At 40.5% G+C, this 132,947-nt stretch overlaps 2 protein-coding genes across 2 annotated transcripts in view; one reads left to right on the top strand and one right to left on the bottom strand.

The window, feature by feature from the left end:
* The first annotated feature begins 24,954 nt into the window (after positions 1–24,954).
* On the top strand, positions 24,955–83,013 carry LOC139640575 (disks large-associated protein 2-like). The gene is made up of 11 exons (XM_071514753.1): positions 24,955–25,341; positions 25,411–26,094; positions 44,077–44,288; positions 47,136–47,289; positions 49,242–49,461; positions 72,825–73,183; positions 76,709–76,794; positions 78,497–78,903; positions 79,631–79,722; positions 82,046–82,198; positions 82,798–83,013. The coding sequence occupies exons 1-11, from the start codon at positions 25,015–25,017 to the stop codon at positions 83,011–83,013; spliced, it is 2,910 nt and encodes a 969-aa protein (XP_071370854.1). The 5' UTR covers positions 24,955–25,014.
* A 16,962-nt stretch (positions 83,014–99,975) lies between these two features.
* Positions 99,976–132,947, bottom strand: part of ptprk (protein tyrosine phosphatase receptor type K) — a 106,310-nt gene continuing 73,338 nt past the window's right edge. The window contains exons 12-37 of the mRNA XM_071514817.1: positions 132,717–132,836; positions 132,121–132,230; positions 131,386–131,587; positions 130,981–131,086; positions 129,866–129,938; positions 129,522–129,644; positions 129,023–129,097; positions 128,689–128,725; positions 123,745–123,880; positions 119,561–119,590; positions 116,866–117,026; positions 113,015–113,202; positions 112,332–112,419; positions 111,834–111,910; positions 110,071–110,107; positions 109,786–109,883; positions 109,198–109,314; positions 108,874–109,028; positions 107,857–107,992; positions 106,112–106,261; positions 105,794–105,967; positions 103,757–103,888; positions 103,133–103,258; positions 102,750–102,913; positions 101,873–102,008; positions 99,976–101,724 (exon numbers count right to left, since the gene is read on the bottom strand). Coding sequence (XP_071370918.1) covers positions 101,671–101,724; positions 101,873–102,008; positions 102,750–102,913; positions 103,133–103,258; positions 103,757–103,888; positions 105,794–105,967; positions 106,112–106,261; positions 107,857–107,992; positions 108,874–109,028; positions 109,198–109,314; positions 109,786–109,883; positions 110,071–110,107; positions 111,834–111,910; positions 112,332–112,419; positions 113,015–113,202; positions 116,866–117,026; positions 119,561–119,590; positions 123,745–123,880; positions 128,689–128,725; positions 129,023–129,097; positions 129,522–129,644; positions 129,866–129,938; positions 130,981–131,086; positions 131,386–131,587; positions 132,121–132,230; positions 132,717–132,836 — 3,005 coding nt within the window. The 3' untranslated portion in view covers positions 99,976–101,670. The remainder of the gene's footprint in view (positions 101,725–101,872; positions 102,009–102,749; positions 102,914–103,132; positions 103,259–103,756; positions 103,889–105,793; positions 105,968–106,111; positions 106,262–107,856; positions 107,993–108,873; positions 109,029–109,197; positions 109,315–109,785; positions 109,884–110,070; positions 110,108–111,833; positions 111,911–112,331; positions 112,420–113,014; positions 113,203–116,865; positions 117,027–119,560; positions 119,591–123,744; positions 123,881–128,688; positions 128,726–129,022; positions 129,098–129,521; positions 129,645–129,865; positions 129,939–130,980; positions 131,087–131,385; positions 131,588–132,120; positions 132,231–132,716; positions 132,837–132,947) is intronic.

Here is a 132,947-nt window from a genome sequence, read left to right as displayed (position 1 = left end):
GTGTCTGTCTAGACTGACTATCTCTGCCGCTCTTCTTTCTTCTCACTGCTGCCTCCCTCTACCTTGTCTTTCCTGTGAGGATTATTTGCATACTGCAGGTATGGCATCAATCTCAGTCCTTTCTCAGCCATCTTGTTTATTCTCCCTACATTCCTTTTCATTCCTGGAGTTCTTGATCGCTAACAGGTTTTAGCAAATCAGTATGTCCTTAGACTTGAACTGTGTGTGACAGAAAGAGTGAAAGAAAGAGAAGGGAGGGCAGGAGAGGAATCACATGGTCATACTCGTCTGTGAATGAATGTGTATCTGCAGTCTCAAAGGCAGAGAGAAGAGGTCTATCCAATTAAACGAGGGCTGCACCACCTTATTATTTATGCGCGCGGTGTCCAGCATCCCTGAGTAATTCTGATAAATCACTTTCCCTGCGGTAAAATCAATATGTGTGGCACACGCAACGCCTCAGCCCAAAACAAACCCAGATAATGCCCCCGATATGGAAGCTGTGTTTTCCCTCTCATAGCCTGATACGCGCGGTATCAATAATGCATAAGAGGTTAAAGGTTGTTTGTTTATTTCCGTAATTAAACTGGTTTTTAACCTCACACTATGGCATTAATCTCATTAAACAGAACATGAGAATCTAGCCAGCTAAGGTCAGCATGTGAGCATGTACTGACGGGGTAACATGTTTACTGGGATAATGATTAACTATCATCAGGGGATTTAATGCAATTTTCAGTCATAATAGAATAAGAAAATGCCATGGTACCTCACGAACACTTTAAAGCTGCAGTAGGTGAGATTTTTATGTCAAAATACACCCGTCTTATCAGCTTTGATCACAAAGTGGGGCTGCAACAGAGAAGAGCGCCCCATCCCTACTAACCGAGACCCTGTAGATTTGTGCCATTTGCCCAAATGAAATCTTTATGGTTTTATAAAGTTACTACATGTTTGACCTATTGAGTTTCACGGTTGTCTGATATTAGGGCAGTAAGTTATATTCTGTGTAGATTAGTATGATTGTGAGGTGTCAGTCCCCACTGTATGTACACAAATCCATGTGAGGTAAAATCATGTTTTCCAACTGGGATTGTGAATGACTTTATTAATTATTGCTCATATGTCACAGTTGGGTATGCAGCAATAAAAAGTGGATTACGTCATTATTTTATTCAACAGCTTAAATGATACCTGTAATGATTTCAGTTGCTGCCAGCTATATCCGATGTAAAAGTTAATAGTGGTGAACTATTTGCACTAAGACAAAAAAGACCACAACATCATTGGAATTGTGATTTCATATTGTGGTATTAAATCTCAGGTGCTGTTTGGCAACGGATGGAGAGTCAATCCCAGAAGAGTCGACTCATGTCCTGCTGCTCTCATGAAAGTCATCGCTGGCTCCCTGTTAGCGATTCAGAGAGCTGAAATGCAGAATCGACTGTATGATCCCCAGGTGTTTAAATGTCACTGCAAATCCATGGCTGACCTAGTGGAAATCATAATGTGGGTATCACATTGAAGGGGTATGAAAGCCCTAATGCATCAGTGTCTAATGTTGGCATGGAGGAGTCTGTTCATTTTCACTCCCACACAAGAGACAGTAATTGAAGTAGACTCCAGGCAGAAATCCTAGAATTTTGCACAATTAGGCCTTTTTTAATGTCCCACCACCGTGGTACATGGTATGACATCTGTCTGTCTCTTGTCTGTCTGTCTGTCTGTGTCTGACACGTTCTTGTGAACACAATCAAGAACAATACATGATAGAAAACTTCATACTTTCACCACAGGTTCCCCCTATATAGTAGATGATCTGATTAGCTTGCTGCATAAATTTGCACATTAATGAGGAAAAACTGATTTTCTTGAAACTACATTAACTCCTTAAAATCTTAAGATACAGAGTTCATATTAATACCACCCATGTGTTACGTGAAGACAAGTATGTTGACAGAAATATTTCCTAATTATTGCATTAATTAGCTTAATTAATGGCCTCATTAGCATAACGGGTTATGTGAGATATATCATGGTGATTATGGTGGGACAGTAGGCAGCTCAATTGCCTCTCTTATTTGATAGCACAGTAGAGAATATCAGAAATCAAAGGGGAGACGGGATAGCTGGATTTGAACCCTAAACATTGAAAATACATGTCATGTGCGTCACCCAGGCTGTGTGTTCCTGTGAAAGGATTGTTGACTCCACTGCACCTTAGTGGCGCAGCTCTTATCCGGGGGATTCCCCAGCATCTCAGCAGCACACCATGGGAGCGTAGCTGCAGTATCACCTTGTCATCACCTATAATGCAACATGAGGAGATGCATGAATATGCTTCATCCCCACGCACATGACACGCACACACACACACACACACACACACACACACACACACACACACACACACACACACACACACAACACCAACAAAAGGATTTTTTTTTTTCAGACAGAGAAGAGACAATCGTCGGCATCACAGCCTTGAGAAGTGGTAGCGGACTGAAAAGAAAGCTATGATCAAAGGATTGAAAGTGAAACCCCCCTCTAGGAGCTCTTCTGTGCATTTGTCACGTCCGCGGTATTCCCACCCCTGTTGCTTTCATTCCATACACTACAGGGAATAGGTTCATGACAAATAGATAATGCTAATAAATAATCTACGCACTGTCTTTGGAAGCTTACTGGAAAGAGATTGCAAAGAAAAAAAATCAATAATGAGTGCTGTGCTGCTGCCAGAATATTTTTTTTTCTTTCTGTTTTGTACTATCTGCTACTTCTTAATGGATTTATGCCATACCAGATGACTTTGGAAAGCAAAAGTGGGTCTGCTGTGAAAACATATTGACATCCATTTGAGTAACCTGATGTGAGCTGGACATGAATTAAAGCCAAAGTTGAGTACGTAATTCATGACAACTTGTGACCAGTTTTGGACGCTAAATTGAGTCACTCTGGATTAGAACCCTCACTCTGGATTTTTCTACCTAAATTTGATCACATGAAGATCAAAACCTTTTCCACTCACCAGATATTGTGGTGCTGCATTACTGAATTGTTTGACCTACAGTAACTTAATAACCCACATGAAGGACAATGTTTTGGACATGTGAGTCCTGCGTCACTTTTTCCTTGAATTAATTTATTATCTTAAGTCCTATATGCACAGGACTAATATTAACTGGGGACATCCAGCGATTTGTAAGAAAAGCATAGATTGTGTTTGATTTTAATCCCATGCGAATTTGCCATGTCTGAAATTTGTAAAGTCAAAATTCCAGTGCAAATTTCCATATTTTAGTGAAGACAGACGTCCCCTGATAATACTCATCCCATGCAAATTGAACTCTTGAACGTAATTTGTTTTTTGCATGCAATTTCTTTTTCTTCTTCTTCTGTTAGACATGTGATTTCTATCTTCTCCCTGTCATGGAAAATGGAGTTAGTAGTGGAATCTATACAGGAAGGTTTTGAATGCATTTTTGGTGCAAACTTCAAGTTTTGCTTTGCAAAACCAGGAAGGAACAAATTGTACAATATTGACCTTGCACAGTTGTATCCGGCCACGGGGCATCTGTGATTTCATTCATTCATTCATTGATTTTTCCATACCCGCTTATTCCTATTCAGGGTCACGCAGGGCTGGAGCCTATCCCAGCATGCACTGGGTGGAAGGAAGGGAAACACCCTGGACAGTTGCCAGTCCGTTTTGTCGAACACATAGACGACTCATTCCATTATCCTGTGCGAACGGCTTTCATGAAACGCCGAGGTTGAGGGGTAATTCCTTAATTACATGAATACTAGTCCCGTGTGAATAGGGCTTTAGACAACTCAACTAGTTGTTGAGGCATTTGGTTGCAAGTCTGTGTTGATTTATCACTTCGATAGGCCTCCAGTGTATCTAAAAATGTACCATAAATACCTCAAAAACACTACATTTGGTGAGAATACCATGTGAAAGACAATGACGTTATTCCTTAAACCCGCACGGTAAAACACTCCACAGTATCGACTCATATACCACGCTCTTTTACATTGGCACGGCAGAAGAAGTGAACATGTACCGTGTAATCATGTAATGCACTAAGCTTGACAAGGGAGCTCTCAGTGTTGTTAACAGCTGTCTGCTCCTTCAAGTGGAATGGACAGCGCTGAAGATTTAAGGCTGCCACACTGTCAGTTATGCAAGTGTTGCTGTAGTAACAGGGAGCAAGTCCAGAGGGGATTTCCACTGGTTCACCGTTTCTGGAAATGGCCACAGGCAGGTTGGGACCCCAGCTACAAAATGTCATTGTCTCAATGACATAACAGATTAGAATCTTGTTTCTCTGTTTTTGTTTAGCTTTGGGCATTTTTTTAGAGGCGGTCATGTTCACACATATGCATTGGTCTGTCTGGGATCATAGGAATAAGCCAATTCTTTTTTATTTTAGTGGATTTTTGCATTCAAATAATAATCAGTGACATTTTCATATAATAGAATTTCTGTTTTGCCACTTTTTTAGTAATTCAACCAATATCCAGTTCATGAAAGCTTTTCCATTTAGTGTTCTAAACACCCAGTGTCTGATAGGTCTTTACTGAGAAATATCCTCTGGCGCACAGGAAGTGATGCGTTTTATGTTTCTGGCTGCAGCAACAGCGGTTTGTTTAGAATAAATAGAAGAAAAACTGGGTAGTTAGCATGAACAGCGATAGCCACCATGGCTGAACAGACAAAGAAAAGAACTCAAACTTCATCAACAGAAAATCCACAGAGAAAGACGTCACAGTACTGGACAGACTGTTTGTTGACTGGGAGGTGCAGTGCAAAAACACCAGCAATGACCGCATAGCGCCAAAGATAGAGACAAAATCAATTACCACTTTAAGTGGGTTATGCGCTGTAGCACTTTTACTTAAATCCCAGGTAAATGTAATTAATGCCCTGCTGACTTTGTGCTCTGCCTCATACAGAGAATGCATATTTATCTCCTACCCTTTTCTAAGAAGACACCACCAATCAATAAATAAGATTCTCTACTGGCAGGCTGTACGCACTGAGGCTAAGCATTGCATAGAAATGGACATCCAGTGATATAATGGTAGCTGAGATATCAGGTATACCGCAATCCAACTTTTAGGCCTGATAAGTGAGTATACTGTAAATACCCAGAAAAGAAAGTGGGTTTAGTGTGTGTAGCTGTATTTGACTGCACTGCTGGGCTCATATCTCATGCCCACAGCAAATGTGAATGAATAAATTAACCAATCAATGAATGGATGCGTGAATAATTTAACAGACTAAATAAATTAATAGACCAACAGCAAATGACAAATAATTTTTTTCCTGCTTCTGGCTGCTCGGCACAGTTTGCATCCAGAGCCCAGGAGCTGGTGCGGGTTACCGAGAGGGCAAGATGTGTCATCTATGAATCTACTTGTATTATTATTATTGCCTGAGATTTGAATAGTAATGAAATGTCCTTACATTTGGTGTCACAGATTTTCCTGGCTGTACTGGGTGTCACTAGGATTTTTTTCTAGCTGTGAGTTGAAAAGCCAAGTATGATCTTGATAAGGGTCTGGCTGAACAGGTGTAACAGAGCCGCTGACACTGAATTTATGTATTTTCACGAGCAGATGGCGTCTGTGTCGTCTCTTGCTGTATAGTCTGTTTGTCTGTGATCCAGGTGAGCTTTACGCCTATATGGCTGCCCCGGATCTCGGCTGCTTCACCTCCTCTGTCAGAGCAGCACCATAGGGACACATGTGACGTGCGTGTTGATTTGTTTGTGTGTTTACTGTGTGTGTGTGTGTGTGTGTGTGTGTGTGCGCACGCATGTACAAGTGCGTGCGCAGTGAAGGTCGCAGCACAGCATCTGTAATGAATCCTGGGACCTAGTGGTCGCGGGTTCCACTCGGGCAGCTCCCTGACAGTCTGAACCGTCTTCTCGCCAGCAGCAGAGTGACAGACAGAGCGGTGTGGCGACACAGCACAGCACTGCTGCGACTCACACAGAGCACCGATGAGAAAAAATAAGATGGGTTGGCTAAGGTGCATACCATGTAAGGACAACATCCTGGGTTCGAATCCAGGACCTTTGTCGCATGCCGTCCCCTCTCTCTATCCTAATCCTTCCTGTCTCTCTCCACTGTGAACTATCAAATAAGGGCTTTCAGGTGATGCAATGCACCCTCCGGTGGCCATATTGGAGGTCCTCAGCTCAGCTTGTTGCTACCTGAAAAAAATGTAGTAGACATTCATTTCTGTGCTGGTTTTGACTGGGAACTGATCATTTCCCCACTGATTTTGTGTTTAGATGTCAGCTTGTTAGTTAGCAGCTAACCAACACTGTCCTGTTGTAAACACATCTGATTTAACTGGCCCTGCTGTTGCGGGGCTAAAAACTATACACCTTATCAAATATATTCACTGTACAGATGCCGATGGCACATGTACAGAATGTGCATCAGCAGCTGTCCCCTTTACAAAAACTCCAGAATGGAGGAACCATTTGTACAGAAAAAATGGCAGTGTGCAAAGACGCATGTGCAGTGTTATCTGTTCACAGTATCAATACAGTATCAGAACATGGAAGGAGGCAGCACCTGCACAGGGAAAATAAGAGATGGGCTGGAAAGCAAAACGTGAACTGTAGGAAGACTCAAAGCTTCGATGTATAGTGGGTATGTTGCAGTTAATTTAAAGGGACATTTGGAATTTTATGCGATACCCATTTGTCTCAGTGAGGAATGCGAACAGTGGCAATAAAACAGCTTCCCTATTGACTAAGTTGCGAAAACAAAAACTTTTCCCCACAATGTGACTAAGGGATTAAAAACAAGGCAACAGTAAACATGTCATCCCTTCTGGCACCTACTGGGCCAATCGGTAACAAATGTCACCTTGTTTTGACCTGTAATTGCAGAGCCCCCTTGGGCCAATCAGTGTTATTATGAAAATGCCAGAACCTAGTGGCAAGATGCATTATTTCCCCCAAAGTTTCATCAAAATCTGATCAGAGTGAATGAGTTATCTGAGCGAATGAGTTGGCACTTTTCTTTAAATTTCAGAATAGTGGTCACAGCTTGTTCGATTATAACTTAACTGTAAACTTTGTTTCACACGTTATTCCTTATTTTACCTTACACTTTAGGTTTATATAAAATCTTGTCTTTTTTGAAATTGTGTTTGGCTTCACAATGCAGCCTTTCGTCTCTGTGGCGATAGAAAGGAGGTTGCCACAGCAACAAGCCACTATTCTACCAGTTCTTGAGTATTGACTAATAGTGTGACCTGTCCTGTGCTGGACATCTCAGCAGCCTCTTGACATGACCTTTTTTATTTATTCTGAATAAAATACAATGATTACTAGTTTGAGTGCAGACATTTCTCTATTTTATATTTGATATTCCACTTTTACGCACCAAAGCACAAATGGGCTGAGTGAAGAGGTTTCTCCCTGACCTTGGAAACAGGCAGGGGCTTTATTGACCACGATCAACGCCACTCACCATACTTAACCCCACATAAATGAATTTGATAGAGCATGTTTGGTGGAACTATCTGTCCCCTCTACGAGCGCTGTTTTACTTAAACCTCCAGACATTATGGTAATACAGTTAGACCTCATTCTTATTCTCCTGGAAATGGTGCAAACGGTCTTTTCTCCCCATGTATCGATTTTAAATTTCACTAGCCCCCCCTTTTTCCATCGTGTGCCTTAACAAACATTGCTGGGTGGGTCAGCCCTGCTGTTTAGGTCTGCTGCCAAGTATTGCCTTCTTTTTATAGCCTGTTGTAAGACTTCTCTCCTAGCAGCACCCCCTCTGCGCCTGCTCGAGCAGCGAGCAGTATCTTTTAATCTGTCTTCAGCACAGCCATCAGGGGGAGGGCCCGTCCTCTATATTTCATGCGTTTCGCGTTTGGTTAGCCATCATTAAAGCTCGGTTTTTCCAACTGGCTCTTTGATAATCCGGTGCAAGCTGTACAGGTATTGAGGAGGAGTGGTTCCCTCCCTCTCTCCCTCTTTCCCCCCTCACTCTGTCTTTCTGTCTCTGTCTCTCTCTGTCTGTCTCTCTCTCTCTCTATGCTGCAGTGGGCGCAAGACAGATGGAGCAGTACATGACAAAACAGCCTAATTAAGAGAGTGGTGCACCTCTTAATTCCCACATGTGGAATCCCTTTCCAGAAAACCATGACAGAACATGTTGGCAGCCAGGAAAGAGGAAAAACATTTTTCAATTTGCATCATCCATCATTGTCCTCAAAGTGCTCTGCGTTTACGACTGCCTGGAAGCCCCTGCTAAAGAGCATGCAACAAATAGGCCATTAAAATGTTGTGTGCTTTCCATGGCGCATCACCTGCAGACATCATGGAACAAGATGAAAATTATAATAAGCTACATGGCTGAATACATTTAGGAGCTGAAAATAATATACGTATGGATCAGAAATGGCAAATTGGCACATCAAGAGAAGTGGTTGTGTTTCCTTGACAGCGAAGGCCCCCGGCTCTGACTGAAGATAGACTGCTTATTTATGGACGGCTCGAAACAATGGCCATTCCTAAAGTCATGTTACTTTACGTACTACCAGTAGGATCAAACAGCTGCTCACTGCACAATCAATAGATACGTGTCGAGAAAAAGAAAACAATTTATGTGGGATATTCAGTATGGCAGTTTCTTGCTTTTTGCTCGATGTCACAGCCCCCATCTGGAGCCATTTTGCTGTGGCCATTTTGAATCACTCTAGTAAGCATTTTGTTTAATGCGATTGGTGATGCCAAATGACGTGTGTCAGAGCAATTCAAAAGCTTTAAATTGGTGTGTGTTTTCTTCAAGACAATATTCCCACAGATAAATATTATGCCATCTGCAGGACACTTTTATCCAAAGCGCATTACAGTATCTTGAGTGTTTACATTCGGAAGCAAACACCTGACTCCGGCGTACGCACAGTCTCTGCATTATTATTACAGCATGAATATTTGAGGGGATGTTCTGTGGAAGTGCTTTGTACCTTGCCGCATGACAGTTGCAGTTTCCTTAATCTCAGTAAAATACCCTCCTGTGTATTATGGCTTCTGTGCAATAGTTGCTAATGCCTGTGTGCAATAAGAAAAGCTTTCTTCATTGTAGTGTACATAAATAAAAAAGGAGAAGGCTTGAAAGATGGTTAACTAGTTCCATAGTAACAACTACTTAGCAGCTGTTTCATAAGCCATATAGATAGGAGTGCTTTTTTTTATGGTGAAATACATTTTACTACAAAAGCACAATCTTGCCAAGGGCGATCTCATTCTCATTTTGGAGTGCAGCAACTGATAATGTAATAACTGCAGGATAATGCAATAGCTTGTCAAAATGTAATAAAATGTCCTGCTAAATTAATGTATTAAGTTGCCGGATACTGTAACAACATCTTTAGACTTATATTGTAATAATGTATTTCATGCTATACGTTATTACATTAACTGCTAGTTATTATATTGTAAGGGGTGAAGAAACATTTTTTCAACTGATGTTACAATACTTACTGATGATGCAACAACTTGCCATGACAGTCAGAAAACATCAAATTTATGAAGATTTTTTTAATTGTTTTGGTGCCACTTTGTCTCAGTGTGTCTCATGTGTGGGCTGAGACTGGATGACTTTGCTTAAGGTTGTTTAAAGCTGTCCATCATTGTCAGTGATGATGTCACTACTAGTATGAAAGTGAAAGGGTTAGGCTTGTTGGGGATGTTTCACTTATGTCACTGCATGTCAGAATGCAGGACACTTTTCACATATCTTTCTTTCACAAATCTTTCTTACCCTGGATTTATGTATGAGATATAGTCCTATACTGCGCAATATAAGAGGGTTACTTTTCCATCAGTGTGATGAAACTCAAAGCATCTGGTCAAAGCGATAGTTTTGGCACTCTGAACTAAGCATCTCCAAAACACAGAGTGGATGACATCCTGGCTTGTGCTGAGATATTTGAGTTGTTGCAGAGATCAGGTAGAGGACATTTGCTGGAAATGGCTTTTATGTTCATTCTGTTTCCTCATACTATAACAATCATTGAATTGCAAAACAGTTTTGGGATGAGCTTGCTTTCATTTCTGTCTCTTTCTGAGCATGCAGCAGTGTCACAAAGAGCAATACAAGAAAAAAACAGGATTTGTCGCATAGTTAATTTCATCCCGCTATTTTATAGCAATACTGAGTGAGAATACTGCAAGACTGAGAACCTGAGCTGGTTTGTTGTATTTTACCGATGTTCACCGTGTTTTTGAACGGGTCTTGCCTGCTGCATGTTTAGCTTCACTAAACATGGGTCTTTTCTGGTTGCACTTGATAGCCACAACTCAGCTCAACACTGTCCACACCCACAGCAAAAGGCCCCAAAACATCCCGAACATCATTGAAAAGCCAGTTTCACGTAAACAGGGGTCGCAACAGACTGATAATGTAGAATATATCCCATTTATTTGTTGTTATTTTACTGAGAGGCACGTTGCATATTGCAGCTTTAATAAAAAAGGATATTATAATATAAAGATAATTTAAGTTAAACATCCTACTCCAACCAGGACTAGCACAGGCTGTGGAAAGTGAGACGTCTCCAATCTGTATGAGCAGTTTCCATGGAGACGTGTCAACATTTGCTACAAGACCTGAATGAGGAGAGACAAGTTGGCAAGCTTGCCAAACTTAAGCCTCCCACACCTGTTTCCCTCTTTCTTTCCATTGTGTGGAATATCATTTGATGCAAATACATTGATGTACCTGCAGTTCCTCCCTCTGTCAGTAGTTGATATTGGGAAAATCTTTGAAAATATGCCAGTTATTGTGCAGTATTTTGAAGTCAGAGTTCATTATGTATCACTGGAAACCGCAGCAGTGGTAGGATAAGTCCTTGCTGAAAAGAACCAGGCTCGATGGAAAAGCGATTACAACATTTCTCGTCATCTCAAATGGTTGGTTTGCTGTGTCATACCTGGTTAGACTTAAAGTGGAACTCAGAGACAGAAAGAGGAGTGTTGCCACTACATCTCACCTGAGCTCTTGAGGCCTTTATGGCTATTTCAGACCCAAAGGTTATCCATATTTCCTTTGCTCTGAACGCTCTTCCATTCCGCATCCCACTCTCATCTTCATTATCATAACCCGATTACACGCATGCATACAGATCCAGGCATGTATACACGCATACTCACACATGTGCGCTTAAGGATGGGTATGTTACAGCTCTATGAGGACCGGAGCTCTTTGTGTTAAATGTTAGTAGTGTGGGAGGCTTTGGAGGCCGCCGCGCAGCGAGCAGTGATGGACTAGAAGCTCCCTATTTGGCGTTTCCTTCGCTGAAGGGCGTAGAAAAGAGACTGAGGCAGTGTCCAGGGTGTGTGGCATCACTACAACATCAGCCAGTGTCTGCCTGCCGAGGAGAGAGCAGCAGCAGTGGGAGGGAGTGGGCGGAAATCAAAAGGTGAAATGCAGCTTTCTGCCGCAAAGCTACATCCTATTCAATATGGTTTTGTCTCAGTTGCAGGGTCTACCACTCTTTCCACTTATATAATATTCACTGCCCTCCCTGTGCATACGAGCACAAACACGTTACTATAATAGATATGTCTCCTTCCTGTTGTCTGCAGTGCTGCTGCAGTGACAATGCCTCCATTTAAAGTAATAATCCACAACATTTTCCTGTAAATAAATATCCATTTTGCTCCTCTCTGTCACTAAATGATATAGCACAACAGAGAATCAACCCGCACCCAGTTCATGAAAGCTTTTACATTTGCTGAGAAAAATCCTCTGGCACACAGGAAGTGATGCGTTTTATGTCTCTGGCAGCAGCATTTTGTTTGGAATAAATAACAGCGATAGCCACCATGCCTGAACAGACAAAGAAAAGAGCGCCACCTACAGACACTCAAACTTAACACAAAATCCAAGGAACAAGACGTCACAGTACTGGACACACTGTTTGATTGACAGGTGATCTCTGGGCAGTGTAGTCCAGAAACACCACAGCAATGAGTGCCAAAGGTGTCACCAAAATGACACAGATCTCACAGATTGGAGAATCAAAGAAATAATAGATGTGTAGGAAGGAAGGGAGGAATGAAGGATTTCTTTGACTCATTTGACAGGGTTTGACATGCTTCAAGGGCTACACTTGCATACTACATGGACAATTTCCTTCCTAACAGTTATTAAAGTAACCTGGTTTTCGGTCCATGTCATAACTTGGTTGGAATAACCCCAGTAAACTCATGAGAAACCCTCTACCATCTCACTGCTTTCACTTTTGGTTTTCATTGTCTGCGCAAAATCAGACACAGGGTTCCAGGTATATTTTGACATCACCAATAAGCATGGCAAGGAGCAGTACTTACTGTTGCTACTGGGATCATCATTTCTTTCCCCTGTCTTAGAAGTAACCTGCTCTTACTTAGGGTGGCACCATGGATCAGTGGTTAACCCTGTGTCGCCTTACAGTTTGCATGTTCTACTGGGTGCACTGGTTTCCTCCCACAGTCCAAAGACATGCAACTCAAGTGGATTGGAGACTCTAAATTGCCCATAGGTATGAATGTGAGTGATTGGTTGTCGATCTGTGTAAGCCCTGTGATGGACAGGTGATCTGTCCAGGTTGTTTCCCCTGCCTTACGCCCAATGCATGTTGGGATAGGCTCCAGACCGCTGTGACCCTGAATAGGAATAAGTGAAGAAAACAAATCAAAGAATGAATGCTATTGCTCTGTCAAAGACGGAGGGGGTAGCAGGCCAAATCTTTTCATAATTCTTTACTGGCAGACTGTTCTATCTGTGGGCAGGACACCTCAGGTAGACAGGAATATTCTGCTAATTGGTTTATTCATGGAAACAGATAGACTCAATCGCAGGGTATCAAAGGTTCATGTAAACAGCTTAACTTGAAGAAGTCCTTAACTGGAGTATGGCCAGTAGCTGGGTTCCTCTGTGCATGTAAACATAGCCAAGGATGTTTATGCTACACGGGCTACATGGCCATCTTCCTACCTATAGTTAATTAGTTTGAATCAGAAGTGAAATTGTATATATGGTGCCAGTTGGCAAACAAACCATACAAAAAGCAAAGTCATGCAATCTTGCAGGTCCGCCATTTACTGGGCAAAATTGTTACTAAATGCTCCAGGGTTCAGTTCAATTGCACCAAACAAGGCAAGTATGGAAGCACCCTTGGAGTCTCCCTAACCACCATGCATTGGTATTTCACTTTTCCATTGTTATAGATCCTATTTTATTCTGTTGAGTTCATGGGGCAGTAACCCTCTCCCTAACCCCGGCTTTCTTCTTTGAAGTTGGTTTCTTACCAGATTTCTGCTGAAGCCATCTTGTTAAGTGAAGTGTCAAATACTTTAAATTGAGATACAGTAAAAACCTCCTGGCCAGTGCTTCAGTTGGAGAGTTGCTGCTCTGGCAATTTTGGTTCTTCACAGTTCAGCTGCCTGCTTGTTTTTGCCAGCCAGTTGCCTATTACTGAAAAACTCCCTGTTTTTTTGGGGTGGTTTTTTTGGTCGATTTTGACAGAATTAATGGGGACCAATATGGTGCCTTTGAAAACTTTTTAACTGGCTTAGTTTGGTTTGGTTTCCAAGTGACCTTTTTATTAGTTCCCACTTGGATCAGCATTGCTTTTAACACTCTTCAAAAATTGTGGATGGTGGTTTGTCTTTCACACCAAATGTTTTAGGTCAACCTTTGATTTTAGAGGTCAGGGCTTGGAAAGAAACCAGGCGAGTAATAACCATTGATTAAGAAAGGATGTTATTGCCCCACAGTGGTCGATGAAACGTCTCGGGATGTTATTTTTTTAACGGTGTGATTCATGTGCTACAGTTTGGCTGCCTGTTGCTCTCCTCTTCCCTATGGCATTAGCTGGCTGTGCATTGGTGTGGAGGAGGAAGGACTCATTTATTCCAAGTTATGCAACCATCTTGGGAGAAGCTGGCCAGGCGCTGACTGTAGCATAGCAGAACAGCTTTAACTTAGCAGCAGCAGCAGCACACTGGTCTCCCAGAGAGCAGAGAGAGCAGAGAGGCTTTCCCCCTTTTTTTTCTCTTTCCTCTCTCCCCCACTGGCCCTAATCTCTCCCCCCCGAGTGTGTGCTTTTCTTTCTCAGGAATAACCCGTTTACAGGCTGCATCAGGTGCTGACAGGAGCAAATCTAGGGTAGAGAGGAAATTGCCTGTTGATCTTGCGCCACAATAGCTGTTGCATAAGCCGTGATACAGGATGGCTCTCATCAATGTTTCATGGACTTGCAATGTGAGCCAACAGGGAGGATTTGCAAATCTAGAGTTTATATTCATACTTTAAAAATCCCATATAGAAATCAATCCTTATCATCATCGTGACCTGTAAAAACATCAAATGACCCACTGGATTTATTTTACATTTCAGCTACAACATCAATAGTTATCTTTATGAAAAAGTTTGTGAATTTTGACTTCTCTTTCATGGATGGCTGTATCATTCAAATGTCGCACAGCTTTGTTCACATTCAAACCGTGGCTGCATATAATCTTCTCAACTGTAAATGTAATCTCCTCAAATGTTCCCCTTCACCCTAAAAATGGAAACATAGGCTAGCTTACTTTTCTCAAAAGCCTTTTTCGGAGCTTAATTCTCTTTCTTCTGTTGTCCATCAATCTCTCTGACTCCACGTGTCTTCTTTCTTTTTCTTGCCTCCATTTTCAGCTATCCTCTCACACACCACAATCGGATCAGATTATGTAGTCAGTCCTCAATTAAAATGTACACGTCAGATTTACAGATGGGAAAGACATGTACAGGAATATGTTTAGAAGTGCTGGCTCATATAGAGAAATACGCACAGGAATATGTGCAAGTGCAAGAATGGAGATCAGATTTTGTCAAGCAGGCTAGATGTGCAGACGAGTCCAGAGCACGGGAGAAGAGAAAACGGGCCGGGTTAGTTCATGGAGACGTGCAGGCGACCAGACTTCGGCACCTTCCTAGTTGACTGAGGCTGGGGCTGCTGTGGGAAGAAGCGAATAAGTGCTTGAAACACTCCACGGTTCACCTCAGGCGGATGAGCCAGAGGGTAAAGGTGCTCCGCAGCTGCATTGGCTCATCGTAGAGAGAGTGGGAGGCATATCGTCCAAGATGGAGCTCAGTTTGGATCTCATCCTCCCCTCTGCCGCTGCCTGCAGGGTATCCAGTCTCAGCCCTATGACACAGCTAGCCTTTTTTTACCAGTTTATTGAGCCTGCCGGCATCCCCTGCCTCGGTGTCACCTCCCCCGCACGCGGCAGCAAAGAACGGTGCACTGGCCACTATGGATTGGTAGAAGATGCAGTGCAGTCTCTCGCAAATATTGGATGACATGAGCCGGCTCGAGCAGGCAGAGTCTGCTCTGTCCGATCTTGTAGAGTGCGTTTGTGTTGTCAGGCTAGTCCAAGTTGTTGTTGATTCAAACCCCCCCTGAACTTAAAGGACTGCACCACCTCCACATCCTCGCCCTGGGCGGTGACATGTGTCAGTGGCCTCTTGCTCTGCTTGGAGAGCCACTACTAGCTCCTTACAGAATAGTACAAGGAGTACAGTTCAAGGAGGCATTTTCAAAATGGTGTACTATGAAAATTTTGCATTTTTGTTCTTAGTACACATTTTTGGTCTACACTTCTGAGTTTCAGTTAGTGGTGCAAAATTAAGAAAAGTAATCTGATTTTTCTTTCATGTGCTTTATAAAGAAGTTTCTCACAAAATCATCTAGCTCAAAGAAAGTTTCATACTGAGGGAGTGTTTTCCTTCCCCATTACCACTGCTGGTTGTTGCCCCAACTCCTCCCTGCAGCTCTCTTCACCTTGACCTTTGTATTCAACATGTGGATAAATAGAGGCAAGGCTACCACCCAGTACACACTCCATACCAAACCACAGATTTGATTGTTTGAAAACTATTTTTGTCATCTATTTTACATTTCCGTTATCTAGCCATGTCGTCAGCCATGATGTCTTTAACATATTTGGTTTTCTCTTGTCTACATGCTGTAAAATGGTTAGAAATTATGACTTTATGCTAGCAGGCATAAAGAGACACTGTTAACATTAGAAGCCGATTACTTTTACCCCCAAAGTAACTTAAGGGGCTGAATTCAGCTGAGAAGGTGCAATCTTATGGTAATAGGTAATTACACTACATCCATAACCTACCTCTGCTCAGTGATTGATTAAAAAAGTAAAAACATTTTAGCATCTTCCTGGTAGTTTATTTTGTCCCTTCTGTCTCCCAAATGATTTATGTCAAATTGACTCTCCTTGAAATGAATTGGTTGATAGCTGGAGAGACCAATCTGCCTTGTGAGATTAGTCTCTAAACAGCTGATTATGGGGTAATCAAACCACCTCAAGAGAGTTAATGTAATCAGGATCCTGGGGTGGTTGCAGAGAGAAAATGCAGATCAGGCTGACAATGATACACAAATTACTGTTTATAGACACTACTCTGCGGGAGCAAACAGATGTCTTGTATCTTCTAAGAAAGTGCACTACGAATTTCATAATATTCACGAGTCCTTTACAGTTTCATCGTGCAGCGATACATGATTGCTGAATTTGTAACATCTATGCTGTACTACACTTGTTATGTTTGCCAAATAAAAAAAATGTCGCTCCATAGGGGAAGGAGCAAGAGTTGCTTGAACAACCAATTACAGGAAAATTAAAGAGGTTCACAATTAAAGGGCTAAAGAGGCTCCAAAGACCCAGTAGCATCTAGTACTGCCCAAAAGTTTGTTTCTATTTTGAGGGAGCTCAAAACAGAAAAACTGTCTGCACAAATCCAGAGAGAAAACAAATGGCGTAGTGAGTTAATGAGACTAGACAACTAGGGTAAAGCCTCTGTGATAGTAATCATCCACCCTGCTGAAGTGTCCTTGAGCAAGACACTGAATCCCTACCAGCTCCAGAGGTGTTGCTGTAAATGACCTTGACATCTGACCTCCCTGTGGAGTGAAAAAGAATTTGTGGTTAATAGAGTATCATGAAAGTGGCCTATAACACAGAGCAGAGAAGTCACAGCAACAGCGGCAGAAAGCAGTAAGAAAAGAAAGTACAGCGAAGTTAAACATGCGACAGACAAGACTCGTTTAAAAACACAGTGAACATCAGCATTGTTTTTTTTTTATTGCAGATCGGCTGCGTTCAACATCTGCTTCTTCAACGCCTGAGGTGGCTTTGCGGACGCCGGTTGCCTCAGCCTCAGGCTAGATGCTGTTTCAAGGTAGACAGATCATCAAGATGAGTGACAAGTGTTGGGGTGGGATCTGAGGGGGAGGAGGGCGGGCAACATGCATATTGTAGCTTTAAAAGGATTTCCAACAGTGTTTCTCCTAGTATATGTCCTTACATTTCACAGTGTTATCCATATTAACCCCTGTCTTTTAGCTGTCAGTGTTGCCCCTCTCTACTGCCTCTAAATGTGCCTGTTTTTCATGTCTCTGTGATCCCGTCCTCCTGATGCCCCATTGTCTGGTATAGTGGGCGACATCAGGTGTATGGGGTGCTGTGCGCCCATGGTGCTGCCTGATTATCCTGGGCTATGATGTTGTGCTGTGGTAATTACAGTGCAGACTGGGGTATAGGGAAACACTAATGTATGTCCATAATGGTGGGCTGAGTGCCTGCAGGTTTCAGAGGCCAGCTATTGTAGGATGGGTTAAACAGCCTTTATTCCACACTATTTATCCAAGCAAGCACAGGGAATGACTGCTACAGGTAGACAGGGGTTTCTGTTCTGCATAGTGAAAGATAAATATTTGATCAAGTAAATGTCCTGTCAAATGGCATTCTTTTTTGGAAGTCTGAACTAGTGAGTACAAAGCTGTAAGCAGCATCCTGAGAGGAAGGAATAATTGTTTGATTACATGTTTAGTGGCAGACCTCTTGGACATAAAACTTGGATATATAATGTTCTAACATCCCCAGTAGCAACTATGCATAATAACTTCAATGCAGAAACTTCAAATCAGAATCCATCTAAGTGCAATATATGCCTGATATTCATCTTTTGCGAAATGCAATTTTTCTGGAGTACACTGCAAACAGAACCATTTTCACAGAACAGCCCTAATATTTTTGCCACTGACTATACAGTATAGCAAACCAGGGTCAACTTTTGGCTTAATTAGTAATGGCCTCAACTGCCTTTCTTGTAGCTATTTATGGCGTACTTTATGGCTTTGACTTTATGTGTGCATGCTGAGCTGTCTTATTACTGTCTCTGGCTTTTTACTGTATTGTGACTCACTACAATTACAAGCCTTAGTCCAAATCAGATAATAGACTGTGTGATAGAGTATGTGTGTATTCCTCATCCATGTTGAACATAAAATGTCTTGGTTCGTCTTTTGCAATGGCATGCTCCAATTATTGCTGTTGTTTACATGAGAAATACATTTAAATGATTTGTCGATGGATGGTGTGAATGCAGTCTATGTCACTGTTTCCACAAACATACTGGCACAATGTGTGTCTGATGACCTCATTATTGTTTGTATGTAGGTACTATACCATACTGTACATACATTACATGTCTTGTGTATGTACATACAGTTGCTCTCTGTGCATACATTACTATTGTTAGTCTTAATTTGACACGTTTTGTTGCCTTGGCAACCAGTCCATGTCATCTACTTCACTGCGCTGAATTAGAGAGATAGTGAGAGAGGACTTGGAGAGACAAGAGAGAGATGTGATGGTGGAAATGAGATAAAGAGAGGGAAGGCATGGTACTGTATAAACTGTACAGTAATTGCTCTATTCAAGCCTTGCAAACACCCATCTACTGCTGCACCTAGTCACCCGCAATGTTTTGTGTTAACCTATAAATGGCAGCAGTGGGGGTCCAGCACAGATTTAAATTTACCACCACTGCTAAAAGAAGTGCAGAAGTCAAATGTGAAAATGAATGATATGATGTAGCTGAGTACACCCTCTAAGCAGTAATAGCAGTTATTAATGTTCTCCCCTGCACTCAAACCAAAATTTGAAGTGAGGCAAAGGCATACATCAAACCAAAACAAGAAATACTTCCACCCACCAATGTTCCAACAATAACTTGGTGAAAACCTGCAGCACAGTGTAAACCTCCATTGATGGTGGATTTTCAGGGTCAGTGATTCTCCAGTGTTGATTTATCGCTCATGTGTATTAATTTAAAATGGAGGTCCAGCCTGGTTATCCCTCTGAGAGACACTGCAAACTGTGCAAGCTGTATTATAGGACATGTTTAATGTGATAATCACACTAGCAGTCAGGTCCTGGTTGGATTAATAAATGAAAACAGCTAACAAAATTGCACTCTATTAATGTAATGTTTCAATGGACAGCTATCCATGGCTCATTGTTGAGCCATGTCTCGAATGTCTTCGAGCTCAGACTTAAATTCATAATTCATTTGAACTCTGCAAACTGCGGCACCGTTTGTAACGGTGCACCAAACACAATAGCTCATATGACCAATCAAGCTCAAGTGTGTGTATCACATTACACATGTATTTTATTTATTTATTTTTTTGTTGAAGACCAGGATCCACCCTAAACAGCCTTGAAAATCCTATTACATTTTCCCGGGTTTTCAGCAGTGGTTGCCATGACAACTGTGCATTTTATTTCTGGCTCCTTTGAAACAGTGTGTGAGATCAGAGATCCCAAACATTATGTAAGAGGATGTGCTCTGTTCATGACTGGGGTTTCCTGCTGCAGAGAACTTAAACTAATTAATTATAGGGGAGTGACAGACACTCAAGGCGCCTCACTATTGTCTCTCTGCACCTTGCAGCCTTTATCACATACTGGTAAAATGTAGACTGCAATTGTTAGGTGGGAGGCAAAGCATGGCGCCAGATGCTTTTGTTGCTCATTCTTCACATTCAACACATTATGTTGGAAAGTCCTTTCTAGTTCAGATGCCTGCTTACGTCCTGATAGGCCTCAGAAAAGTAAAAATCGTGATCAAGGTTTGTGTGTGTGTGTGTGTGTGTGTGTGTGTGTGTGTAATATGAAAATGGAAAGGTAAGAAGCTTAGAGAGAAAGAAGAGGAAAAGAGAGGGAACTTTTTCAGTCCTGTTAAAGCCTAAACAGTGATGAGCTTCTCTTGATCAGGGCCTTGGAGTAACAGATTACATCTAATGGGATTAGAGTAGTCTGATTACCTGTGACAACTGTAATCAGTTACACCCGGTCAGTTATCAGATTTAAAAAAAGTAGTCCGTTACTTGTTGGATTTCTGAGACTATGTTTAATGAGAAAAAGAATTCTGATCATTAGATAGATGTTAGATGTTATAGGCAAACATTTTACACACTCTGAAATAATGGTTAATCATTGCGTGGATTAAGACAATTACACAATTCAAATTATTGTCTAATTTAGAGTAAACTCCATTTAACTTCATATTCCAAACATTTTGAGGCCAAGTAATCCTTAAGTAACAGGATACATTACAATTACATTTCTGAATTCAAGTAATCTAATGGTTTCAGAAGTGATATTAGAATACGACAGAGACATAGTGTAATGTAAACTCATAAATATGGCACCATAATCTACTGTATCTGTATGCTAGAACTAGTTCTCCTGAACTAGTGATCATGCTATTTTTTTAACCTCTTTAATTTGATATCTATTTTTAATTTTTAATGTGAGTCCTGATCGGGCAGCCAGGTACTACTAAGCAACTTTTACCAAAATGATGCAGGGAAGACAGAAAGCAGGATCAGAGCTGGCTGATCCTAAAACCACTGCATCACTCAAATTCACTGATGAAGCCTCATTAAAGCATTTTGCTCACGTTGAGAAGAAGTTCAAAGGAAGATTTTTGCTGTTGAACTTCAAAATTAATAACATGGAAACCAACACAGAATGCTGCAGGATGGAAATTTAATAAATTGCAGAGGGTTTTTTTTTTTTTTTTGGACATACCGGTCAAAGTCACAAAGACCAGCAGAGCCAGCCTCAATAAATCTGGAAAGGAGAATTGAGGACAGATCTGGGATGGATCATTTGTGTATATTCAGACTACCAGAAGGCTCCAAAGAGGCTAAAGCTTGCTGATTTCCGAGTTTCAAAGGATTGCCAATGGATATTATGCAGGCACACAGAACTGGTTCCGTTGGCGCACAAAGCAGCCCCCAGATACTAATTATGAAACTCCTGTGTTTCATGGATGGGGACTGTGTCCTGAAAGCCTCACCACTGGAAGTGGACTGCTCCGTTGTGCATTTGTTGCAGATTATAGTGGCCACACTATTACCTAGAGGGAGCAAAGGTTCATACTCCCATACTGTAGTACTGTACTGCACAATGTTGTAGATTAAACGTGTACCACATCTCAATGTTCATGGGTAACACAATCAGAAATGATGTACTGCTAATTGATAGCACCAATGAGCAGATATTATGGAAAGGCTATAATAATAAGGCTTGCCTACTTTCATCATCTTCAAGGACCCAAAGGTGTTTTTACAGGGTTGGGTGGGAGGAGTTCAGACTGCGTTTGGTTCCTCAGATGGAGAGTTTTTTCCACATAAAATGCTTAGAGCAGAACAGGGAAGACACAGCACAGGGTCGGGGGTATTTTGGCTACATTAGCATGGAGTGTGTGTGTAGCTTCATTTCAGTCATCCAGGTAGTAAGATATTTGAGACTTCAAATGAAGAGTAGTATGAACTCATCCGAGAGACTTCATCAGTTCTACGAAACTGAAATGAGTGGCGAAACGTGACGAAATGTTAAGTCCTTAACTTAATTTTAAGTCCAGTGAATTTTGTTTCTGTTTTCTTGGATATTCACGTGGAGCGTGTGGCTTTATCATCAGGAAACTAACTTGTGGGAGGAGAGTTCTCTAGGTGAGTTCTCACCAGTCCATTTTCAGCCTTCGTTTCAGTATTTTTTCTTTGCCTTGGATACACATGGGCCTGAGCGTCCCTCATAAAAATATAAGCTACCAGGAATTTCAAAGACCTTGCTATGATCCAAGCATCATTTCTTTTGCAAAAGGATACTGTCAGGTTGCAGAACAAACATTAGAAGGTAATTGCCCCATCATAGAAAGAAAGGATTTTGTTCAGACGACATCCAGTATACTAAGCTTAGGTGGTGGTGCTGCAGGGAAAACCAACTGTCAATAATATCATGATCAGTGGAATGAGAATTGCCATGATGTCAGTGTATGCACAAATTATAGACTTCCACCTTATTATCGGAGGTGATTTAAACGTTGTTATTCAACATCGTATAGAAAAATCATGGCAGAGATCCAGAGCAGCATTTGGCATCAAGGGATTGTTACGGTGAACTGTCAACCCCTAATATAGACGGGACTCTTTCTTCTCCTTATGATATAAAAACTTTTCACAAATTGACTACATTTTCTCATCTAAAAATCTCTTTGAAGAATTGCAAAATGTTGATGTTCTACTTGTTGCTTTTTGAGATCACCTCCCAGTGATGTGCAAAGCTACGCTCAAAATAATTAAGTATACAGCTAGATGTTGGTTCACTACTACAGGGCTGAAAAATAATACTTTTATCAGAGATTCCAGAGCAGGTAGCTCAATTTGTTGAAGGTAACCACCTCCTTACAGGGGATATAGAGTGCTTTGTTATGCATTTAAGAACCTGAAGCTCTTGAGGCAGGTAACCTTGTCCTTTTGGGAACTGGAACGATATTGGATGATTTGAAGCAAGTAGGGGCTTAGCTTACAAACATGGAGTAAGAAATGCTGCTCTGAAATGCTAACAGATCTTTAGCTGATTATTAAAGTCAGAAGGAAAAAGCATTTTGATGGTGTCTTCTTCTGTAATTCGATGTATTTCTGTTTGGAACAGGATGTTGAGACATGATGAGTGGAGGGATTGTTGATGTGTAGTTGGTGAAGCAACCCATGTGAAATGCTTTGCATGTCATCTTGAGCAGTCACAAATGGTCTCTTCAAAATGAATAAATTCCAGCCACTGGGGTGCAACCATGGTGTCTTAGGAAAAGGAAACAGGGTTTTCAACACTGTGTCATGTTGCCACTGTGTCATGTTGCCCCTTGTGTCATTTTGAAAGTCCTTGTGGAGAGTTGTCTTGGAAGGGAATGAACTTTTCGAGAACTACAGAGGTTATATCTTTAAGGTTTGAGATGGGCTGTGTGCTTGATGTTGTGCGATTAATTAAAACACACAGCTATTCCTTTTCCCAGAAGGTTCTACCGATTTTATACTGTAGAGTATAGTTTTTTGGACGTGACATGTCGTTCTCTCGATGAATCTTGAGTCTTCCCATTCATTCTCGTCACCATCCGATGCATCCTTGGTTGTCAAGTAAATTTATGGGAACTTTATCTGTCCTCCGTCCTCCATGTTCTTGTGTTTTGGAATTGTATTTTGACTGTTAGATATTATGTCCCACGTGGCATGGAGGACACAGGAATGCATATTGAGAAAGACCCTTCATCCTTTTCTTGCTTATGAAGGCATTGAATGACATATGCCATATTGACCAAGAGCCATTGTTGGCAAATCTCATCCAGTCTTTGGACTTGGCAACTTTGATGGCTGGATTGTGATAGCATACTGTAGGTAAGCGATAGGATGATGGGAAGGGGGTCAGAATTTTGTTTTTGCCAACTATTTCTGTTCTAAATTACTATGGCAATTTAAATGATCAGTTTAATTAACTTGTTCATATACTACTACTATTAATAATAGTAGTTTTTTTCTTTATCTTTGTTTCTATTTTTGTCTAGCTTTCTCTTTATTGGCTCGGAGAGAAAATGAAAATTAAGATAAGATAAAACTTTATTGTCCATTCACACGGAAATTTGTCTTGCATCGCATGCTCCAACAATCCTCCACACATAAAAAATCAGACATTTTCATAAAAAGACATCTGACATAAAAAGAACACCTGTTGTCATGCACACACATACATATACCCGTACACATTGCTCTGCACACCTCTACCCTTATGGAAAACAATAAAATCAATTGCGCACAAAAGATAGTAATCCAACAGATTTTTTTTACTCATTTCAGTTCATCAGTAATCTGTGACAGATTATATTTTATAAAAGTAACATTCCCTCTCAGCCTGCAAGAATAGCTCCGAGCTGCTTTGCGGGCAGAAATGGAACAGACTCTTCTCTGGTGGAGAGATTTGACACACAGATTGTGTGTCACTGAATCCTAGTATAAACCCTATGCCTGCAGAAAAAAGAGAGAATTTCTACCTGATGGTCCACAGCCAACAGACATATACCTCTGGACAAAAACCCCACCAGGGTTTTTACTGTATATTAAAAGAAGTGCACTTATAGTTACACTTACAGTGTTTTTTCTTTCTAAATGGATTCTGATAGCCTAATTTCTTCTAGTAATAGTTATAAGGTGACCCAGGTTTGTGACTGGCAGCTTGATCAGCGGGAATAACAACTTCATAATGCTGTAATTAAGAGTTGTCACCCTCAGCTAGTATGTATTGTAATATCTTCATTTGATAGGCAATACCTTGCACTTAACTTGCATCTCTCCTTGTGAGAATGTTCACTCTCCTTATAAGATCCCTGGTTTATATTGTGCTGGATATAGGATGGGAAGTGGGAAGGGGAAATTTTTCACATACACTCACTCACATGTACACGCACATACAATCTTGCCTCTGGGATAAGGGGATTCCCCTTTCATTGAGAACGTATGATGAATGCAAATGTATCTCATGAGAGTATTCGTCTCTCATGCTGCTGTATAGGAGGAGAACTTTAATAGTAATTTTGATTCATGGGGATTTGGACTTGAAACAGAGTGACTCCTTCTTGACTTCTTAAGGTCGCCGAGTGCATTTCACTCTCCTTCTCTCTCTTATCTCATTTCTTCTTCTTCTCTCTTTCTCCTCCGAAACAGACCAGAAGTTTTCACCTTGGTCCCCGTCTCAACACTTCAATGAAGGCAGACGCCTCCCTCCAGACAGGAACATGAAGGGCTTATCGGGCAGCCGCTCCCAGCACCAGATCCCTTTACCCCATGGTCTGGACTACGACCCCCACCCCCACGACCTCCACGCTCACCATGGCTCCGACTCCCGCCACTCGTCCTACCTGCTCAGCCCCACAGAGAGCTGCCCCATGGACTTCCACCACCGCTACTCGCCGCGCAGCTCGATCCACTCCGACTGCATGATGATGTCCCCGGTCATGATACCTCCAGTCGCCACCTCTGACCACATCTCCAGCAGCACCTTCCCCAGAATGCACTACAGCTCCCAGTACTACGACTCCGCCACACGGGACGACTGCGCTGCCATCACAGCCTCCGCCACCTCCCCCGCCGTCGCTGCTGCCGCTGCAGCAGCAGCCGCCTCGTCCTCTCACCACGCCAGCACCAAGAGCAACCGCCTCCCCGCCAACCTGCTGGACCAGTTCGAGAAACAGCTGCCACTACACCGCGACGGCTTCCACACGCTGCAGTACCAGCGCACCTCCACCACCACCGAGCAACGCAGCGAGAGTCCCGGCCGCATCCGACACCTTGTTCATTCCGTCCAGAAGCTCTTCACCAAGTCCCACTCGCTGGAGGGCTCGTCCAAAATGAACGGCACCAAAGGTGACATGGTAGGGCAGGGGGGTTACCACCATCACGGCCACCACTCCACCAAACACGGTAGCAAGAGGAGCAAGAGCAAAGAACGTAAGCACCGCTCCGGCGGCTGGTGGAGCTCTGACGACAACCTGGATAGCGACAGCACCTACCGCACACCCAGCGTCATGTCGCGGCACCATGGGGAACATGCTGCCCACTGCTACCCAGAGTCCATGCACAGCCACCACTTTGGAGACCTGTCGCTCAAGACCTCCAAGAGCAACAACGATGTCAAGTGCTCGGCCTGCGAGAGCATGGCCATGGCACCCGAGGGCAAATTCATGAAGAGGAGCTCCTGGTCCACACTGACTGTCAGCCAGGCCAAGGAGGCCTATAGGAAGTCTTCACTCAATCTGGAGAAACCCATGATGCACACGGACCTGAAGCCTTCACTGCGGGCCTGTCACTACCTGCAGGTGAGTGGGACTATACTTATTTTTAAATCCACTGTCATTCATAGTTATTTTAAAGTGAGCAGTGGAGAGAAACAGGAGAGACAGAAGAAAGAGAGAATACAGGCAACATAGGGGATTCAGACTGATGATGTTGCATATGCATGGTATGTGCCTTATCCTGTGGAGCCACTAGACTGTGTGTGTGTGTGTGTGTGTGTGTGTGTGTGTGTGTGTTACTGCTGGTTTTGGCAATACTATTGGCACTATTGGCTGTTGGCACTATTAGCAATAAAATTATATTCCTCAAACTTATTCTATGATAAAGCATAGTTAGCATTATTCTCTGTGTAATCCACTAGAGAGGGAGCGCTCTGTTAATGATATTAACTGTATATCGGGATACCATTCAACTTAAGAATTCATATACAGTATGCTATTTTTACATAAGTGTGACATCATACAATGCATGGGAGAAATTATTTTCGTTATAGCTATGGGAGACAGCAGTGAATATTAACTGCCCAAAAAGGGCAAACGAGAAACGAGTTTCAAGGCTGAAATTTAGTGGTAAAGGAAAAGTGAGATAAATACATGGGAAACCTTGAGCATCACATATCTGAAGATATAACAACCAATAATTGAGATTAATTTCCACTGATTCCCATAGAGGCCCTCCTGAGTAAAGTGCACTGATTGATGTATTGATTAGAAATCCAGCCAGGAAAACCTATTGGATTCAACCATTGTTTTTGTTATTCTCCTGAGGACAATTACAGTGTCCATGAGTGTGAGAAGCCAATATATTTAATCTGGATTCCCCTTTGTGTGGTCACCTCAGGGAGTTATTGTCTATTAAGATGTAGAGATCAATTGAGTGGATCAATGTCATGGCGGAAGACACTGAGAACTGACAGTAATAGGCTAGCAAGGTAGGAAACATGCAGGTTTGGTGCTGTAAGTCTGTGCATGCTTACCAGAACTGTGGTAGAACGTTGAACACTAAAATAGCAACACATGATGTAATATTCAGGTTTGTAGGCCTCTGTCTTCTCTCTCCCACTGACACATTAAAGGGGCTGAACTACTTTAGCCACAGGTATTGGCTTCAAAAAGCTTGGTTGCAAAAGCATACAATCAAAAGTCTGAGTGTTAGGACAGTAACCTTAAGCCTTTATTTTCAGCAGTTACCTCATGCTCTTATCCAGAGCAACTGACAATGGGTGCAACAGTAGCATAGCTTTAATTCCTGTTTCAAATGGTTTGACATGGAGGTTAATTAAAGTCCATAATTAATAGGTGACAATCCATTCTTTTGCTTCATATTCATGTTTTGATTTGAAATTCATATTACATTAATTACAGATGAGTCAACAGCTAAAGACTAGCTTAGATTACTGTCCCAATATCCTTTTCACTATATGTCTGCCTTCATGTTACTGTGTATAGCAGCTATGAATAGTTGATGGGAGACAACGGATGTTATTGCACAACACTGTATTGTATCAGTGCAGTTTTGATAAGCAGTAAGTACCCATTCTTGAAGCCAGATGATGTAAGATTAGACTAATTACTGTATTTACTGTAGCTAGCACACTGAGTAACAAATTTGACCCGTCCAGATGATAAGTAGATCTATAGCCCAGTAGGGATGAGGTACAACTAATCCAATAAAATATTGTGAGCCTCAAGATATTAAATTGACAGTGATGCCATAATATACCAATATTTTACCTGCATTTCCACTCTAGTAATGAAAGATTACACAATGATTTTCAAAGGAATGGCAGTTCTTGAAAATGGAATTGGAAAAAAATTACAAAAATGAAAATCTCAAAGGTCTTTGTAAATGATTCATGGATTCCTTATTTTTGCTCAGTATATCAAAATCAAGTATAATTGATTTGCAAAGGAAAAACCAGATGAACTAAAGACCACAGTGAAAATCTTAAAGGGGAAGCATTTAGTTAGAGGTGAATTATCAGTGAAATGTTGCTTTAAGGGATGTTATATTTGCTTGCTATTAGAATCAAATGAAAGAAAAACTTTGTAAAATGTTGTAAATCACAACATTGCAGTACAAAATTGCACTACATAGTGTATAGCAATACAATGAATTGTGCTTCCGTATTATGGTATAGCCTAACTATCATGATGATACCATATTTGAAGCTGCCTGGATAATGCCATACTGTATATGCCAGACTGTATATGCCAGACAATGTGCGTTGATCAAGGCTACGCAGGTCTAGGCAGCTGGCAGGGCATGGAGACACTGCACTCTAAATTAAATGGTGTGAATCTCTTCCATCATCTGCCATCAGCTGTTTCTTCCATGGGATGTAATTGATGAAGTAATATTAGTAATTATTAATGAGATCCAATTAGCTTCTGTAGCACCTGGTGTGGAAATGACGGAAGCCAGCTGTAGATGTTGAAATGTTGGCATCAGGAGTGTAATAACTTTCAGTGGATCTAATTTGGTTACTTTTTTGTTTCATTTTAATGGTTCACTACAGTAGATATACTGCCTGTTAAGACTAAGAAACCCACGCTGCCAATTTACCGCTGTGTGGAATTTTACACCAAGCTAGTACTCAATCTTTTGCTTCCACTGCCTGAATTCTTTGAGGCAAGGATTCAGCAAGGTGCTGGCAACGTACCACACCGGTCCGTGTTGACTGCATAGGGTTGTTCAGTGTTTGCAGGTTGTTCGGCGACATATTCACGCTGCTGACATCCTGTTCCACCTCATCCCAAAGTTGCTCTATATGGGATGATAACTGGGCACTGAACTAAAGGCACTGTCATGTTCCTGGAGCTATCGTGATACAATGGCACTTTATTCTGCTGGACGTAGATTGTGGCAGTGAAGGGATGCACCTGTTCAACATGGTCACTTTTTAGGTACAATGTTCCATTCAAACAATGTTCAGTTGATAGTAAGGGTCCTAATGTGTGCCAAGAAAGCATTCTCCACACCATTACACCTCCACCATGAGCCTGTACTGTTGACACCATGTTTATGCCAAATTCTGCCAAATTCTTCGTAGCTTAGTCTTCTTGTTTTTAGCTGACAAGAGTGGAACCTGGCATGGTCTTCTGCTGCTGTTGCCCATCTGTTTCAATTTTCAATGAGTTGTAAACTCTGAGATGCCCTTCACCCATTCTCGGTAAACTCTAGACACTATAGTCCAGGAAAATCCCAGGAGGTCGGCCAATTCTGAGATGCTGGAACTGGTGTGTCTGACACAACAATCAAACCCTGTTCAAAGTTGCTTAAATCACGCTTCATGCCCATTTTGACAGTAACTTAACTTCTCCACCCCATGCTTTATATTTGTGCTTTATTTATATGTGACTCACTGTCTGGAGGAGCGAGCTGTTGCCGGAAATGGGGATGTGTACATAATTAAGTGGCTGTGAGTGCATCTGAGCTTTCAAAAAATGTGCAACACTGTTCTTCCATGACTTTTCCTTGACCCACTTTTTGTACAAACCAGTGTTGTTAGATTTTCAAAATCATGCAAGAAAATAGCAGTTTTAATTATATCAGTTACAGTCAGTTGCCAGCACGCTTTGAAAGGTCGTTCCCATGGAAGCAGATTCAGTGGTATAATGCATGTGATGTGTTGCGGCAAAATCAACCTATGTGTGTGCAAAACTATTATCAAATAGTTAATTTGCCTGATACTGATGACAATATAATCAAGAATGTTGCATTATTGTGAGGACAGTCTAATTGTCATATCTGAAACCAAACTGAAACTTCTTGTCCAAGAAGAAGAACTTCTTCTCCAAGATCAGGAATCAGACAAGATCAGGACTATAGATTTATAGCAACAAATACAATTTACTAGCTGTGGAGTCAGAGGTTCAGCTTACTTGAGTATATATTTATTAAAAAGGGAGTCTCATGAGAGGAAGAGATGCACACAGCAGGATGCCATATACACTTCTTCAAAGGAGAATAGATTTGAACCGGTCTTTATGTATCTTCCAAGGACGCACAGAATGTGCTGACATGGGAACAGGTCACAGAAAGAGAGTTACAGCAACATGTGTTATGTCTATAGTTTAGAGAATCGACAGATAGTCCAGGACATCCAGGAGCCACTTGTGACTAGAGACCTCTGGCTTAGTAAATTATGGCACAAGGGTTACAGTGAGGTGACCATTCATCATGAAACAGTGCATTCCCAGAGGGGACCCCAGTTCAGCTGTTAATACATTAATACATGTATGTTAAATTTTCTTCCACAGAGAGTGAACAATAAATATTTGCATGCCTCTTGCCGACTGTCCTACCAGACAGTGTGTGCCACAGAGAAGAGAGGGAAGGGTGTGTGTAAAATGCCTTGCCATCAGTTTGTCGCTCCTTCACCTTCTCTTTGACCCCAAAATCTATTGGGCTGCTTGTTGGTAACTGCTTGTCCTTGTCTTTCCCCTGGACTGTAGCAAACTTGCTGTACCTATGAAGATGCATGGTGCATGTAGTTTCTGAATCTCCAAAAAGTCAACTTGATAAAACTGGTTGATTATACTATTGATACCCATGCATTCTTTGGGCATTTTCTAATGGATTGTTTCCTATTTTCTTACTTTTTCTGAGACTGACTATTAGGTATTTATGAAATGGTTTTATTGTAACTCTGTCTGCAAATAAATCTGTTGCTGTCTTGGCCAGGTCTTGGCCAGGCATACTTGATCGCAACAGGATTAAGCTGGATAAATAAAGGATAAATAATTAATTTAATGGTTTGGCCTGGTCCCAAGATCTTGAAACATGTTGTGCAAGTGAGAAACCATGTTGAGTGTGCAGTAAAAAAAGGCAAAATTGTACATAGAAGGTTTCTGCAGTACACACATAATCTATAAATCAAATGTTATTGCGCGTCCTTGTCTGAAATATAGCTAGTACAGTCCTATTCCTTTGGTGTAATCGGGAGATCTCCCTGGAGATGGCAGTGAGTTTGAAAGGATTGTCTGGGGAGAAACTTTCTGTCTCTCCTTGATGTCTCCATTTGAGTATCCACTGCAACATCTCTGAAGGTCAAGCTGGCGTCCTCCCTATGATGTACAGCGGCCATTGTAACAAATGATCTATCTAAGGCCCAAACACCCCAGTCACCCTGTGCTTAGAGAGCGTGGCGTGGCCACTCCCATTCTACATATATGTGTGTGTAGGTACATGCTCCATCTGAAATTATGGAGACAGATTAGGGTAATGATCTGCATCCCCGTCCAAGGGGTATGCTTCAACATCTGGCTGACTTGCATGCATCCAGTAATTGTAATGAATAAGCTGTCAAAACCTGGTCCCAGGCATTACATCAGTGATGGGAAACTGTTTGTAGACCACATTCAGTTATAGAGTTATAGATCCCAGCACCTAAACTATGATTTCAGGACCCTATGATCTCTAATATGAATGTATTAAATATCATGTGTACTGCGGCCTATGGGAGTGATTTCAAATAGAATTTATCTATGGGCCTGTGAAGGAACACTTCCCATAGTCTGTGTTGCACTCATTTCTTTTGTTCAGGAAGCCTGGGTTACATAAATAACCTGTCAGTATACAGTATATAGACGCTTTGCAGTTGTGTCACAGAACTCCTAGCAACCGCATCTTGTGGCATCATGGAGGTACAGTGGAGAATTGGCTGTGTGCAAATAATGGATAAATATATAACAACTGGGCTAGAAAAAGAGAGACATCTGCAAAGGATTGTGGTGGTGTGGCTGTAGGTCCATTCAGTAATGATATAAGAAAAAGTTAAGGGTCCAATAAGGTAGACATGTCTGTAGCCCCCATCTGGTTTTAGTCTCGACTCCAAAGGACTCTGAATTGTAGCCTTAGAAGAGTCAGCACATTAAACCTAAACAAACAGTTTGGCTGTGTTAGCTACCTAACTAGCCAGCAGGCTAATTTAGCAAAGCACCCAAGGTTAATATTAACATGCGACTACTAGCCACTACTAGCAGCGCTAATGTTTGTTTTTACTAGATGCGTTAGCTAGTCCGCAAATCAGATGTGTTTACAACAAGAGAGTGATGGTTAGCTGCTAGCTCACAGGCTGACATTATCTAAACACAAAATGAATCAGATATCAGAGGGGAAATGATCAGTTCCCAGTCAAAACCAGCACAGAAATTACCATGTCTACTCAGTTCTTTTGAGATAACCAAGTTGTACATATAGAAGTGATATCAGCTATTCTTGGCCACTGTTGCCCAAGAGCTCTGGACCTCCAATATGGCCGCCAGAGGGTGTGTTACAATACATCAACTGAAAGCCCTATGTAAGAAATGCTATCAATGCTAAGATGCCATTTTTTTGCTAACTTGCTTGTCTCAATACAGAAACTTTCCTTCCGGAAATTTTAACTACAATTTAAAACAACATGGTATCATAAGTCCGTAACTGGAATGACACCTTCAGTGTTTATATATTCAGCAGAGGTCATGGTGGAAGGACATGGTTTCTTTTCAGATCTCTGGGTTCTCTGGGATCTAGTTAACACTGTCAAATGATTTTAAAATGTGTAATATAAGTTTATTTTTAGTACTTTGACTCAACTAAGTAGCATTCTGTTATGGGAAAGTTAGAAATTATGAAATTCTTTTTATTAGTTTATTGAGTTTCAAAGGCAAAGTTGAACGTTTTCAAAGGCACTAGCACTTTTTCTGTAGCACTTCTCATAGGTTAGTGTTTGTATTTGGTGTTGGACCCATGCTTACCTCTGCCACACAGACATACAATATCAACTTCTGTGTTGGGAGGATGCTTTGTCCCAAGGTTATTTTTGAACAAAGTATTCTCAGTGTGTAGTAGTAACTAATGATGGTGTAATGCTGCTTGCCTGTCTCGCTGCCCCAAAGGCACAGCAGAACATGTTCTTTCAGGTGTAGCATCAAATGAGCACAGAAATAAGGGAATGCTAATGAGCTAGCGCTATGCTTCCGTGAGTGATGGCTGCCTTGTTAACCACAGCCCCAGACGATCAATGGCAGTGCATTAGGAGGAAAATGATTCCTTTTCTTTATTGCTGTCTTTAAGCCTGATTAATTTAGTTTCCAGACAATTGCTGCATTTTATTCCTACTCTCATGTGGGAGAGGATAAATGCACGCATAGCAGATTAGCGTGCGTGATAGTTTTGCTGATAGGTCTTTGAAGGAAGACACAAGCAGGCCAGCTAATTATCATGTTGCCTTCCCAAGTCGGGCATGGGTGGGGAGAACTTTTCTTCATCTGTTTTGAAGCAGATGACACGCAAAGATGGCTTCTTATGTCACAACCACAGGCAGCTTCATCGCTGTTAAACTTCCAACTACAATGCAGTTAAAGCTACACTCCATTCCTTAGAAGCGGGACCAAACTCCAGTTCATACTGTGCAGGACTACTGCTACATCTGCAGCACTCGCTGACACAAAGTTGTACTTACTGTACTGCATGCCTGATCAATACTACACCGGACCATTGGTTAGAAACATTCCAGTTTAAAGCTCATTGGACATCTTAGTTACATCTATGGTATATTCTATACAAGTGTAACTGTAAAAGACCCATAGTAAAGCTTCAAACATTTCACTCACATTACAGCTCACCTGGCTTCCTAGTCATTTGAAAACAATCTAGCCCACGAGGAAAGCTATTTGACTGTCCCTGCTCCACTGTGTTGAATATGTTGCATATTGAACGATGGTGTTCGCATATTTTTCCCTGAGGCAGAATGGGCCCAAAGAATTTCATTTGTATTGGGTTCAAAGGAGCTTTATAGTGGCATATGGTCTAAATGCTTCAGAAGCCTTTCTACCGCATCAACAAAAACATATTGGGGAAAACGTTGCAAAATATTGTAAAATATGCATTAAACTATAAGTGTGGTGGAAAGGAATGGCCAGTGTTAACGGCATCCTCAAACCCCTCCTCCCTTACCCCTATCTGACCCCCCATGGAGGAGACAAATGTTCATAATTTTCACGCGAGTGCCTTATGCTAGCGAGTCCTTCACCTGTCTGCCCCGCTAAGACGGGCCGACGAATCAGAGAGGGAACACGGTGTGAAAGGAAAGACAGAGTGAGGGAGGACGGACAGGAGAGGAACAGATAGTGAGAAAAGGAGAGATACAGTAGAGCAAGTGTTACCTCCAGGCAAAGAAAAAGGGGCCACTCTGCTTTCTATGAGAGCAGCACAGGGATTGTTGCAGAGAAATAGCCAGGCAAGCTGCATGATTGGGTAAAGTGAGTAACTGGCAGAGCATTAGGGAGAGCCCTGAGCCTGGGGCTGTTGTTCCAAGAGCCGAGGCTACCCGGTCCGCTGGGACTACTGCTACATCTGCAGCACACGCTGACACAAAGTTGTACTTACCGAACTGCACGCCTGATCAATACTGCACCGGAACGTATAGTATGCAGCACGTTGCCGGCGTAAATCGCCATCTTCAGGCAAAGGAAGCCACAGCGAGTCTGTCACATTGATTTAGATCACGTGGCTAATTTGACTTGTCAATATTAATTACAGTTCATCCTCAGCAAAGACGACTACGCTCAGAGGCAGCTAGTCTGTACTGAGCATGATCATCAATGATATTAAAGGCAATTCCTTTATAGGAATTGACCTGGATGTACTCTACTTTGTTTTCATCACGCTCAAATCTAATTAAACCCTACTGCACTATAGACATTCAATACACGAGCAGCTTTTTATTTGTACACATGTTAACGGTGCAGCACTAACAATACACAACACCATGTAATTAGCACACAATCACTTAATCACTATTTTAATCCTGTTGCTGTAAGGTTTAGCGCAACCACTGTCTCCATTGAATATTTTATAAACACTCTATTTTAATGGCTATTTACAGTAACATAAAGTAAAGGCTGTGCTGATGTATTTGAATGATGTGTTCGTGTCCGTAGTTCTTTTCCAGTTGCTATGGCTGCAACCTAGATATTTGCCAACATTCCCCTTAGAATTGAATTGATATTAGATAGTTAAGGTACAGTATGCCACAAATGTGCTGTGCTCTTTTGGTAGTCAGTTAATTCAGTAGCCAGTGCCTTGTTCAGTATTATAGGTGATATCATGGCTATTAATAACCTAGATGAATTGTTATTCAAAATCACTGCCACCTTAATTAACGCTGTGCCATTAATGACAGTGTGCTGGTTTGAAGGTTCCAGCCCTAGCCTCGGGGGTATGATTGGCAGCCTTTGCTGTGCAAGCAGAATTATAAAAATACACAAAGTGCATCATTGGCAAGAGTGTGAGGAAAATTCTATTGCTCCTTTTCTGAAAATTCTTCAGTAAAGTATGCCTGTGTTTTGATCTGCACTATGGGTATAATTCTTAATAGTTTGCTTCACCTGAATCCCTTTCCCATTCAAACCAGTTAGATGATCCTGCAGACATGAGTAAAGTAGTATTTGAATTCCTTCTACAGATGCTCTGATGAGTCTCACCTGGTACTACACATTTATTGGCAAAGCTTCAAAACCACAAACACGGTCTCCAGCAAACATTTATGAATAGAAGTGCATTTGTAGAATTTAAACTATTTATAAGGCTGCATTGTTAAGATATAACATTAGCACTAACAAAAGGACACATCAGATTCCAACATTATGAGTTACTGAATAAAGATTTTGTTTACTCTCAAATTGATTTACTGGCTATATCTCGAGGCTATAACAGGTTTGTTGACTTTGGTAGTGTCTCGAAATATTCAAATTATAGACTTATTTTTGGTTACAATGATTTATGAAAGTTGAAAAAAGCTAATTTCTCGAGTCAAACTGTCAAATAAAATTTGAATATATGGTTCGTCAGACAACTTGAAATGATTGCTTGATTCCATATTTATTTTTACTAAAATAAATATGATATTATTTATTTATTTTTACTAAACTAAATATGGAACTTACTTGTCATTCAGGTTATTGAATTAACATGTCATGTTGAATCAACAAACCCACATTTATTTTCTCTGCAGTAGATGGAAATCTGCAGGGTGCCTTTATTAAGTAATATACTGGAACAATAATCTTAGACATCTAAAATGGATGATAAACAACTTTTTACTCCTCAATTCAAACCAAACTGATTTTAGACATCAAGCATTTAGACCCTAAACAGCAAAGACTCATTTGTCAGATCTCTCTCTTTTTTTTTCAATGGCAGTTGAAAAAACAGTTACCACAAACGAAGCTGTTAAAAAATGTTATCTTTGATCCAGACCTCCTCTTTGACAATTACCAAAGTCTTCAATAGTATATTTTACCCTCTAGGAAGAGGCATTTCCTCTCCTTTACTGACCAAGAAAAACTGAACCATGCTTTTGGTTCCACCAGACCTAATTACTGAAAGGCACTACTCTCTTGCTGTCCCAACTCATTCGTTCATTCATTCATTCATTCATTCATTCATTTATTCATTTTCTTAACTCGGTTATTCCTATTCAGGGGCACGGGGGGCTGGAGCCTTTCCCAGCATGCATTGGGCAGAAGGCAGGGAGACACCCAGGACGCAATATTGTTTTTTCCTACATAGGCAAGGGGAAGCATTTGCACAAATTTGCATATTGCACTCGTAAAAGGAGAGGTTGGACAGAGGGATCGCAAAGGGTAACGCTAAGTGAGGTAATTGCACGATGCTCATCAAGTGTGACACATTATACTGTGGCTGTCAAGTGGTATGAGATCTGCCAAGGTAGAGCTAAAGATGCGGAGACCTTGGAGCATCTTAAGGTTAGGTCTAAACAGAAATGTCTGAGGCTAATCTATGACATGAGTTCACTTCTTCTAGGCTGGGAGTGGCAGCAGGAGGCTGATTTAGCTAATGCTACCTAACTGTCAAATATTGCCATGTTAACACGGCTATTGCAGAGACTCTGTTTTGCTGCATCCACTGACCTATGGCTGCATCGCCTTGGGGCAAGCTTATGCAGTGGGAGGCAGGCCAATCAAAACTGACTATAGGCAAGTTAAATACAGTTGTTGAAGCTAAACTATAATGAACTAAAAGTATTCTGCAATTGTGCAGTTTTACGCATTCCCAGTACATTAAATTGTTATCTGCTGTGCCATGGCTGGGAAATTTGTGGAAAAAAATAAATAAACATCGAACAAAAAGTACGGAAATTTGTGTTTGGTAGATTATTTCTCTGTTGTAACAATGCTTCTTGGCAATACATTTTATACCGTTGGAAAACCTGTTTATTTCCCTTTTAAATGGTGCCCCATTTGTAAGGAACATGCATTTGTGGGATGAGCAGCACAGCTGAGTATGTGGGTTGCGCTCATGAAAAATTTGCCAAATCTTCTCTGCCAATGCCAAACAGTTTATTCTGCTGTTGCTATTGACTCTTGTTTTGAGCTTCCGGTACCCCCAGGTACTGACAATCAGGTACCTGATTGGCACCTGATTGGCAGCACCTGTGAGCATGGGCCTTGCTACAGTGGTCAATTGGTGTCTGCTCCAAGAATCGGCATGCCACGTTTGTCTGATCTCGATAAGGCCTGTGCGATAGGGCGACTTCAAGCTGGTGTTCCACAAAAGCAAGTTGCGGCATTATTTGGAGTGAGCCATAGTACCATCTCCAAACTGAAGGCCAAGTTCCATGAAACGGGGGATGTCAGAGACAGACCGCGAAGCGGGCGTCCCAAGAAGACGACACCCCAAGAAGACCGGTTCCTCACCCTTTCAGCACTTAGGAACCGTAGGCTGTCTTCTACAGATTTGCAGTCAAGGTTTGCAGGACGATATGGCACACGGCTCTCAGCCCAGACAATCCGGAACAGACCGCATGCAGCCAATCTCTGGGCTCATGGGGCTGCCAGGAGGCCTGCCATGACCGCCCTTCACCGTCAGGCCTGTTTGCGCTGGTGTCGGCAACACCTGCACTGGAACCTGAACATGTGGAGGAACGTTATGTTCAGCGATGAGTCCAGATTCTGCCTACGGAAGTTGGATCGTAGGGTCAAAGTGTGGAGAAGACGGGGAGAACGCTATGCTGATCGCTGCACCGATAGAGTAACACCTTTTGGTGGAGGCAGTGTGATGGTGTGGGGCGGCATCTTCATCACTGGAAGAACGAGGCTTGTCATCATTGGAGGCAATCTCAATGCAGAGAGATATCGAGATGAGATTCCGCAACCGGTGGCGATCCCATATCTCCACAGTCTGGGACCGAACTCCATCCTCCAAGATGACAACGCTCGCCCCCACAGAGCGGGGTTTATCAGAGACTACCTCCAGAATTTGGGAGTAGAGAGAATGGAATGGCCTGCCAACAGTCCTGACCTCAACCCAATTGAACACTTATGGGATCAGCTTGGGCGTGCTGTTCGTGCTAGAGTGACCAACACAACCACGTTGGCTGACTTGCGACAAATCTTGGTTGAGGAGTGGAATGCCATCCCACAGCAGTGTGTGACCAGGCTGGTGACCAGCATGAAGAGGAGGTGCCAGACTGTTGTGGCTGTGTATGGTTCTTCCACACGCTACTGAGGCTCCTGACTGTTTGTTAAATGAATAAATTGTAAAATTGCCAATATGTCTTGTTTCTTCCTTGTTACTGATAGACTTCAATCATCCAATCCACCAAACAACACCAAACAAGAGTCAATAGCAACAGCAGAATAAACTGTTTGGCATTGGCAGAGAGTTTGGAGATGGTACTATGGCTCACTCCAAATAATGCCGCAACTTGCTTTTGTAGAACACCAGCTTGAAGTTGCCCTATCGCACAGGCCTTATCGAGATCAGACAAACGTGGCATGCCGATTCTTGGAGCAGACACCAATTGACCACTGTAGCAGGGCCCATGCTCACAGGTGCTGCCAATCAGGTGCCAATCAGGTACCTGATTGTCAGCACCTGGGGGTACCGGAAGCTCAAAACAAGAGTCAATAGCAACAGCAGAATAAACTGTTTGGCATTGGCAGAGAAGATTTGGCAAATTTTACATGAGCGCAACCCACATACTCAGCTGTGCTGCTCATCCCACAAATGCATGTTCCTTACAAAGGAGGCACCATTTAAAAGGGAAATAAACGGGCTTTCCAACGGTATAAAATGTATTGCTAAGAAGCACTGTTACAACAGAGAAATAATCTACCAAACACAAATTTCCGAACTTTTTGTTCGATGTTTATGATAATCAAGATGTTATTGATATATATTTTTATATCTTCTTAGGTATCATCATATTGGACTGCATGGTATGAGTGACAATATCAAATGTGATTTAAAAATTGACATCAAATATTTCAGAGATCATTGTCAGATGTAATATTTGCCTCTGTACATTTGACAAAAATTGTGTAAAATTTATAATTTCACAACATCAGAAACACCAGATAAATGCTCAAGTGCATCAAGTGAATTAGGCTACATGACAGAAAGCAAGTGTGGCACTCACTGCCAGTCTAGCTTTACTGGCAATTCATTCTGCTAAGTAACATTGGTATGTCAGCTATCGATATTTTTTGTTTTGTTTAGTTTTTTCTTTTGTAGAAAATCCAATAGAAGAGATAGCCATATCCAATCCAGCGCTTCCTTTTGAGCCAAGCAAGAGCTGAACATAACATTTGCCAATAGCAGGCACAGCCTTCCGTTGTCAGCAGCGCTAATAGAAGCAGCCTGCTCCTGTCTGTCCTCTGCTATGATTCAGCGGAGGAGTTGGGCATTTTCACCGGCAAATCAGAGTATGATATGCAAATGTTTTCCCCTCGCCTATGTAGGAGGAAAAATATCGCACCCTGGACAGGTCGCCAGTCTATCACATGGCCAACCCAGACCCAAACCCAACAAAATCGTGATCACATCAGCCGAATCTCTCTTACAAAGTCCTGCTTATAACTTAGACAGCACCATTGATTTGCTCACTCCCTATATAGTAAACCTAGCTGACCGCTCCCCTCACAGGATGCAGGGCTCCTTGTTATCACCACCCGCTATTTTAAAGAATACAGATGGGACGGAGCCTTCACCTACACTCTCCCTCACTCACTTCCAGACAATATGAGGGAAAGTTCTTCTTCTATTTATTCCAAACAAACCGCTGTTGCCACTGTCAGAAATGTAAAACGCATCACTTCCCGTGTACCAGAGGATTTTTCCTGAGAAAGACCTACCAGACCAGATTCCGGATGTTTAGAACAGCAAATGTCAAAGCTTTCATGAACTGGCTATAGGATGAATCACTGTTGTGTTACATGAAAATGCCGGATGGAGGATTATTACTTTAATTCCTACCATACTAGCCTTTCCTTTCCTCCTGCTTTTCTTCCCTCCATAAAGGGCATTTGAGTTCCTCTTCCTATACTAGTCTGTCTTTATTATTTGATCCTGCCGTCTGCCCCAGATCTCTTACAGCCAGTGATGTATACACGCACACACACACACACAACTTTTGGCCTCACATCCTAATTCGTTGTGCATTTTTTCCCCTTGAGCTTATTAGTCTCTTCCTCAATCCTTAAGTTTGTCCAAAACATTTGAGACATCAGAAAACACATTCAACTGCAAATGCAGTCAGTGGAAAATGCTCAAGCATGCTTCCTACGCACAGCCCCGCCCCCCTTACAAGTTACAGTGGTGTTAAAATGGCTCATTTTTCATGTTACAAATGACTCAAAGACTGATTATACTGTTTACACCACTAAGACTTCTGAATTACATGTTGCTCTGTGTTTTGTTTCATTTACACAACCATATTCTGTTTTTTGGTCTGTGTTCTCTGTGAAATAGAAATGACAGAACCCGACATACGCAAAACAACAAGCTACATTGCAGGGTTTTTTTTCTTTAAAAGATCCATGAAATGGAAATCAGAGCTGAGTTCATGATGTGTGGCTCTGATAAAAAATGAAATATGGATGGGAGTTATGTAAGTTGTGGGAGGACAGATCATGTTGGTGACAACACAAGCCAACTGCGCAATGGCAGCAACGGATTACGCAGAATTTGTGGTGTCAATACAAAACAACAAAGCCGATTTTAGCACCATACTTGCTATAACTTACTAAGATTATTGTGTCCCTTCAACAAACTAAAGTAACAGAACTTTGTATAAGTTTCTCTGGCTGTGATACCAGTGGTGGTTTCCCTGTAGATGATGTGCACAATTTGTTCATTGTGAACTTTTCAGGGAATAGAAAGTAATATTTAGAACATGTGTCCAGGTGATTAAAAGGATTGTTGGGAGTCTTGAATGTTGAACATGTCCGTTACAAACCACTTCACTCAGTCAGTGCTTGAAAGTGGTGACTGAGCTGCTTTCAATGAAGGGCAACTATATATAACTCGGCTTTTAATTCTCAGTCATTGATCACAGAAAGTCAGTTGTGTCCCACCCTTATGTTTGACAACTGAATGGAAAAATCATCAAACTACTCTTTTGCTTTTACTGAAACAGTGTGTGTGTGTGTGTATTGTATGTGTGTTCGAGCTGGACAACTGGTTGCTATCTGTGCAGTGTTTTACTGTACAGAACTCACGTGTTTCCATTTGTTCAAAAAATGGTGGAAGGACGACTGTCGCAGTCGGAGTCTGAGACAAAACCATTAATCAGCATTAGGGCCAAGGACACAATTCAAAATTAATTTAATGGTGCCAAGGGAAACCAGCATGCCACTCAGAAGTGCATAAATTATAAGTAGTAACATAATAAGACGCCTCTATTGGCAGTTGCAGTGGGCATACTTTGTTTACAACAGACGTTTAAAGCAAAGATCGTTCCTATGGTCACTGGCGTTTACAAGTGCTGGAGGATCTGTGGAGTGGAGTGACGCTCCTTGCCATACAATTTATCCACTCAGTTCTTATGGGAACCAGAAATATACATGTTTACTCTCATTCATAAGTTCATCTGTGGATACAAAAAACAGACTGTGTGTACATGGCCAGTAAGAGACTAGATTGTAATTGTCTGGTTCTCAACCTTTTTGCATTTCTATGTAATGAGAATTCAGCTCTGGACTGTAGTTACCGTATTGCAGTATTTGGCTAAATCTTAACAACAATCTTCCAAATAATCATTTGCCTTCAATCGTCACACTGTTGCTAGGAAACATCAAGGCATGGATTGTTTTAGCGGTTGTCTCTCCCTGTAAATAAATTCATGGTTCTTTTGATGTGTCTTAATGTGTTTATTTAGCATGTCTTAAATGTTTTCTGTATATTTCTGTGGTGAGTATATGTTGTGTTATCTACCCTACTGCACCCAAGTGTCCCATTTATGGCAAGGAAGGTCCTGAATGTCCAGTTTTTCTGTGGAAGACTATCACTAACATTTTGAATCATGGCAAGTGATGGCAGGGGTTCAGTGGGGCAGCATTGTACAAAATGGATGATGGTTAAATGTAATTATCAAAATGTTAAATGTAATAAGTATTCACTGTACAGTGAATACTTGCAATTATTTGTAGAAAATACATTTTAGACAAGTTATCATAGGAAATAAAAAGGTTAACAAATGATCATGCAAGTAAAAAAAAAAAGCACTTAATCAGTTTATGTAAATGGCAGCAAGCAAGTGTGATATACGTTGTTGTGCGATGGAAATTAGACCATAAAAACATGCTGCTCCACATTACATAGTCGTCTGTCTCAATATAAAACAGCATGGATGGCCCCAAAACACCTCATTCAAGTCTAAAACTACATCCTGACAACTTTTAGCTAGAGCAGTTTCTCTTTTTGAGTCATTAACTGGATGAACGTCAGACGGCTTTTTAAGAACAGTTTTTTTTAAATTATTAACCTCTCCATCTTATCTTCCTACTGCTAATGCTAACTAGCATTAACCTGCTATTGGCTGGCTAAATTAGTGGTACTTGCTAATAATACTAATAAACTACCCTGATTATTTTTTCCTGCTACTTGGGATGAGTAACGCAAACCACATTTTAATTAGAATTGTGACATTTTGAGCTGAGATGTTTCTTTATTGAAAGGATTAAGGAGACAGTAAATGAAAAGGTTTGCCATGATTCATTTCTTTCTAACTGGAAAGCAACTCTCCTCACTGGCATGGAGGAAGGCTCATGAGAAGCTGAAAGTGCCTTTTTCAGTCTGAAGACCCTACTAGTTGTGCTAATTAATACCCATCTGCTGAACAGATTGTGTGTTGTCAATTCTGAAAATGCCATAGTTGGTGAAAGTTACACCTTATTGTTATTTTGAAGAATTATACCAGAATTTTATCACTATTTATTATTCTCACACCCATATCATCTTATTATATCGTTTGGCCACAATAACAGTTGGGGCTGTAGTATAGGCAACTTGTATAATCTAGGTTTATGTATCTCATACCACGGAGACCATTTCTTATGAGTGTTGGCTTATGAGTGGTTGGAAGTATTAGAGACATTGGAAGGCTTTGGCTAATCCTGTAATTGCCAGGTTCCATAGTTGTTTTGGTCCAAGTCATTTTGCCTCTCCAAACAAAAGTTAATGTTTATCATAAGAGAGTGATGCAAAGTGGCCATTATTAAATGGCTACAGATGGGAACTGTGACATCAAGCGAAAGCAAAGCATGAGCAAGAGTTGGAGGAGAAAACAGTTGGATACTGTTCTCATGGGCACGGTTGAGCAGCGAGCTTGTCTAATTAGAGAGCCCAGGCTCGGAGGGGTATGTGCTAGAGGTGGAACTTGGACCTGGGGATGGATGTGAATCTGCTCAATTTACTGTTTGGGGAAAAAGCTCAGCCAGAGCTCATCCTACTGCCTGTCTGACTCAGTTCTCACACTTGTTTGGCTAATTGGGCCCCATTGTACTTGCAAATAAAGCCACTTACAGAACCCACTGTACAAGCCTGATATTTTGTCTCTGAGCGGGACAAGCCACTTACATCTCTCCTCCAGCATAGCTCAACATGCCTCTATCATCAGACACTTCCTGATGTGCACATGTAATATCTTGAGATGTAATGGCTTTAAGGTTGTGAAGGTGACGTGTTTGATCGAGGTGGATTTTCTCCCACAGGTGCCTCAGGACGAGTGGAGTGGATACCCAGGCGATAAGGATGAGGAGATCCCATGTCGGCGGATGCGCAGCAGTAGCTATGTCAAAGCTATGGGAGAGGTGGATGATGAGAGTGGTGACTCTGACACCAGCCCCAAGACCTCCCCGCAGAAGGCCATCCGGCCTGATGCTCTTGTCCTCAAATCAGCCATGCAGAGACCCCACTTAGAAAGGTAGGCCTGGCCACTATGCCTATTATGTCCATGCAAAAGCTTTGTGTGAAACATGTCAAAGTTAATGTTTTTATCTATCAGGGAACCAGGAGAGGATTAACAGAGATTGAGATACAGACTACACCCACGGAGTATGGGGGAAATACGAGAGAATGGAATGATGCATAAATTCTCACAGACACAAATTGGCCTTTTTCTAAAATTGGCATTCTTAACAATGATGTTATGTTATTGGTAATGGTTGTCGCTGTTTAGTTGGTAAACATGTTCTGCATTACCTATACAATGTGTAGTTGCAGCCAAGCAATCTGATTGGTCCAATAGGCGTTCCAACTGTGTTTTATGAGACCAAAATGTTTTTTGTCCGATTATATATAATTTGAAGCAGGGAATCAATGGATATCTAATGGAATCCATACACCTACATAGCTATGTCACCATTATACCCACAATCACAATAACAAATGCCCTCTCAAAAGTATGCCATACATACATATACAAGAAGCTAGCCTGTGACATTATTCTAATGGAATCATCTCAAGTAACCTGTGTCTGGTGTTTCTACTAAACAATAGAAGCCTATTACATTGATCACCCTTAAAGGCCCTTCTTAGGACATCCAAAATGTTTTCATGCCCAAGTTCTTGTTTGTGACAAATCTGCATCAGCCCCCTGTTAGCCATAGTTAGCAATGCTAGTGCATGTCAGCTGTAGTAGTATAAGTAGTAGTAAGTAAGTACCTGGATGTGACTATACTATGCGAGTGAATGTTTCATGCCCACCTGACTTGCACTTGCGCTGCTAACTGTAGGCTGGTGTCAGTTACTCAGAAACAAAAGCTCTGGGGTGAAAACTCATTGAATGTGTTAAGTAGGAGCTTGATTAGAGATCAATAGGATTGGCTTGTAAACATACTGAACTTTGCCTTCAATAGCTCCCTTCTTGACTGCCTGCTTCAAATTTTAATTCATGGCTTCAGCTTTTTGTTCAACTTTAAATCTGATCAAACGCAGACAAGTGAACCTGAGTGTTTTGTCTGCCTGCTGTCCAATATCTATACTAAGTAAAACTGTTGTTTGCTGATGCAGCTTTTTGCTCTGCTATCCCTGTGAGATTGGGAGAGATTTTGCATTATTTAGTGATGCCAGCTGATGTTGCTTGGCAACAAAATAAGAGGACCAGCTTTTGTTATTGTTCCTGACATCATTTTATGCATGCATGGACAACTGTATTAAGTTGTTACTAAGAGCTGGGCTGCATTTGCTTGTTGACTTGTTTTGTAACCACATTATTGACTTGTTCTTGAGTGTTGTTGGCTTAATACTGGAGCCGTGGCGGCTTCATAAGATCAGGTAAAACAGTGCTCTGCTGAGTGTCACAGTACCAAATGGGTTTGTGTTTGTGACCTTTATCATCTGCTAGCTCAATATTTGCCCAACATCTTAACCGGGCAGCGTGCCTCATGTTATCGCAGTGTTGTTGACAAGTCTGTAGAAAAACTGTCACATCTCTACAATGTCAGACTCAAGAGAGGAGGCTCCAGTGCGCCTGGGTTTACCGGATGGAAAAAACATTGACACATGGAAGGGGATATGTGGAAGTCACTGGATTCTTGTTGAATAAATCGCCACTATGAAAATTAATGATTGACTATTTTGTTTAGGTATACAATGAGAAGCCCCGTGTGGAAGGGTTTGATTATACAGTGATATGATATGATATGACATGATGTGACATGATATGATACAGTATGGCATCTAAAAGTAGAGTAGAGCTCAGTTCAGTGTATTCCTTATCCCCAGAGGAGCAATTTTGTGTGTAGCATTAAAACAGACAGTACATTGTGAGGATAAATATGGTGAAAATAAATATTGTTAGTGTATAAATCATGTACTGCACCAATAAAAGTCACTGCACTGGTGAAGTAAAGAGTGAAACAGTAAGGATTAATAATTCAGAAAACTACAGGCCTTAAATATAATATTAGAATACGGCGACTTGAGTGGTCAAAACATTACAGGTCATCAATTTCTCAACCATTTTTCAAACAAATTGGCTTCTTGGAGTGCACTAATAGTAGTTGCACATTGCTTAATCATCTCTCCCTGGTGACGGGTGTCTGTAGCCTGGTTAATCAACAGAAACTACAGTATGTTCCTTTAAGTGTAATTGTGACCCAGAGGATGCTGTTGCATCACCTTCGTATTGCTGCTCAGCCTATTGTTATTCCACTGCGTGTTGCAAATCGCTCTAGCAGATCTGTGCGGCTGTTTGCCTCTCAGGCGGTGCAGCTTCCACATCTAGTCTTCCAAAGTCTGTGAGCCTGTGGAAGCCTCATGTATCCGTCATCCCTACTGCCACTCGACACTCAGATTCTCTATTTTTGTTACCAGAACTTTACCGTCATCGCACTGGGATTCTGATCACTTCCTGCTTTTGTCCACAAATAAATCAGCTCTCTTCTTTTTCTACTCTCCGGTGGAGAATTTAAGCATGTCTTCTTATTGCAGCTCCTTGCTGTCATTGTGTCAGTAAGGAGCATCAAAGACAAGCTGTATGCATGCACTCTGTAGTTTTGAGACAGAAGAGTCGCCATCTTCTCTGAGGCGGTAACGACACAAGCCATCAAAAAAAGTCAAAGGTCGGTCCTAACATGGCAGCTAGTTTTGCAAGGAGATAAGTCATTCACGGCTAATATTCTGTTAAAATATAAACACTCGACCATGAATTATCCTAGACAGATAATATGCCAGCAGGCAGACTTAGTACAGTATTATCCAGTGATGTACCACGTGTGGCTTTTGAACTGTGCATTCGTGTCTGTCCCTACCCCCTGTCCTTGTTCAGCCAGGGCTACCACTTGCAAACCACAAGAGATATGCGGCCCCACCCTAGTGTCACGCTGGACCCAGCCACCTTCAACCCCCCGCCGTTCCGCTCTCGCAACCAGAGCTACATGCGCGCCGTCAGCACCCTCAGTCAGGCTAGCTGCGTCAGCCAGGTGAGTCTCAAACACATGCATCGCACAGAGGAAACACCTGGAGACATGGGTGAGGAAGAACAGGTGGAGCAGGACATAGAATTAGCTAATTGGGGTATTGGTATTATTACTAATAGCAGTAATGTTATTTTTAATATAGAGGGCTTTCAGGTGACGTAAAGCACTCTCTGGCAGCCATATTGGAGGTCCACAGCTCTTGGCCAACAACAGCTGAAAACAGCTAATTGCTAATTGTCTAGAAGTACAACAGAATTCAATAGACATGGTTAATTTTTGTGCTGTTTTTTATGGAGAATCGATCATTTCATCATCTGATCAATTCTGTGTTTAGATAATGTCAATTTGTTAGCTAGCTAACCATAGTATTTGGTTAGTTAACGTACCAGTGGCCAATTCTGGACACGCTCTTTGATGTGGTTTACAGTCTGTTAACATAAGAGTTTCCTACCAAAATGCAAGTGATGTGAAATCATACACATTTGAGAAAATAAGATTTCAATTTCATATCAATAAATTGTGTGTCCGGATTTGGCCCAAGGATGTCGGAAATTGGCCACCGGTATGGTAACTATCCAACACTGTCCTGTTGTTATCACATCTGATTTGCACACTAGCTAATGTATCTTGTTGAAGCTAGCATGAGTAGTGGCCAGTAGTTGCATGTTGACATTAACATCAGTTGCTTTGCTAAATTAGCCTGCTGGCTAGTTAGCTAGCTAACAAAGCCAAAAACCAGCTGTTTATTCAGGTTAACTGAGTGAGCTGACTCTTCTCAAGCTAGAGCTCAGAGTGTTTTGGAGTAGAGGCTAGGGCTAAAGACAAGACAGTTTACTGTATCACAGTAACCTACATTTGGAAACAAATCTACCTTATCAGACTATTCATTGTTGCTCATGACATTACTGAATTGACCTACACCCACACCTCAACAATCTTTTGAAGGTAGTTCTCTTTTCTTGCCCTCTTATATATTTAGCCATTATTTGTGCACAGCCAATTCTCTAGTGGACCTCCATGATGGCGCCAGCTGTGGTTGCTAGGAGATTCGTGACACAACTGAAAAGCCTCTATGTAGCCTCTATGAGTAGGAGTAGAAGGATTAATTTCTGTCCATAGGAATGGTTGAACAATCTACCTATTGTTGAGGGTGCTATCACCCATTTTAAGCACGCTGATAGTCAAAATTTCTGGAATGAGATCTCTAATCTAGTAATAAACTGTGGGACCCAACTCTCCTTGGTTATATACTAGTATGGAAAATGTTGAAAAGATGAGAAAAGTTTATGTTAATGCTATTCTGCTGAACAGATCATTATTGTCTTTGCATGTTTAAAGCATCCATCAATATTGTTTGATTTTCTCTACTAAGCTATAGAGTCATAATATCCAAACTATACAGTTTACAGCATGAATATGATCGGATAGACTGTTTCTGTTTTATAGTGAGAGAATTTTACTGCATGTTCTAAATATGAACCAAATGAATTTATCATCTTGTGTCAGCTAGAAGAATTTAGAATATTTCCAAATTATCACAAAAAGAGACTTGCTAGAGCTACCAGATACCTTTTTTTTATTTTGGAAACTGAGACTGCAGTGTTTTTTTTCTGTTACTGTGTTAAATCTTTTTCTGCCTCTGACTAGGTTGAAAGGACACCTGCTTTCCTATTTTCCATGTAGTAACATATACATCTTTGATAACTTACAATGGGTTTGTGCTAAATGGAATGCTTTATAACACAAATTGAATACTTTTGTTGATTGTCTTTTTGTTATCTGCCTATTTTTTTCATTTGGTCAAGACATTGATTCAGTTTAAGGTCGGAATTGACAGTGGCATTTCCTTATGCTAACACTCCTTCATATTTGCTGTGCAAAGGGGAAGAATCAAAGTGAGAAAGAGAAAGGAAGAGGAAAAATTAAGGACTGCTATTCCTGTTTTTGTCTCTCAGGTGAGTGAGACTGAGATCAATGGCCAGTTTGAGTCAGTTTGCGAGTCCGTTTTTAGTGAAGTAGAATCCCAGGCCATGGAGGCCTTGGACCTGCCTGGCTCGTTCCGCACTCGAAGCCACAGTTACCTCCGTGCAATTCAGGCTGGTTATTCCCAAGATGACGACTGCTTGCCTTCAATGACATCCTCCACTGTCACTTCAACTCTCAGATCCACAACAGGTAAAAAATCCCCCCCCCCATACGAGAGAGGGCTTAGACTACATATCCTCATACATCCTATACATGCGCACAAACCTGACATACCTACATATGTACAGTGGGGTACCCTTGAGCTTGAGAGATGCTGGGCTGAATGATTCCAGTCATTTTCTTTGGAAGCTATGGTGTGTGCGTGTGTGTTTGTTTTTGCCTCTGCACACTCCCGAGTGTTTAGATGGGTTTGCTTGTGTGTGTTACTTTGCACGATCCACGCATCATTAGCCAAGCTTCCAGTCGGTCACTTGTGGTGTTGCAGAGCTGGAGACGAGGGTAAGGGTGGTGGGAGGGTCGCATTCAAGCCGCTCAAACGGCAACACACGGCCACTGTACACAACATCACAACACGGCACAGTCACGTTACATGGCATGCCTAAAGAGGACCAGGCCCTACCCTAAGCATGTGAAACTGTGGTGTTCTATATGTGTTGTGAGGAGAGTGTGAGTTACATAGGGAGGGGGTGAAAGGAGGAAACGGGCTAGGGGTAGAGGAGGGGTAGGTTGTTGACATATTTGTGCTGAGAGGATACACTGAACAAGCCTCCCGCCTTTCCTCCCCCTGCTCTGTTACGCCAATAGATTAGCATAACATTTTGTAACTGACCTTGTAATTGACATCATAAGATTACAGAACACAAGGCAGAAAAATACAAACAGTCATGTAACCAATTTAAGGTAAGTCAACAACCTCTAGAGACTAGAACGCACACACACACACACATGCACACACGCTGGTTGCACAAAGGAACTGTCCAGTGATGGGATTTTCATAGCTCCTGAAGAGTACTGCCTTCAGTTATTTACAGTATTGTTGTATTGTGTTGCATGAAACTGTATAGCGCTTGAGCAGTGTTCTCAGTCCAAATAACTAATTTAGTAATGCCAAGTAAATATTACCACAGCACTCCTTGAAGGGTCTTAATCAGTTTTCCCTTCAATTGCAAGTTTCCGAGCAAATGTAATATTATTGATTATATTTCAATTTGAGCTTCCATTTTTGTGTACCAATGGACACAAACTTGCACAACGCGTTTTCAAATAGATTTGAAGTTTATGTTAGAGTTTCTGATTACAGTGAATGTTGTTTGTAGTCCAAGTTTATGGACTCTTGAAATGTTATTTGTACTACATACTGCAAGGCTTTTAAAGTTTAATGCAACACAGTACACACAGTATAGCCCTAAAATCAACATATCAGGTTCTTTGTGCAAACAGAGCCATTGCAATAACTCCCTCACTCTAAGTGCATTTGGTGTTTGCCTGCAAGAGTAAAGCTATGAACCCTATTGAAACACTTTCATTTAATTACGTGCATTTTTTAAATATTATGACCTGGATTTTTATTGTTTTTCTACACTTTTTGATTCTGTCAATTTAATATTGGAGACATTTGCACTTTTACTCATTTTGTGGGCTTTGTTTTCTTGTTCAATCTGGAATTTTGTTTTGTTATCCTCTCATGCTCGATTGGGTTTCCATCTACGATTTCTTCGATGTGACAGAAGTACAGAGGATAAAGGAGTGTTCTCCAATCCCACCGTCTTACCTGCTGAACTCTATTCACCCAATAAGCTCTCTGCTCCAATTCTGCCAGCTCTCAATGGGCTAACAAAAGCAGTTGACTATACTATATGTTATGAAGCTGTATTTTGAAGATTGGCTTGATGCATCAATTACAGTATATGAGACAAGGTTATGGCGAGCCAGAAGGAGGGTTCCCTGGAGGGTGATTAGTTATATGCTGTCACCTCCCAAGCAAGCCATATTGTAAATAATATTTCTGGTATCAACCTTTGTCCTCTTTGCAGTGTTATGAGGGAATAGTGGCCTCAAAATTAAATAAAGGAAATTATCCAGCCTATCTTGGCTAGGACAAGTATTGATATCTTGATATCTATATGCTAGTATATTAGTTAAGAACTGATTGTAAGTGGCTTACCAACCAAACCCCATGTGAGGCTAGCGGGCCCTTGAGTGGGGAAGGGATCCCATGATGCTCCATAGGGCAGACGAGCAGCAAACCCCTCTCCATTTGACCAGCCATCACTTGAAGGATAACCAGGGGGAAAGAACAGCTGGAGGCGTCAGTGATGATTGTCGCAGGTATTTTAATGTTGACACGCATACATATATCTATGTATATGTGTGTTTTTGCACTGCCTTCTCAGTAAAAATAAAAAAATTATAGCAGGTAGAAATATCCCGTTATGTTATACTGAGCAGCAAACAGGGTTCCAAACAACTCACAAAACTCAGATGCTTGGATTTGCTCTATTGTTTGCCTTGTTACGTTTGAATGAATTCTGCCAATGAAAGGAGGAATATTGATTATATTGATGAATGCCTCGCTGGCTTTTGTGAGTTGTTTGCCGTGTCTCTATTTTAAGTGTGCTAAGACCACCATATCAGTGTAAATGTATGACACAAATGTACTTCCCAAACTTTTCGTAATGTTTTCATATCGCAACCATAAAATAGCACTGAATGTTATCGCATTGCCACTGTCTCCAATCATTTGTGAGAGCAGCATGTGTCTGCTGTACATGTGTGAACTTTATTTTTTTTCCTTCCATGAAAGTTGACTTCCCGTAAAAGGCCACGTGTGGCAGTCTAACCCTTGGCATTGAGTCTGTCAGCTGTCTTTGACTGTGGGATTGCAGCCTCTCCCTGGTGCAGCCCTGTAGGGGGGGAGTGCCCCCCCCTAACCGGGTTACTCCACATGGTCCAATCAGCCTTGTGGCGATGGACCTGATATGTTCAATAGGGTTCATATCTGCTTCTTGGCCCAATGGGTAATGATTCTCCTATTCCCTTTACATCTTTTCTTTTGCACAAAAATGGCACAAATTTAAAGTCACTGAGAAACATTGTTCTGAGAGATATGTTTTGAGAGAGAGGTTCTCTGAAAATGGATTTATGTTTTTAAAATGATTGATATATCTTATGTTTGATTCCACTCCACACTGTGCTGTGCAGTGAAAAGATGGAAAGAAGCTTGATGTTCCTTGAGATGATTGAGAAGGCAGTGTAAAAACACTATGAAAAGCCTACAGTATGTGAGTCCAATGACATTCAGTAGTATGTGAGTTCAATCACACTCAAGAACCTATTTCAGTAAGGTGTGTTTTCTATTCTGTACTGTTTCTGATAGGAATTAACTCTCATTCTTCACCATTAACTGGAGCTGAACCTCCCTGCCATTCAGGAAAAAGCTACACTTCTACACATAAAAAGTACATATAAACATATATCCAACTATATAAGCTTTTACTAATGATAAGCACTGCTGCCAAAAAGCATTTTGTTATGATTGCCACCACCAGTACATTTAAATTTGAATCAAAAGTGGATTTCCATTCGACGGGATGGTACCATTTCCTCACACCAGTAATCATTGCTCGAGCTGAGGTGGTCCATAGGGTGAGAGCTTACCTCTTGTTTCTGTGGGGTGAAGCAGCTTAGGGACAGTACACCATTTTGGACAGGACGCCAATCCATGGTGGGTGCTTACCCCTGATCCAACTCTTGGATCCTGAGTACTAAGCAGGGAGGTATTGGGTCCCATCTTTGAAGTCTTTGGAATGACTCGCTACTCACATACTGTATGTTTTCCATAGATATGTGTTCATTTCCTAGTTCAGAATCCAAATCAAATCACACTCCAGCTGTTCCTTTCACTTTGAATGTCCCTTTGTTTGCATATTTAAATCTGTCTTCCAGAGGGATATGATGTTCTGGATGGCACCTCTTTACTAAATGACGACATGATAGAGGATGATGACGGTGCCAGCTCCTCTGCCTATGTGGAGCTGGAGAGGCTGGAGAGAGAGACTGCTGCTGCTCGCAGCCAGCACAGTACTAGCTCCACCGTAACAGCAATCTCTGTCCCACCGGCATCCCCACCTACGTACAGGGTCCCCGCTGCCTCACCCATAGCCACCTCTGAGCCCCCTGTCCCTCAGGCCATCCAGGCCTTCAAGGAGTCTGCCAACATGGTGGCCGCCTTCAACATGCAGTGGAAGGATGAGATCTCTGCGATGCGCTACGAGCTGGCAGAGCTGCGCAGGGACGTGTGCGGGGAGCTGAAGACCTTCAACAGCAACTTCTTCAACTTCACCCAGTGCTACAACATGTGGACTTTGTGCCGCGAGCCCGGCAGCGACAGCACCACACAAACAGACGACCGAGTGTCCGTAGGAATCCAAGCGGGCTCGAGTTGGCCCGTTCGGCAGAATACAGAGGACAAGTCGGTAATGTGCCAACCGGAGCCGGCCCCCTTCAGCATCATGGATTTGATGGACCCTCCCCGCATCGAGATCATAGAGGGAACCCCCGAGAGCACGCCGGAAGGGTCAAGCAGCCCTGCCAGCCCGCGTCCGATAGAGGACTTCACATGGGAGATCAAAAAACAAAAGGCCCGCAAGCAGTCAGACTCAGGTGGCCACAGAAGCGCCAGTCTGGAACTGTGGAGCAGGAAGTACACCAGTGGGCCCATGTCATACCTGTCTATGTCATTTTAATCATTCCCATTGTACACATAGAGCCAGACCAGGAAGCTAGGGTGAAAACCTGGAGTTCATCAAGAAAGGCAGGGCAGTGCTGTTGTTAGATGTCCCTTTACTCTATGCAGACACAGAGTCTGTCATCTCTTGAACAGGTTATGATGATGTTCAAACAATCTTTTAACAAGTGTCTTGCTTAGCCATGGAATAAAAGAGAATAATTTTGTTTTTAAACCATAATGAGGTGACATAAGAATGTGAAAGAGAATGTGACTGATGTTAAGATCCTCAAGTGCCAACAAGTGCAGTATTATCTACCCTCCCCTGTCTTAAATAGCCAACCTCCAGATAAACAGTTACTTCAAGCAAGCATGAAAATAGTGATGGTAAAACCTGAGGGTCATTTAGCCACAAAGCTCAATAATCTGTCAGAATCAGTATAAGGTGAGACATAAGTCGGCCTGTCTCTGCACATGAGGAATATAAAAAGCTCATGTTCATTCCAGTTTCTCTTCATGTAGAAACATTCTCTTGAGCACCTGAGTATACTGATAAAATACTGTGAATAACTTTATAAACCCTAGTTTTTTAATGAATGCATCAAAAGATAAACACATTATTTATGAATATATTGGTATGTAGTTTACTGATTAGTTATTCTAAGCAAAGCATTCCCTTACCATTACCTCTTCCATCCATTTTGTAGCCAGTACCACTAGAAACGGGCATTTTGAAAATTTCCAATTTTACGGTAATCTTTAAGAAATTCTTCTCAATGGTGAACTGGTGAACCACAGAACATAAAGTGGCAACTGTAATCATTTAACACAGCGGAAAGTAATGGTAATCAATAATCCCTATACAATCCCAATAACCCCTATAAACCCAATAATCCCAATAACCCCAACAAAAGTTTATAAAAGCCTATTCCTCTGGAATACTGTGTGGATGACATAGTCAAAAGGCTCAGTGGACTTACAGTACAGAGTCCCTGGCTAAAAATGTTTACAATGGATCATTTGTTCAGGACTGTGAAATTACTTAAAAGTCTAACATGTGGAGACGAAAACAGTAAAAGAGAATAGTCGGGATTCAGAACGATCATAAAGTATGAATGTATTGGCTTCAATTCATTCCTGCACAAATTGCATTCATGTTTGAACTCTATATATGTATATAAATGTACCATTTTTGTATATAGAGAAACTTATATTCAATACTTGTACTGTTTGCAATTATAACCATACTGTGTTCTGACATAGCTCTGAGAGGGGTTACGGTAGTAATTGTGGTTCTAAACCAAACCCAGCACTTTTTCCATCGTGTTTACCTTAGAGGTCTGTCTCCATTCATTTCATCATGTACATTACCCAGCTGTTTGCGCACCTCATAGGTTAGTATTTCATACCAGTGTTTCCCCTATAGTTGTTTGAGCAGTGGTGGCTGGAGGTAATTTAACATTTGGTTAAATGTCTTTCCCATCTAGTTCCATTTTTGGTTTTAGTGGAGGTTGTATCGCGATGCTTTATTTTGTTAAAAGTAGTAATTTTAAACATAGGCGCTGTAATTCTTCATACACTGAGTAGAAATTTGGGCAAAATTTTTAATGTTCTTTTTTTTCTTTAATGCTTTCTTAAGCCATGGTGGCATTTTTCTTGCTGTGGTGGTTCACTGCATTTTCTTTTTTTTAAGATTAGTTTTTTGTTTTTTGTTTTTTTTTGTTGAGAGAGGCAGGAAGAGAGGGGAAAGATATGCAACAAAGGTCTTGGGCCGAATTCGAACCCGGTACATAATGCTTACATGGTACGCGCCTTAGACCACTGAGCCACCAGGACACCTCTGGTTCATCACTGCTGAAAGATTAGAGAGAAACACTGGTCCATACTCGTAGACAATCAGAGCCGCTGAGGGCCTCTACCTCTCCGACCATGTCCCCAGAGGTGCAGTATAGTACCGCTGAATGTACTAACACCGCCTCACTAGTGATGGCTTAGCCGGGCTCCTGGCAAACCTTAAAGGGTGGGAGCCCTCAATCATCTGCTACATTGGGCCAATTGCTCGTTTTGTCTGTTCCGCATAAAAAATAGTTGGTCATTAGGCACTCGCATTCCCCTTAACCGCTTGTCTGCTCCATTGTCCCATTGTACCAACATGGCGTACCAAAGTTATTACTGAGGCCCATGGAACTGAGGCCTACATCAAACTTCTCCAAGTTTCACAGCACTTATCTCTGGACGGTCACTGCAGCACAGGACCATGGGAAGCCTGTATGTATCAGACCCCTGACTGAAATGTGAACCTTTCCAAAAGACTTTCTATAAAGGAGAGGCAACATCTCTCACTTTATCAGGAAAGTGGATCTTCTTCCCCCTTTGCACGACCAAAAGACAATACTTGAGAAACAAGTGGCACTTTGAAAAGATGATATTTATACAAAGGTTGTACTAGAGATAACATCTAAATTAAAATTGAAGCCACAGAGGAAAATAAAGACAGTCATTTTCACCTGAGTTATTAGCTCCATCCCCCACACACCTGGTACAGTAACTCATTGAACCTGAGGTTAAATGCCCAGCTGAGTGGTCATTTGCCTTGATAATCTAATGTTTGTGTTACAGGGGCAGACTATCTTAGGGCATGTTTTGTTGGCAATTCTGTTCTTTGGCAGCAACTCCGAAACTCAGCCGAACTTTCAGCTTTCGGTACAAAGAATTATAAGTTATGAATGAGCTCTACTGTATTGTTGCCATTCTCCACCATTTGCAATACAGAGTAACAATAATATAGCTCTACACCGATTTATGGTTGTTATCAACCCAAAACAAAAAGATTTTGAGTTTCTCAGTAGAGACCAGCCACATGCTGGGTCGGCATAAATCCTCATGTTTCAGTGAAAGGCATATGACTGTGAGAGTATTTAACAAATCAGCCTATAATCATTTTAATATATTAAAAAAAAACTTTGGGAAGGCTTGTATTCATATTTTCCTTTTTTGAATGATTAAGAGGGGATTGCAGTGGCATTCCTTACTTGCATCCTTCCCCATGTCTGGGGAGTGCAAACTAATTTAAAGGTGCTGAATCCATGATGAAGACTGGCCAATCATGATGTCTCAAAACTACATTCATTCATTCTATGCAAGTCCTTTGTTCTCTGTTATATTGTTATGTCATCTTAATATTTGCAGTCGTAGATGTTAGCTCTTTATGTTAGACCCTCATGCAAGTCATCAACGCCCAGAATGGAGTGGATTTTTCAGAAACTTTCAGTGGATAATTATTTGCATGAGCCTCAGGCAACGCTAACTTTTTCTTTCCATGATCTTGTCAGAAACAATTGTCTTATTTATTTTTTTCTATTGGCATATATACTATAATCTAAAAGTTTGTGGGTGAGATTCCTGAAAGTATAGTACTGTAGCACAAAGCAGAAAATTAATTTTAATCATGTTGATTACATTGAAACCTATTCATGCGCATTTTGTTAATATGACACATGACACTATATTCAACATTAAAGTACAAGTTTGGCTTTTTTTCATGTAGTAATTCATGGGTCTTGACCCTGTGCAGTATATGGCCCAAGTGAAATTGGAATGGCGGATTTGATTTTGGAGAATTTTGCCACTGTTAACACTTAAAGGAGAAATCCACCCTTGGAAACTCTTACACTCTTTGATATCATCAATTTGTGATGTTCAGTGCATTCCCACTTTCCCTCCACCTGCCTCATCTACTTCTACTTCAGTTAGATTTCCTGTGTTGCTCAGAATGACTTTTAACAACCCTCAGAAAAAGGGCGTGAACTTGCTTTCAATCAAAGCGGCCTATGGGCATAGAAATATAGCTAGCTAGCTAACTAGTTTGTGAATATCGGGGTGTGTCTATGATCACGGCCCTTCAGAACGCAACATATCTCATGGCTGCATTGCATTCTGGTCTATTGAGGCTACTGTCAGTGGAGAAATTGGTCTCTGCCTCTTCCAAGTTGGATTTCTCCCTGTATGACTGTTGAACGTCGGTGCAAAATGTTCAGTCTAGAGAGAAGCTCTCGCTCGTTGATTCTGAAGGACTGACTTTACCGTTCATGGTTTAGATAGCTGCCAAATTTTCTGCTATCAAACTCCATTGTAGCTGCACTGGAAATATCTGGATGTGATGTCACGTCGTCTAATCTTGCTTCTGTCATACAGTATATGAATCCATTTGGCTGTAACCAGAGACCCAAACCCTGTGTTCTGGTTTCACTTCACTCAGGCAATCGAACCGTCAGATTATCACATGAAAAAAACAAAAACATCCTTTAATCGACAAGAAATGAAAAGCATTCAAAGAGCTGACATACACAGTGCATATCTGTACCTGAGTAACCTGCATAGTAGTAGCATCATAGCAGTGGTGTGCTTTTTGATATCACAAATCAAAGAATTTAAAGCAATTAGAAGCACATCATATATTCATGTTTTCTTTTCTGATTTCAAACTGACTAGTAAACAAAGCCTGTGATAATATTATTGGAAATGTTATTCTCTGATTATTAGTGCTGTAGAAAGTTCTCTAAATTCTTATAACACGTTCAATTGTGATTTCTAGTGATTAGTCGATGCCGGGGAACTCACCCATACTATAAATACGTTTAATCCAGTGTTTCACTATCATTGCATCATATAGCCCAAAGAAATTAACATTCCCTTAAAATATGTTGAGATGTAGCAAAAATGCTGAGATTGATCTAAAGATTATCACAAAAAGATTTATATTTAACAAAAATACTGAAGAAAAAATGGACAAGGGTATCTAAAATATTTTTTTATCCATGAAACCATATTTTGTGTAATGAAATATATACTTATATGTACGAACTTCAGATTGTGTCTATCCAATATGTTGTTATGTAGTCAATTAGCCCATGAGTTTTTTATGTTTACATTTTGTTGCCATCCAGAGATCTGATGCAACTACTGTGCCACCTCTATGATGTCCAGTTATTGAGACCAAGGTTTTTGGATGGAATCTGATCTCATTGAAAAATCACCTGAAACCTGTAACACTGCTTGAATATAAATCCTTTTCTACCCCTGTGTTCCCCTCCTGCATTTATTCAAAGTTTGTTGGAGGAAACATGCTTCTCTGTTTTGCACCAATCATGTCGCAAATTTCAGGGATCTCAGACTGCAATGTTTAGTGAATCAGATTTTGTCAAAATTATAAAGGATCCTTTTTAAAGACCATGAAGTTTAGCCTGCATTTGTTAGCTTATGCGTGATTTTGTTATACAAATTATTCCAGTATGTGATACTGTATTTTTGTTTTCATTTCTTTCTATTTTTTGCTTATTGTGGTGTTTCTTGTGAATTTTCAGTTACAACTTTTATTGGCCTTATGTATTTTTCATAAATTGATATAAAACAATTGATCAAGATGTTTATGATGTTTATGTTTATGGTAATTTAAATGGTAGAATGGGGGTCATAGCTTTACAATGGCATCCAAAGATGAAACTGAAATGTAAGCTGATATTGAGCACAAATACTTACAACACTTTTTGTTTCCACTTGTCCATAGTGGAGGGCAGTTCACACACTTAAAACCACAGGAATACACAGCATGGGCCAGGCACAGTGTCTTTTACTTTGATCCTCTCAATATGCATTGCTTTTGTACTAAGCTATCACCCTTTTTGTTTTTGTTTTTGTTTTTTTTGTTTTCATTTTAGGCGCCCGTAGCTTAGCTGGGGGGCGTAGAGTGTACGGTAGGTCTGGTAGGGAACCACTTTATTATATCTTTTTTTCTATGTTGTTAATACATTTTTTCATACATTTTGTCCCACTCATTGACATTTGCCACTTGGTAAAGTAAGATACATCCCAAGTTGAAGACGCTGTCATACTCACTTAGTATGTGAAGATACATTTAAATGTCTTCATCTGTTTGCCACTGAATACATTGAATCCAATGGAAATCCCCAAATTTTGTGCAGCTTGATGCACAGGTACTGGATAATGATTTCTACGCTACTTGACCTATTCAAACAAACAGAAACAAAATCCCTGTTGACTGCTATATCATATGTTGGCCTTGTGTTAACACACTGGCATTTCTAATTACAGAATCCACTGGAACTGCACAGAGTAAGACACAAGAATAATTGTTCCATTTAAAATCTCTTCTGCACAACTTTTCCTTAGTTAATTTAACGTACTTCACCTGAGAAGTGCGTGTGACCTTTAACAAAACCCACATTTTATTGGTACAGGATAATTCATTTGGTTTGGTTTTATTTGTTTATTATGTTTTAATATTATAGTTCAGTTCAAATTCATTGGTATTAGTACTGAATCACCCTGTTGCTTTAACCATTGTATATATTTTTTTCTTTAAATGAATAGAGGGGAATAAAATCAGCACAGTATTGTGTCTCTATTTTAGATGTTCTGGCATGCAGCAAGGCAGGTAATGACCAACATAACAGCTTTGTTCTACAAACCACCACAAATCAATGCTGCTTTTAGGTAATTAGTGTTGTCATATTCCAATGAACAACGCAATTTGCAATTTTGAAAAATGATAACTGTTGTCTTTCCATATCTATAGCAAAGTTATTCGCTGTTGCAGAAGTTTTGATTTTGAGTAAAGATAGTTTAATTCACCTCATCTTTCCAACATTAGTTTCAGAGGAAGGATAGATACTGCTACTGCTAAACTCCAGTCTAGGGAGGATTTAGAAGCAGGTTGATGGATAGAATAGTCTACATTTTCACATGGTTACACATTCACTGCTGGTGAATCCCAGAAAATGTTACTTCTGTTCTTTAACTTGTTGAAAAGTGAAAAAAGCAACTTTTCTTGCAATCTACAACAAAATCTAGTTATGTAGTCAGATATAGTATTGGGTAGATAGAGTTTTATATATGGCTGTTAGGTTACATGGATGTTGAACATGCATTAGCTTTGTAATTCTGCAATAGCAGTTGAGAAGGGTCTGTTCACATTGAAACATTTATATTGGGTGGCAAACTTATATTCAACTGCAATTGTAGCAGCAAAGTTAATTTAATGGTTAAAACGTGGTAAGATGCTCTAGTTGCAAGTTTTTTGAGTTAACTTTTTCAAATTCAGAGAAGGCTGCGGAGAAGGTTACTAAATCTTTTTATTTGTTTGCTATTTATTTGAGACACTTTTTAGTGTAAATTCAGCTGTACCTTACTACATCATAGGAGCAAAGGCAAAGAAAGGATGGTCTATCTTTGTTGAAATGTTTCTTTTAGGCCATTGATTTGTAATGGTTTGTTGTGATATTTCATACATAAAAGGTTAATCCACCTTGCATCCATGGGGGCATCACCACTGTATGTATATATGTATGTGGCTATGGACAACATGCTTGTTTTACTGTACTTCCAACACCTCTTGACAAAAGGGCTACAACTACTTACTTTTTAACCACCTCCAGTGGAATCTGCTGGGGGTTAATGAGCTATACACACCCTCAACCAGTCCTGCTATTTGTCCTCTGTCAAATCATCAATCCATTCAATCATCCATTGATCAATCCCTCCACTTATCCATCTTTGCAAACCACCAGTGCCATACTCAAGCTCTTAGGTCTGAAGAAATAACACACTTCAATTTTGTGGGATCAGGCAACATTGGTAGGAGGAAATTTTGTTTTCCTTAGCCCATGCTCTTTTTCAGCTAAACACTGTAATTTATTTTGCCCATGGCAATATCTGTCTTACATGCACATCCTGAAAAGATGTCGTTTAGGTTAGAGCATCAATTATTTAGGAAAATACAGGTTTAGAATAGGAACTGATATTTTCCCAGAAAATTTCCAAGAGAAAAAATCACTTTATGGGCCAGAATTTATGGGCCAATTCAGCTCAAACAAGGCTTACTTCCCTGTTACGTAATGCCAGGATCCATCAGCGAATTGGCATTTTAATTGGCACAACACAAGGCCTACAGTATTTAGTCATCTACCTCAAGGATTTTTTTGTTGTTGAAGAAAAGCACAGTATAGCTTAAATTCATTATTATTGGTGACCTTTACATGAAGTCCTAATCTCTCAATTTGTTACAGCACACTGGGCAGCCTTCCTATCTTGTACATTCCCACTGTGCAGCTTCTTCGCTCTTGTGTTGTCAGCTTCCCCCTCTCTAACGTTGCATAGAACCTCAGTGTTCCAGTTTATATAAAGTGAACTAGACAGATTCAGATTTGTCCTCAGTCACTCTCAGGTTGAGGATGCTGTAATGTGTTATGCTGTAAAAGAAAATGCTTAAGTTGCATCTGATTTAGTCCAGGCCGTATTAATGCAAAAGTGTAAAATAGTTGCAATGCTTTGAAGCTGATTGTTTGTTGGTATGTGCTTTGATGTGCTTCTGTGCACCTGTGACCTTACCACTCTGACAGCTCAGACAGAAGAGCAAGTTGTTAAGAGAGAAGAGAAAGGGCAGAGAGAAAGAGTTGCATTGCGACTATTGTACGCCAAGATTTTGAGGCTGTAGACTACTGATGATTTAGCATGATCATCATTTATTGTTTAACCTGCCGCAGTAATCTGAAGACGCCTGTTCACCCTGACTCCGTTACATCTGCAGCCCCCATGCTCATGTGCACCGCTTGTCAGTCATTCCACGTCATTAAGCCAATCCACCCTGACTTGAGTAAGAACAGTATCTCACCAGCCTCTTTGCCAATCTGAGTCTGCATCTATGGCAAGGACGGCCTCTGGCACAAATGGAGGGAGGCGGACGGAGAGGAGAGGCTGTCCGTCAGAACATTTGCAGCGATTTTTCTGAAATAAAGTCTTGTCCTCAAGGGAGCAAAGGTTTGAGAGGTCTTGTTGAAAGAGCAAGAGGCTGAAGGTCTGTGACATATTCTCTGCACCATACCAAAAAGCTTTATGATATGACATTAGGTCACATTTTACATAAAGTCCATGCATGTACCACAGTTACATTTTAGCTACCTGGGTAACCAGTTGTGTATCGTCTCTTAACTGCATACTGCAAAGATTGAACACGAGACATAATTATAACTTAACTACTCTGTAATTATCTAATTATGTACCAAGTACAGCACTGTAACAGCATGGGATAAACAATACTTCATGTAAAGTGTGACTTAATCTTATGCAGCCGAGAAAAAGGGATTTAAAATGACTAATTCTTCTTTATGACAAAAGTTAACCAAGTTTTGTGACCATGACCATAATTGCCAGGTTTATGCCCCTCGGTTACAGAAATAACTGGAAGGCTTATCCCGGTTCAGTTAAAAATTTGAGTGATGATTGTTAAAAAACCTCAAGGAGGTCCTCAGTCTGCACCTATTTTCAATGTATATCTACTGTTGCATCACCAAAAGCAGTCCAGGCTTTGATGTGACGGCCTTGTTTTCTGTTTTTTTTTTTTTTTTTTTTAAGGGTTCTCTGTCTCTGTCCTCTCAGCTCACTGTCTGATTTTCTGTGTATCCCCACTGTCTTAACCTCATTGCTGCCTTTAGTGCTACAAAAATGCCACTGTAGCTCCTTGACACAAACTAAAATGTTCCAATTCAAGCTCACATTCATGTGGCATTTTCCCACAGTAGTGGGGTAGTCTATTGTTTGGCTAATTCAATAGTTGATTTTAATGTCTGTCTCTGTCTCTCTTCTCAGTCTTTGTCTGCTCATGCCATTTTTTGTTGGCTTTACACTCAAACTTATCGCAATGTTCTGTTCTTTTCAAACAATTTACAGTTACAAACTCTTTCATTTTGGTCTTTTTTTATTTTCTGTTACTTTTAAATAACCAGTTCTTTTAACATGCATATTATATTTCATCACTTGGGGCCTTGCTGAAAAAATACCACAGCTCAAAGACCAATTGAATTCCTTAATTATATTCATTTCACTGTAGAAAAATGTGCAAGAAAGTAAATCACCTAGCAATTTAGAATCATGAATCAGAATCATTTAATTCCATTTTAATAATGCAGCCCCTAAAAACATCCTTTTTGACTTGATCTTCATAGTTCTGTTTGAGTTTTGCTCTTTGTCTTATATCTGTGTATGCGTATGTACAGTATGCCTTTAAGGATTCAGATGCTGCATGTTACCTCCTGTTGTGTGTTGTAGTGCTTTACTGACCTACCTGTTGAGTCTAGTCTGAGAAATATGGATTGATCTTTCATGATACATGGGCAACATTTTCAGGCAATGCAGATGGGCAAATTTGCTAACAACTTTGACTAACAGTGATTTTTCATGACCCTATTTACTGCTGTATTGTATATCCTACTTAGCTTTGCCCCAGTCGTTAATCCTTATCCCTGCTAAAGGCAGTATTGCCCATTTAAGTTTGGTCCCATGGATCATCGTCTTGCTACTCCCCTCCTCTACCAGTTCTATCAGACTACCAGCCTGATGCTGTTATTGGTATTATAATGCATTAAGCAATTTTTGGACAACGTAGATAGGCAACAGGAAACCAAACCAAACCAGGTCAAAAACTGATTTAAATGTTTGCTGTTGAAAAGAAGCTTGTTTGAAATCAGTGCAACAAGACTCAGGCAACTTCAACCTTAGGCAATGTTGCCTGTGAGCGTTGTCCATAAAGTTGCCCGGTGTACTGGTGCCATTAGGGTGTCTGCATATTGAGGATAGGAACACGGCTAATGCTGGATACTGAGTGTCAATCAGACATCATTATTTCCCCCAGAATTTCTTTACAGGGTGAAAGAGCATTTAGGCTTTCTGACAGTAAGCTCTCAGTTTAAATGACTGCAAATGAAACTGTTATAGGGTGCAGCTCCTCTAAGCGAGGTGGCCCGCTCTGCCCATTCAGTAATTGGGAAAAGACCGCTGTGAAGCAGTCTAGCACTGTAAATCCAGCATATCTGTGTCTCTGTCTCTGCCTGTTACCGATAGACTTAACGCCGATGGTTAGCTAAGAGAAAATGTACCTGTAAATATTCGTAATGTGTCACTTGAGTGTGAGTTCTGCAAGTGTTGGGAGTGAGTTATGGTAGGTATGGAAAGATGCTCCACAGTATGTGTGAACAAGTCTGTTGTTTACCTCCATCGCTCCTCTCTAACGGGTGTCGCTTGCTCCTTGCAGGGATCCAGTTTCGTCTCCCTACTTCCTGCAGTGTGGACCGAGCTCAGCCGCCTCCAGGTACCAGTCTGTCTCCCCCTCTTCTCCTTACTGCCACACTGGCACCTCTCTTAGCAAGGAGCGTGCAGCCTCACTTTGCTCTTGGTCCTAACGCAGAGGCACATTTTCATTTTTTGTTTTTGATTGCAAAAGATTTTTCTTTTTTCCTCTTTGGTTATTTTGTCTCCTTGTACACATCTAACTGAAAAAACATGAGCTAATGTTGTGCCTGATCAGTCTAGTTTGGAATGAAATCTGTAATCCACTCAAATAATCAAGCTCATTAATGTAATCTGATTACCTTCCGTTACCTGTGGGTCACTTGGCCTCCAAAATCCACTGCATCGTGTGCTTTAATGAACAATGTATTCTAACCCACAGCAATTTGTCCAGTTTGAATAATATTTTTGTGTCTGTAATCTGACAGTATCTGACAGCCTTATCAGGTTTATATCTAATCCAATAAATTTTCAAGTATTTTCCCAAGTATAATCCCATGACATGTAATCTGTTGCTCCCCAGCCGTGCCTGCTAGCCTACTTGTGTTTGTGTGAAGGCCTGAGGTACGTTGTTGTCATGTTGTACTGGGTTTCTTGCTGACCTGACGGTGTTGTGACTCACCTGTTGCCTCAAAGGGAAGCGGTGTCGAAGATGTTACTGCTATTTAAATAGTGATGAAACAGGAAGTAACTAGATTCTCTGCTCTGTGAAATAAAAAAAACCCCAGCAAAATAGTGGGAAGAGATTACATGAGGATAAAAGGGTGGGTAGGCGAGTTTGTAGTGTAGTGCGTAATCATGCCCCCGCTTCTCAGCTGCAAGAGATGACATTTTGTCAAACTACATGTTTTGCTCAAATTAATGCTTCGCCATTAAGTGTCAGGGTTCTTCATTGTTTACTTACGACACTACAAATACATTTAGGCAGAGCAGCAACACTATTTTACAGCATGACATTCACTTCCATTCAGTCCTGGCCGCACCTCCAATATGTGGGGTGTGTTTACTGAACTGCCCAGTGCAGCAGTGCTCTACCAACAAACACCAAGTTCAAACACAGCCAAACACAACTGACTACACAATGAACATGATGCTTCCCTAGCTTGAATTAGCCAAACTTGCTGCTGTAGCTGTTAGTACATGTTACTTAAAGGAAAATCCACCCTTGGATACTAGTTTTATTTATTATGTTGAACACATTCTGGGATTTATTTTGTGATGCTTTCCCTCAACTTACCTGGTCTACTTCTACTTAAGTTGGTGATTCCCTACATTTCCCAGAATGCCTTTCAGCACCCCTAGAAAAAGTGTGGGAACTCGTTGTATTCAGCTGTGGGTTATAGCTGTAGGTAAAGAGAGCAATAACGATAGCGGAGAGCGAGTTGAGAATTTCGTCTGTTACTCAAAACACAACATGTCTTGTGGCTGCATTGCATTCTGGTCTATTGAGGCTACTGTAAGTGGAGAAATTTGTATCTTTGCCTCTTCTATGATGGATTTCTCCCTGTATGATTGTTGACCATTGGTGTGGCGTCACGTCATCTATGTTGGGGTCAGAATAAGAAAAGTTCACAACCAAACAACAAAATTGGCCCAGAAACGCAAGGTACACTGCCAACAGCTGTTTTAGGGTGGATTTAAGATGTTTTAGTACAAAATGACCATAATACATCTGCGGGGGTTTGATAGGATTGTTGATCAATATCAATAACTCAGCAATTACTTCTCCAGGTGCTGAGATTTCTGGCTTTCAAAACGTTTTGGCCCGTACTCTTTTGGAACAAAAACTCCCCGCCCATTGGAGTTTCAAGACACTCCACCAGAGCGACCGGCTGGGCCAGAGACAGCTTCTATTGATGCTGTTGCAATTTCTACTGGTTGCCAATAGAGATCAATAAAGGTCATAGATTACTTAATTCCCCTTTAGCTTTTTCTCTACAAAGGTTCTCCCATTCAGCACAGTCCTTGCTAATTTAGTTTAGTTCATTTCCTTCAGTCTGAGATGAGCTGTGCAACTGCTCTCACTTCACCTTTACTAGTCTCAAATCTAATAATTGCCCACTTCCAATACAAATACAGTAGCTACCTCATCTGTCAACTCACACCACCGCTATTACTTGTGGCAGTAGAGTTGTCTGGGACTGTTTGCAGTCAGGAACATGGAAGACGAGGAGAGTTCAACCAGGACATTCTTTTTTGATATACACATAGAAATTAACATAAGTAAATTCAATCCTTTGGCCCTTTTAGGTCTTCTTTTAGCACATCTTTTCCTCTCTGTCTCAGTTTCTGGTTTAGCTCCTGGTTCCTTCACCTGCTGAAAGGAGAGGAGACAGAGGGATGTTGATAAAAATCAGGAGCTGCTTGCTCTCTCATCTTATGTTGAGTCACTAGACACATTAACACAAATGAAAAACACTCTTAAATGGCAGTGTCAGTGAAATGAATTCTTTGAGGAACTGACTTTTCGGGTAAAAGGGCAAAACAAAGCCTCCAAGACTTGATCCTTTGACAAAATAGTGCTCAGGCAGATCTCAAAGTGCCCCATATACAGTCTGTAGGAGGACATCTGGTGTCCAATAGACGTTATTGCAATACATTGTGATTTTTGTCAGACTGAGTAGGGCAAGTCTCAGTGGTAGAAAAGCCTATTACAGTGGTCCACTGTTCTGGTCCTCGGGACCCAGAACCCTGCTGGTTTCATTCTAGCCATCTAATCAGACTGATTTACACCTTGGATGCAAGATGAATGCAATTAACTTCCTGGTAGGATAGCAAACCAGCCATACTCCCGGATTGAGAATCACTGGACTATTATATGGTGACATGACAGCCCAGGTGGAGTCTACTGTAAATGATGTGTCTTCTCTAAACAACATTAGACCAATAAAAGAATCAGTGAATCTTTTATGTGCAACACCGATATGTAGGTCTGTCAGCCAACAAATATCGTTTCCAAATGATCCATCCAGGCAAACATATACGAATGAACTGCAGACGAACTGTGTAAATGCAGTCACAGCTTAGAGGCTGATAATAGGTTGATGCATAGCCTTTATCATTAGCCTATTGTGGGAGTGTGGTCAAATTAATTTTCAGGCTGAGACACTTTGACACACTGTTGTGCATAACGTATGAAACCTCATTAAGAGTGATCATTTGGATTTTACATTTGAACAGAAGCGTGATACATGGTATCATTACGGTTGCGCTTCTTCACTCCCAAATCTGTCTTGCATGCCTGCTTTAAATTTGCCATCTCTACTTTCAAGGGCCTTTGAAGGAGATACTTCCTCTCCAGAAGGCCAGATTACCCATTCTTGACACTAATAAGTGAGACTAACCCAGTCAGGCAGATATATCCTTTATTTGTTCCTTTGTTAAGGAGGCTAAAAGCCCACCACTGCTGAAGATCACCTCAAGTTGAAATGTTGGATATTGTAACAAAGCATGAGGATTTGCTGTTTTCTGTGCCTCTTTCCCAAGTTGCATGTTCTACTGCAGGTTTTTGGGGATTATGGTACTATTACTTCTGTTCATATCTTTGATGAAAAGATTGCTGAGTACCCATAATTCCATTCACCACCAGACCCAAAAGTGTTTTGCATAAGTGTAGATGAACAAAGAGAATGAGGTCAATCCATATCGCCAAGCAGTGTCATCTGTCAAGCCTGGACTGAATTGGAGAGGAGCTTCCTAACTTGGCCCAAATCCAGATACCTTCATATTATGACCCTAAGCAATGAAATATGGTCTAGACAGTTGCATGTTTTCTGTGATGGTTCGGAGCAAGCTTATGAGTCAGTAGCCTACCTGTGAAAACTCCATTCGCCCAAATCCACGTCCCTTTCGTCATGGCCAGGACAAGAGGAACTCCTAAGTCAGGGCAAGCAGGGGAGGCTTTGTGGCTTTGAGGGGTTGGGAAGTGTGAGCCGAAAATGTAGAGTTCCACCAGAGATAGTCAGCACCAGCCTAAGACCTGACATTATAACGTGGCCCAACACCTCGGCTGTCTGTTTACTCTGCAGAGCTTGCTGTGCCATGGGCCTGTGGATTAACTGAGGCGTATGAAAGAGGAAGCTTTAGATACTAGCACCCAATGTTGAGCAGCCGGGCTGGAAAGCCAGAGTTCCCCTGTGGAAGTTGGGTGTCGTGGATTTGTAGCCACATTAAACGGCACTTCATTCAAGGAGGTAGTGATTTGTGGTCAGAGCTCATGTCTGGCCATAAAGGCAGCTTCTGAAGCAGCTGAAAAGAGGCTGAAACGATGAGCAGAGGTCCAAAGTAGGAAAATCCCGCTCATACCTAATCTTGAAATCTTCATTTATTAATATAGGTTTTAATTTATATATTTAACATGGCAGAGCAGTTATAGCGAAAGAGGGTCTTACACCATCTACAGTTCCTCCTAATTCTTTTTATATATTCAAGTCTATTGTTTGCTGATACAATGCAGTTTCAGGTCAGAAAGGTCAGTCACCCCTTTAGTCTGAGCTTTCCACACAAAAACAAATCATTGTTCACAGGACATCTGTCAAAAATCCACAGGGGAAAAGAAAAAGGGGGTAGAAAAAGGGGTTTTCTACCATATTCCAGTCTTTATTTAATACAATATACAAATGAAATACAGAATAATAGTTTAAAAACATCTCAGTCTTGAGTTATGTATTATAATAAAGTTCAGCTCATGCTGTTAACGGTTATCATATCATCCGATCCATCATTTATTCTTCAACCCACCCTGTATGATTTGGAAGAAGATCAATAGGAAATCACTATGGATACAGACATCTTCAGACACATTCAGATTCTGTTCAGCGAGTAATAATAGCAACAGTTAAAAATACAACATATGACTCTTACATTTCAAATGCAGCTAAGCGTGAGTGTCTTTGCCACTCACTCCTGCCTAACCAAAATGCACATCATCTAGAGGGGGTGTTCATGCCTCCTAGACACAGAAGAGAGGGGGATGGACTTTAAAGTACAACACAACCTCAATTCATCACTGTCATTTGACCTGCCAGAGGGAGCAACTAAGCCTAATGCTTTTCATAGAACATATAAGAATGAGCATACATGCAGTGTAAATTTGTGATTGGGACCAGGATGGATGTCTTTCAATAGAACATACATTTCCATCAGAAAATAAAAGTTAGGTTGATGTTTCATACCTCTTTAAAAAGGTTGTAAGGCGTTGTGAGTTTAACCTCCTTCCTCCTCCATCTACTATCAGTCAAGGTTGGGGAGTAACACATCATATACATGGACAGTAATCTGATGATTTATTACAAAAACCAATGGTTACTAATTTGTTAGACTCACTGGAGCAAACTCTGAAGACTGAGTATGTTTGGGGAAAAGCCATCTTGATTGTGAGACATGCATAGAAAAATCATTTTAAACATCTTGATGTAATGTTTGGTTGTACTACACATGATGATAATGACAATGACTTACAGTATGAATTTTGGAGGCAAAGTAGGCTTAATTCAAAAGTTACTGCAAGCAATAGAGATATTGGATTAGTGAGTTTGGGAAATCCAGCGGCTTATGTCGCTCACTACAAATTTAAGCCGGTAACAAGTAATCTCTAACAGATTCAATTTTGAAAGCCGCTCTCCCAAATCGAGCATCGCTAAAAAAAAAGCAGATATGTGAAGGTGCATCCTGCCTGAGTCACCCTATCCGTTCCATTTCGGTATCCACCCACTGTGTCTTGTACAAGAGCTGCAGCCCCTTCAAGTTGGAATGAAGTCAAATGTGTGACTTGTTTTAGCCAAACAGAGTTCACTGTGGTTTCTTATTGCATTTAATCACCTATAATCCAAAGTGGTGGACACACACACACACACACACACACACATGCCATGCCAGCGCCTGTTCACATTAGTATGTATGTTTGATTGGACAAGGCACACTGACCTTGCTGTATTAAGGAAGGTTGTGTTCAGTATTCAGTTGAGTCTATAAATTAATGGATGGGCGAATGAATTGCTGTGCAACATCACAAGTGGACGGCTCGATGGCTGGGTCAGCTCTCCGGATGAATGAAACGGTGAAGGGGCGAGTGACTGAATGCTCATAAGGGCTATTGTGCCTCTGTCTTACACAGCTTCTACTTGTGAAGATGCCTGTTTTTGTCACAGAGCTATGATTCACAGTCTGGCTCTCTTCAGTGATTCATGCAGCAATTTTACATCTTAGCAGGAGTTATAATCTTCAATCCTAAAAAACTTGTTCAAACAAGTGGAACAAAAATGTACATCATATGGGAGACAAAAATCCTAATTTCTACAAATTCTAATGGGAAAAGCTCATAGGTCTGTTTAATTATTAATTGCATGAGGCTGGAGATATGCCTGTTTAGAGTTCTCGGTTATAGTTGCTTATACAATTGGAGCAGTCAGTATGGGCTGTAAATGCTCAATCTCAATGGCAAGATTTATCATTCACCCAAATTTTATCAATAATCAGGAGAGTAGTTTCCGAGGTTGTGTGAAATGAACTTGCGGATGGAGACCGATGCTTACTCTCCCTTCCAATTTCATGGTCACAAGAGAACTTTTGTTTCCAAATAGTTCCAATTTTTTTGCAAGATTTGAACAAACGAGTGACATTACCTTGAAGTAAATGGAGCAAACGACTTTGTTTGAAAATCGTTTTATTGTCAACTAGATAAGATCTTTGAAGGCTTTTTTCTCTTGATGTAAGACATGCAATTTTTAAAACATAAAGTAAGAAGTATATGTCTATCAAGTTTTGAAGTTTTAAATAATCACCTTTCTGTCTTGCTAAGTTTGAAAACAGTAAAAACATTTTTGAGTAGTGACTAGTCTGAATTGATAGATAGCACTGGGTTTATAAGACATTCATAACTGAGATTAATATTAGATCTATCCAGATTGATTCCTATTTGGAATGTCAACAGTTACTTCCATAGTTTGGGAGGTGGCGGAACCTTAATGAATGTCTGGATCCTCTCGTCAACTGGGAACATCTCGGCAGAGACGCGCTCTGAATTTTTTTGACATCCTCGCTTTAATTGACTCACAGTTTCACCTCTATGCCACAAATGACATAGACGCTACGTGAAAGCTGACATTGAGGTTAAATAAGCATTTACTGTATGTATGTTTTTACAGTATGTAGATCTTATTTAACCATCTATTTGTCAATTTGCCTTTGTTTTCAATTATGTAAAAAAAAAGTTATCGTTATAAAGTATTTTGATAATGAGATGTTGACTAACTGCATTTTAAACCATTGTTTTATCAAGGCAGATTTATCATAGCTTTGCAAAAAAAAAGAAAAAAAAAACATCCAGCAAGCGAAGTTGGCACATCTCCAACTGCTGCTAGGTCCATCTGGATGGATTACCATCAGATTCTCATTTGCAAGTGAAAGAGCAAATCTTTCCCATAATCCTTTGCTGCACTTCCCCAATAAACATGGGCATATTAGCCACAAAGCTGCTGTTGCTTCCCACCTCCTTGACATTTCCCTCGCTTTATGTGCTAAAGTGCCCCGGTGCCTAATCTCCCATCATGCTGCGATGCTCTTTTATCACACACTGTACTCCGGTGTACAGCAGCTTCCGGCCACATCTTTCATTCTCATGTTTTTTTATCCTCTGCCTCTGTCTTGCCTTGTCCTCCCTCCCTCTCATCCTGCTTGTGCTATCCAGCGGTGTCATATACCCCCAGTTACAAGAAGACTCCGCCTCCCGTGCCCCCGCGCACCACCACCAAGCCTCTTATCTCTGTGACAGCCCAGAGCAGCACAGAGTCCACCCAAGATGCCTACCAGGAGGGCAGGCACCCGCGCGGCGGCCTGTGGGCCACCGACAGCCTCGGCCGCGCCATCTACAACTCCACCGACAGCCTGGACAGCGCCAAGGCCGTCACCATGGCCATGGAGTCGGCGGCGGGCAAGAGGCACGTCTCCTTGGGCAGCCACACCTCGGTCCAGACGTGCGACAAGGCGGTGCTGGTGTCCAAGGCCGAGGAGTACCTCAAAACCCCGCGCTCCTCCATCGGGATACAGGTATGCTGTCTGTTCCTTAACTCTCACACCGATCTCATCTGTCTGCTTACATCTGGTGCCCGCTGAAAGGATAATTCCCATTTGTTTGTTTTTTCCCTGTGATATTCAGATCGTTAATTGGTCTGACAGTTGTCTAAAAAGCAGGCGAAAATGGACTCCAAGTGATTGGAAGAACATCTGTCATGGCTCTCAGTAAAATCACTTTGAAATTAACTTAAGCTTTTATAAAATGAGGAAAACTACAATGAAGAATCTTAATGTTGGTAGTTTCCGGCTATAGCTCTCGCACTGGTTTTTAGACTACTTTCAGGCCAAAGAGCCATTGGACTTTTACATGAAAACAAGAATAGGTGTCCCTAGTGATAGCTGGGCCGTTCTGGCCGTGCCTCCAGGCATGTGCACTTCAAAATGTTCAACTTTCAATGTGTTCGCCAAAGATTTGGGACACAATCACTGCTGGAGAAAGAGTCAGTGTGCTGTTAGCAACTTTGTAACTATGATTTGGAATACGTAGTAAGAACCACATAAGTTATGTCTTTTTCTCGTATCTCATCCTCTCACAATCAAGGAATTGTTATGTAATTATATTTTTAAACATGTGACATCATATTTTTGCGTTTCATTTCTCTGAATCCACTGAAAATCCACTCAAAAACACTTCTTGTGAGCAGTCTGTCAAAACAAGTCGTTAACTTGTTTGTTCCAACAAGTGAAGAGATTTCAACTTTTTTAGTCACAGAAAACACATTTTAAATTTGAATTACATGAGAACTAATTTTGTAACAACAAACAACTTGAATTGTTGGTTATAACACAGTTATCATACATGCATCATAAGCACATTGTAATTACATCATAAATGTCATAATGCACTATAATGCATCATGAATGTGTCATGAGCAGGTTATGAGTCATAAGTAATATGTTATCCTCTGGGGCCTTTATATATTTATTTGATTATAACATCATGCACACATATGCACACATTAGAATTACATCCTAGTGGCATCAGAAAATGTCATAATACACTAGAATGCATTATGAATCTGTTATGACACTATTATAAGTCATGTATTTACCATTGGGACCTATATATTTCTTTTATTTAGAAGACATCAAATTGAGAATTAGCTGTGTGCAAATAATGGCTTAATATACAGTCAAAGAGACAAAAAGGATATAAAAAGAAAAAAGGCCACAGGAATTATGAGCCATGGGATCGTTTGTAGTTCAGAAGTGCATGACTGCTCATGACAGGATCCATAATCTTTAAACTCATCAATAAATGTCTCTAATTTCCCCCGTCCTCTTGAGGCATAATCATGACAGGCATGTTCCGTCCTGACAGCTGACTGTAGAACTGCTCACAGCTCATGTCAACCTGGCAGCCCGCCCTCAGTCATGAAAGTTTATGAGAATGCCACCAGACCAAATAGAGTCATAATATCATGCAGACCTATCTGGCATCCCCACCATAATAAAGAAGATACTGTCCCTTGCCATCTTGGCCGATGAGCCGAAATTGCTTTGCTCCCGGAAACATTTTTTTTTTATTTGCCCTTTGTGTGGGTTTAAGTCGGAGTGAATGTAGGGCAAAATAATTTTTCACACATTTTCACACATTTTCACACGCGTCTGGGCTTTAATAAAGAAGAAGTGCTGCTAGAGAAGAACGGCATCAAATTGTTCGACATAATAATTGTTAGTGATTATTATTTATAGCTGTAAATTGATTGCTTTATCATTTTTACACTGGCCACAAAAGCATAATAATGAGGAAAAGTGATTTAAGCCTACTGGATGCTGTGGCTATTTACTTTATAGAACATACTTTTATTTTATAGCCTAGGCTTAAATCACTTGAAGCAGATTTCGACCACACAAAACATATTTCACAAGTACAGTAATTCTTTCAGTGCCCTGGTATCATGTCCTAAGACTGTTGTAGGTATAAATCTGGCTATTGGCATTTGTCACACCATCCCCTCTCTTTCTCCCATCTTGTCTGCTTCTCGCTTTCATATGCGGTCTAATAAAGAATAAATGCAAAAGAATAACGTCTAGAATTGAAGAAAAAATGCCATTTTCAATATGGATCCTCTCTCTCTTGTGATAGACAGTCCACCATCATCATCATCATCATCATCATCATCATCATCATCGTCATGCTCCTCCTCTTCACTGTCATCGTCACTGTCATCTGTATCATCAACACATATTGTAGCACAATATTTATCATTCTAGTCCATCATCTCAGGTCAGTAAATTCATCTTTGCCATTTGATCTAATATCTATCGGGTATAATGTATAATATAATCTATTTGATATAATTCAAATGTGTGTGTGTTTGTGTGTGCGTGCGTGTGTGTGTGTGTGTGTGTGTGTGTCCACATAAATGCCATCACAGGAAGATTCAGTCATTTGTTGAGGGTCAATAGCTGTCACTGTTTACAGTACAGCCCCCCCACCCCCCACCCCAAACAATGTCACAAATGACTGGCAAAGAAAAATAAGTGTAAAATGTAAAATTCAAGACCAGCTATCTTTTTAAGTCATCATGGAGTGGAAAAAAGTGTCTCTATTGACATCTGGCAGATTTTAGGTCTATTCATATACTCAAGGAGATTAAAGGTTTCATTTCAACATAAATAAATCATTACCATAATAAATTTGAGACATGAGTATAATTACTGTAAACAAACAAGACCATTGCTGATAACATTGTCAGCCTCTACCAGCCTCTATGCTGCATTTTAAATGTGTGACACTGGGTCAGATTTCATGGGAAATCTGCTGGATTGCTTTATGGCAAAATGGACATTGCTTTACGACACCAAACCAGAATCATTTTACTTTGCAAGTAATACACAACTTTATTCCAGTTCCACTATTCTAACTGCATAGACTTGACGTTAGCGTCCCTGGTCTGAATGCATATTTGACTGTTCAGGCTGGCTCTTCTCCTCCTTCAAAACAATCAGAGCGACACCAGGAAGGGGAGTAGCAACATCTTCTTTGTGACAGGCAGTGGGGTTTATGGGAAATGTGTTCTTAATTTTGAGAAACACAAAATGCTACATGTAGCACCTTTAACACATACTGTACATGGAAAGCAAGCTTTGGAAAGTAACCCATCATGACTCAAAATACAGTCTTTTTTACTTGAGTGTTTCCAGACGTTTCCACCAAAAACAAAACTTTTACAGCCTCAGAGTACAACTAAAACTCTTGAATAGATGTTATTATGGATTGGTCTCTAACTGAAAAACAGCTTTTTGGCATTGTTAAGAGCCCTCATCAAAACCAATGGGTCCAGCAATCTTGTTGCTAGCTGAAAGACAAAAATTGAAACTTTAATCCAGTGTGTGATAAGTGAGAAATGTCTGGCGAAGAAACATTTAAAAATAAAAAAAACTCCTAAATGTCAAGCTGTCCTTCTGAATGGTTTAGTAATGTGTTGTGTCTGCAGAATCCTGTTGTGAATGACGTTAATTGGACGGAGCGCTGTTGTCTGTGTTTACCAGGTGGAAACTGTGACAGACTCCGAGTCTGAAAGTAAAGGCCTTCCTCAGTTCCATTCTATTGGGATCCAAGTGGAGGATGAAAAACGGTACGTGGCACAAACAGGAAGAGCACAGCGTACACAGTGCACGCTTGTTTTCACTCAGTACATTTAAATTGATTTGGTTTTATTCTTGTCTCGCTGCCTTCATATGTGTGTGTTGATTTTTTTTTTTAAATTGAAATATTCAGCCATACTTGGAAACTAGTTTGTGAAAAGGAAACATTTACTAAATAATGGCCAAAATGTCTGTCTGTCTGTGTGTGTGTGTAGAGACATTCTAGTGAACACAATCACTCAAGAACAAGACATGATAGAAACTTAATGCTTTCACCACAGGTTCCCCCTGTATAGTAGATGATCTGATTAGCTTGCTACATAAATTTGCACATTAATTAGGAAAAACTGACTTTCTTGAAACTACTTTAACTCCTTAATGCTGAGAAGACAAGTATGTTGACATAGTAATATTGGCTTATTAATGCATTAATTGGCTTAATCAATGACCTCATTAGCATAACTGGCTATAGAGACACTGCGGAGCGTGTCATACTTCGAAAGCCACGCCCACCGTGGGGGAAAACAATATCACTAACAAACCGGCAAAAGCGGCGATTGGGAGGAAATCTTTTCAGATATGGACAGCCTGACAAGGTTTTTCCTGTTTTCGAGTAGACAAGTCTGTCAAAGAATTATTTCAGCATACTGCCTCCAACAGAGAGGGAAATGTACATTGAAAAAATGAACTTAATTGGCCTCCATCAATGTCCTATTTCATTACTCCAATAAAGTTGGATAAATGATCCCACACAGTGGCCTGAAGTGAAATACTTTGACATTTACCACTACTTCATTTAATCACCTGGTAAGATAATAAATTGACCTTGAATAATTTCACTTCATATTTAAAAATCTGAAGTAGGCTACAGCTATGCTTTTCAGACTATAATTTTGAGCGATGCTGACGTGACATTGGTTGTTAAAGTGGATTGTTGCTAAGTTAACTATCTTATGTTAGCTAACAAGTCAGTGAGATTTCTCATTACTTTTGCACCCTGGACTGCCAGTCAATACAGAGCAAAATATTCTGAGACCCACACATGAACACAATCTGTTTTATAGAGAGGAACTGGCTCAATAATGTTAGCTTAGTAGCAACCTAATGTTAGGACAGCATGGTATCTTTTAAACACATTTAACATACAGGTTATCTTACAAGAATATAACTAGATAATTACTGGTAACTTACTTACCAGTGACAAAATACTGGCCACATTATAAGTGTATTTACTCTCGGGGTCCCAAAGTTTCCCCCCTCTTCTACCATGAGCCACTGTCAGCGGCTCTCTCCTTACGGCCTGGATCCCCATTTTCCTTCTCAACGGCTCCTTGTTTTACTCGGGAGCCCAAAAAACTGTAATTCACGGTTTTTAAATTTGTTGGCTGTGAAGCCCACCACACAACAGCTTTTAGGCATGTTTAATTTGGGCAGTAATGACAATGATGTGCATTCAGTCACACAAAGTGAATGGAGAGCGGTGCAGTGATTTCCCCCACGATGGGCGTGGCCTATTTTATGCACTGTCTCTATGTTTCATATATATTACGGTGATCATGTTGGGAAAGTAGGCAGCTCAAATGCCTCTTGTGCTCTATTGTTCTCAAGTCAGTACATTTAAAGTTGATTTGTTTCATTATTGTCCCTCCTGACTCTCTCTCTCTCTTCACATGTTCATGTGGCTCTTTTCAGGCACGGGCGGTTCAAGCGCTCCAACAGCGTGACCACCGCGGTGCAAGCAGACATGGAGCTGGAGGGCTTCCCCTCCATGGAGGACAAGGGCCTGCAGTTTGGAGGGGCCTTCGGCCGCCACTCTGAGCCCAGCACGCCCACGCAGTACGGGGCCATCCGCACGGTGCGCACCCAGGGCCTGTTCAGCTACAGGGAGGACTACCGGCCTTCCAGCGGGCCCCCCAGCCCCCAGCCCGACCCCTGGCTGGTCGAACCCAGTCTGGAGGGCCCCGAAACAGGCCGAGTGTCCCCCCTCCGCAGGGACGGCAGCTGGTTCATGCAGCTCCTTCACAATGAAACCAAGCGGATGGAGGGATGGTGTAAAGAGATGGAGAGAGAGGCGGAGGAGCATGACCTGTCGGAGGAGAGTGAGTGTCCTGAGGGTAAAACATACTCCATACTTGTCAAAGCAGGAGCTGCTTTTGTTGCCTGAGATCACTGCTTTAAGGAGAGATGATAGCACCAAGTCTATGAGAATGATTTACAATCAGGAAACCTCTAGTTTTAGAGCATGCAGTGATGACCAAAATTACCAAATAATAATGTATGCTAATAGTTTGTTTTAAGCATGAGATTCTGTATTTATGCCACATCAGTGTGTTTTCTATGAAGGTATTCTAAACAGCATATTCGCTTTTTAGAGGAGTTTAAACCACATTCGATTGAGGAAAGTACAGAAAAATCACACCACCCTTTTTGAATATATAGGGCCCCATTTACATATTACATCAAAATCACAATACAGATAGAAAATGTATTAAGTCTGTCTCTGTGGATCCAAAACACAGGTGTAAATCTTGCACTGAAATCTGTTTTTTCCAAACTCTTACAAAGCTTTTGGTTGTTTTAATGCCTTATCTAAACACAATATAGATGCATATTTTACCTATATTGGAGTTTTAACACCAGGTCAGTGGGGCCCAAGTCAATTATTTTAGCAAAACACAGAATCATAAAGTGCATTTTTGTGACCACATTGCATCCTACTGAAAAACAATGCTCAACACGTTGATGTTTTGCTTCTGCCAAGCAGTCAGTGGTGAGAACAGGATGTCTGTGTGTGTGTGTGTGTGTGTGTGTGTGTGTCCCCTCCAGTCCTAGGGAAAATCCGGAGTGCGGTGGGCAGCGCTCAGCTCCTCATGTCTCAAAAGTTTCAGCAGTTTTACTGGCTGTGTCAGCAGAACCTGGTAAGTGGAGAGTAACAGCCCCTGGTGAAGGATCTCTGTATTTGTGAATAAGAACGTTTTATAGACCCACATGGTGCTAAAACATGTTCTCATGGCTGCAGTGAGAAAATAAATTTGGTGTTATTGTAAACTTGATGGGCTTTTCTGACTCGGAGATTTGAGAAAGTGCCGGCCCCGAAGCCGCACTCGCACTTTCCAGAAATACCCCACCGAGATCGATAGCGAAACAGTCCCTCCGCTGCTATTGACCCCGCGGTAAACGGAAGGGGAATTACAATGGGAAGCTGGGCACCTGTGTTCAAACTATCCATTAATGCACAGAGGCAGCGGTTTGAATAGGATCTCGGAGTTTGAATAATGGACTGCCACGCCGCCTCATTGTTCGGGCCTCATGTCACGTCGAAGAGAAATTCTCACATTTTCCGATGGTAATTATTCACAGAGTCAGCACATATTAGGAAAGGCTAGTGTCACGAGTGGGAATGCTTCCCGAGATACAGCAGAGAGAGAGACAGTGAAAGAAAGACACAGACAGGTACTTAATCACACCTTTCCAGAGCATGGCTGGCTTTTTCAGTGAAATGCAAAAACCTTTTGGAGGTGTTTGTGAATTCAGCCCACATGTGTTGTTTTTTTTTCTTTTTGTCTGTGCACGGCGTGTTGCTCTCTTTTGGATGCTTTTGGGGCGTTTCTCTCTCCCTCTCTCCCCATAGATAATGGGATGATGGATTAAGTCCAACATTGGTAGTGACAGGCAGTAGATTGCCCTGAGCTTTCAAACGTGTCTGAGCGAGAAAACAACTCTGTTTCCCTGCCGGACAGAGGAAGAACTGCACGGAGCATCTCTAAACAGCTCCGGACGTGCTTTGAAGTTTGACAGAGAGGCGTTACGTAACATTAGCCCAGAACGTTCATGTGTATTAGGGAGCAGACATGCATGCAGATGGGGCTATGAAGTGCCATGACTTGCAATTAAAGATTAAAGTAATCATCCGCAACGTTTTCCTATAAATAAATGTCTGATGTGCTGCTGTCTATTGCCGCTTGATAAAACAGTAGTGATTCAATCCTGTTCATGAAAGCTTTAACATTTGCTGTTCTGAACACCCGGTCTGGGCTAGAAAAGTCCTCTGGTGCACAGTGATGCAGCAGCAACAGCAGCAGGTTTGTTTGTAATAAACAGAAGAAGAACTGTGTTAGCATGAGCAGTGATGGCCACCATGACTGAACAAAAGAAACCCAAACTTCTCAAGCAAAAAGATGTCACAGTACTGGACACACTGACTCAACTTCTCCACTGTACATGGCCAGAAAAACAACTTTTAATAATTGTTAAGACTATTAATGGTTAAGTTGTCTCCATACCACACTATAGATCCCCTCCGCTGTCATCAGAATGATGTCATGAGAGGTTATTTAAGGGCCCAGAAAACTGGCTGATCACTTTCATTTGAGGTTATGAACCAATGTTGGTGCTTTACTGCCACACAGTGGTGGGAATGGTGTAGTGGGAAATCAGACCTGGTTTAGAATATGAGTGGCAATATGTGCTTCATATTTTCCAGATCATATTGAAGATCATTCAGTTCAGCTGATGCTATGTTGACATATCCATACTGAAATCTGACATTTCTGTCACACATTACTATAGATCCGGGTTATTATAGCTTTGGATTTTTCATTAGTTTTTATTTTTATGTAGTTTGCAATTTTTTATCTCAATTTCAGTTTAGTTTTAGTTAGTTTTCAGTTGGGTTTGGTAGTTTTTGTTTAGTTTTTATTTTTTATCAAATGTTTAGTTCTAGTGTTGTTTTTATATTGTTTTAGTTCTAGTTTTCGGTATTTTTAATAGGGGTGGTATAATGATAGAAATTCAGAACAGATTACTTCAGAATATTTTGTATGTTTGCAACAGGTATCGTGTAATATAAGCAATAACTCATAAGTTCTAATAAAATCTATTTACATACATTTTTCAATTAGGGTTCAGTCAAAATTGCTTTTTTACCCTGCACATAAACAAAAAAATGAAAACTAAAAACATTGTTTTATTTCAGTTAGTTTTACAAGTAGACAAGATAGTTTTAGTTCAGTTTTATTTTTTTCACAAAGCCTTGTTTAAATTTTTTATTTCAGTTTATGATGATATTAACACCTAGTTATCATTTTAGTTTACAATAATAACCTTTCTGTAGAAAGCACGGCTGAAGCGCAGTGTTCACTGTATGGGATTTTAACAAAAAACCATACTCAATCATTGTACATTGATTCTTTCCTGTCCTTACCATCACCATGGTTACAATAACTCCTCACCTCCCTGCAGGACCCCAGTGCCATGCCCAGACCCACATCTCAGGACCTGGCTGGATTCTGGGACCTCTTGCAGCTTTCCATCGATGACGTCACTGCCAAGTTCGACGAGCTGCAGCAGATCAAGAGCAACCAGTGGCAGCCGGTGGAGAGCCCAGAGAAGAAGGTACGACCGTGACATAAACACAGTGGCTGCTTCTGTCCACCAAACTCGATGGAATACATTCATACGTTTTTGAGATATCCTGCTGACAGACAGACAAACTAACTAGCAGAGGTGTTTTAACAGGTTTTTTTTTACAGGGTTGACAGGTGGATCAGAGCAAGGACCCTTTGTTTTTTTTACCGACCTGTCACCTTATGATCATTTCATGACTGATCAGAAGGCCAGTTTCCCACCAATATAATAATATCAAGTCTGTTGATATGAATATGTGATTGGGAACCTAAAAATAAAAAAATGAAAAATCAAGGTTGAATTGAAAGTATGCTTGAATGAAAAAAGTGCATCAGTATTTCTTTCTTAAAAGACCATAAACCTACAATTATAGATAATTTCAGTGCAGGTGCTGGCGCCTATTACTAATGTAAAAGTCAAGTAGGTTTTTATTTGGCACATATCCACAAAACTGTAGTGGTGATAATACACTGTTTCACTGGCACTTTTCTCACGCAATCAGTTTGTTTGGAGGATACATTGCTCTGATAATAGGCCTCACACTTTTTCAGTGTAACTGATTGAATCATGCCATTCTGTGTACGAAGGAGCGGAAGTGGCCACCGCCTCTGCCGAAGAGGCCAGCCAAGGGGCGTGCCGGCGTGACGCGGGAGCGCTCTCTGGACCTGCAGGACCGCCAGCGGCAGGAAGCCCGCAGACGCCTCATGGCCGCCAAACGGGCAGCTTCTTTCAGACAGAACTCAGCCACAGAGAGGGCAGACAGCATCGAGATCTACATCCCCGAGGCCCAGACGCGGCTTTGAGGTCCACGGATTCATCCCCGGCTCCTCTCCCCCCCCCCCCCCCCCCCAGCTCCACCCAACACCAGCTAGTGGCGTCACAACCCAGCCTCCTTCCTCCTCCTATATCACTGTCAGCGTCTCTCACCGCTCGTTGATCTTGTCATCTGTTGCCATTCTCTGGGTCGTCCCTATTGAAGCTACACTAGGCAAGGTTTTTATGTAAAAATACACCTGGCCTAAATCACAAACTGGGGCTGCAATAGAGAAGAGTGTCCCATCCCCACTAATTGAGACCTTCACCACATTTACCCAAATTAAATTCTGGTGTTGGGTATTGACACTTAAGAGCAAAGTACAAACTGTCTCATAAACAGCAGTGACTGAGCACTCTGTCCAGAGAAAGCTGGACTCACCAACATTAGATCTTTTGCCTCTCTTGTCTCTTTGGTATCCTTTGTTAGAAGACATCACAGACCGGCCAGGTTGGTAAACATGAGGATGTTGTGTGCAGTTTACTGACATCACGTTACAGGATTTGTGGGTATTAAAGGTCAAACAGTTTTCAGTTACCCGTCGCTGCCATTTGGAGCTGCTAACGTGCCAAGTTGCCTAGTGTAGCTTTAAGACCAAGAGGGACCGATTCCCATGAGATCCCACGAGAATGAGCTGCTACACCCCAGAACAAACATTTCACCTGGAATTAATTTGAGAAAACACATTCATTTGAGTTGGTGATTCCTCTGTTCATAACCATTCTTTTTTTTAAATCCAGTCAGCTTTGAAAAATCCAGAGTTTTTCCATTGCTGCCATTGCCCCCGGGTGAGTAAGGGTAATTCTGTACTTCCCCACCATATTCAAAGGGAATCACAAAGTGCAACTTTTCTAAAGAGTCTCTCACCAGCAACAGTGGTCTCGGGCTAAAGCAGCCTGTGTAAAGGACTTGAACAGCGGCAGTAGAGAGCTGTGTGTTTTTGCCCCAGAAATGTATCTGAGTAAGGTGGAAAGGCCTCTGAAACAGCATGTTTATGATCTGCACACTGCTGAAAGGAGTACAGATGAAATGATGGTAGATGGGTACAAACTTCTCTAGACAGGGAGGAACATCCTATCTTTTCTATGGAGGAGGGTAAAAACTGGTACTGCTCATTGTCAAGTCTGTTCATTCATTTCCTGGTAAGTTTGTGGTTAAACAGATAGAACTGAAGGGGATAAATTATGTTTTAGTTATTTTTACTGGGCATGCTGCAGCTGTTGACCAGTGTTGCTGAGAATGAGATCTGAAAAAATGGCTATGAATCCTAGGCTAACATTTCAACATTTATTCATTTTCCATTCATGTATTACCATCACTCTTAGGACTAGACATTTTAAGATATGTGTGTTATTTGCTGCTGGATACATTTCCATTGCAGAACAAATATGAATTATTAACAAAAGACAGTTTTGCGCAGCCTGGAAGAGTTGACTGTATCAAACAATGCATTTTGCACCTTATAATATTCATGTTTGTATTTCCAAGGGAAATGTAGTTTATGAAGCTCATGTGATATTGTTGCAGTTGAATTGCAAGGACAGATATGGAAAATTTACTACAGAACATGACATTAATCTATAGTTCATATGAATTGCACCTCATGTGTTGTTTGGTTTTCATTTCTTTCTGATGGCATTCAAGCCTCGATTAACTACAATTGTGATGCTAAGACTTTTAATTCTACTTATCTATCATATGACCAACATCACAATCTACAGTATACATTTAGTATTTATAGTTTAACAATTGTGGGTTGATTTGACAGTGGAATGGTCCTGCTTATTAAAGGGTGTTTCTTAGCCAACAGAAACAATGTCTCATCACCCAAAGGGACCGCATCCAACCTTTTGTTCCAAGTGGCGCATAATGAAGTACTTTCTGTTGTTATTTTGATCTGCTCACGTAGTCTAGGAAAGACAGGTGCAAATGACACTTTAACAATATTCAGTTACTATAGTAAATGGTGCTGCTTTTTACTCTAAAACTGTTGTCCTTTACCCAGTCCTATGTGCACGCACACACACACACTCAAGGACTTTTTAAACAGAGATTTATTAATATGGTGCCCATTGTCTCTCCAATGAGTTGCGGCCGATTGTGACTTTAGAAAAGATCATCTTTGCAATGCTCTTGGCCTCAGTGATGTAAATGAGGAGACGGTATTATGGTTTAACTCCCTTTCCAGACATGCAAAGAGAAGGTCAGGGATATTTATTTATCTAATGGGAGAGATTGCAGGCTTTGACATTCCACCAACCTTAAAGTGAATAGTAATATGCCCACCCTGAGCCAAGGGCATACTGGTATTAGCTCAATATACTGTACTGTACCTGTCCATATTTTATACTGCACCGACGATGATTCACTAACATTTGCAATACATTCCCATCCATCCCCCATTTACCAATCTAAACACAGCTGATGAAGACAAATGTTGATGTAGGGCCACTCGAATTATGCTGCAGTACAATGTTAAATGCTACCCATGTTATTGTAATTAGAAGGATTTTAGTGTGGGACAGCGGTCTGTGCAAGTACCTGGACAGTTGATAGTTTGCCATTTCTCCTGCAGCTGTTTTGTTTCAGGTAGTGAGACGGACTTGTTGAAAGAGATTAAGGTGTTGTACATCTAGCTTGCATTGAAGCTTGCATTTGTCTGACCAACAGCTGGCGTATTTTGTTTTTGTGACATCTGTGCATCAGTGCTGAATCTGAAACCCTTATTTTACCAGACGGCCTTAACCAAAACACTCATGAATGTAGAGCCCCTAACAATGCAAAAAAGGTCCCAGGAAGGACGCGAACAGGCGCTGAAAGTCCAACTCAATTGGACTTCCAGTTGAGCATGCAGGAAATAGAAGGCAGGTGAGAAGTGGCTCCCAAACTTTTAGCGTTTTGTTAAACTGTAGTTAGCTTTTTGTGTCTCAGATGTATTTTATTAGAAACAAAACTGCAACGTACAAGGAGGAAAAACTTGTCCAACGAGCATCCATGTCAATTCTAACCAACCCGTGTCCTCGCCAAGTCAGACAGATACCACTGCAGACATCATGTGTCGCAACCTAGTAGTCCAATCTGTGTAGATTCATTTTGATTGGCCATGTTTAGTGATCTTAACTTTATAGGGTTGCCAGATGTTCGATATTCAACCACGTATCTTTCAAATGGTGTGTCCAATATTCAGTCAGAACGCACTATGGCTACAATTCCATTTCATTTAATTAACATTATAAAGACATAATGACAAAGGCTTTTTCCTGACACCAATCTGGGCTAAGAGTCACTTAGTGTGGATGGGTACCTGGCTGTTGATTTGAGATGAGTAATATATCATTGGGCGGACAGTTTCTCCATATGCATTCGATAGGCTGCTGAGCATGACTGTTTATGAGCGCAATCTTTTGAAGTAGCAAAGGCTACTGAGCGCTACGCAAAGTGATGGGGTCAGAGTTACATTACATTTTGCTGTGAAAAAAATCTGGTATCTTGATAGGATTCTTTTTGCGGACAGATATCTGCAAAAATGTTCAACATACCAGTTCACCTAGATAAGACAAGCTGCCTTTATCAGCTGTTAGTATTGCTGCTGGAGCTAAGCTAGAGATAGGGGCTCTCTTTCTTGCTTTCACCTTCTTTTCCACTTTCACAAGGTAACATTATTAAGTACAACTATCTACCATGACAGTGATAAGCTTTCTGAGTTGGTGAGCTCACTCTACTTAGTGGTGTTAAACTAGATAAATATGTTTTTGTATTGATTGGCCCTACTTTGGGCAGGTCAGGTCTAACCAATACAAAGAAATATTTATCTAATTTAACTCTAAAAATATTGCTGTAACAAAGGGATTCATTTCAACACTATTTTGTTTAACGGCACAACCCATAGCCTCTCTTTTATCCAATAGAAAGAGGCGTTTGGATCCAACTTGATGGTAACTTGCAACTAACTTGACCCAACTCCCGTTAACAAGGGCTCTGGAACACTTGCTTTGATGTTTTCATGGAGTAAATCTTGGATTATTTTGCATAGTGCACAGCAAAACCTATTCTAATAGCTGCCAAATCGATGTTTTACTTGTTTCCGTTTTTTTTATCCAATTTGTGCCACACCCATCCTCTTAGTACGAGGGAAATAAATTTTTGTTTCACTTCCCCCTTTCTTGTCTTACTTGAACCAAATTGCTTTGAAGGACTTTCTGTGTAGTTTGCCAACTCAACATTTGTGCTTGTTATTTTAAAAAATGTTTTAGAGAGCCACTTTCTGTAATAATATTAGCCAGTTAGGCAAAGTAATTGGTGGAAACACATACATACAGTTCCCACAGTCTGGGCAGAATTTAGCTTTTCAGATTTGTATGTCTGTTTTTGTTTTACCACCGGTTTTGAACTTAACCTGCAAGGTTTTAATTCGGGATGTACAGCCCCGACATCACTTCCACATCCTTTAATACACATCGTTTTAGAGCATTTAGTATGCTGTGTTGGCACAGCATTTGCACATTCTAAGGTTTTTGTCCATCTTAACAAATTAATTTTATAAATTGTATTTCTATACAAAAGAACTGCTTAAAGAGCTAATCGGAAAAGACTGCATAAACTACCATTCTTAATTCAATACAAGGGCTTGAGCTGTTGCAATATTAAAGAAGAATAAAATTCTGTTTACCGTCTCAGATACAGATTCAGTCATATCCAAGCGATATGTTCATACTTGTGACAAGGTCTTCATTTCAAATTCCTGTGGTGTTATTTTTAAACATTACTTTGAACATACTATACGGTATATGCTCCCAGTTGGTAGGATGTTTATTTAATAAACAAGCTTCCATCATCTCTTCCAAATTTAACTTATTTTTTAGGGTGAGCAGAATTGCATTGTTGACCAAATTTTGGACGTTTCCAACCCTAACTACACATTTTTCCAAAATGTCTGAATGTTTGTTGGTTCATACAGAGGACAATACATGTATAGACCATTGGCGACCATCAAACCCTATCAGTGTTCACCAATCCTTTCCCATATAGGCTTTTCCTTATTGACAGATCTAAAACTATATCTATCAATTATGGAGCTTTACCTCCAACACTTACACAAGCAATCAAATCTTATTTCAAAGAAGTACAAGGATCCCACAGATTGTGACTGATTCCATCTAATTGCCCCCTTAACCAGAACTAAAAACCAAGTATCAACTCAGTACATTCAGTTTTTTCCTCTTCACAATACTTCTGAAGAGCAGGTTGGCGGTTAATTTTTTGATATCCAACGAATCATAAAATTTACCCATACCTTACCCATACATTGGGATACTCTCTTTCGCCACAATTGGTCATCTCTTTAGATACAGGGAAGGTGTTCCACTAGATAGAAGGGCATTATTTGTTTTTACTTTACAGAAGTTTGCATTTGGTGGCACTCAAATTACATAGATTCTTTCATTTTACCTGCAGTTATTGTAAATACTACTTACTTGCTCACTTTTTATTTACCTTTGTCATGAAGGACGCGCCAAGGCTGTCCACTGCCCCCATTATTTTTTGCTGTAGTGATTTTTGAATCTTTTTGTGAAGACTTTTTAAATTATTTTTAACTGAGAAGCAGTACATTTCCTGATATTTATTTTGATTTGGTGTCTTTAATAAATAATATTATGCTCAAAAACAATCCCAAATGGGAACAGGATGATTTCTGTCAAGAGCTGACAGAGGACTGATGAGATGGAGTTGTAGACATGGTCATCATCCGTATAGATAGCTGTGTCTAATCCAGGCTGGTTTCATTATATTCTGATAATGTCCCAAAATGTAAGCACTGTGATAATCCTTAAACAGATATTACACATATGTATTAGTCCTCACCTAAACAACTTCAATATATCGTCACTAATTCTAGGGACAGAAATACAAACTTGATGATTGTTGCTATTCCATCTTTGTTCTTCCCTTGTAGGCTACGTCTAGCATGACTCATATCATTGCCTTCACTGCTCTTTTGGCCTGATGGAGAACACTGTTAGCTTAGAAATATCTAACTCCACCTTCACAGTAAGTTTATGTAAGTTTGCAATCAGAGGGACCAATGACAGCTTTTCCGAAGTATGGCAACACTTTATGGATTACTTTAACAATCTAACTGCTCTTCCACCTGACTGCAAGTCATGCGAATCGAGTCTACTTCCCACAGACTGCATACTGTGATTCCATAATGTTTAGTGGTCAACAATCTGGTACTCTCGTAATCAATCCAGGCTTGCCTCAACAAATCCTACCTACATAGAGTTCTTCGTCTTTTGATAGCTTTGTGTTTTTTTCTTTTGTCGTCAATTCGATATTTTTTTTGCACTTGTTTTATTACCTTTCCAAATTGATTAGGCAATTGAGAAGTGAAAGAGGTGGTGATGCTGTATACCCATATGTGGTTGGTTTAGCACAAAATATCCAACTTAATTATCTTTTCTATTTGGTCAACTAGTCCATGCTTGACCGTGAAGCCTGACTCAAACCAAGTGGGTGAGAGTAAGAGGGACAGTAGAATGACAAGGATGGCCATTGAGAATGATAGTCTGTTGACTCAAAACCTCACAGTCTCTAGCTTGAATGAAAAATGATGTCACTTCCGCTGTTTTGCACCAAAAACGTGCCACTTCAACAAGGCTTATATCAGAAAACGTCCTCAAAAATCACAGGGACACCAGCTGCTGCTAGTGATGTACTGCTCCGTGGTACAGTTGCATAAAACACAACTTGTGGATGATAACATCAGAATTCTAGATATTAGAGAAATGTTTTTTGTGGTATCATGTGGGGCTATTGTATAATTATGGTACCATTTTTTTTTTAGTTGTATACCTTAGGATTATTCGTCATAGCATGCCGCTTCTGATGAAACCCAAACTATTTTTTTTCCTTCTTTCAGGCTTGTGTCTCATATGTTTTTCCATCACGTTAAGAGGGACTTAGGAGTTTGGCAACTATGTAAATGACAAATCCTCAGGTGCCTTACAATTTGATTCTCATAGGACTTTGTGAATGAATGTTTTGGGTTGAGCTATGTGAAAGGAATGCAACACCTCTGCGAGTGCAGGTTTGATTTTTAATACCATTACAAAGGGCTGGAAAGGATGGGTTGGATTGCAGAATTCAAACTAGCAATTTACATTTCTATTTGACTGATTCAAACGTCCTACCATAATAAAACTTCAGCACAATAAAGTTAAGAGGATATCAAAGGATGATTTGATGAAATGAGACCTAAGGATTTCTTTCTTTTACTTGATATTTGGCTATTTTTTCATGACAGTTACTGCCTCTTGAGTTCAGATCATGCAGATGTTTTGGTATAATTCACCATAGTACAATATTGCATTTTAAGTTTGTTTTGTTATTAGTTCTAACTCAATTTATGACATCAGACAAAGCTCCACTGAAATCATAGTGATTGTTAGGAATTCATTGGCACAGGAAATGCAATGGGCAGGATTATTGTGAATGGATATGAAGATGTATACCGCGCAGTATCTAGTATGAACTGTATGTGTGTATGCGTGTGTGTGCCAAACGTACCAGACTGCATGTCAGATCCTTATCAGCAAATCATAAAAGATAATGTATTTGAAGGGTTTCTTCTATTTTGCCTCCTAGCTGTGATATTGTAATCTTGTGACATTTTTCTAATGCCTGTTTTGGCATCTCATCTACAGAAACTGGAGACTGACAAAACTTGACCAGCTAAAAAACGTGCAATAGTGTTTCATACAACGACAGGCAGGCACACATACAGCTATTTACCTCACGGTGAAGTATAGGAGTATTTCTAATTTCCACAGGAGCACTTTGTCATGCCTGTGTACTATGCAGCAGTACCTTTTGTGGGGCTGCACAGCTTGCAGGCCCCAGTGCAGATCACCTTTCATTTACACAGCACTGACAGCGTAGTGTTCATTGTGCCAGGATGATTGCTACAGACACACAGAGCCACACAGTACAGTTTGGCTTTGCAGTGAAGATGTGTGGAACTTTTGATGTCATCCTCATCCTATGCGTGCCACACCGACACTAACTCATTCAGATACAGTTTGCCCATTGCCACTTCATTCCCAGATTTAATGTATGCTGGTTGATTAATTACATAATTTAAAGAAAAGTCGGCTAACATAGGACTCTAAAATGATTCATATGGATGTGATAAGTGGACCCCTTTAAAGGGGTCAGTTTTCGTAAGGTTTTGATTTCTTTGCTCCTGTTGGGTCACTACTGAATCAAGATATTAATTATTTAAAGCTTTTTACAACACAGTTTGTGGCACCATATTTTGGACTAACATTGTTGTTTGATAGTTGTCCTAAAGATAAACCTCAGCGAAGTCAGTATAGGTGCTTAAATTAATTGACCTCTCTCCTTGTACTTTTCCTAAATTTGCAATTTTTTGTTAATTCTGACAATCGGCACACACCAAAAGCATCAAATGCACGCGTGCCCGTGCACAGACACACACACACACACACACACACACACACACACACACTACACACTACCACAGCAGTGACAAAATATATCCTCAAGATGGAGCCCTGAATTCCCCTAAACTTGAGGATCTCTCTCCAGTACGAGTCCTTTCAAATAAGACCCCCGTCAAATTTTGAAATTTTCATTGAAACCTTTTCTCCTTGTTTCTGATGCAGTTGCACTGCAAAGATCTCTTTCTATTGCTTGCTCTCTCTTCTCATAAAGCATGTGACTTTTAAAGACGTAGTTTAGACCAATGTTGTCACAAACCAAATATCAGTCATTACCAATGATATGACATAGGGACTGAGCAATTATGGACCATATTTGATATGATGCTTACATGAATACCGGGCTGTACCAGAGTACATGTGCTCCTCTAGCAATAAGCTTCATTCAGATGGTGGACTCATCATGCTCTGTAGACTTCTGACAAACCCAAAATACTGTTAAGCTGCTGAGCTGCTTAAACAGACATTTTGTTTTGTTTAGGCCGTGATATACAGAAAACCTTGTGAGGCAAAGCTATTGCTTACAGTTATGATCGATAATATTTTGTCCTATTTTCTTGTCCTTTTATGTTATTCAGGTTGGTTTTGTCCCATTTTTTTTTGCCAATCCCCATGCCTAGTGTAAGCAACATGCACCTACAATGCCCATGAACTAGTATTATGGGCCTTAGTCAATCTGAGTCAGTCTACATACATTGTAATCGGTGGCAGTACTGACTGTCTCTGCAGCATTTGCAAGACACACATTCATAATTCAACTGGAATATAGGGCATATGTATGCCCACATTTGCATTTTTTTTGTATTGTTTGGCGTTAGAAGCTACTGCAAGCCTCCCTGGGAAGAGAAACGTTTCCTATACCTGTGCTGTTGTTTTTGTTGAAATGTTTTATGAGGAGAGAGAGCAGTCACAATTTTGTTTGCCTTTGGTGGAGAAATGTCTTGTGTTGTGGCTGTGGGTACAAATGGCAAAAGGCCTCTTATGGGTTTTGGAATGTGACATGAGAAACATTTGATAGCATAAAGGTAGATGTTTAGCTTAAAACTATTTTGAATTGTTAGATATATCAATAATGAGGATGAATATAATGCCAAATATTCAGTATTTGTACAGAAATATACATATATAAATATATAATATATGCCTACTTTAAATGGAACTATTTTCCGCTCTTGACCATGTTTCTGTTGTTTCACTTTTCTTTGTCAACATTATTTTATAAGCTCTTCAGATAGCATGCAGGATAGTGAAAATGAATGTATTATTTGGTGTTTCATTGCTGTTCAGTATTGCAGCATTCTACAGATCAATTTGTGTTTGTATGATTCATTTGCATATTAAGCTAAATATTTGATTTCTATATTTGTTTATCTAGAAATGAATTGTAAACTTTCTTTTCTAAATGCAAGGTTTTGAAAAGGTTTGAACTATTTATATCATTTTATTATTTCCCTGCTTTATCAATGTGGTTCAGTATATTTTGCCTCTTTGAAGTACTGCTATCAACCATCAGTTGTAAATAATTATGCAAATTAAACTTTTTGAAGAAAACGGCAAGCTTGTCAGAGACACTATTTTAATTTAGCAATGAAAATATTGGAGCTTCCAGGAGGTGCAGTGATGCAGCTGCACCACAGAGTGGAGCACTCAGCCACACATAAATTATTAGAGCTGGAACAGAGACTGGGATTGACAACACAACAGAGGCATGATCACTATAGATATATCATAATATACTGTAAGGAACACATACATCATGAAAAACTACACTCACAACTCATAGCTAATTGTTCACAAAACTGCCTCATACTCTCCCTTTCATATATTTGGTGATTTCAAAGTGATTTCATTTAGTTGATAAAGTCATATAGAAGCTTTGCAAAAGACTTGCAGTAGCCAAATGTGAGTAAGTCATCAAGTCAATTTTATATCAGATATAGGTTCTAAACTACGACAATACACTTGATCTTGTAGCATGTAGTTATAGATTATAATATTGTTGAATGTAAATGTCAGTGCTACATTGTTCATTTTTTGTCCCAATTAAATAAGTTTAACTCTGATCAGGACAGACAAAAATGGAGAGGAAACTTAAACTGCCATACATGCAATATTTAATGTTATTGATTGGTAAAAAAAAGACATCTGCAATATACTTGCTGAATGCTGAAGCAAAGCACAATCTAGGTAATTTTGCAGTAATGCTTAATTCATTTTTGCATATGTTGCTTGCAACCATTTCTCCTTCAGGTGTGATGTAAATAGCAAGCATTGGCAAACATTCACACCTCACAAGGCTGCCAATCAATCCCATGGGCTCTGCATGGCAATTGCTGCTAGAGGGAAATAATAGAGATTACACAGCACAAACAATAATGGAGTGAGAATCAGTGAGAAAACAATTGAGTAACTACTGATTTTTAACTAGACATATTTTGCCAGAAATGATCATTCTGAATCCCTTCCTGAAAGAACTGTAGAAGAATGCATAGATGAAAGGACTGAATGTTGAATTGAAATAAGAAATCCACGATAATATTTCAGATGAGTTCTGGGGTGCAGAGATATCAGAAAAAGCTTTTGTGTTGGCAGTAATGAAAGCTTCTGACGGCCTTTAGCTCCTTCTTGCTGATAGATGCTTGAGCGTTGTGGATCCTGCATGCTTGTCTCTGCGCTACCTGCAGAATCTTCAGGTATATGCAGACCATGATGATTGTTGGGAAATAAAATGAGATTAGTGAGTAGATGAGTAGAAAATTACAATACATCCCAGTTTACATGAATCATATTTAGGGGAATTCTCTTCAGATGCACCAAGGATTGTCACATAAATCCCTCCCAGTCCAAGTAAGGTACAAACAATCCAACAGGTTAGGGTCATAATCAATGTAGTTTGGCCAGTGATCCTACTACTGTATAGCAGAGGATGGTAAATTGCATAATTCCACATTAGTCCATATTAGTGTTAGCATTTATGCACGGTGCTTTGCAATGTATGTCCTTCATAGGATTCCGTAGTGCAGTGGCTTTGCTGTGTGTTATTTACAAATGTCTTGCGGTTTCCGGTTCCGGTTTCTACTTGCAATGCAACACCTTTTATTGTACAGTTATGTTTCGGTCCAACCGGACCTTCGTCAGACTAGTTAAGTGGATCTTGTCATTCAGATGTCTTAAATAGATAAAGCTCCTCCCCACTGTGTCCTCAGCTGTGAGGCCATCATGACATCAGTAGGGTAAAGACTCAATCAATACAATATCTTATGGAATCAAATAGTCAGAAGTGCAACAAATTATCCCAATAACCACATATTATATACAAAAAATGTACACAGTATGTATACAGGGATTAGACACCATTGTAATGGGACATCGGTCGTAGAATAAGCGAACATAAGAGCTCTATCAGGAGAAATGATAGAGGATATCCAGTGGCAGTTCACTTCAATGATTGTAAACATGACATCTCATCATTCAGGTTCTGTGGTATAGAAAAGGTGAACCCACCAGATAGAGGTGGCGATGTTGAGAAGATCTTGAATCAGAGAAAAGTGCATTGGATATACACATTACAAACCCTATCACCAAACGGACTGAATAATGAGATACCATGGCATGTGATGCTGTAATAAGAATGGAGTCTCCTCTTCTATGTTGCTAGATTGGACCCATGTAATGATTTATGAAAGTCAAGTATGACCGATGTCCCATTACAATGGTGTCTAATACCTGTATACATACTGTGTACGTTTTTTGTTTTTTGGAAAACAGACTAGGCCTCATAAAGTATGTACATTACCCATATAAACCGGTCTTATCATTTACCCCATTCATCATTTAAGGCATTCCCTTAATTTTAAACCAACATAAATTATTCTAGCTCCTTTATTAGTTAGAACAGAACCACTGTATTACTTCCTCTCGATCTCGCTAGTGAAGCACATGTTATTTGCCTCTTGCTAATTCAAGAGAGTAGACCGGAACGTTTCTCTGTACATGTTAACAGTGAAAACCATTTCTCAAAACACTACAGTTCCTTTTGAAACACATGTTCATAGCAACACCATGATATAAGTGTATTATGTACCTGAAAAGGGAGAGTATCAATAAAGACATCTGGACACCACGCTCACTCTGGCATCTTCTTTTAAACCGGACATTATGAACTCAACAAATAAAACCTGCTGTGCTTATTAAGGGCAAGACTGATAAGTATATGAACATTACAATCCATAATTCAATATGAAACGTTTTGCATTTTGTCAAAATGATACCAGTAGGCTCATAAAAATAGAAATGATGAACTGCTACTTTTGAACTGTTAATTGTTAATTGACACACAACAATGGACTACTTTGGGAACAAATACAATGATTGTGAATGGATTTAGTCTTGCTGTCTATTTGACTGTTTATTTTATATTTAGCTGGTGTGGGTGTCTGTCTTTTTAGTCAAACTGGTTGCTGTCATATTATGTAGGCCCTCAACTGAATTTCTGGCCATCATGTTTATTGTTAATAAGTTAGAAAAAAAGAATACATACACTGACAAAGTCTTATAAGCAATAAAGACAAATGGAAAATGATGATAAAGCTGATACAAAGAAATTCTAGTAATTCATCTTTACCTCTGAGTGGTACGGTTTTAACACTTACATCAACGTGATATTTGTCATTTTTACCTGGAAATTTGGACAAGTAAGTTCATCTGTGGGACAAGTGAAATCGGAACAGGTTAATGTCAATCACCCGTTGTGGTGCAACTTCACAGCCGCCTTATTAGAGGTGTGAATGGCTGTGGTGCTGTTGCTCCCTCAGCTGCTTCCATAGCTGTTAAGCTGAACACACAAACACAGACACACTCAGCCTGTTCACACTTGTTACGGCTCTCTCTGTCTGCCTCCTCTCACCTCAACAACCTGGGAGCTCCTTCCCTCTCACGGGGTCACTGTCAGGCTGCCATTCAACAACAGAAGCACCAATTAATGAAGAGAAACAAGACCATCTAATGACCTCTCAACGCAAACACCGCCACATCTCACATCGGTAAACACAATGTCCTGCTAATGAGCAACGTGAAAAATGCGATAAGTTGGGGAAAGGATTGTATCATTGGAAAATATCTAGGATGCAGAATAGCTTCATAGATGGGGCTTTTCTGATTCATTTCTGTGTGGGTTAGTGTTGCCGTTGACCAAGATGTCCAATCAGGTGAGAGTATCTTGTTGAGAGAGACATGGAAGTTAACATGAAGCAGAATATTCAGTATATCCATGTAATTGAAAAGAAAAAAGATACTCACCAAAGTCCATTCCTCCCAAGTGGCTGAGTAGCTCAGAGTGTTCAGCCATGTAACAAAGTTTGAATCTGACAAGCTACATGACCTTTGTTGCATGTTAACCTCTCTCTCTCTCTGTCTGACCTTTCCTGTCTCCCTCTACTGTGTACCAAAAAATAATGTAGAAACATGAAAAACATCATCATTCCTTCCTGGCAATACTTCTGCATAGAAATAAGGAGAGGGCATGTTTAAAGCTGCACTAGGCTTTGCACTTTGGCTGCCCCAAGCAGCAGTAACACATAACTGTTTGAAGGATTTCATTGTCCAGAAATCATGTAGTAAGCTGGACACTCCTCAGACCTTCTTAGTGTCAGAGTTCACGGCTGTTTGGGAGACAGTTTCCTATTTTGCTCTCGACTTTCGATTTGTCACTTTCTCATCTGGGTTGGATGGGACGCTCCTCTCTGTTGCAGTTCCACTTGTTTTTAGGCTGCTAAGATGGACATGGATTTTTAGATGCGAAACAACTCATGGACCGGTAAAGTAACTCACTCACTCACTCACATCCTCACAGTTAGCCTGTCTGACCCCTAGTGGCTGTTAGGAGGCATGACAATGTCTACAGACACACTGTAGGCTGCTTTGCACCGATGGCACTCCACTGTGTGTCCTTGTTAAATCAAAATCTTGCCTAGTGCAGCTTTAAGAGTTGACAAAAAAGTAAAGATAATATAAGACAAAATGAGAGCATGTCTGTTAATACCGATTACTTTATAGGGACCAAGTTTATTTCATTTATATCATGCTGTTAACAGTGCATTAAAGGCCCACTATTGTCAAATAAATGAAATATACACTGAAGAAAAATATAAATGCAACATGTGAAGCTTTGGTCCCGTGTTTCATGAGCTAAAATAAAAACATCCCATAATTTTTTTTCATGAAAAGCTTATTTCTCTCAAATGTTAATTCCTAAGTAAAATCCTTGAAATTGTTGCATGTTGCATTTATATATTTTTTTCCAGTATTTGTATCCCTAGAGAAAGTAGTCATGCAATATCAGGTTTGCTATGAAAGTGCCAAAATGCTGCCAAAATAAACACCAACATAAAGTGTAATAAGGTTTCTTGTAAAGTTGGAATTGCTTTTTTTGTGCTTTGGCTCAGATTCTACAAGAAGCAGAAACCCTGTTGGAGAAATTAAACATTTCCAAGGATCCAAGAGGAAATTGAAATTATATTAGACATATCTCTCTGTTCCGTAATATTTCAAACATGCCCAGCTTCCTCTTACAAATCAGTTTGAATCATTCCATTTTCAGTGATTGTAGGCCAATTTGTTAGCTTCCATTTCTTTCTAAACTTTTAGAGAAAGTTGATTATAAAGCATTGTTTACCAGTACAAATGATCTATGTATCTATTATTTTTATTTCTACCATTTTGATTTGCGAGCCAGACACAACAAACACTTAAGTTTTAATTAAAGAAGTTGTCTTTATTACAGCAAAGAAGCCAAACATTACAGACAAGAATAATTATGAACCATGAATATCAACTTTATATTCAGACTGGCCTCCAATCCAGACACCAGCTTCATTCGCTATTCTTCAGGGGCATTTGTTCAGACTCAATAAGGAGGAATGGTTGACATCTCAATAACATTTTCTCCTCACTTTCTCTTAAGTCTATAGTTAACAATGAGGATGCATTCAATAATCTCTGGCAACGGCCTCTACTTGGACTGCTTCACTAGTCTATTGCCTGGCTGTTTAACACTATGAAGCAATGTAGATGGGCAATATTGCCAACAATTATCAGTATCAGTAAGTAACAGTATTTTGTCTTTGTGGTTTCTATGCTATCTGCATCAATTCAGTCCGTTTTGCAAATCCCCATCGTTGCTGAAAGCAATGTTGTCCAACTACATTAACTCAGTACTATGGCCTCATATTATTCATCAGACTTTTCTCTCTATTCTTTGGATCGGACCAGAAATCTGCAGAGAAAAACTGAAAACTGTGGCAGCTATCGGAGGTTCCACCTACAGAATAAGAACCGTCTGAGGTTCTGTCTGCAGTGAAAACTTCGGATGTTCATCAGGCAACATCAGCTTGAGGTTCAGTCCTCTAGGAGGTCAATCTGTTTTATCTACAACAGAAGTGACGTTCTGTTGCATCTATCAGTGAAATCTCTGCTGTTCCTCCAACAATAGAGCCTTACAGTGTACTGGTGAGTCTATTTACAGCAACACCTTTAACAGTAAAACTGCTAGTGTTCCGACTGAAGTAGAACCTCTGGAATTTTATTTACAATAAAACTTTTTAGAACCAGTCTGTGCATAAAAGAAACACTTCTGGTGTTCAATAATCCTGTTAAGCCTCACTAGGAATTCATGAAGAGTTTTGATTAACGAAACACATTGAATCATGGTCCAAAACATATTCAAAACATTGATCGTCCATGAGAACGCATTCAACAAAGCCCTGTTTGCAGTCTGCGATGCGGTTAAAATGCTGTCAAATGCTTGTATCAACAAGGAAATTCAAACGATTAGGCACAATAAATGTTTTTGTTTCATACTCCTGCACATTTCGCTCACTAAGCCTGTTTGCATCACAAGTCGGTATGTGTATTCAGGGATATTGGTGAGCGGGACATGAGGATGCAGATAAACAGCTTATCCCAACTAAAACCTTAAGAGGGACATGAGCCTTTATCCAAAATACTCTGTGCATGTCAGTGCACTGAGGTCGCCTTTCTGAGGCTAACTGACGTTCTACTGTCCACAAGCAGAAGCAATGGGCTTTTACACAAAGAAACCACAGTAACATCACAGAGATTCATAAGTGAAAACAAGATACTACTATTGAATTCCACCTAAATATTCAAAAACTACATCTAATGCTTTTAATATACAGCTTCGATCAGGGGTTCTTAAACTTGTTCTGCCTGGACCCAAACTGAGTAGATGTAGTCTCTTATCCTGGGACCCAGGCTCATTAAAACATACTAATACTCTTGTCCTGTAGGGACCCACCGGAAACTCGCGACCCATTTTGCGTCCCGACGCATAGTTTAAGAAACGCTGGTGGTAGAGTAAACATGGAATGAAGAATGATTGTTCTTATAAGCAATGCAAGTAAACAAACAATAAATACAAACAATGTGCTTTATCCATATAGACATATTTACACAAAGTCTTTGGCTTATGAATAAACATCAGCTACAACATAATAAAAATAAACAAAACGAAACAAAAAAACATGTCGGCCATCAGTGCACAAAACAAATGAGGCCTGGGGTCAATTCACTTCCAATTCCATTCAAACCATAAATGGAAACTGCAATTTGATAGCTCATGAAAGAGCTTTCATTCTCAGTCATTTCTGAGGGCGGATAAGCCGCCCTCCTCATACACAAAGTCTGTCAATATTTGAATTTTGAAAAAAATCCTATTCCTGAATTGGCTGAATTCAAAGTGCATTGGGCCCAGCCCTGGAACAAACATGATTAAGCTAATGCCATATGATACATGGTTGCACTTGGTACAAAAGCTAACGTGTTGAATTGGGGTTTTACAATTTAGGGTACCATTTTCCAGTAGATCGGTAAGTGATGCTTCAAAAGCATAGAGAGCAGAGAAAATAAATTCTGCTGATAGAAAGCAGCTATCAGGGGCTGCAGAACATAGCACTGATGGTTGATATCACATTTTGTTTTACTGTATACATTTTAGTGAAAATTCTACACATAACATTTTTACATTTTCCACTTCATGATAGTTTAAAAAAAACAACTTTCTTGCCTCTAAAAGCCTGATACTCCATACATAAACGTGCTGTTTTTTGTTCCATTGTCAGTTTATAAGACACTATATAATCTTATATGCAAACTTATATTGACATATGTTATTTTCTATTCTATTATGTCATCTGACAGTCTCCCAAGAATCGGTTTAGTTTTCTCCCCCTACCACTGTAACCAATGTAGAATAACTTCTGTAAATGGCTATAAAGTACTCAAATACATAATGGTAATATGTTCTGACTCAATGATGACTGAAATGACCAGAAATGTAAGGTGAAGACGCAAAGACAATCCTGCTGGTGTATGGAGTAGAAAACAGAACCATTAGAGTTTGGCCAGGCTGCACCATTTGAGCCCCTTGCTCCTGCCCCCTGCTGTAAAACTAACCAGTACTGGCTGTGAATATGAACAGTGTCCTCCATCACCATGATGAGATGCACAACATTGTAATGATCAGGTAGGTAAAGTTACTCAGAAACTAGCGTGGGCAGGAATGTGGGGCTAACATATCTGCCGCTGAAAAGTGAAATATGCGAGATCCACGCTCTTAATCAATAGCTGTGGTTGTGGCTTGCAAGAGGAAGGGAGACGTGTGCAGTGCATGTCGAGGACTGTGGCTGTAACAGCATGAGGCGCTGAGTCCGTGGGAGGGCTGCGAGAGGCTAAACATTTGAATGGGGCCCAAAACACACGGGGGCCCGCTGGCACTCAAAAAACATCTGTACAATAAGTGTAAGGGAGATGACATCTCCTACTCCGCTCCACTCCTCTCCATCATGCTTCTTATCAGAAGTCTGAGAGGCGAAACGTTTCCCTTTGCTGGACACTAACACACTGTACAATGAGCTGATTTCACTTGTGCCACTTGTCATCCCCAACTGAACTGATCACAACGCTATATTACTTGTAGGGACGCAAAATGGATGCTACAGAACGGCCACCGCAGAGGGGAGTTGGGACGTCAAGCGAAAGCGAAGGATTAAACACACTGGAGGTGAAGAGACGCTCTGCCGTTCTCCTCCGCCTCTTCCTCTCTCCTCTGTTTAGGAGGACTCGATGAACTCCAGCGCCAGGTCGTAGCAGAACCGATACTGCTCCTGTAGAGACACACACACACACACACACATACATATGACTTTAGATATACAATGACACAGTGAAGTTAAGTCTAAGATTATATTGAATTAAGTAGGCATGTCTAGTATCTCATCTCCTGCTACCCATCTATCCCTCGCTCTAACTCACCGGAGTATCCACCATGTTGGGTTTGCTGTTCCTCAAGCTCTTGACGGCGTGGAAGACATCGACCACACTCTGTCTCTTGGCCATCTCACACACAATGCTGCTGGCACAGAATACTCCGCTACGCCCACCGCCATTCCTATGAACACACACACACACACACACAGAATAACAGGGAGTTATGTGACATGAGTGTGAGTGATTATGCATTTGATATTTTTTTATTTGTGGTTTTGCCACCTCACACACAATGCTACTGGCATGGAAATTGGCGCACTGGCAACAAACCGGCCTGTCAGTAAACTGAGAGTGTTATCAGGCAGACAGACTTGCTGGTTCATAGTGTCGCTCTCTCTGACAGACTTTGGCCACTCTGGCCAAAGACTTGGTGCTACAAAGTGTTTCTTTGTCATATAGGACCTTCATGCAGACTGAAGTGACATTTGCTCTGACTCCACCCTGACAAAACCTCAAACCCTGATCTGAAAGGAGTATCTGACCCAGACATACAGTAGATCTACCTGAGAAACTGAGACTGAGAACTTCATCACAAATACGAACAGCGTGGGAAGGTCAAGAGACTGGGTGGGAGTACTGTCTTCATATATGAACCTCTTAAACACTTAAACTCTGGTTGTGCCATCTCTTTCCAAAGAAATATACACATTGTTTGTTGGCTCTGTATATCCTCCCTTTACCAAATCCACTCATATTTTCCAGAATGCTCTCTTTTTTCTTACTGAGCCTCAGATTGCATTTATAAGCACATCACTGTTATACAGAGAAAGAGGGGGGGAGAGAGTGAGAGAAAAAAGAAGCGTATGAGATACTGTATGTTTGCAACGTGTGTGTGTGTGTGTGTGTGTGTGTGTGTACTCACAGGCAGTGCACTATGGTTCTCCCCTCTCCCTCCTCCCCCTCGCGTTGCCACTGGTCAACCTGAAGGATCAGTTTGAGGAAGGAACGCTTGGAGGCGGGGACTTCTCTATGCCCCGCCCACCCCAGATACTGGAACTGACGAACCATCAAGTAGCCTTCCTGGGGCTGGAAAATCAAACACACACACACACACACACACAATTTTAAAACTATTTAAACAATGGCACCGTCTTGATCACAGATATGATTGTGTAGAGGAATTCCAGTATGTTTGTATAACCACATACTTCAGTAACACAGACTTGTCTTGAACACTTAATCATTAGCTAGTTCGCTGTACATAAACCACAGCATGACAACATCATGTAATTAAAGAGTACTAACCCTGGTGAGGTTGCAGACTCTGAAGAGCCTACTGATGACATCACAGTCCATAGAGCAGGACATACACTCCACCTGGACCGGACCATAACGCAGCATGCCCTCCTCTGGCCAGTACTGGGGACAACCCTGGACAGATTAACATAGAGTTAGTATGTATAGAAAGGACACGACTGCAGTGAAACACAGAGAGAGTGAGTCAGAAATAGCTGGATAGACAGTTGGCCTACACATCTTTTCCAGCTGCCAGAAGACTTCTATTAAGTATAATATTTGAATATGGTGAGTATGTGTCAGTTCATGTTAGAGTTAGACCGATATATTAGGCTGATATTGGCCTTTCATTAAAACTTTAATATTGGCCATCATGGAGTTTCCTTCCAGACCGCAGCTACTGAATATGGTTGGGCAGGAAAATGGTCAAATTTAAAATTACTGAATATTGGCACAAAATATTGGCTATTGGCAGCTTCAATCCAAAAATTGATATCAGCCTTCAAAAACCCATATTGGTCAAACCCTAGTCCAACTTACATTAACTGTAACTGTGTATTTATTTGTGTATATCTATGTGTGTACTGTATATAGGTGTCTGTAACAAATGATTATACTATATGGGTGAAGTACCTGAGCCAGGTCAATCTCATTCAGCATCACCAGACTGGTGCAGCCGTAGTCGTAAACCAGACGCCAGAAGTCTTTGACGGTGTTAGGCAAGGGATGCTGGGTAACGATGAATGCCGCAGGCTGTCTGTAGCTCTGTAGGTAACAGAAAACAAAAATGATGTCACCTCCTCCACACACACAGTGATGTCATTTCCTCCAGATACACACAAACTTTAAATGCCTTATTTGAATCCAGCAGTAAGATCAGTAGGATTCAAATGGGATTCAAACAGAGTGGGACACTTTGCAGGATGTGGGATATGATACAGCAAGCATATGAGTGATGTGTGGCCACATGATCATGCAGTGGGCCTATCAAATGTGAGGGTGAGGGACATGCATGGGACCTACTGCCTGGGTTCCACATATGTATGGCACTTACACATACAAATACATTGAACAATCTACACATATATCAGGGTTGGGGTCAATTAACTTTCTGTTCAGCCAATTCAGGGAGTTGACTTTCTTCAAAGTTCACATACTGAATAAACATCTGCCATGACAAATTTGTCAGTTACAACCTATTAAATAACTGAGAAAAAAATCCCTTAAAATTAGCAAGAGACTTGCAGTTTCTGTTTACATTTTGAACTGACTGAACTGAAAATGAACCAAACCCAGCTCATCCTGAATGAAAATGTCTGTTCAAATGTGTGACATGGGTGTGAATGATTTTGGTGATGGAGGCACTGAAGTCATGAGACAAATCTAACATGAGAGGGTCAGGGTCAGAGTCAGGGTTAGGGTTGGGGATTAGGGTGTAAATGGCTGTACTAAGCATGAACCTGGTGGCAGAAAGACACTGAAGCCATGAAACAAATCCAGTATCGGAGATTTGAATTAAAATCTCATTACCTGGAACTCTTCTGACAGCTTGGTTAGAGAGAGGCCAAAAGTAAGTATATCTTTTTTGAAATTGGACTGAATTCCATAAATTTTAGCAGATTATTATAGTTTTACCCTCTGACAGCTTAGTTGGAGAGGGGCAACAGTAAGCAATTACATTTGACTTTAATTTTCCAGGTTTTATGACACAGGTTTGTATTTTACTTCTATTTCACTGAAATTGTGACTTACATCCTTAATAAACCAGGCTGTTCTGGGGTGAGCTGTTGGTTCAATGGACTAGGGTCGATACTGTGGATTTATTATAACGTTTTGTGTTTTAATTCTGATCATGAACTTTGTCACATGTTTACACCCCTCCCCTTCCCATCTTTCTTCCCTCTCCACCGTATACTATCTATTAAAACAGAACTGCTATAAAACACTATCTTGCAATTATGACAAAGTGATGATCAGGTATTGCTATCTTACCTTATATTTCTACTTATTAAATCACTTTGTTGTTCAAGTGATAGCACATGGGCAACATGATGAGGCAATGTCAGTTGTTGCCAATGTAAAACTGTCCAGGAGGCAATGTCCTGAAACAATGAGGCTGTAAGGGATTGGTTGATGGCCAAACAGCATTTAAGGGATTGGTTAATTTCCAGTGAGCTGTTCAGGGATTGGTTGGTGGCCAGAGAAGCTAGTGGTCTTTTCAGAACCTGGATTTGTCTCTAGCCTTCTGCTGCTAAAACCACAAACACAGCATCACACAAACAGGGAGGGGAGTCTGTGTGTGTGTGTGAGCGTTGCGTAAAATTGCATAAAAGTGTTTGTGTAAATATATGTGTACATATATTTGCATGTACATGTATATGTGTATCTCTGTGTCTACAATTGTGTGTACCCTGTTAAAAGAATGTATCATTTTCAACAAATGTGTGATTGCAGTTTGGGACGACATCATACATTACTTTTTACCTTCTTACACAACACATGCTAGAGATGTGTGTTAAAAGCAACACATCCGCTAGTTTTCAAGTCTATTAGCACATGTACTGGTTGCAAAACAACACACAATGTGAGTTGTCCCAAACTATCCTTACTAGATGTGTTGAAGATAACACATCCTTTTTGTATGTGCATGTGTGTGTGTTATAGACTTACATCCATCAGAGCAGCATTTATGTAGTTGCTACTTTCTCCATCTATTGTAATGAGGAAGGGCAGGCATCTATCGGGAGGAAGGCCATCCATAAAGCGGTTCTTCTCCTGGTTTCTAGGCAACAATGCGATGCTGCAGTCTTCTGGCTGAGGCTGGGGAGTCACTGAGTTTAATGTCTGGACAGAGAGAGAGAGAAACGTATAACATAAGAAGTTAGCTTGCAGCTAATGGTATGCAATTCTTAGGCTCCTAAAAATCCTCCACCTTCCCTTCAAGGTTACGGTCTGGGATAGTGTTTGAGACTTAGGTTTAGGTCTTACCTGAAACTCATCCTTCAGGTGTGAGGAGTTGGTCTGGGAGTCGATGCGGATCAGCTCATAGAACGCAGCTTTGAACTCACAGACTGGTATGGCTGTTTCTCCACACAGACAGGCCTCTAGTATGGCATCATGGATGAATATGTATTGCTCCTAAAAACAGAATTTTAAGACACACATATTATCATATACACACACACACACACATACACACACACACACACACACACACACACACACACACACACACACACACATCTCACTCCCACACAGACACACTGCTCAACACAACACACACACCTCCCCACACAGAATTACACAGATATTAGAATACCAATTGAAAGTGAGCATGCACACACTGGGAGAGATGGCTGATGGGAGATGGAGCCATGGATGAGATGGCGGCCGTGTGTGCATGCTTCAAGGCTTGGTTTAATTCACTTCCGATTCAATCAGTATAAATGGAATTTCTTGGAGTTTCTAGAACATTCCATTACAAGCAAATGAGTTGCAGCTTTGATTTACATTTTGAGTAGAAAGTGAGTTGAAGGCTGCCTTGGTGTGAACGGCTGGATGTGAATGTGTTTTATTCTCCAGTGAGAATAAATGAGAATGAGAATGGTTGATGCTGTGTGTTAAACCTTTCTTTACTCAAGGAATGTTTACTGAGTATCTACTGTTGGCTGCTGGGCAGCTCCATCAGAGCAGTTGGGGCTAAGGTGTTTTGCTCAAGGGCACCTCAGTATTAGTTTTTGAGGAAGGAGACACGTCAGTTATTCACTTCCTCTGCCGGATCTGTGCGGATGTGAATTTGTGTTTTAGAGCATTTCTAGGTTAACTAATGATCTGATAATTTTATAGTTGATGCATTTTCCTCTACTCTATTTGTGTGACTGTGTGTGCATGCGTAAGAAATTATAAATGTGTATTGAAAGGAAGACACTTGGTCTAATTATTTGGACTAATTTAGAAAAAAAAATGTTTATTTTTTATTTAAAGAAGTTTAATTATTTCTACAACAGACATCTGCAATTATTCTAAATATGCCTTGTTAGCATCCTTCAATTGAAGCATTGGGTAGTTGCAAGGCTGCTAGCCGTTGGTTTCACTGAGGAATGTTACAGTCACGTCTGCTAACAAACTAACAAACAGTGTGAACAAAAACTAGCCAACTAACTAGCCAAAAAATCAAAATGTCATGGTCTATCTTTATGATTCAGTAATGATTTTATCAACAGATGATGGCAGATGGCAGCTAGCTGCCTCTCTCTGTACTGTGTTGAATGGTTAGCCATCATCAATCCCTGGAACACTTTGGTGTCTGTCACTACATTTATGGCAGGTGCTGTCTGTCTAACCGATCTATGCTATGGATCTGAACCTGCCCATCATTCCTTAGCGATCCTCTGCATAAAAAAATGGTAGAAAGAGATCACTATATCACTAAGGAGTAAAGTTAACATTAAAGCTTATGTTTAGTGTGTTTCTGTGGTGATGTGATGTTTTAATGAATGGATGGTAGAATGTAGTCACCTCAGTGTGTTCCGTATTGGTGACTGGTTTTACGCTTATGCTTAACGAGTGTTTGTGTGGGGTTAGGGTTGGTGAATGTTTGATTTATGCAATGAATGGATGGTAGATGGCAGTTACCTCAGTCTTTACCATGATGATGGTTGGATTTGATGGTGAATGTTTAGTGTGTGTATTCTGTGATGTTGATGTCGATGGATGATGGGTAATGTAGTCACCTCAGTCTGTACCATGTTGATCCTCCTGGAGCGTAGAGCCTTCACACAGTTATAGATATCCACGACCCCTTCTCTCTCCGCCATGTCCAGCATGATGTCAATTACTATGAAACAGCCTGTACGTCCTGCTCCGGCACTGCAGGGAGAGGGAGAGAGAGACTTTCATTTAATTTAATTACTACTAATCATTTGTTCATGTTTCTAATATTACCTCCACTGATACTACTCTATATTGCTTTGGCAAAATAGGTTTCTTTCCAGTCATGCCAAAACAGAACGTTTGAGAGTGAAATGAGCTGAATTGAATTGAAATGAAAGAGAGACAGAGAGAGACAGAGGGAAAAACAGGAACTCATTCTACTGAAAATGCTGATGATGTTGATAATGAGTTCAAATTGTGTATGTGCCACTATAGGTCCAGCACTAGGCAGGCTTGAGGTTTTGACTCTTCTGTATATGTATGTACTAGGGCTGGGCGATATATCAATATTATATCGATATCGTGATATGAGACTAGATATCGTCTTATATTTTGGATATCGTAATATCGTGATATGGCATAAGTGTCTTTTCCTGGTTTTAAAGGCTGCATTACAGTAATGTGATGTCATTTTCTGAACTTACCAGACTGTTCTAGCTGTTCTATTATTTGCCTTTACCCACTTAGTCATTATATCCACATTACTGATGATTATTTATCAAAAATCTCATTGTGTAAATATTTTGTGAAAGCAAACCAATAGTCATCCCTACAATTTTGTCAATATCGATATTGAGGTATTTGGTAAAAAATATTGTGATATTTGATTTTGTCCATATCGCCCAGCCCTACTTACAACTGAACATGTAGCCCACTTCGTAGAAAATACCGAGATATATATCGTGTATCGTCATTCAGCCTAAAAATACCGAGATATGATTTTTGGTCCATATCGCCCAGCCCTAGTATGTACTGTATATTTATGATGTGTGTGTCTGTGTTAATCATTTGTGGTATAGCATATAGGTTGTATATACCTGCAGTGAACCACAATTGGCCCAGCAGAGGGTGGATTGGAGATTTTGACTCTGCGGATGAAGGAAAGTAGTCCCGTGGCGTGATACGGAACTCCGTGGTCAGGCCAGCCGGTGAAGTGGAACTGCTTGACCTCCCGCAACTCGTTGAAACCACGCTGAGTAAAGACACAAGAGATCCTTTAGTTATATTTCATGAACCTTGTCAAGTTTATATTTCATTAAACTGGTCAACTCATTGAATACATGCTGAGAAGCCCATTCATTCAGGTATTTACAACTGCTTCTGCAACACAGATACAAGGAAGAACAAAAGGGCTCCCTCACCCTCTCCAAAGTAAACGTCCGAACCACGTATTCAGCCAGAGGTTCCACCTCCACAAAGGTCACCTTGAAATCTCCATACACCTCTGCATCATCTGGCCAGTACTTATAGCACTTTACCTGTTAAAAATAAAATGTAACAAATATAATTAAATCAAATGTTCTGACTGTAATATAATAAAAATCTCCAAACACCTGCATCTAGTGGCCAATATTTGTAGCACTTTACCTAACAGAAAAATAATATAATATGATGCATAATATATGCTTTGTACTGGCCGGCTGTTCCACTTTTTCTCCATAAACACCAATTTAGCTGAAATCTTTTTGATATTTTTTTAAATTTAAATCACCAACACAAACAACACACTGAAGAATATATTAGCGTGCTGACTTGCTAACTAAAGAATATTATTTAAATGTGAATTTTCACTGACATTCACAAATTTGCCATCTGGCTATCCAACTGCTTGCTTCAGCAAGCACCAACTTATAATGATCAATTTAAATTAACAAAGTTAAGTGTTGGGAATAGTCTTGTATAGCAGAACAGCACAGCACAGTACAGAATAGAGGAAAAGAACAACATACCCTTCCAACCTCCACCAGATTGGTTACCATGACGATGCAGGCTGACTGTTCCTGCCACACCATCCTCCAGAAGTCATAGACTGTCTCATGAACTGGACCTACACACACGCACACACACACACACACACATTCAATTGTATGGTCACAAGTGTGAGAGAATTTGATGTGTGTGTCTTGTACCTTTTATAGGAGAGTGTGTGTAGAAATATCTCCTGGGTGACAGTGACAGTATTTATACAGAGTTTGTATTTAATCATGTGTATGACATTGTGCCCAGTATCTTACCCTGAGTAGCGATGTAGTGACTTGGTCTCTGGTAGCCCTGAAAGACAATACAGCACCATGAAACAGCAACCCCAACAACTCAATATGCAATGAAAATGTATGTGTCGCTTTGTGAAATGTTACAATTAGAGGCAAAATATAGAGACCCTTGTCCACAGTCAATTGTTAAAAAAACAAATCTGTTAGCTTGCTCTCAACTCTCAACTCACAAAATGAGATTATGATAGAGCACCAGACATGACAGAGCCCATCTGTATTTAGAAATATCTAGGTCACATATTGAATCTCATTGCCTACTGGATGACATAGGACTATTGTTGCCTGTCACCTTGACAACTTATACCTGTTGCTTTGACAACTGTCCAATGTGCAGGGTGCTATGACAGCCGTCAGGCATGTACAGGATTTCTTGATGGCAGCATGACAAAAATAGGGAGTACGGTTATATGCGTACATACAGCGGGCAGTGAGATGGATGAAAGGATGGAGGGAGGGAGAGACGGAGTGACTCATTCATGCAGCAGAGCATAAATGGACAGACAGGTGGATGGATGGATGCATGTAAGGACAGATGTAAGGGTAGATCTATAGATGAACAGAAGTATGGTTGAGGGAGATGAGTGAAAGAATCCACAGTGATACTTACATCCCTGTACAGCCAAATCTACAGCCCAAGCCACAGGCAGAAAGAACGAGTGGAAGAAAGAAAGAAAGAAAGAAAGAAAGAAAGAAAGAAAGAAAGCACAACAATGTCAGTGAGTGTCAATCAGAAAAAGAAAAGTTGCATTGACATAATGGGAGTTTGAATAGGACATGCAGAAAAAAAACATGGTCTGGAACTTAGAGTTAGAATGAATAGAAAGGACACTTCCAATGGAAATTAGCTTGATACACCAGGACGTGTCCTCTCTATCCATCCTAGTTCTAGGTTAATGTGAGTGGTAGCATGCATATAACAGCTCTAATGGCAGTTAATGGTAATACAGCAGGGCGTGCTAAAAGCAGCATTAGCATTGAAAACAGCACAGTGTGAGAAAATGACATGCAGCGAATTGTTGTAAAGGTGAGAGGAGAGTGGAGAAGTGGAAATGGCAAAAGATGGATGGATGGATAGATGATAGATGGGTAGATGGAGTTAGGAATTGATAGGTGAATGGACGAAGAGGTGAATGGATAGACGACAGCTAAAACTATGAATGGATGATGGATGGTATATAGATGAAATGGAGGAATGGATGGATCTGTTGAAAGATGGATGGCTTGAAGAGGTGTGAGAAAGATAAAATCCCTGACTTACAAGAGAGTGAGAATATTAAGAATAACAATGTCTCTCTTTTGTACAGTTCTTAGTGTTGTGTGGTTATTCATTGTACTTCTTTATTACTAGGCAAGTTGCAATGATGGTGATTCCAAATGTTGACTTACTCTATACTTATTCTATACATATTCTATATTCTATACTTATTAGCTGTATGCATGATGTCTTGGATAAATGGGTAAATGTATAATAGGCGAGTGGATGATTTGACAAATTCAGGATGGATGGATGAACGGATGGATAGAGTGGGGAGGAAGATGGAAGTCTTGACACATGAGAAAAATGTGTGCATGATGTGTTTTAGGGATGGCTGGATGCATAAAATGATAAGATGAATGACTGGTAGACGCGATAAAGGTATAGAGGCCTGACATACGAGCGAGGGGGTGTGGTTTCGTTGGTTTCGTTGGGAGCCAATAGTAGCGTTCGATGCGTTTCCACTTACATCGATGTAGTTGGCGTTGATGTAGTCAGAGGAGGGGTCATCTTCAATGGGCTGGAGAATAACCCTCGAATGGTCATCTAAAGAAAGAGACAGAAATACAATGCGGGAGAGAAGAGAGCAACAGCAAGAGACAAACCGAGAGAGAGAGAGAGATGGGGGGGGGGAGACAAGGAGAGACAGAAATAGAGACATGATTCGTTTTAAGGTTGTAAATGGCATTGATGTAGTTAGAGGAGGGATCTATTTCTATTGCTCACCTGAAACAGACATACTGACAAATAAACAGACACACAAAACACTCCTTTCAGGACAAAAAACAATCTCTACTCTTGATATCTTGTCTGTTAGGGATCTAGGGGTAAATGTTTTTAGAAGCTCAAAGTTTTTTTCCCTAAGGTTCTTTCATGCCATGATACTGTCATCAGTGGTTCTTGGTGCGATGCTTTAGTGTTCTAGAATAGGTTCTAGTGTAGAGTCCTGGGGTTGTAGAGTTCTTACATGCTATGATGTTCCCATAGCGGTTCTTGGTGCGGTTCTGCTCCTTCTTGGCCACGTCCCAGGAGGCCGACTGGCCTTCGAAGAAACTCTGTAACACCAACAACAGACGAAAAATAATAACAGGAATTACACATCGTCCTGCCTTAAAAATCATGCTGCCGCTTAGAGTTTAAAATTGCATGAATAACTTAAATGATTGCTTCGCCCTACTAGTTTTCCTACTGAACTCCGTGGGGACATGAGTGGGGAGAAACTGCAGTTTAGAAGTCATTGCACTATCAGGGAGACCATGAACAAAAGGTTGCAATTCTTTGATTGTTTAGTCGATAACGCACAAAATACCCTCATAGTCATTGTGTCATATGAAGGTAGGGCCAAAACATTAAACCAAGCATCACTGTCCAAATGCTTTGTAATGTAAAATCATAAATAATTATAGAAAAATCATAGATATTAGATTAATATGCTGCACTAAATCAGCTACCGCAGTATCAGGGCATAGTTGTCCTGTCAGGTTTACACTACAAGTATAAACATTTCCCTCACTATTATTACCAACAACAACATTAATACTACTGCTACTAATACATCTGCTGCTGCTACTGTTACCACAATAAGACTACTAACACTACTGTTACTGCCTCTACTGCAAGTAATAATAGTATTAATAATAAAAATCTTACTTCATACTCCTCCTTGAAGCCGTAGCTGTCAGACGTTTTCATTAAGTTGATGTGCTGCAGGAGGTCAGCCACTCTGATAGCAGGGTGGAGCTGTCCTGTCTGGTACGGAGACTCAGTTCCTTCACAGTGATACCGAGGAACATCCAGCAGCCTACTGTTCTCCGCTGCAGAGGCACTGTGGTTCTCATCTGTAAGAGGGGTGGAAAATACTGGTCAGTCATTTATTGAGTATTTCATTTATTTGTTTGTTTATTCATGGGTGTATGACTTCATTCTATATCCCCTGAAAGCAGTATTTTTCATTGTCCACGTTGGGACCCAAAATTGAGTTGCAGGAAGATTAAAATGGGCCCAAAAATTGTTGTGGAGGAACAGCTGATCCGTTCTGATAAATCATGCTGTCAAAGGCTTCCCAAGGCCCTGAAATTTAACGTAGGCTGAGTAAAATAATGTACACTCATTGATTAGTAGCTTAGAAACAACATCAATTTGGCTAGGTACATTTGCCTGCACAAAAGCAAACAAAACAATTTGGGGAACAAGGAAAAATCTTTTCAAAATGTGGGTCTCCAGAGAGATGGCATGAGAGCCAGCGCCTTAAGAAAATGCGTCATTCTCCACAAACCAAACAAACAAACCATCGGATAGATAGTTTGTCTGTCTGTTCCCTCTGTCTATACTCACCAGTGATTGGAACTACAGGTCAAAGCAGCAGAAAGAAAGAAGAGCAGAGGTTTAGTCAGACTGCAGGATGGGTGGATTTGCTAGTTAGATTCTACACATGGACTTAAAAGTTAAATGGACTACTTTGGTCAGTCTACAAGGAGCTCAAAGGATTTACACATGATGGATGATCCAAAGATACAGTAGATGACATCACAGCAAGTGACTGGAGCATGACTGACAGCCAACAAAAACAACAACATCAATAAGAACAACAACCATGGCTACTTGAGGATAACAGTTGTGTCAAACAGACACAACAACTAACAGAAATCTACCAAATTAACAACAAATAACTACTTTGCCAGAAACAATGGCAACATAAAACATACACACAAGCAGATGGACAGTGGTTCAAATAAGCTGCAGTGCTGCACTATGCTGGGGATCTATTGCAATGCCCTCTAGTGGTATCATCTGCCACAGCAGCCTTTGTACAACCAGTGTATTCAGTAACTGCCTGGATTAAAGGTTCATTTCAATCTATTAGTTAAAAAAAATGGAATAAAGACCTGAATCAGTGGTATGGCATTACTTTTTGGAGAAGTTGAATGACTCTTTATTAAAACTTCAACCCAACATCTATGTGGCCCTGTAAATTTAAGATATATACACAAAAACTTTGACTAGATGAATACAAGCCTTTTGCAATTTGAATACTGATCATAATCATCAAAGTACAGGGTTTGGTTACACAGTACCTACATAAATCTTGGCACTTGTGGGTGTTTCTCTTTACTGTGTATCTTTGAAATCTGCATTGATTAAATATTCTAACACAAGAAAAAACAGATAATGAGGTAATGATTCCAGTAGCAACTATCATCTAATAATTGTTGCATTTTGGAAACTAGTACATTGCAAACTAAAACTGTTTCCAATGTTTCCTGATGATCTGAAATGTGAAAGACATTTGAGATAATGAAGGGGTCAAATTGTTGCAGAACGTCCAGGTGAACCTTTATGTGCTGTGTGTGGTAATGTGAGTTGGCAGGAGTAATGTACAGACTGACAGGCTGAATAATGGACTAGCTTGGGGTTGCAGCACAACCGACTGATTTCATCTTCACCACTGTTTATTAACTGACACTGTTTATTTCATCCAGCTGATGCTTCTCTCTGCTCCGAGGACATGTTAGCTCATTACAGATTGTTAAAGGTTTGTTAAGCCCTCGTCAGGCCAATTAACAGTAAACCTGACCCGACACTGCCTCTTCATTCACTACTTCCTGTTACTTCCTCCTAGTCTGTGACGTGATTGGCTGAGACAGATAGTAACTGCAGCCTTCACTCCAAATTAGAGGCAGTGGAACAGGAAGTTAATTAACACAGTTTTGGTGGGGTTGTGTGTGTGTGTGTGTGTGTATGTGTGTGTGTGTGTGTGTGTGTATAGTGGGGGGTTACACTGGCCTTAAGGGCATGTTAGAATTGTACATCATGCTACAGTGTCACACTAAGGCTAAACTAAAGATAAACACGACCTCCAACTTGGCAACACTACAGCTTTCATAATTCAGTCATTCAGATCGGGGCATCAACAGCCAAACATGTCTAGGGAATGAGGATAATTTCTATAAAAACACAGATGGTAGGTACTCAAGCAGGGTTCTAGATCCAACGCAGGGAAAAGGCTCTAGAGCCAAACACACAGAAGCAGGGCTTTAGACACTAAATAATTGTTCATTGTTGCTGGATGTCACAGTTTTCATCTACAGCCATTTGGCAGTGGCAATATGACAAACTGTCTTCCTCCTTTTAAGCGTTTTTGGGACATAACATGGCATGACTGAAAACAACCCATAACTACTGAGATAATGAGGTCTCTAAGGGAGAATAATGGGAGAATGAAACCGTAATTATGGGGAATATCAATAAACCTCAGTAGGAAACACGGAAACCACGTAGGAAAACACAGTGTGACAGATGAACTGCTTGGTTATTGGAGTTTTCAGAAGCAGCCATGTTACACATGGAGAGGTGGGTCTAGGTGGCAGAGCTGAGTACACACTTATCCCATGCTCATATATTCCAATCCAGGACACATACATTTTGATCACCTGTGAACCAATTCTAAATATCTATTTTTTGTATTTCTGTCAACCTGTCACTGTAGCTGATCTTTAGAGTGTTGTGTATGTGGCACATTGCATACATACACTTTCAATGTGCCACATGTACCTCACCCTGGTAATGTTATGGAGGACTTTATTACAAATATACTGCCAACACTTCTAAGTTTTAGATAAGGGACAACATCATGGTACCAATACTCCAACCTAGCCAAACTATCTATGGCTCTGGTAAGCCCACCTACACAAACATACATGGTAGGGGTACAAGCACACGACACTGCAGAATATAACAGTGGTGTGGCCTTAATCACCACATTTGGACACAAACCAGGGGCTATGTACTGACAGACACACACACACTGGGCAGGGCTACAAGCACAAAGGCTGTAGACGGGAATGGCGATGACGGGTGATTGCTACAGTATGGTGGTGGCGACGGGTGACATTTTTAGCCATGCCAGAGATCTCACCTAACACAGCAGTGGGCACCAGAGGATCGTTGGGCACTGTGGGAGGAAACATGGTGAGGAACAGTCTAATTTTCAGTGTTACTTAAGCTATGGGTTAAGACCCAAAAATGGGTGGCAGGAAAATTGAAAAGCTCCCCAAAATAGGAAGAGGAGCAGAAAAGGGCCTCTGACACACAACACTTTCTCCAATCGGGAGGTTAACATGAGGGGAAAGGACAAACCCTCATGCTAACACCAGTGAGCTAGCTACTTCTGCTAGAGCTTTAATTCCAAAGGCCAGGTGACAGAGTCGACTGGCCCGACATCTAGGGATCACCTACAGAATCTTGAAACTAAAATCTCTTCAGCGGAGAAGACACAATAGAAAATAGATAATAAAAAACCCTAATCCTAGAGGTTTTAGTAAGTTGATGTGTTAGAACAGAATAGAATAGAATAGAACAGAATAGAATATTATATTCCAGGTTCACACATTCATCAATGTGCTCAGTCATTCCAGTCCTGTCGTTGAGGTGCTGATGAGGGTCAATACGACTACTTCTGCTAATAATAATACCAATAAGAAGAAACTAGTTTATAAACCTACATCTGTTGTTGTAGTTGTGAGAGTCCATAAAGGTCACAGCCATGGGGTCGTCTCCATGGAGAGTGCTCTGGTCGGCATAGCTACGATCCATGGCGTTCACCATGTGTGTCATTTCCTGCCGTGTCGTTCCGATGGCGTCTTTGCGCTTCTTTGCCAGTTTCCTGTCGGGAGCAGAGAGAGATGAAGTAAGACAACACACACATGCGTACACACACATCAGCTAGCCTGCAGACCGCCGCCTCGCTTAGCCTTGGCCTTAGCTAGTATAGCTCAAATATGAGGTAGGTGCTATCATGTCTCTGGTTGGTTACAATAGCATGGCTGGAGTCTGCAGGCTGCTGATCCTAGACAGAGTCAGAACCAACAAGGACGAGAAAAAAAAGGAGAAAAGAAGAAAAGTAGGAAAGAGAGGAGAAGAAGGGAGGAGAGAATAGGTGAGGAAGGAGAGATGAGAGGGAGTTTGTAAATGACAGAACGTAACTATCAGTCAGTGGGCTCAGCTATAGGAGCATAGGGAAAATAGCAACTAATGCAGAACAGGGGAAATGACCTGTGACCTACAATTAGCATTAAGGAAAACCTGTTATTAAGCATGGTACCACAGAGCTGCTGTCAGATGAAAGCCTCAAAAAAGCCTTGTTTTCAGATTGAGACTGTTATTTTTTGTGATTGGGTTTCACAAGCCCTATGCATCATGAAACTTAGTAAAATGTAGACTCATACTCACTTTTTTTCAATTCAAGAAAACAAAAACACCAAAATCAGAAATATTTGGTTTTCATCCGACAGCAAAGGTAGGAAAAATCCCATATAAACAATAGTAGGGGAATGACTTATGACCTATAGTAACCAGGGAAAACCATTTACCAACCATAGTATCACAGGGGAGTTACCATCATATGAGAGGAGGGCTTAAGGTCATGTCATGAATAGTGCAGTCCAGTATTGTGGGAGTATGGGACACCGGTTTTTGGAAGAGGAAAGGGATCTTCAAGGGATACCTGATTTTGAATTTTATTCCGTTATTTCTCTTCAGAGGCAGTTGTCAAACAGTGGAGCAGTTTCCCAAGAGCAAATACACAAACTGTTCTCCATAATGGGACCAGTGACTGGTGAAGAAAAATAACAGGCTAAAAATCTAAATGTCAAGGTATCCTTTTAAGTAGCAGCCTATGGAAATCTCTCAGCATGTGCAATCCGTAAATTCCCAGGAAAATAATTATAGAGGACTTTAAACCTCGAGCATGACGGAGCATGCAGGAACTGTAGTTGTACCCAGAGCCATAGATGTACACCAGTTAGGCCAACATCTCTCAGAGCAAGCAACCAATCTCCATGTTTATACAGAGCTTGCTCAAAATGAGTTGCTCACACGCATGGCATTTTGTGTCCCAAAATTGATTCAAACAAATGCTCACTAGGAGGGACACAAAATGCCCGCAGATGGGAGTAATGACATCTGGTGAATGCAGAGTAATTTTTTGACATTTGCCAAACTGATAAAATGTACGGCTCTGACTTTGTCCCAGCAGACAGACACACAGAAAGCATGCTTTACTTCTTGTTTGTTTTACCTCTTGACCCCAAAATACACCAACTCCACCTCGAAGACCACACACACACACACACACACACACTCACACACTCAGTAGGAACACAGCTTTATCCACTGACCAGGCCACCATACTGCAGTGTATGTTTGTGTGTGTCGTGTGTGTGTGTGTGTGTGTGTGTGTGTGTGTGTGTGTGGCAGAGAGAGAAAATATGTGAGAAGTAGGTATATATTACATACCTACTTATATGAGAGAGGGATAGAGAGAGAGAGAGAGAGAGAGAGAGAGAGAGAGAGAGAGAGAGAGAGACAGAGAGACACAGAGAGAAAGAGAGAGAGACAGAGGCAACTGTCTACACCACCACAGAAGAAGAACCATCTTAAGAATAAACTAAACCAAATAAGAAGCCATGTACCCCAAACAGGAAGCAAACTGCTTCCGATCCACCAATAGGAAAGAGACATTGAGCATGTGTAGCAGAGTTACCATGGTACCTGTGAGTTGATGGGCGGATGGATGATCACATGACTACATGCACACAAAGAGCTACAGGTCACAAGTGCAGCATTCTTTTTTCAAATAACACGCTTGGGCCTGTGCCGTCCCACTTTGGCCTGCTTGGTTCTGCTTTGGCCCATTACGGCCAACTTTGCCCTATATAAGCCTGCTTCAGAGCAACTTTGGAGCATGTAGAGGACACCGGGGCCGAGGTTAATTCACTTTCAGTTCAATCACTTCAGCATGTAAATAGAATCTGACATTCAATTTGCTAACGATTCAGCACGCACTGTTGGTTATTTCTTATTATGTCGGATAATATGACAACCTTCTCCTGCAAAACATTTTCAATATTTCGAAGACTGGAAGAAGAAAATAATAAAAAGAAATTAGAGCTTTCCATATTTGAATGTTTGAAGGAAAGAATCCACTGAATCCTGATTTGATTGAAATGAAAGTGAATTGACCCCCACCCTGGCTAGGCGTCAATGAGGATGGCTTTGGCTGGTTGATCAGAGTTGAAAATGTGTTTTGTCTTGAAAAAAGTATACTGCATCTTTAAAAATAACAACAACTAGCCACTAATTCGCCCAATAAGATAACAGCAGCTGGGTGAGCTGATTGTTGATTGGTTGTTTACTTACAGGTAATAAGAGTATGAATAGTAGGTCCTCCTGGGGTTGTGAGCCAATCAGAAAGCAAAGAATGAGACACAAGGGTCATGAATATGCAAATTAGGACATTTCTTGTCCTGTCACGACCAGCAACAACAGAAACAGAAAAAAAAACACTCCTTGATTGCTTTGGCTACAACTTGAGGGTCATGCAAGGGGTTGTTATTGTTAGTATGGGCTATTTCTTTAGAAAAATAAAAATCTCAAGTCTAAAGCTAAATACTATCATAAACAACTATGAAAACTACAATATAAAACCTAGCAGAATAATTTATAAGATTTATGAAATTATTACTTAAATAACAAGGAACTATCTATATAAACTTATCAACATGCAAGTCTTTCACTTCGCAGTCTTTACTTCTGGAAGTATTTAGGATATTTAAAGTATTCATGCATTTAAAATCCTTTAAAGCTGCCTTCTACTGTAACTGAATGGCCCTGTTTAGAGATTTAGCTACGATTAGCCAATCACCTTTCATCACTCCTATGGATATTAAACATTTTGTCAAAACTGACACACAGCTGTCCAATCTAAAACAGCAGGCAGCTCACTTCCTGTAAAACAAGCATGATGTCATTGCGATGTCATCATGTCCCACCATTTTAAAGATGCAGTATTGTCTAAAGTTGTAAAAGTTCAATGAAAATGAAGATTGATCTCCCCAGAACCCTTCATGCAATAGAAAACTACCTAATGATGTCGACAGAACCTAAACCTCTAAATATTGACATAACTTAAAATAAATCTTTTGATAAAACCCAAAACATTTTCCCAGAATGCTACACATAAATGAGATGTCACAGCAGTCATACCATTTTGTTACAAATCAACCTAAAAATGTCAGATGTCAACCTTTATTTTTTATAGCTCAACATGATTATGTTGCCATAACTCAAAATAAAAATACAGTTCCAACTCAAACCAGTTTTTTAGAACTCACTATTAGTAGCTCAAAGGCAAACTTCTGTCCCATGCAGAGATATGCAATTAAGTTTTCTCAGCCGGAAACAGCTGTCATGAGTTGATCGATGGTTGTTACTCCTCAACCTCAGATGTTCTCATAAACCAAACTAAAAATGTTGTGAGTCAAAAAACCAAAACAGTCACAACTCAGGTTTGTCACGACTTAAAAATGTTCTCCTACCTAAATATGTTGATATAATGTAAAATAACTTTCAACCAGTCCCTCCAGAAAACTGTTCTCAACACAGTAGTCGAACACTTCCCTGCAAATATTGCAAGGGCTTTCTACTTGGACTGCTTTCTTTCTCATCCTTTAAAAATTAGGACTACAATATGACAGACTGCAAGGACCACATTTCTTTTTAATTATTGCAATATTAAAGCTATTAATAGTCTAATCAAATCACTTATTGACAAGAAGATCATGACTCACAGATGTCATCAGTCCTTGATTTGTTTCCTAAAAATATAAAGACACCACATATTGCCTTACATTTTTTTCTTAAAAAAACACCACCAATACATGGCTTCTTGTTCTCAAAAAACTGAAATCCTGGATGGACAGGTACATGTCTTCACTAAGGCCAGCCCAGTATCACAGAGGTTAGCACCCAGTGAAATAGTCAGTGCTCTGCTCTGCAGTCGATAAGGTTTCTACACTCTACACTCTCAGCCCAGGCCCTGGGGTTATCTTTCACATGAACACTTTCACACTAAAAGCAGCAATACTGGATTGTAGGAATTAATTATGAGAATTAGAATAAAATGCGGAGGTGAGGGGTCACATGACAACAGTCAGAAGAAGAAAGTTGCCTGGTAACGAGAGTCTATTACTGACAGTGACTTAATGTCTCTAATTGTTTTTAATTGGCTGAGTTTGACCATGATTGGCTATAATTGAGAGACTGGTTTCTTGGTTACGCTCTGACCCCGCTGGTGAGATGCACATCTTCAGTAATCATGTATCTTGGACACATTACAATATATGATCAATACATGGTCTGACTTGGTCTCCCACATGAAGGACATGTTTCATGTCTTGTAATGGGCAAATCAACCTTTTTTTCCTCAATTCTGCAAAACAATTTTTCATAATGGTAAGAAAAAAGTTGATATGAGGTTTTTGCAGGACATGCATGTGTCTCACATATGCAAAGTAACAAATTCCTTATTACATTATTTTTAATAAGGCAATGAGGTTCCCTGAACACCAGATTTTAACTGAGAGGTCATACGGACATTTTCAGTATAGTTAGCTATTACACACATGGTGTGCATGTGTGTACATGTGCACGCATGGACGACACACACACACACACACACACACACACACACACACACACACACTAGACAGTATGGAGTCATGCTAATTTGACCTTCTTATGTAGGCTCACAGCTACTCAGGTAGAAATGGATTATTAAAACATCACCAGAGTCAGTATATTGGAATATTATCATATTGACAGTGTCCTGCTTAAACCTCACATCTCCAATGTTTTCTTTGACAAGCGGCATTGTCCCACATGTCTCATGAACCTGTGACCAAACCAACTTATTGATAATGGATTAAAAAATGTAAAAAATAAAAAAAACTGAAAATGGGAAAACCAACCAGTTTTTTCTCCATTCCATTCCTGAAACGGTTTGGAGATACAATGTTTCTACAGTACAATGATGATGATACCAGACTGTAAAATTGGAATTCAAACAGAATATCATGACAAATTCAGAAATAATGTATGAGCATGAGACTTCCAGGTCTCTGGAGGGCACAGATGATGTTGTAGAATTGTGTCCAATCCCATATCTAATTATTTAATCAATCCTAATTGCTAAAAGTACAATCCATATTTACAGCATTGTGACCCCTACTGAAACACTGTTGCCCGACTACTGGCTTTGTTAACAGTGATTTATTGGACTAAAACCACTTTTAGAATTCCCACTTAGAAATTGAGTGGTTTGATACAATGATGGCAGACCAGGACAGCTAAGAGTTTCATAGGTATTTTGAGGGTTTAAAAGGTTTGTTTACATTTGAAAAATTTCTAAACACTGATGTAAAAGAGCCTGCATTTTGCATTATGGGTTAGGAAAGTTCCACACCTTATTTTCCATCTACAGGTTCAACTCTTCAAGAGGAAATTTGAATATACTCAAAATTTACATGGTCAAATAAATTCTATAATGTATCTTTCACTGTCAATCTTAGGGAACACAGTTGATCTGCCAATCCCTCTAGTTAAATACTGTATGTATGAATGGTCCACTGCTGGAATTCCCCAAAAGACTTTGTACGCCATGATCTGATCTTCTCATGGCTGTCTAAACAGGGACAAACAGTGGAATCTGATTTTTCCCCATTTCCACAGCCATGAATAAACTGATCTATTACACACAAAAAGATAGAATCAGATGATTTGTTCCCAGGTAGATGCAGCTACAGTATAGTGTTCAGGCTGTCTTCATCGTCATACTGTCGATGTGTTTAGCCGCCACATGGTGGAGCCCTGCACCAGACTAACACACCACCGCAGAGGCCGAACCCTGCTATTCAAACTCTAGTGTCTGTAGTATATCCTGCTACTAATCTGTGTGTAATCTGTTACTCCACATGGGGTTGCTTTGCACCTCAACTAATGAATCATAAAAGGCAATATGTTCTGTTTTCTCTCTTTCCATGTCTGTCTTTCTTACTCTCTCACTCTTTCTGTCAAGACTCAGTTGCTCTGTGTGTTTAGCTGACTTGTAGAGTTAGTTGCTTTGTCAGTTTAATTCAATGCGTCTACTATTGAGGGAAAAACACCCACATGATCTCAGATCTCTCCTACAGTACAATGCACAACAGCCAGGAGTTTCTTATTTTGAACCACATTTTAACATGGATCTAGGGAAAAACAGGCCCTTTAGCTATTTTGTACCTTCAAAACAGAACAAACTTCAGGAACTGAACAAGTTGGTTCTGAAGGGAGATCAACTTTTATGGTGGATGGATGGAAGATGGAGCTACACTACAGCAAATACTGGACCAACACACAACAAGAGAATGGCTTTAGGTGCTTGTTTGTGTGTGTATGCGTGTTTGTGTCTGCATGCGTGTTGGTGTGTGAATACGAATGTATTTGTACTCAGCGTTCATTAAGACTGTGCAGGTCTTTAGTGGGCGTGGTTAGAGGCTGTCACTCACCTCTTCTTGACCAATAGGATGGCTACCAGCACCAGCAGTATAAAGACTAGAACTCCAGCACTGATCCCGGCGATCTTCACCACCCGATCCGTCTGTTTAGCAGGATCAGGGATCACTTCTGGCTCCTCTGTAGCACCTATAACAGAATCAAAATAAATCAGCATCAATATTATGGTTCTGACATAAGATCAATTTACTTTTAGATTATTAATGATTGATCCCTAGGAGTGGACAAAATAATAAAAACCTCATTAAAATTAGGTCATTTTGTATCCTCACTAGATATCCATTTCAACAAATTCACCGACTCCAGTGCTTTGGTGGCCCTAATCATTAAAATAAAGGTTATCTCACCACCATGCATTTGTGGTTACTTAAGAGGAGTTGAAAAATGCTGGGACAAATGACAGATAAATGATGTCTCAGCAGGACTTCAAAATCTTAGGGAAGCAAAGAAAAATGGCAAAGTCTGGAAGCCACTGCAGAGGTATAAAACTCTGAAATTAATGTAAAAAAGAAGTGTGAGGTAGTATTTTTTACATCATTGGTCATTACCTCTATGTTTATAGTCTCAGTGAGATTTTTCTGAAAGAGCTGATGTTTGCTGGAGTGGAAGCAAAAATGCAGGCGCCTCTTGCTGTAAGCGCTGAGATATCACTCAGTAGAGTACTGAAAGCTTCGGCTGCTTGAGGTGGGGGGGTGCTCTTGTACTGAGATTAAAGTGGCCCTGCAAAACCCTACGCGGCCTTGATGTGGAAAAGCTGTTGACCAATGTAAAAAATAGTTGATAACCGTCTAGTGCAATAAATGTGTGTGCAACCAGCTGTAAAACACATTCCAGTAGATTCGTTGTAAGCGACAAGTTAAAATACATTCCATGCAGCTGAGCTGTCACTAACAAGGACATCTCCTGTTTAATCATAAAGGTCCAACAAAGAGTGTTTTTTCTGCTGGCAACTGAAGAAACCGAAAGTCTCACAATCAAAGGTTTAAAATGAATTATCTTCACAAGTTCCTTCACAGTCTGGTTTGTCCACATTGTCATTGTCAAGGAGCTGCATGACATCGGGCCAAAGAAGAGGGCAAGAAAGATTGCCAATTTGTTTCTGCCCATCCAGGAAATCTTCGGTTTCAGAATCCATCTTTTGGGAGAGTGCACTGAGTGTACCTGTTACTGCTGCAAATACATTGTCATTATCATGCTGTTTATTTTTACCCAAGTGCTATTTGCAGAATCTTGGCATACCTTTAGAGTATCTGCACAACCCCGTGTCACCCGAGGCAAGCACAGTATGCCACCTAACAGCCTCAGGAATTATGTTTGTATTCTCTAAAGCTGTCTTTACCAAAAGCCTGTACTGGGAAATTGGCAATTTTGATACGGAAAACAAATTCTATGTGGAGATGACAAGTCAGTCAAAAAAGGTTTAAGTTGCCCCTGCTCTGACCCACCTTTTGACTTAGTAAAAATCAGATCTGGTAAACATTCTGTGTAAAGCAAAGCTGGAAAATTGCCAGTGCAAATGCCATGGTAACTGTCACACATGATGTAAATATATTCAACAGTTGTGTTTGCGGTGCCTATTTAGCTCACATCATGAAACACTGAGACTAACACTATATTGTTAATATTCTTAACAGGGATACATTTAAAATGTATCCCTGTGTGAGCTACAGCTGACCAATACTGAGCACAAGGGATTGCTTCTACCCAAAACGGTCGCTTCTACCGAGTAGCTTATCTATGAAAATACATTTCACAGCAGGTGGCATAGACCAAGGGTAGCAACAGTTACACAAAAATGACAACAAGCTATTCATGAGAATAATGCTAACTATCATCAGAGATACATCGTTTCCCATGGCTTCTCCTGTGTAGTGTTAAGTTAAAATACTGTGTAAAAGGCAATAACAGAACATCAGTGGGAGCAGCTCTACTTAGTGATCTGATCTCACAACGCCAGAATAGTCCATTCTGCAACATAAGAACATTATAACGTATTATGATAATCCAAATAATCTAACACAAAGACATACACACACATTACTCAACTCAATATAATACAATAAATATCAAACAATAATCCATCTCTAATGCTAAATATCAACAAGATAAACATAATCTCTCTCTCTCTCTTTATCTCTGTCTTGATATTAGTTGCCTACACAGTGTTATTTTGTTGTTAAATGATGCTGCCATTTCATTATGCAACAACATTACACCAGGACATAGGACACAGATTGAAGTCCTACACAGATAAATGTAATGTGGGCAGTGAGTCATGGGCCAAAATATTCCTATGTAGAGTTCTTACACATATTTGATCAACATCCATGACTATTTTGTTTGTGTTCAGATTTTGCTTTTTTGGAGCTGATTTGAATGTCCCAGATCTTTTCTTGATTACGCTCTGGATTTATGTATTCAGGAAATTCATTTGGGATATTATTCCTTTAAATTGATGGATTTACAGCCAAGCAGCCAAGCTTGATGGCTCCAGCAAACACTTAAATGGCCAAAACAACGATTATTTATTATTATTATTTCAATGACATGTCCATAACATTTCTAGTAGTGGAAACCAAAAAATATAATTCCTGTGACTTTTCCAGGTTTTCCATGAACACTGGACCCTAGCCTATTAAACACTGATTTCTGAATAGTATAACATATAGATAACAGCTTAAGATGCTTTATTGTGAATATACTTTTGAAAAAACCTTGTAATCTCAGATTCACTGTCTAGATGTATTTAAACTAGAAGTCCACACATAGACCAAACATAGTGGAATCAGAGTAGAACCTATATATAGTCCCATGAGTCCTACTTTGGGTGGGCCTGCTATAGCTGAGCTCAATAGGAGTTATACAATATGTTATGTATTCTGTTATATAATTCTTGGTCAAATCAGCTTCAAAAAACAAATAAACAAACAAACAAAAACTTCAACCACCATCAACTCTTTCTTTTATGTTAAATGAGGATCTAAAATTTTAAACATGTTGTTTTGGTCCCTATGACTCCAAATCATTCAGCATTAGTGGTGGTAAAACTTTGCCCATTTCGTGGCTAATGGCAGAGAACATCATGAATTCCATTTGACCATAAATATCAACCATAAATTATCCTTTAAGGGTCCTGAGCCTGACCTCTTAATGTCTGCAGTAGCTCTTAATGTCGGTAAAAATTATCCAGGTCAGGACACTAACACTCTCGCTTTCTGACACACACACACCCTAAGGCAGCAATGACAATACACAATACCCCAGATGACCTAATAAGACCACCACCACTTAATCCCCCCTCCCGGACACACGCATGGGCGCACATACACACACACACACACACAGCACAGAGAGAGAGGGAGAGGGAGACAGCGAGCAAGCCCTGGCTGACCTCTGTCCATTAGTGTGTCCTTCTCCCTTATTAAAAAACCTAAAATCCTCTCTAGAGTCTTTTAGCTTCACTCAGGCCTCCATCTCCTCAGGCTAGAAGGACAGACAGAGTGTCATCTTCTCTAGCAGCCTTTAGCGAACAAACCACCTGCTCTAATAACCACAACTACCAGGAATTCTTAAACTATAATGACACTGGAAATTCACTCATTTCCCACAGTTTTTCTGATTTTAGAGCAGAAACATGACATCTCACGAGCACTCAACACAAACTCGTTGCTCTTTGATCTATCACACAGAAACAATTTCCAGGTAGTCTACATGCTGACGACATGTCTTGGTCATATTGATCTTAGCCACTGATCTTGGAACTGTCTGAAGAGCATAGAAATCAGACTTTATCTTATGAGTATGCACTATTTCATTCCATTTTAAGTCCAATTAACTCCCATTAAGTGGGTGTACCACTTTTCACCATTCAAATGTCCTCTGTATCCATATTCTAAATAGGCCATGCACTGAAATGGTAGCCTTTCAGGACATCTAATAACCTGCTAGGATATGTTGTAGTTTTAGAAGGTATGTGGTACAGTATACTTGATATCTTTATATCTGAATAAATGATTATTTACCCTTTCTGTACTGCTATGTTGCCAGCCAAATAAACACTTTAATGTCCTTTCTATCCATTCTAGTTCTACGTGACCAGCCAAATGATTGTATAAGAATGATGATTTTGTTGAGAATGTGGATATGCATTTTCTATTTATCCTAGTTCGTACTCCACACAGCTAAATGACTCTGATCCATCAGTCGCATTTCTAAAAATCTTTCCTCAAAACAGTGTGTGTGTGTGTGTGTGTGTGTGTGTGTGTGTGTGTGTGGCTGCCCGGGGATTACATCCACACCACTTAGAGCCAGTCTGATAATCCATCAGCATATGGCTTCTAGTAAAAACATGACATTTAGACTCCGTGTGTGTGTACGCATGCAGAGTCTAGATACACACACACATAAACACACACACATTTTCTCTTTCTAGCATGCACACACACAATATCACACACATATCTTTTCTCTAACACATAAACACACACACACACGCACACACACACATGCACACACACAGGGTTAAAGGGTTGATCAGATTATTAAAAGAGTTTTCTATCAAAGCAATCTCTAACATCAGTCATAACAAACCTTCTTAGATAACGTGCAGGAAAAACAGATGATGAATATCAGATTAATAACAATCATTCATGGACCGTCAGCATTCATTTGACAATAACAGCAGAAGATAAACAGGGCTAACCAGGAACCATGATAAATAAAAATCTAAATTATAATCATTAGTGATACTGACATCCCAGGAGAGGAAAAAACAATCATACATGTACTTTACAAATGTTTTCTCTAATTATGAAAACACATTTTCTACTGGGCCATTTTAAATCTTGCCATCTGAGCTGCATGTGTTTGTCAAGTTAACGCTGGCCCAGTGCCGTTTTTGGCAGAAAGTGGTATAGACAGTGATAGTGTGTTCTCACCTTTAGTAGCCAGCCTCAGACACTGCGTCTTAGTCTCCTAAAGAGAAAAGACAAAGAAACAGGAATAGCTGAGTCCCATGTCAACATACGACACACTATAGCAATACTCAAGAGAATGTGAATTTGTCTAATGTATACTGTATAGGTAACAAAATATGAGGGGGGTGGGTGTTGAAAGGCAAAGAGGGGGACAAAAAGACAAAGACAGATAGGCCATGCACTGAAATGGTAGCCTTTCAGGACATCTAATAGCCTGCAAGGATATGTTGTAGTTTTAGAAGGTATGTGGTACAGTATACTTGATATCTTTATATCTGAATAAATGATTATTTACCCTTTCTGTACTGCTAACAGCTTGAAGGTAGATGTTGTAGTTCTTTCTTGGAGCCAGCGGAGGATTCCAGAAACCCTGGGGAGGAGAAGGGAGGTGATCAAAAGCTGAATACGAGGCAAAATGTTGAGTCAGCTTTTAATTACAATGTTATGTTTGGTTACATGTTTAACCATGTTTAAGAATTTACAGTTTTTGTAGCTAATCTGCCAAACTTGAGCCACTTGTATATCTTAGAACAACCAAGTTAACTCAAACTTAGTTTCACTTTAGTGTTTATCTTCTTTTGTCATATTGTATTGTATGCTATGCTTCTGTATTTTTATTATACAATTATTATAGTTTACTGTGTTTTTCATTTGATTTACTTTAAAGAAGAGGTCTCACTCATAAGCCTCTGGCTGTTGTCCTCTCCAGCACAATGCTATATTTATTTTTTCTTTTCAGTCGACATTTTTGTTACACTGTGTACAAAATATGTTGTCCAGATGAAAAGGCTTGCCTGATAGGTCCTGTTGTCTCCCACGGTGAAGGGGAGCGGCTCTGGCAGGTTGCTGGGGGACAGCTGGGCTGCATAGTAATATGGAGATCCACCACTAGATGCACTGTGGTAGGAAACGGGGACCTGGGGAACAGGATAGTTAGATCGAAAATAAACTGTCTATGTGTCTAGGCACCTGTCTGAAAACAATGAAAAGTTTTTGTTTTTCTTACTCAAATAGAAAGTTCATTTTGTAAGAGTAGGTGTCCGATGGTCCGAGGTGTCAAATGGTGAATATCTTATTTTGGAATGAAACTCTTCACATACATTATAAGTAAACAGATATATGTATATATAATAATCACCTGGTAGCAGTCAGAGGAGGCTTGGCGACGTGAACGTTGAGGATTCACTTCCTCCACCACAATCTGGTATGCACTGAAGTAAAAAATTTTATTAATTATGCAAATCTAGTATTACTTAATATATAGGTATTAACAGATTTCTGAATAAAAACAGGTTTGTATTTCTTAGTTATACTTCGTACATAGACTGCGTAGTTATGTTTGTGTGGGCTTGCTAATTTTATTTTCATAAACCAATTTTTGGACAGCAAACATTATATACACGGGTAAAAGAAGATCTCTGACTTCATGTTACTCATAGACAATAACATGGTTGGAATATTTAGCATAATAGCTGATTGCACTGATACAACCTCAAGCTCCACTACTGTAATGCTCACAATTAAACTTGCAAGAAGAGCCAACTGATATTTTATGTCTTCAGGATTGCTTTAGTGACAATTGCATGAACCAATTACATGTGATGCACAAAATGAGAGACACGGACCCTAGCCAAAAACAAGTTGGTGCAACAAAAGTCACGAATAGACGTTAACATAAGAGAATACTGAGGATTCAGCTCCTCCTTCTATTGTCTGGTAAGCACTGAAGCAGCACAGAACAACAATCCTTCTATGAAAAAGACTGTGCGAGTGAATCCGGGTGAATGCTATCATTCCTCATTGATCTCACCTATTAAATCCACTTTAGTCATGAGGGGGACGATGCAGATCACGGGGGGGGGGGGGGGGGGGGGGGGGGACACACGTTAAAGGAGGATTTTTTAGCCTTCAGACAACTGAGACGTGGCTTGTGAAAGAGGTAAATAGATATGGAGATGCGGTAGATTGACAGACGGCTCCTGCAACTCCTGCCACCTCCTGCCTCCTGTTCCTCTGCCCCTCCTGTTCCAACACCCCCTCCCCCCCCTCCTCTTCCTCAGGTCTGCCAGAATGTTAGTACAGATGGACGCAGACGCTCCCAACCCACACGCCCACTCCACCCCCCTCATCCCCACTCCACCCCCCACCCCCCGCCCACACACACAACAGAAAAATCTGTGGGCCTGACTGCGTGTATACGTGTCTATATGAACATGTCTGCCTATATGTATGTATGTATGTATGTATGTATACCTTATAGGTGCTCCTTTAGCCTGGGCAGGTTTGAGCAGGACAGTGATGGTTGTCGCCGTTTCATTCAGAAAGGCCTCTGACCCATCATACTCTTCTAATGTCGGGGCTGGAGAGAGAGAGAGAGAGAGAGAGAGAGAGAGAGAGAGAGAGAGAGAGAGAATTGAATTTGAAGACATACAACATTACAATCAGAGAGAGGAAGAGACAAAGAGAGTGGCAGTGTGTGTGTGTTTGAAAAAGACACAGATCAAGAATATGTGTGTCTGTATTACATGGATCACCCTGCAAGCTAACAGTGAAATGTAAATAACAGCAAAGCAATGTTGATCTAACTAGTATACCATAAAGTAACAGATGAATAAATATTTGTAACATTGAAACTTATTATTAAACCTTTATTTTTACCTGAAATATTAGTAGTCACATTGAGTGTGGTTGCAGGTCCGAACCCTTTGGAGGTGGATGCTCGTATTGAGAGCTGGTAGGTGACACCCGGGTGGAGCTGGGAGAACAGGTGATGGGTGGCGTTCGAGGGCAGAGACACCGTGAGTCCCGGCCGCTGGAGAGGCACCGAGGGGTCAAACGAACGCACGCCGCTGTAGCTGATCTGTGGAGGAGCAGAGATGGAGAATCATGCTTTTACTGACATTCAGAATCTACAGTGAAGAAAGCAACAGTATGTTTAGTAATCACAGGCGATTAGGATTATCCAAAGTATGAAGATGCCTATGCTCTCTTGGATATCAAATTTAAGGACTCTTTAATGATTCTCAAGGTCTTGTTGGCATATTTTGGGATAAGACATGACATTGGTGAAAATCAGACATCAGAGAGGCCTCATTTTTCACTCATGATTTTATCAAATCAATAAATAATTTGAAAACTGCTATAACACAAATATACATCATGTCCTCAAGATGTGAGGTGCTGCTCCTGGGATGGAAAGAGGTCCAGAGAGTGGAGGCATATTGATAAATGTGGCTGCTATATTTTATTAAAAAATCAAACATTTTGAAGGCCAGACCTTGTAGAGTCATGCCCATTTCCCTTCTCTATACTGCATAGCTCTACTAATACAACAACTACTACAAATACCACCACTACTACTAACCCGATTACTACTACTGCTAATAATAATACCTCATATTGTATGATAACTCCATTGGGTTCAGCTGGTTCCTTCCAGTACAGGAGGATTCTGTCTTCAAATGGAGTGGCTCTTACTGACTGACTGGGAACTGGGCCTGGAACTGTTAACACACACACACACACACACACACACACACACACACCCACACACACACAATGTTATACAGTGTCGTAAAATCAACAGTAGCATTAGTGCTGAAATGATAAGTTGATTAACTGATTGACGGAAAATTAAACGTTTATAATTTCGATGGGTTAGTGCTAAGATTTGGGTTAGTGCTAAGAAAGATTTTCTTGCTTTTTCTCTGTTTCATATCATTATAAAATTAACACTGGGATTTTTTTGTAATTTTAAGAAACACTTTGGGTTCTGGTAACTTGTAATGAGCATTTGTTATTATTTGAGACATTTTATAGACTAAATGATTAATCAAAAAAATACTTGATAGATTAATCAATACTGAAAATAACTGATAGTTGCTAAGTGTTAGGGTGTGTCTATTTGTATGTGTTTATATACTGTGTGTGTGTGTGTGTGTGTGTGTGTGTGTGAAAATGTGTGTATGAGAGTGTGTTGTGTATCGCACCATCCTCATCAGTTTGTATGACAGTCTCGTCACTCTCCTTCCGTCCCTCTGGATTGGTGAGAATCATCTTCAGACTGACGTTGGTGTAGGGTGGCAGGTTGCCCACCAGGTGGCGGGGTGCTGAATTAATAAAACAAAAAAAAAATCGTTATTGTCAAATATGATGTTTAATCTGTTGGTAACTATTGTTATTAGGGCTGCATGAAGAGGACAATATATGATATTGCTAAT

The sequence above is a fragment of the Centroberyx affinis genome, unplaced genomic scaffold (genome assembly GCF_046629955.1).
Source record: "Centroberyx affinis isolate AG114_WGS23_722 - 3 ecotype Tasmania unplaced genomic scaffold, CSIRO-AGI_Caff_v1 ptg000290l_1, whole genome shotgun sequence".
Classification (NCBI taxonomy): domain Eukaryota; kingdom Metazoa; phylum Chordata; class Actinopteri; order Beryciformes; family Berycidae; genus Centroberyx; species Centroberyx affinis.
This window is presented reverse-complemented; position numbering and strand designations above follow the sequence as displayed.

Excerpts from the sequence above, each read along its gene's own strand:
- LOC139640575 (XM_071514753.1), top strand. The coding sequence starts at position 25,015 with ATGAAGGGCTTATCGGGCAGCCGCTCCCAGCACCAGATCCCTTTACCC. Across the intron at positions 78,904-79,630 it reads GCATGACCTGTCGGAGGAGA|TCCTAGGGAAAATCCGGAGT; the intron begins GTGAGTGTCCTG and ends TGTCCCCTCCAG. Across the intron at positions 82,199-82,797 it reads TGGAGAGCCCAGAGAAGAAG|GAGCGGAAGTGGCCACCGCC; the intron begins GTACGACCGTGA and ends CTGTGTACGAAG.